Source organism: Biomphalaria glabrata, chromosome 9 (assembly GCF_947242115.1).
Source record: "Biomphalaria glabrata chromosome 9, xgBioGlab47.1, whole genome shotgun sequence".
Taxonomy (NCBI): domain Eukaryota; kingdom Metazoa; phylum Mollusca; class Gastropoda; family Planorbidae; genus Biomphalaria; species Biomphalaria glabrata.
Window position 1 is genome coordinate 46138586 of NC_074719.1, and position 144179 is coordinate 46282764.

General features: G+C 37.1%; 6 protein-coding genes across 13 annotated transcripts in view; 3 read left to right on the forward strand and 3 right to left on the reverse strand.

Annotated features, from left to right (window-relative positions):
* Positions 1 to 4887: 4887 nt before the first annotated feature.
* Positions 4888 to 22691, reverse strand: LOC106071877 (influenza virus NS1A-binding protein homolog). 2 transcript variants are annotated; one of them, XM_056040783.1, is made up of 7 exons: positions 22241 to 22691; positions 19165 to 19265; positions 16268 to 16445; positions 11291 to 11412; positions 8539 to 8739; positions 7118 to 7234; positions 4888 to 6354 (listed from the first exon to the last, which is right to left on the reverse strand). In XM_056040783.1, the coding sequence occupies exons 1-7, from the start codon at positions 22570 to 22572 to the stop codon at positions 6254 to 6256; spliced, it is 1152 nt and encodes a 383-aa protein (XP_055896758.1). In that variant the 5' UTR covers positions 22573 to 22691; the 3' UTR covers positions 4888 to 6253. The 2 variants fall into 2 exon arrangements, with proteins under 2 accessions (XP_055896758.1, XP_055896757.1); XM_056040782.1 differs by having other exon boundaries at positions 11291 to 11418.
* A 14224-nt stretch (positions 22692 to 36915) lies between these two features.
* LOC106071845 (valine--tRNA ligase-like) lies at positions 36916 to 108204 on the forward strand. 3 transcript variants are annotated; one of them, XM_056040760.1, is made up of 27 exons: positions 36916 to 37072; positions 38264 to 38440; positions 44192 to 44279; positions 46005 to 46105; positions 46746 to 46873; positions 48218 to 48382; positions 49356 to 49437; positions 50198 to 50317; positions 50547 to 50655; positions 51341 to 51523; positions 54249 to 54373; positions 90447 to 90550; positions 92021 to 92179; positions 93445 to 93529; positions 93689 to 93794; positions 94459 to 94529; positions 95299 to 95424; positions 95554 to 95658; positions 97288 to 97356; positions 97788 to 97866; positions 98189 to 98316; positions 99962 to 100117; positions 100619 to 100825; positions 101202 to 101316; positions 102034 to 102209; positions 102912 to 103061; positions 107103 to 108204. In XM_056040760.1, exons 2-27 carry the CDS (start codon positions 38300 to 38302, stop codon positions 107169 to 107171), a joined length of 3147 nt encoding a protein of 1048 aa, XP_055896735.1. In that variant the 5' UTR covers positions 36916 to 37072; positions 38264 to 38299; the 3' UTR covers positions 107172 to 108204. The 3 variants fall into 3 exon arrangements, with proteins under 3 accessions (XP_055896735.1, XP_055896736.1, XP_055896738.1); XM_056040761.1 differs by having other exon boundaries at positions 36935 to 37072; positions 38267 to 38440; XM_056040763.1 differs by lacking the exon at positions 36916 to 37072 and adding an exon at positions 37131 to 37268.
* LOC106071851 (arylsulfatase B-like) lies at positions 61647 to 82939 on the reverse strand. Of its 4 annotated transcripts, none has more exons than XM_056040778.1 (10): positions 82802 to 82939; positions 75619 to 75782; positions 70976 to 71094; positions 70213 to 70426; positions 69756 to 69951; positions 66848 to 66989; positions 64495 to 64634; positions 63519 to 63721; positions 63113 to 63186; positions 61647 to 62278 (listed from the first exon to the last, which is right to left on the reverse strand). In XM_056040778.1, the coding sequence occupies exons 2-10, from the start codon at positions 75780 to 75782 to the stop codon at positions 62049 to 62051; spliced, it is 1482 nt and encodes a 493-aa protein (XP_055896753.1). In that variant the 5' UTR covers positions 82802 to 82939; the 3' UTR covers positions 61647 to 62048. The 4 variants fall into 4 exon arrangements, with proteins under 4 accessions (XP_055896753.1, XP_055896754.1, XP_055896752.1 ...); XM_056040779.1 differs by having other exon boundaries at positions 82813 to 82932; XM_056040777.1 differs by lacking the exon at positions 82802 to 82939 and adding an exon at positions 76306 to 76431.
* A 2557-nt stretch (positions 108205 to 110761) lies between the features above and the next one.
* On the forward strand, positions 110762 to 131537 carry LOC106071830 (E3 ubiquitin-protein ligase MIB1-like). 2 transcript variants are annotated; one of them, XM_056040772.1, is made up of 13 exons: positions 110762 to 110840; positions 114350 to 114602; positions 116309 to 116483; positions 117823 to 117929; positions 120400 to 120591; positions 121336 to 121454; positions 121978 to 122221; positions 123149 to 123320; positions 124033 to 124139; positions 125355 to 125552; positions 128853 to 128974; positions 129452 to 129559; positions 130744 to 131537. In XM_056040772.1, the coding sequence occupies exons 2-13, from the start codon at positions 114398 to 114400 to the stop codon at positions 131263 to 131265; spliced, it is 2271 nt and encodes a 756-aa protein (XP_055896747.1). In that variant the 5' UTR covers positions 110762 to 110840; positions 114350 to 114397; the 3' UTR covers positions 131266 to 131537. The 2 variants fall into 2 exon arrangements, with proteins under 2 accessions (XP_055896747.1, XP_055896746.1); XM_056040771.1 differs by lacking the exon at positions 110762 to 110840 and adding an exon at positions 111381 to 111607.
* A 3680-nt stretch (positions 131538 to 135217) lies between these two features.
* On the reverse strand, positions 135218 to 139825 carry LOC106071870 (putative ankyrin repeat protein RF_0381). Its single transcript, XM_013232087.2, has 2 exons — positions 139739 to 139825; positions 135218 to 138775 (listed from the first exon to the last, which is right to left on the reverse strand). Exon 2 carries the CDS (start codon positions 138768 to 138770, stop codon positions 135696 to 135698), a length of 3075 nt encoding a protein of 1024 aa, XP_013087541.2. The 5' UTR covers positions 138771 to 138775; positions 139739 to 139825; the 3' UTR covers positions 135218 to 135695.
* Positions 139826 to 140745: 920 nt separating this feature from the next.
* LOC106071904 (cell division cycle 7-related protein kinase-like) overlaps positions 140746 to 144179 on the forward strand; it is a 22856-nt gene continuing 19422 nt past the window's right edge. The window contains exons 1-3 of the mRNA XM_056040781.1: positions 140746 to 140851; positions 142666 to 142852; positions 143802 to 143888. Coding sequence (XP_055896756.1) covers positions 142672 to 142852; positions 143802 to 143888 — 268 coding nt within the window. The 5' untranslated portion in view covers positions 140746 to 140851; positions 142666 to 142671. The remainder of the gene's footprint in view (positions 140852 to 142665; positions 142853 to 143801; positions 143889 to 144179) is intronic.

Sequence of the window (144179 nt, forward strand, 5' to 3'; positions counted from 1 at the left end):
TAAACCGGCTAAAACCGATATCAGACAACATCATATCAGGAGAACAAGCGGGTTTTAGACAAGGTCGCAGCACAACAGAATAAATCCTAAACCTCAGAATACTCTGAAAAATATCTCCAACATCAAGAGAATCTTATGTCCACGTAGTGCGGAATCTTGGAGTTTTCTTCGACTCAACACTATCTTTCGACCCACACATAAGTCAGATCTGCAAAGGTCTTTATCTGCAGCTGCACAGATTAGGCCAGATCCGACCATATTTGACAAATCATATACCTTTTCTAAGCGCTGTATTAGTGCGCTAGTAAAATTATCAAGGCGGTCAGCCAGGATAGAGGGAATAAAATAAGATGTTCAACTATATACAGCAGTGTTTCTCAAACTGTGTGCCGCGGCACATTAGTGTGCCGTCGAAGATTTGCAGGTGTGCCGCGGGAGTTTTTTGATCGCCACACGTGCAGCGTTACACAGGTCTGCCTAATATTAAATATTTATTTTACGTTGCGATGACATCTCCACTTGCAACGACCAGTAGTAGTAGTGGATCTTTCCATTATGACGGAAAGGGGTGTTAGCTATTCAGGTTATGGAATTGTCCACTATACATATATTATTATAATGAATAAAATGTTGGCCGCCTTAGCAGACGCACAGCAGTTCTCGAATTGGTAACGATAATAATAAGCGATGTGTTTCATGTAAATTGGTTAGGTGTATGCTTATAATAACAAATTAATAATAAGCCTTATTCATTGTTATCCATGGAGAAATACGTTAGCAAGAATGAAACTGCGAAAGCGTTAAATGAAAAGCAAGGAACCAAACGAAGGTACAAAGAAGATTACATCGGATATGATTTCATATCTTCTGAACCATTGCAATTCTGTCTGATCTGCAATGCAACTCTGTCGAATGAGGCGCTTGTTTCAAGCAAATTGAAGAGACACTTGGAAACTAAATATCCAGCTGTAAAAGCGCAACCGAAGAAATACTTTTGAAAACATCAGGGCTCAACAAAATAAACAAGCTAAGAAACTTACGAACTACCTAAAGCTGCCAGAAAAGAGATTGATTGCAAGTTATAAGGTTGCTCAGTTATTAGCCAAACACAAGTAAGCACACACAGAGGCTGAATCAGTCATTGCACCAGCTTTAGCAATAGCTGTTGAAACTATCCTTGGACCCGATGCCGCCAAAAAAGTTAAAAAAGTCCCTTTGTCAAATGATACTATCTCGCGCAGATTTACAAGATCAAATCTGCGAACACTTCGACGGGACTGACGATGACGTGTCTCTGCTGTGGACTCTTCGAATCCACAGACATTAGTGGCAAAGCCCAGCTGCTAGCCTATATTCGATTCATAAAGGATGAAAAATGTGTCAACGAATTCTTATTTTGAAAAGACTTACCAACTACGACCAAAGGCGAAGATATTTTCAAAGTGGTGAACGAAAATGTTTTGCTATTCAAAGTACAGTGGAAAAACTGTGTCAGCGTTTGCAACGATGGCTGTCCTTCCATGCAGGAAAATAGAAAGGGATTCGTCACTCTTGTGCGTCAAGAAAATCCAAATGTATTAGTTGTTCACTGCATGATCCACAGAGAAGCTCTTGCCTTCAAATCTTTACCGAAAGATTTGATGTCTGCTCTGGATCAAGTGATTCAAGTTGTAAACTTCATCAAATCTCGACCGCTTGAATCCCGACTTTTCTCTCTGCTCTGTGAAGCAATTGATTCAGACTACAAATGTCTCCTGTATCACACCAACGTTCGTTGGCTCTCCAGGGGAAAAGTGTTAAAGCGTGTCGTCCAACTCAAGGCTGAGCTGATTTCATTCTTGGAGGCTGAACAAAAAAAAAGACTTTGGATTTTCTATTCATGACGAGATCTGGTGGTTAATGTGACGTTTCTCTCTGATTTATTTGACAAATTAAATTCAAGGACCATCGGAAACCATCATCAATGCATCCTCAAACTGAATCATTTGGTGAAAAATTGTCTTTGTGGCAAAGTAAGATCTCGAAAGGAGTCTTCGACTGCTTTCCTACTTACAATTAATGTGCTTCAACTAAAGAAATCACACCCGAAATTCTGGACACTTTGACACACTTGCAGTCAGCATTGTGGCATTAATTTTCAACAGTTGGAAGTAATGAATATGGATGGGTCAGTTATCCATTTGGAAACAATGAAGCTACAAATTTGACAACTGAAGAAGCAGAGCAGCTCATTGATTTAAAAGAAACGATGCCGTTCTTAAGTCAAGTTTTGCCGAGAAAAGCCTGGATGTGTTTTAGATTTCAATCAACAAGTTATACCCTGCAATCAGTTTAAAAGCAATCAAAATAATTCTTCCATTTGCATCTTCATGGTTTTGTGAGTTTGGATTTTGAGCACTGACTGAAATCAAGTCTAAGAAAAGAGAGAGACTTCTTACAATAGACGATGAAATGTGAGTTTGTTTGTCGACTCTGGAGCCTCGATTAGATCACATTTGCTCTCAAAAACAGGCACACCCTTAACATTAAATATATTACTTAAAAACAGGTAATATTTTTTTCTTTTTATTATAAAACAACTGTTGCTCTTCGTGGTGTGCCGCGAAACTTTTGTAGTTTTTTTTACTGTGCCGCCAGACAAAAAAGTTTGAGAAACACTGATATACAGGGTTGTGTCAATGATCAAGTGAGCAACGTGGCATAGAGGTATATACCAGCCCAAGTAGTGTCGACGTGAAAGTCGGACATCCGGCGCCTCTCTGACCTTAGCCTCCTTTCTCTTTCTCTCCATCTCTTTCTCTCTGTCAATTATTCCATTTGACCGTATTTTCCTATCTCTCTTTTTCTCTGTCTCTCTCCTAATCTCTTTCACTTTTTTTTTTTTTTTGTTAAAAAAAACAACAACTTTTTTTCATCACATCTCTGTGACAGGCATTACTTCCCTTTATTCACAGTCACAGTTTTTAACTTGAGCCTCTTTATGTAAAAGTATTTTAGTCTTTCTCTCTTTTATCTTTTTACTAACACTGTTAACATTTAGTAGATCTAAAGTTTATTCACCTTCACCTATCGCTTCGTCTGTGAATCGTTGGGGCACCACACAAGATCTTTTGACCGTCCTTCTCCATTGCTCTCCGTCTTTCGCCTTAGATAGAACCTCTTTCAAAGGCAGGCCCGTCCATTCTTATATGTTGTCTTCCCATCGCTTTCTCTGTCTGCCTCTTCTTCTTTTTCCTGGTACTGTTCACCTCAAAGAAGGTCTTTGCGAGGCCTTGCCATCGAATTTTAGTTTACATTTTTCGACAATAATCAGCTGGGGATCGTGAGGTTCAAAGGTCATTCTCTGTAAAAAAAAAAAAAAAAAAAAAAAAAAAACAATAACAAACGTAAAGCTTATGTCTTCCTTAGGGGCAGCATTTGTATGTGATACCTAGGATCTTTCTGTAGCATCTCAATTCCATTGCTAGCATACTCCTCTCAAATTCAGCAGTTATATCGCAATGTAGAGCGAGTTTCGAATCTTTAAAGATCTTTTAATGCAAAAAAAAAAGAAAACTTTACATTTTTACCATTCTTTCAGAACATTTCTACCATGGCAATCTCATAGCTTCACTATTAACTGCAGGATGATTTTGCAACTCAAATTTACAAATGATATAAATCTTATAGCAGAAAGTAAATCTTACGTACAGGAATTTACTTTTAAACTAGATACTAGATAATCAAATCATTCAGCAAAGAAATTCTCCTTCACCTATCTCTTAGTGACCCTGAGATGGGCTAATCTTTTTACGAGGGGCCAATAACTCTTATCTAAATATTCTTGTCGCGCCATAACCTTTTGTTATCTATAAAAATACATACATTTAGTATTTGATCTAGTAGGATATCAAAATTAAACTAATTTTGACACATGAATATGCAATTATTTGAATAATTTTACGTAAAAATTTCTATAAAATATTCACGTAATTATTCTTAAGAGGAATGAAATCTGTCACAGCTTTTTCTAAAAAAATAATTACTAAAAAAATACTGCTTTCACATCTATGTAGATGCAAACATTGCAAATTCTTTAAACATGACACATTAAATTTGGAAGACTTGATTCTGGCAGCAAAAAGCCTCAAAATCTTTTCAAAAATTCCTTAATCTTCTTTTACATCAGTCAGAATATTTCTCCAGCTGAAAGGCGACAGCTCAATTTCATCTACCTGATTGGCCAAAAGAAGATTTTTTTTATTTTTTAATAGTATAATAAATAATAACATCACCCGCAAATTGATTTTCCTCATGGATTTTCCTTGTATCCTTATATTTAATTTTATTAATTGAATTAAATGATTAATTTGAAATGACCATTCCGTTTTTTTTTATTTTCGTAGTACAATGACACAGAGAACTCTCTAGGTTTTTTAGTAAGAATATTTTGCATTTTATTTCAGAAAAAAAAATTTCAGTAATATGTATGACATTTTTTACCCAGAGCTAATGCATATAAATAAACTTCTTTTTTGTGAATAACTCATTGATTCATCAAGAATCAATAAAAGTACAGTGTTAATCTGTAAATTTTGCAGAAAGGATTTTCTCACCTCTTAGGAATTGCTTACTAAGAAATGGTTTAGTTAGCTTCCCATAGATCTATATTATTTTACAAAATCTTAATGCATGTCAGTTGATCTTCGTATTGAACTAGATATGGCTGCCTGGTCGTGCGGTTTGCGCGCTGGACTGTCGTTCAGATTTATCGATGGTCCCGGGTTCAAACACTACTCGCCCCATCCCCCGTCGTCCTGCGGGAGGTTTGGACTAGGAAGTAATTATCTTCAAATCTGAAGGAACATCCGAAACATGTAAAACATTTTACAAACAAACAAACATATATTACTATATATTTCTTTTATTTGAAAACAATTCATTTTTACAAAAATTTTGGCACTGAGACCTGGGTGCTCCTTGTGAGGTATTTAATGCTCCTCAAACGCGCCCATCAAAGAGGCAATAGCTTTATAATGGGCATACGTTGGCACGTCTGACTTCAAAATAGCCATGTTCCACTGGAGAATGGTGTGGACAGTTTAGAAGCACCGTTTACTATTTGATAGCTGCGTTGGGTAGGACACCCTAACCGGCATAGGGTCTGACTGCATGACAAAGGCAATCTTTTCTGGACACCTAAAAGGAAGACGACCTAACAGAGGCGCCCCCGCCCCCCTGGAAGCGCTATAGAGATCAACTCTGGCGCTATTTGCTCTCTCTGACGTAGACCAAGGTAGCTGGCAGCAGACGCGGAACAAACATTTGAGTCCCAAAGAAAAGAACTCGCTAAGGGCAGGCGCAGACGACGAAAAGAAACAATTAATTTTAAAAATTCTCATTTTTATGTACACATAGATTTACGGAAAATGATATTAAATTAGCAAGTGGGCGGGTGATTCATACGGCAGACCTGTGACGTGGCAAAGACCACGGGTTGACGCATGTCTTGTCTATGTCAATGAATAATTGTGCGAAGTTTCAGCTTGATCCGAGAATGGGTGTTGAAGAAATAACGTGTACACACTTTTTAAAGACATACAGACAGACAGACAGACAGACTTGATTTTGTAAAAAAAAAGATTTGAATACGATAAGCTTATTGTCCAATTTGTATTTAAAATGCAAATGCAAGTTAATTCAATGCAGTTCTATTATCTTGACAGAAATCCTGCCTAGAGTCACCGTTACATATGTCCGGTTCTGCATATAGTAGGCTTAAGTGATATTCAGTGTGTACTGTAAACTAAGGTGTTAGTATGTTAAGAACATTAAGCCTAATGCTTAAAACGTATTATGTATTTGTTGGAGTAGTCTCCCTTGAGTTTTATGTTTTTTTGTTAGGATTCCATGCAATATGGCGGCAGCCAGGAATGCAGTGTTTCACCATTAAATTATTCAGCGTTTAGTTGTTCTCTCAAAGCGTTTGTTGAGTCTTTGATAATCTAGCTAAGGCTTTTCCAGACTCATTTTAATCATATTTTTTTTAACAAAATTAGGTCCGTATTATAATACACAGCTCATTGTCGTTGGTGTTTGTTTTTTTTCCCCGCAAAGATTCTTTCTTTAGATGAATGTCCGCTGACACCGGTTGTTATGGTCGAAGCTAGGACTGACGCAATGATGTGCTGAGATGGCGTCAAAGAGCAAGACGGCTGCGAGTGTTGACACATAGCCCTGAGATAAAATGTTGAGATCAGCAGCAGTTGAAAGATCACCACAAGATCCACTTTAGCCTCTGCTGCATCATCTTGCGTTCAGACATCGGCGTTTTCGAGACTTCCATGAGGAGACAACTCACATTTGAGACATCGCCTGTTGGATGATAATTATTTCATGAGTTACCTCCTTCATTTTCACATTTTTTTAAAAGAATAAGAAATAACAAGCATTTTCTAAAATCCTTTTTCAAAAAAAAAAGTTTAATGAAGGGGAAGACTCCGCACTTGCAACTATAACTCTCAATAATGTAGAAGTTATTTCACTTATTCGATATCATAAAAAATAATTTGCAATAATTAACTGATTGATTTGGTATAATTTTTACTTCATTCCTATTTGGTTAGGTACATTAAATAGTGGTTTTAATTTTCAACTTCATCCGAGAATAGGTGTGAGAGAAAGAAAAATATTTTACCAGACAGACAGAGTTAATATAAGCCTTGTATAAATGCCGGTTCTTTATAAAGTACAACTTAGAGGCCCATATGTGCCCAGTTTTCTGGGGCCCAAATATTTCTGGCGGCGGGCCTACTAAAGTTAACGAATGTGAAACAGATTCCATCCTGTGATTGCGTTAATAGTCCGATAAATAAATGCTTGCTAGGGAATTAAAGACCTCTGTAATCTTTAACCAATTCCTGGCCTCTGCTTGTAAGTGTTATGGTGTTGATCTGAGTTTCAAATCTTAATAAAAATCATTCGCATCTTTCTTGCAAGTAATAATAATAATAATTACAGCTTTTGTATAGTGCTCTGAGCATTGCTTATAGCCTTTATATTCTAAACACAATCATAAATCTAAACTCGTTACAAGTTAGGCACAAAACCAGTAATCTTTGTCACTATATTTACTTACAGTTTTTTAATGTGAAATCCTTGGTCCACTCTCCCCTAATTAGGTCAAATCTCTCCGCGACTGTCACGTGATCGCCTGTCTCGACCGTGGTGCCTCCGATCACGTGGATGTTTTGACCTAAATTGAAACATGTCTAAAATCAGGTTCTTTTCAAAATGTAAATTACTCTTTGCAATAATTTTTTCTTTTCAAGCCGTTTTGTCAGGTTGCAAACTTTCAATGGGGTTCCCCCATTACTAAATGAATAAAATGTAACACTTGGAATGGGGAATCTCTTAATGCAGGGGTTCTCAACCTGTGGATCGCGACCCCTTTGGGGGTCGATTGACGATTTGCCTGGGGTCGCCTAAGACCATCGTAAAAATGGATTGTGTTTGTCCATTCTTCTATTGCTGTGTGTGTATGCGGAGGGGGGGGGGTCGCGACAGAGTGGGGGATTGCAAAAGGGGGTCGCCGAGACTAAGGGGTTGAGAACCCCTGTCTTAATGTGAAACAATTCCTGTTGCCATACCATTGACATGTACATGTACTTGACATTCAAGTCATCTGAGGATCTCCCATCAACGAAAATAGTGTTTATGATCCAGTTTCACTCCTCGCCATTTTCTCAAGCATATGGACTTCTAGCGTCTACGTTGCACCATTCCATTAGTGCAAAGATACTGAATCGATTATGGATTATATAGCCAATTCAGAAGTGTTAAGAATATATCATTTGAGTTTATGTAGTTTTTTTGGTGAATCTCTCAATTCTAAAAACTGTTGTTGTTTTTTTTTTGGAACAAACAAGTTTAAATATAATAATTTCAAAACAGATTTTTCTAATCCATAATTTTTTAGAAATTTTTAGTTTTATAGTAGAATCGTGGGGGTGCGGTGGCTTAGTGGTTAAGCGCTTGGCCTCTGAACCTGGGGTCCTAGGTTCGAATCTAGATGAAGATTTTTAGGGTCCCCTGAGTCCACACCCAGATTGTAATGGGTACCTGACTTTAGTTGGGGAAAGTAACGGCGGTTGGTCATTGTGCTGGTCACATGACACCCTGCTCGTTAACCGTTGGCCAAAGAAACAGATAAATTTAACATCATCTGCCCTAAGGATCGCAAGGTCTGAAAGGGGAAACTTTACTAATAGAATCTTACATCCATCATTGTTATTTCTTTCCAAAATAAGTTGTTGAGGATCCTAATGGATAATTCTTTGGCCTAATGATTAGTAAAATATTGAAAGGAAACCATGTCAAGAAAGCTTCAGTAATTTAAAAAACACTTTTAACTCTTTCTCTCCTAACTGACGATACCAGTGTTGATTCCACCAGAATGTGGTAAATAATTACGGAGAGAAAGAGTTAAACATGTACTTATTGCAATATTTCAAAATTATTTCTTTACAATTTCTAAAACATGATAAAAGCAAAATTCACCAATCGCTACAGCACCGGCATTGTGTCTTGCACAAAACATGGGAGGGAATGCAGTATTCCACATCGAGAATAAGTTGAATTGTTGCCCTTTGACTGTGACGTCTGCGTTGCTGGAAAAGATTCTCCTCTCGGTGTAAGCCATGTTGACTGGCGTCTCTTCACCAGAGTTGTCCACCCCTTTCTGTACTTTGGAAGAAGCACCTTTGTAAAAAAAAAAAAAAAAAAAAAATTAAATTATTGTTAAACGTGAATAATAAAATTTATTTGACAACAATATTGTGCTAACCATGTTAAATTACTAGATTTATTGAGTTCCAAATGATTTCGTTGAAATTAATGTCCAATTTATGTCTTTCTGCTGTAATAAAAAAAGAATAGCAGTGAGTCCTGAACGGATAACAATTGACCAATAGCAGATCACAATCTATAATTGTACTTTGAAATCCAGCAAATGAAAGTAAGTTGGGAAGGGATCGTTTTATCCTCAATAACTGGCTGGTTAGATGATAGGATTGTACTTTATAACATGTCCTCGCACATATAACCCGCGGGTTATATAATTGCTTTCTTTCCGGTGGTAGCTGTGCGGGGTATACAAAGGTGCGGGGTTTACAAATTTTATTTTACTCATGAACATAGCGTAACGAAAGCTATGGGCATACCGGTGTGTCTTCATACCTCCTCTAGTTCGCTGTGTGGTTGTGAAAGTTACATTGGAAAGCTGTCATTATAAACCTCAACAAAGCAAAAAAGTACCGATGATAGTAATGGATGTACCGGTAGTTCAAGTCTCTATGCACATGCGGGGTATATAAAGGTGCGGTTTGTACGATTTTATTTTTTACTCATTTTGTCATAACTGCGGGTTTATATGCGGGGTATACGCGCGAAAATACGATTTCTTTCGGTACTTTAAGATTCGGTCCGAATAAGCGGCTGATTCGATTAACCGGTGGTCTAATTAACCATAATAGACTAATCTTATAATTGGAGTCTCAGATGAGACTAATCTAAGTCAGATTTTTTTTCTTCTTTGTTTTCGTGTATATGTTCGATGGTTCAGGTTAGTAATCTTATATCTGAGATGAGCTGCGCAACGGTGTCCAGATCTGGCAGCTCTCCGTATAGGTTTTTTTTCTATAGTGAGGGGGAGAAGTTTGGCGCCAGTGTCTTGTTCGGACCTCTAGAAAGAGTATGCAGGGTCGGCATTCTCTGGTGATGCTCAACAAGGATACATTTCACTAGTTCCTATTTTTAGCTTCCGTAACATGTGTTGTCTCATTCAGATCACGTTTCTGAAGCGAGAACTTTTGTGCTCCTGTGTTTTAAATATTACGTATTTATCAAGAATTGCAAGGCTGTCCCGTCTCGCGCCAAAACGGCGGCACCAAAAAAACGGCGGCGCCAAAACGGCGGCGCCAAAACGTCACGTACTGGGCAGGCCGATACAGGGAATAAAAAGGACATGGAAAATGTGGGGAAAGCGTCTTTTAAATAAGTTCAGAACTACGCCAGGTCGTCGCGAAATGGGCGACTGCTGTCAATCAAAACAAGAACGGAGCGGTACAAAAACTCGTTCGTACCTCACTCGGTCAGACTCTATCACCGCCACTCATTGATCAGGGAACATGAAATGCACCAAGATACCTGTTTGTAGTCGCTGAATGAACTCTTTATGTTGTCTGTTGTATTTATGTGTATTTTTCTGTTGTGTTGTCTTTATATGTGAAACGAGTCCTTGTAATCACAACAAATTTCCGTAAGGATCAATAAAGCAGTCTTAGTCTTAGTCTTAAGTTTATAATTATTTATTTTTTTATTATTTTTTTTGCACTGTAAAATCGAATTTCAGGCTTGCTTTTAGCATAAACCAATTTGTGTTATTTAGTTTACAAAAATATATTTCAATACGCCATCCTTGTTTAGTTAGTATATAACTATTGTTAGGGCGGGCTCACAGGTGCCCTAATTGAGCCCGGAACTCGAAAGGTAAGCGCTTTACCACTTTGCCACCCCACCTCCTAAGATATACTTTCGATATGTTGTGCATTCTTCGAAAGATACCTTGTTGATGTCAAAGAGCTGAGCCGAAGGCTCTTCGAGCTCTAAGTTTGAAAAAAAAAAACCTGTTTGGACGCCAAACAGTAAAAAAAAAAAAACCTGTGATAACACAGTTCTGTTTGAGAGAGACCCGAGTCAATGCCTATATAAAACATTGCTGTTTCCAATGCCTTTGGCACCCGACGCATGTTTGGCTGCACATGGCCGAAGGCACCGTAGCCTCCGCCATTTTCCTTCATTGTACCAAGCTAGCTGTGCGGGTCCCGCCATTTATGTAACGGTCCCTTTGAGGAACAGAGCATGGATGTGGGACGTGTTTGTGGGGACTTTGTTACAACCCCGCCCCGTGCAATGAGTGGACTATCGTCTACCCGTGGGCATCCCCACGGGAGTCTTGCTTTGCTACCTATTTAGCCTAACCACTTCCTCTAATGGCCGTTTCCACGCGGGCGCCACGATGAGATGGAGCAGGATGCCCGCGTCGAAAGATACCAACTCGATGAGTAGCCTAAATATAAATATTCTTGATTATGGTTGGGTCTTTTTGAATATAAGCAGTGACAATTCGACGTACTTAATGTGAAGTTATGTTTTATGAATATTTGAACTTATAGTCACAAGAATGTAAAAAAAATAGCGAGCGTTGCTATAAAGGCTATTGTTGAGTTCATGGTTCAATTATCCTTCTTACCTCCAACAAAGAAGAGTCCGGGGGTGTCCCCTGCAAGAGTTACTGCACATTTCTGTAGGCAGTAAGGTAACTTGATGGGAGAATGGCTTCCAAGCTCTTGCCATCTGTTTCTGTCATAGATCCTGTTCCTCACAAAAACAAATAGATCTTTTAAGAGTCATAAACTCTTGTGTGGGTGGGGGTCTTTTTTTTCTATCTTTCTCAATGGCCAATATAGAAAATTTAAAGTTAAAGGGAAACTCTGATGGTTTTGACAATTTTTGATAATAATATATGTTTTGATTTACAGATAATGAATATATTATTCTTTTTTTTTTAATTTGCAATAATAACTTAGTAATTTATGTTTTTCCGACGTAATTTTCCTGCGCATCCAAAACAGTCACAGACTTTCACCGGGTTTTTATGTGACGTCACAACTACGTTTAATTTAATTTTTTGACTTCTGTATAACAGGAGACACTACAGCAAAGTTAACATTCTCGTAAAAGAAACATATCTAGGTCTATGCAGTTAGATCTAGGTCTTGTAAGCAAAGAAAAAATGCGTATTAAAAGTAGATTTACATGCTTGACTAACCACGGCAGTGTGTATTTTCTCGCCTGACCACTCAACACACAACAAACACTATCGCTTGGTTGTCTTGTCATGACCGACTACACGTAGTCTCGACTAGCCTTACACTGACCAGTTTGTTCGAATCAGTCAGACACACGATCTATTTACTTCTTGGGACAGGGAGGGGCTTAGATGAAAATGTTACTCTTTTTTCTCGAGTTTGTTATCTAATGCCTTTAGATCTATTTATAGAAGTATATATATATATATATATATATATATATATATATATATATATAACTGTATCATAGCTCTGGACTAGGCCGTCACTAAGCCTAACAGCTACTGTAAGAATGAAGCGATACGATTGGTCAAATCTAGTTTCTCTTTCAGTATTGTTGAGGGAAGTGACATATGAACTAGCTTAAAACAAAATCTCATAGAACCCCGTTTTATTTTTTAGATGTCAAGAATTTACTGACTAATTTATTAAATATAAATGTTTCTAAGCATTTAAATACAAAATGGTAAAATATTTAGTATTACAACTTTTCACGCAGAGTTTAAATATGTCAATAACTCAAATTTGAAAAACCATCGGAGTTTCCCTTAAAATTCCATTTCAGTCCTAGCGATCTAGACTATAGGAAGGTCAGTTGTTTCTGTGCGAGGGTGTCATGTGGCCAGCACAACGACCAGCTAATGTCAGGTACCCATCAGTGGCTGTGAGGCGTCCTAAAGATACTGCAGTTTAAAATCCCTGTCTACATCGGAAGCCCGGCGCTATACCACTCAGCCACCGCGTCTCCCAATAAAAGGTTAGTCTGATGATTTTTTTAGGTACTTCACGCGCGGGCACGTTGCCCTGCCTCATCGTGGCGCCCGCGTGGAAACGGCCACTAGAGGAAGTGGCTAGGCTAAATGGGTAGCAACACAAGACTCCCGTGGGGATGCCCACGGGTAGACGAGAGTCCACCCATTGCACTGGCGGGGTTGTAATAAAGTCCCCACAAACATGCCACCAATCCATGCGCTGTTCCTCAAAGGGACCGTTACATAAATGGCGGGCCCCGCACAGTTAGCTTGGTACATTGAAGGAAAATGGCAGAAGATCCCGGTGCATTCTCGGCCTTCGGCCGTGTATCTAGCCCACGTGTCGGGGGTCAAATGCATCGGTCAACAGCAATGCCTTACATAGGCATTGTCTAGGGTCTCTCCCAAACTTAGGGCTCGAAGAGCCTTCGGCTCAGCCCTTTAGACATCAACAACGTACTTCACGTGGCTATTCAGCCCAGCTGTGACCTTTATCTTTTGCATACCCAACGCAGATAAAACATCTGTCTGCCGGTAGTCGATTGGAGTTCTCTTTACACTATCTTTATTCAAGTACTAGTAGCTTCCTGGAAATTTCTGTGTGGGAAAAATTTTCCGTATGGGAAAAATTTTCTGTGTGGGAACAATTTTCTGTGTGGGAAAAATTTTCTGAGTGGGAAAAATTTTCTGTGTGGGAAAAATTTTGTGTGGGAAAAAAATTTCTGTGTTGAAAAAAATTTCTGTGTGGGAAAAATTTTCTGACAATTTTTTTGTGTGAATATTTTTCCGTGTGGGAAAAATTTTCTGTGTGGGAAAAATGTTCAGTGTGGGAAAAATTTTCTGTGTGGGAAAAATTTTCTAAAAATTTTCTGTGTGGGAAATATTTTCAGAAAAATTTTCTGTTTGGGAAAAATTTTCTGTGTGGGAAAAAAATTCTATGTGGGAAAAATTTTCAGAAAAATTTTCTGTGTGGGAAAAATTTTCTGTGTGGGAAAAATTTTCAGAAAAATTTTTCTGTTTGGGAAAAATTTTGTGTGGGAAAATTTTTCTGTGTGTGAAAAATTTTTCTGAGAGAAAAATTATGTGTGGGACAAAATTTTCTGTGTGGGAAAAATTTTCTGTATGGGAAAAATTTTCTGTGTGGGAAATTTTTTGTGTGGGAAAAATTTTCTGTGTGGGAAAAATTTTCTGTGTAGGAAATATTTTCTGAAAAATTTTCTGTGTGGGAAAAATTTTCTGTGTGGGAAAAATTTTCTGTGGGAAAAATTTTCTGTGGGAAATATTTTCTGTGTGGGAAAAATTTTGTGTGGGAAAATTTTTCTGTGTGTGAAAAATTTTTCTGAGAGAAAAATTATGTGTGGGACAAAATTTTCTGTGTGGGAAAAATTTTCTGTATGGGAAAAATTTTCTGTGTGGGAAAATTTTTGTGTGGGAAAAATTTTCTGTGTGGGAAAAATTTTCTGTGTGGGAAAAATTTTCTGTGTAGGAAATATTTTCTGAAAAATTTTCTGTGTGGGAAAAATTTTCTGTGTGGGAAAAATTTTCTGTGGGAAAAATTTTCTGTGGGAAAAATTTTCTGAAAAATTTTCTGTGTGGGAAAAATTTTCAGAAAAATTTTCTGTGTGGGAAAAATTTTATGTGGGAAAAATTTTCTGTGCGGTAAAAATTTTCTGAAAAATTTTCTGTGTGGGAAAAATTTTCTGCGGGAAAAATTTTCTGTGGGAAAAATTTTCTGTGTGGGAAAAATTTACTGAAAAATTTTCTGTTTGGGAAAAATTTTCTGTTAGGGAAAAATTTTCAGAAAAATTTTCTGTGTGGGAAAAATTTTCTCTGTGGAAAAAATTTTCTGTGTGAGAAAAAATTTTCTCTGTGGAAAAATTTTCTGTGTGAGAAAAGTTTTCTGTGTGGGAAAAATTTTCAGAAAAATTTTCTGTGTCGGAAAAATTTTCAGAAAAATTTTCTGTGGGAAAAATTTTCAGAAAAATTTTCTGTGGGAAAAATTTCTGTGGGAAAAATTTTCTGTGTGGAAAAAATTTTCTGTGTGGGAAAAACTTTTCGGGTGGAACCTGGGCACGAATCACGAAAACGGCTCTACAGATTTTACTCGAATTTGCCTGTTGATGCATATCGTTGGAAAGAGAATGACTAGCTCGTTGGCCACACTGGGAAAACTCTAGTATGACCTTTTTTTTTTTCCAAAGTATAAAAATAAAATTTAAATTTGGCAAGAAACTAGAAGCTATTGAGCTTGAACGAACGAAACTTTTTTGGGTATTGTAGTATTCTTTCAAGAGTTTCATAAATTTTTGTTTAGGGAAAGTGTGTGCATTGTCTTCTAGGACTCTAGGTCATGATCTAAAGGTTTATCATTGTAGTTGCAGAGAATCTATTAGGTTCATACTTTCGCTTAAAAACAAGATTCTTTCTCGGGTAGAAAATGGGGCGTAGTTAAAAAAAATGTACCTTTTAAAAAAAAAAATTAACATTCTCATTATTAAGAGAAAAAAAAATCGATTTATAAGTTTTATGAAGGAGTTATTGCCTTTTATTTTTAACTGATTTTTTTTTTTAAATGTCTTTCTTGCCACATGTATGCAGTTCTATCAAAAGTCATCTTATTGACATGTGCTCTCCCTTTGCCAAGTCAAGCTGGTTCTAAGTTGGTCTTTGAATACTATATTCATCATGAGTACAACCGTACTTCTCATGTAGTACTGTAATTGTTTGATTCTCTATATTTTATTAACAGGACCTTATATTTGACTGGTCATATTGTAAGGCATGACTCATCCTTCCAGGTCCAGTGGAGGGACCACGAAGCAAAGGTCGTCCAGAGAAAAGCTGACTGGACAACATAAAAGAATGGACCGGCCTCTCGATAGCCTGCTAAGAAAAGCTGCTGACCGGGAAAAATAGACAGGCCTCTCTCTTGATAGCCTGCTAAGAAAAGCTGCTGACCGGGAAAAAAGGACAGGCCTCTCTCTTGATAGCCTGCTAAGAAAAGCTGCTGACCGGGAAAAAAGGACAGGCCTCTCTCTTGATAGCCTGCTAAGAAAAGCTGCTGACCGGGAAAAATGGACAGGCCTCTCTCTTAATAGCCTGCTAAGAACAGTTGCTGACCGGGACAAATGGAGGGACTCGGTTACGCGAATTGTCTCAGAGCCCAATACAACGAAAATGAAGTTACAGATGAGATATTATCTTATCTTATAAAATACAGACGTTACTTCAAAAAAGAAGAAGATTACGTCCTACTGCTGAAAAATAAACTCACTACACTGCAATTTGACAGCAACATCTCAAAGTGCATTAATCTTCAAAGAGATGTCAGTGCCACATTGGACACCTGAAAAACTTTCTCAGTGCCGATGTGACTAGGCCTTCACATTGCATGCATAGATAACCATATCAGCTTCTCGGACTTTGTCCAGATATCATCTTTTTTTTTTGAGTAGCGTCTGTATTTTATAAGATAAGATAAGATATCATTGCACAGTCAACAACTTTTTCATTGCCTGTATGACATACTCTTTATGCCATGGCATGACATTAATGACATGGTATCTTCTACCTTGTGTTTAGGTGTCAGACACACTAACAACATACCAAAAGTTGTCATGGATTTGTCCGTTGAAATAGCCCCCAGCACATACGATGACGTCTCCTAGTGAAGTGCAGGCGGGACTAGATCTGGGTTGAATCAGCTTCTCACACTTTGTCCAGATATCTGCTTCCGGGTCATACATTTCACAACCGGAAGTAATTTTCCCATCTTTCTCTCCACCTGGGAAGAACAGGATTGTAATTTTAAATAATAAAAAAAAGAAAATTATATCTTATACATAAATATTTAGGATTTAATTATCTTCAGTGATTTTTTTTAGATAAGAGAAAAAACCTTTCACATTTGACTAAGTAACACCATTAGTAAAATTAAAAAATTTGGAGACTTTTCAGAGCCAAAGACCAAATAATAAAGTAACAATAACAGATAAAACAGTGAACCCTAATTTACAAATATAAAATCTAATAAATCACTCAGAAAGACAAAAGAGAAGGCATATTTTTTATTTCCACTACCAGGGCGCATTCATACAAGAGCTCCTGCCTAAGTTCCAGTAGAGCATAGAACGGGCTGCCTGAGTCAGCCGGGAACACTGATGACCTAGCAGAGTTTGAATCTCAAATTAACCTGCATGATTAGATTAACATATGTGTACACGTGGAACGTAATTATCTTGTCTTATGAAAGAACGTCGGTCATTTATAAGATTAGTATTTACATCGCACTGTGTGTTGACTCGCCTTTCCACACTTCTGTCGGGACCTTGTAACACCTCTTCTGGTGTTGATTGAAGTATCTGCTATATAATATTTAACTCTTTCTCTCCGTAATTATTTCTGTCGGAGACCTTGTAACACCTCTTCTGGTGTTGATTGAAGTATCTGCTATATAATATTTAACTCTTTCTCTCCGTAATTATTTCTGTCGGAGACCTTGTAGCACCTCTTCTGGTGTTGATTAAAGTATCTGCTATATAATATTTAACTCTTTCTCTCCGTAATTATTTCTGTCGGAGACCTTGCAGCACCTCTTCTGGTGTTGATTAAAGTATCTGCTATATAATATTTAACTCTTTCTCTCCGTAATTATTTCTGTCGGAGACCTTGTAGCACCTCTTCTGGTGTTGATTAAAGTATCTGCTATATAATATTTAACTCTTTCTCTCCGTAATTATTTCTGTCGGAGACCTTGCAACACCTCTTCTGGTGTTGATTAAAGTATCTGCTATATAATATTTAACTCTTTCTCTCCGTAATTATTTCTGTCGGAGACCTTGCAGCACCTCTTCTGGTGTTGATTAAAGTATCTGCTATATAATATTTAACTCTTTCTCTCCGTAATTATTTCTGTCGGAGACCTTGCAGCACCTCTTCTGGTGTTGATTAAAGTATCTGCTATATAATATTTAACTCTTTCTCTCCGTAATTATTTCTGTCGGAGACCTTGCAGCACCTCTTCTGGTGTTGATTAAAGTATCTGCTATATAATATTTAACTCTTTCTCTCCGTAATTATTTCTGTCGGAGACCTTGCAACACCTCTTCTGGTGTTGATTAAAGTATCTGCTATATAATATTTAACTCTTTCTCTCCGTAATTATTTCTGTCGGAGACCTTGCAGCACCTCTTCTGGTGTTGATTAAAGTATCTGCTATATAATATTTAACTCTTTCTCTCCGTAATTATTTCTGTCGGAGACCTTGCAACACCTCTTCTGGTGTTGATTAAAGTATCTGCTATATAATATTTAACTCTTTCTCTCCGTAATTATTTCTGTCGGAGACCTTGCAACACCTCTTCTGGTGTTGATTAAAGTATCTGCTATATAATATTTAACTCTTTCTCTCCGTAATTATTTCTGTCGGAGACCTTGCAACACCTCTTCTGGTGTTGATTAAAGTATCTGCTATATAATATTTAACTCTTTCTCTCCGTAATTATTTCTGTCGGAGACCTTGTAGCACCTCTTCTGGTGTTGATTAAAGTATCTGCTATATAATATTTAACTCTTTCTCTCCGTAATTATTTGTCCACGTTTCGGCGGAATTTTGCTCAGTAGTATTTCACTACACTGTTAAGATTAAACTTCAACAGCATTGTCGTTGGTCATCTGAAAATGTTTTATTTGGTCTAGAATTAAAGGGGGATTGCATGCTACTTTTTATAAAACACAAAATACAGTTTATAGAATGAAACATTAATTTAATTTAATGAGGTTAAATCAACGATGGTATCGTCAATTAGGAGAGAAAGGGTTAAGTCCTGTAGTATCGTCAATTGGGAGAGAAAGAGTTAAATGCCCTCTCTTTCTTTGAATTGTTGCGCTGTAACTAGAGTGGCACAAAATACATTGAAATTCACAAGTTAACTTATTGATTAGCAGACGATTCGCATTTATTAAGATAAAATAAAATACACAATCCTTATCTTATCTTATATAATACAGACGTTACTTCAAAAAAGAAGATGATTACGTCCTACGCGTCAGGCATTTAGTCATGCATATTAACCAATGACTTAAATTCTGCCAAGTCACTGGTTTTCCTGGCTAGCTCAGGCAACCCATTCCAAGCTCTATATTTTACAAGTTATTAATCCAAATTACGAAAGTACTGAACTATTACACATGCTTCAAATCTTCTGCTGATATGAGCCTTCAATATAAATCCATCCTTTCTAAGGATTACAGCTAAAATGATTATCTGACCATGTGGCCAGATCCAACACGAGACTTGCTCGTGGTTTTCAAACGAGATTACAATTTTCTCGTGAAATATGAAAATTAAGTGTTCTCAGTGGACCTTGACTACCGCGTGTGACATTAGGTCTCCAACAATGCTGCGACAGACCTGATTTAGACCTACCTCTGATTTCAATCGTGATAGCGCCAAACGATAGAAATAACTTCATTAATTAATGGAAGACTCCAGAAGCACCTACCACAAACAAAAATCTTTCCACGGAATGTGCAAACCCCAAACTTGCATCTGGCGGTCAGCAAATTGGCGCAATGAGACCAAGTGACTTCAGCTGGGTCAAACCTGAGAGACCAAAATACAATAAAAAGTGACCAAATGAGACATAAATAGTAGAAGTTAAACTCATGCCAAAAGCTAATTACCATGTGAGTGCCTAACAAAATGGAATTGACACATATTTAAAAGTCGTTTTTTTTTTAACCCTTAAAGTGCAGAGCTGCGTTAAAATGAGTGTATACAAAATGGAATTACAATTCTGATGTTTAGAGGCTAAACTACCACACGCGTTTTAAGGGTTAAATATTTGGTCATACGAAAACATAGTTCGCAAAAATCAGATATGATGCTAATTTCTAGATGCCTGCGAATCTTGGACTTCATAATAAAAGACTATCCTAGCCATGAAATTAAGAAGTCACAGAGGGATTCTATGTACCACGTGCAAGGACCGCTTTATAAACGAACAAATAGGAAACAGGATCCCAACGGGGATCTTTCTTTTTCTCTCTCTTCTTCTCTCTCTCTTTCTCTCTCTGACTACTCTCATATGTATCTTTATAAAACATGTTTGTTATTTTTTTAAGGATCTGTTGTTAATATTTTGTTTGTTTTCAAATTGGTTTTTAAGTCATAGAATAAAATTCTAATTCTTCCTCTTTATGGAAGTATTGTTGTCCTACAAACGGTAGAGTTTAGACAGTCTGATTCTGCAATGCTAAAGAGTGCACAAATAACTTTAAAAAAACAACATAAAAAAAAAAAACACCTCGGTTGTTTTTTTGTGTTTTTTTTTTTGTTTTTTTTTCTACACCGGATGCGCCAAAAAAGAGGTCAGGTATTTATAGTTTTTCTGCCATGTATACAAAACTCCAATGATCACACTTCATGACAGGAAGCCGCCAGTGTTGTTGTTTTTTCAAACCCTTAACTATGGATAAGACAGTACCAAACCCATACCACAAAACCAAGCAGGTCATCCTAAGTTTACAAAATGCATTCATGAAATAGTCAAAATGAATCAAACTTGAGGGAAGGTAGAGAATGTAGACTATATATGCTATAGTCTAGTTTACTAAAAAGAAAATGCGAAAACGTCTGGTGCCTAAATAGCCCTACGCCAAAATGGCGCGAACCCGAGAATGGAAGCCAGACAACATTTCCATCGAGTCTATGACTGGATTTAACATTTCCATCGAGTCTATGACTGGATTTAACATTTCCATCGAGTCTATGACTGGATTTAACATTTTTATGGAGTCTATGACGTGAGTTAACATTTACATCAAGTCTACGACATGATTTAACATTTCCATCGAGTCTATGACTGGATTTAACATTTTTATGGAGTCTATGACGTGAGTTAACATTTACATCAAGTCTACGACATGATTTAACATTTCCATCGAGTCTACGACATGATTTAACATTTCCATCGAGTCTACGACATGATTTAACATTTCCATCGAGTCTACGACATGATTTAACATTTCCATCGAGTCTACGACATGATTTAACATTTCCATCGAGTCTACGACAAGATTTAACATTTCCATCGAGTCTACGACATGATTTAACATTTCCATCGAGTCTACGACATGATTTAACATTTCCATCGAGTCTACGACATGATTTAACATTTCCATCGAGTCTATGACGTGAATTAACATTTACCTTGACATGATTTAACATTTTCATCGAGTCTACGACATGATTTAACATTTACATCGAGTTTATGAAATGATTTAACATTTACAACGAGTCTATCACACGATTTAATATTTTCTCGAGTCTATGACATGATTTAACATTTACCTCGAGTCTATGACATGATTTAATATTTACCTTGAGTTTATGACATGATTTAACATTTACCTCGAGTCTATGACAGGATTTAACATTTACCTCGAGTAAATGACATGATTTAACATTTCCATCGAGTCTACGACATGATTTAATATTTACATCGAGTTTATGAAATGATTTAACATTTACAACGAGTCTATCACACGATTTAATATTTTCTCGAGTCTATAACATGATTTAACATTTACCTCGAGTCTATGACATGATTTAATATTTACCTTGAGTCTATGACGTGAGTTAACATTTACATCAAGTCTACGACATGATTTAACATTTCCATCGAGTCTATGACTGGATTTAACATTTTTATGGAGTCTATGATTTGAGTTAACATTTACATCAAGTCTACGACATGATTTAACATTTACCTCGAGTCTATGACAGGATTTAACATTTACCTCGAGTAAATGACATGATTTAACATTTCCATCGAGTCTACGACATGATTTAACATTTACATCGAGTTTATGAAATGATTTAACATTTACAACGAGTCTATCACATGATTTAATATTTTCTCGAGTCTATGACATGATTTAACATTTACCTCGAGTCTATGACATGATTTAATATTTACCTCGAGTCTATGACATGATTTAACATTTACCTCGAGTCTATGACATGATTTAACATTTACCTCGAGTAAATGACATGATTTAACATTTCCATCGAATCTATGACATGATTTAACATTTACATCGAGTCTATAACATGATTTAACAATTCCATCGAGTCTACGACATGATTTAACATTTACCTCGAGTCTATGACATGATTTAACATTTCCATCGAGTCTATGACATGATGTAATATTTCCATCGAGTCTATGACATGATTTAACATTTTCATCGAGTCTACGACATGATTTAACATTAACATCGAGTCTATGACATGATTTAACATTTCCATTGAGTCTATGACATGATTTAACATTTTCATCGAGTCTACGACATGATTTAACATTTACATCGAGTCTATGACATGATTTAACATTTCCATTGAGTCTATGACATGATTTAACATTTTCATCGAGTCTACGACATGATTTAACATTTACATCGAGTCTATGACATGATTTAACATTAACATCTAGCCTATGACATGATTTAACATTTACTTCGAGTCTATGACATGATGTAATATTTCCATCGAGCCTATGACATGATTTACCATACCTCCTCACTTTGTTGACGCATGCATTTCGTAGCTTGTGAAATCCTCCAATAACATAAACAAACTTCCCAAGGGCGACCACTCCAAAGTCCGACAAGTTCACGGTCTTGGCCCATCTCTCCGTGTGCACGTGATAGGACAAAATGGCGGAGAACTTCTCTTTCACGAGCAGGTAGCAGACGTCGCCCGTCCCTGACTTGTTGATGACGTAGAGTCTGTTTTCTGTGAATGGAACCACGTCCCGAGTCTTTAATGGTGAGTCTGTGTCTTGGCGAGCAGTCTGCTTTTTTTGAGTCGCCTTTGGCCGTGTCACATTGCTGGTTTTGTTTGGCATATTGTCCAGAAAATGTGGCAAATTGTGAATGACATTCAATCCATGTGCCTAGATCTAAATGCTTCCTCTTGATTTCATAAATGAATCTTCTGATAAGTTGATCATTTTGTTGGAAATCTGTTTTTAAAAAAAGATATATATGCAATGTATGAACTTCAGATATGTCAAATCTAACCAGCACAAAGGCTTTGTATTCAGGGCTTCCACATACTTAAGCCCGGCCCTAATGTTTTAAAATCGTTGCAGTAGAGTGAGTAGACTATTGATAAAAGAGAATAGATCAAGAACACACTCTAATAAGATATGTCAATCTAATAAGATATGTCAATCTAATAAGATAGGTCAATCTAATAAGATAGGTCAATCTAATCTGTGGCATTTTACGTCTCAAGAGACGATCTTTTCCTTTTGCAACTTCTTGTGTGACTAAAGAGGTCGATCCTTGATGCACAGCTGCGGTCACAGGTCAATCTAATAAGATTATTCCAATAAGATAGGTCAATCTAATGATAGGTCTTAATATGTGCCTCAAGTACTCCGTTTATACTAATTTTATACACCGAAGATAAACACTTTAGCTAACTCTCTCTCTCTCTCTCTTTCTCTCTCTCTCTCTCTATCTCTCTTTCTCTCTCTCTCTATCTCTCTTTCTCTCTCTCTCTTTCTCTCTCTCTTTCTCTCTCTCTCTCTCTCTCTCTTTCTTTCTCTCTCTCTCTCTCTCTCTCTCTCTCTGTGCTACAATTCAATGACCGTCAACAACTGTCGGGCACCCATTAGAAATGAGTGGACATCGTGACATCCTAAAAATCCCGAAATTAAAAATCACAGTGTTCACTGGACTTCAAACTCGATCTTGTGGGTGCAAACAAAGACTAGCAGTTGAACATGCCAGTCATCAAATCATCTAACACAGAACCCTACGAGCACAGAGCATAAGAAAGACCTAGAAAAGTCTGTCATTATAAAATCCAAACCAAGGTTTAAAAAAAAATAACCTTAATCTTCATATCGAGTATTGCACCTTTCAACAGATCGTCGTCTCATTTTATCCGCCGCGCCTCCTTGTATTATTAAAAATAAAATTAAATTAAAAAATTCTTAACATTGATTTTCAAATATTTTAAAACTAGAATCTATAAATAACTTACCCCCTTTTTTAAAGCTAGTAGGCCTATAGTTTAAATGTGTGTAACCAACATGTCCCTGAACTCAATCGGTGTAAAATGTAGAATGTGCTCCAGCAAGAGAAGCACACATTCCCAAGAAGCTTAGAACTTACATTGGTGACTATCAGGTACAGATTATACCGACAGATTGTACACATCTAGATCTCCTTATAATCTGACGTGTAATTAAACCAACTCACCACCCCCCACCCCCGGCCCCCATTTTCTCTTTCATTTCCTTGTTCTTTTTTTTTTAAAGAGCTCACAACATTCCCCTCCCCCCCATATTTACCTTTAAACACTCACACATTGAGTGCTGGAGTGTAAAGAACAAAAATCTATAAACAACTTTTTGTCACAACTTTAAAGATTTAAAAACAAACAAAAAAATAGGGAGAAAAAGAAAATCAAATGAAATTTGTCTGTGTATAGCGTAATGGGTGGAAAGGAGGGGGGGGGATACATTAGCGGTTCTCAAAAAATGAATTAGGAGCATTGCACTTTAATGTTGATTAGTTTTCGACCACCATTCTCTAATATAAAATGTGGCTACGCTGACATACTATAACAAATGTTATTAACTGTCGTTGGGTTATGTTTTGATATCCAGACAAGTAAGACAACTACATCTTGTAGACGTACGTCTTAGGTTGAGTCTTAACTTAAGACATACGTTTGAATAAAATCTGGAAATCCTTCTTCACATTTTAATCATTTCGATTTTTATTCACAAACATTGAAAGCGCTTTTAGTATCAGTGTATTTATATACTAAATACGAATTTAATCACAAAATTTATAGCGATATATGTAACAAAATATAAAAACCACATAAAGGAGTTACGTTTTCACAACAATCAAGGTTAACATCGCTCAGAAATTGTGCCAACTTCACAATCATTAGGTTGACTACTGTCTTCTGTTGTAGACACATATACGTACTGTCAGTGCTTTTTTTTTTTGTATTAAAAAAAAAAATAGGTCCCGGTACTCAGTAGTTCATTGCTTTTAACTACAAAAAAAAAATTAATAATATACGTTAAAATATAAGAAAAGTAATAATATTTTCCAAAAATGTGCCCGTACGCACCAAAAAAAGCCCTGCGTAATGTTTCGTCGTATGTGGTTTTAGCAATGTAATCTTCTACTAAAAACAAAATAAAGGAGATATGCTTTTCACCAAAGATAAAGTGTGAATAAGGAAATTCTTTACTTGGTAAGGGAGGGTCTTTTAAAGAACTAAACAAAATAGCGTAAGGGTAACCCTGGGTAATTACTGGTCCCAAAGAAATATCTAGACGATGTGTCCGTTTCTTGGAACGCGGAATGCATTCAACACGTTAAAATTATTTCGTTACCTGGCCCCTAAACAGCCTAAATGAAAGAAAACTATATGGAGAACTCCCTGAGTTGGAAACCACTGCACAGTTCATCTCGTAGACTTGTCTAGTCATCTGAACGCTTCAATGTAACAATGAGGGGGGGGGGGAAGATAGTTTGAAAGAAGAGACATTAACAGAAGATAAAGTGTCAGGTGGTTTTAGTTAACAAAGATAATTGAAGCTTTGGTGTCTTTAGATAAACTGACGTAGTATAAATTAACAGCAGATGAACTGACGTAGCATAAATAAACAGCAGATAAACTGACGTAGTATAAATTAACAACAGATAAACTGACGTAGTATAAATTAACAACAGATAAACTGACGCAGTATAAATTAACAACAGATAAACTGACGTAGTATAAATTAACAACGGATAAACTGACGTAGTATAAATTAACAACAGATAAACTGACGTGGTATAAATTAACAGCAGATAAACTGACGTGCTATAAATTAACAACAGATAAACTGACGTAGTATAAATTAACAACAGATAAACTGACGTAGTATAAATTGACAATAGATAAACTGACGTAGTATAAATTAACAATAGATAAACTGACGTAGTATAAATTAACAACAGATAAACTGACGTAGTATAAATTAACAACGGATAAACTGACGTAGTATAAATTAACAATAGATAAACTGACGTAGTATAAATTAACAATAGATAAACTGACGTAGTATAAATTAACAATAGATAAACTGACGTAGTATAAATTAACAACAGGTAAACTGACGTAGTATAAATTAACAGCAGATAAACTGACGTAGTATAAATTAACATTCGATAAACTGACGTAGTATAAATTAACAACGGATAAGCTGACGTAGTATAAATTAACATTAGATAAACTGACGTAGTATAAATTAACATTAGATAAACTGACGTAGTATAAATTAACATTAGATAAACTGACGTAGTATAAATTAACATTAGATAAACTGACGTAGTATAAATGAACAATAGATAAACTGACCTAGTATAAATGAACATTAGATAAACTGACGTAGTATAAATTAACAGCAGATAAACTGACGTAGTATAAATTAACAGCAGATAAACTGACGTAGTATAAATTAACAGCAGATAAACTGACGTAGTATAAATTAACAACAGATAAACTGACGTAGTATAAATTAACAACAGATTAACTGACGTAGTATAAATTAACAACAGATAAACTGATGTAGTATAAATTAACATTAGATAAACTGACGTAGTATAAATTAACAACAGATAAACTGACGTAGTATAAATTAACAGCAGATAAACTGACGTAGTATAAATTAACAACAGATAAACTGATGTAGTATAAATTAACATTAGATAAACTGACGTAGTATAAATTAACAACAGATAAACTGACGTAGTATAAATTAACAGCAGATAAACTGACGTAGTATAAATTAACAACAGATAAACTGACCTAGTATAAATTAACAACAGATAAACTGACCTAGTATAAATTAACAACAGATAAACTGACCTAGTATAAATTAACAGCAGATAAACTGACGTAGTATAAATTAACAGCAGATAAACTGACGTAGTATAAATTAACAGCAGATAAACTGACGTAGTATAAATTAACAACAGATAAACTGATGTAGTATAAATTAAAATAGATAAACTGACCTAGTATAAATTAACAACAGATAAACTGACCTAGTATAAATTAACAACAGATAAGCTGACGTAGTATAAATTAACAACGGATAAACTGACGTAGTATAAATTAACAACGGATAAACTGACGTAGTATAAACTAACAACGGATAAACTGACGTAGTATAAATTAACAATAGATAAACTGATGTAGTATAAATTAACAATAGATAAACTGACGTAGTATAAATTAACAATAGATAAACTGATGTAGTATAAATTAACAACAGATAAACTGACGTAGTATAAATTAACAGATAAACTGACGTAGTATAAATTAACAACAGATAAACTGACGTAGAATAAATTAACAGCAGATTAACTGACGTAGTATAAATTAACAACAGATAAACTGACGTAGTATAAATTAACAACAGATAAACTGACGTAGTATAAATTAACAACAGATAAACTGACGTAGTATAAATTAACAATAGATAAACCACCACTTCGAGCCTACGAAATAGTTTTTTATATGTGCAAACCTCCGTTGCCTAACGGCTTAACTCAAACAAGGGAAAAGCGTAAGACGATGACATGACCTGTGACCGCTGTTGCCTACCAAGGAATGACCTCTTTAGGCACACCAGAAGTCGCAAAGGGAACAGATCGTCTCTCGTGACGTAAAATGCCTCAGAAAGTAGAGATATTGATACTGTCATTGGTGACATGCAGTAAATAGGCTTCTCGAGAAGAGGCTTTGATTCGCAAGTAAGACCCCAGGTTTAGTGTAGCAGGATTATCTACAGTCTTATTAACAGGGTCGAATTTACAACGGATAAACTGACGTAGTATAAATTAACATTAGATAAACAACCACAATTTAGACTTGAAAAGGCCCATCCATCCATACAAGTGCCTCCATAGCCCATGATGGGCCCTGGTCTGTTCTAGCACATCTTTCCATTCTGATCAATCCTGGGCTTTACGTCTCCATGCCCGGACTCTAGCTGTTGTAGATCTGCCTCTACGTCATCAAGCCACCGTGCTCGTGATCTGCCTTTTGGGGCACCTGCCTTTTGGTTTTTGCAGGTGAACAATCTTTTGCTCCTCTGTTCACTGACATTCTTTCGTTTTGACCTGCCCAGCTTAATGCTTAATGGATGGCTGCCTGGTCGTGCGGTTTGCACGCTGGATTGTCGTTCAGATATATCGATGGTCCCGGGTTCAAACCCTGCCCGCGCCCATCCCCCGTCGTCCTGCGGGAGGTTTGGACTAGGAAGTAATTATCTTCAACTCTGAAGGAACATCCGAAACATTTTACAAACAATGTTCCTTTGAAAAGGCCCTAACCTGTTGGAAATATGGGGCCCCTTCTATGGCCACTTTTCTTATGCTCTATCTACAATTGTTTTTTAAATGTCTCATTTCTGGGGGCCCCAAGGCAAGCGGGGGCACGAAGATATAACTTATGTTGCGTATAGGTAAATCTAGCACTGCACATTGGCAGTATAACATTGCCTTTAGGACCCCACCTGTCAATATGGGCTGATTTATGAAATAAGGCAAGTAGCATTCCTTCAGTTCGATTTAAATTTACTGAAGCACTGACATTCAGCTTCAATAGGGCTTAATAGGGCTTAAATAGGGCTTAAATAGGGCTTTTGACAGAAATCTTTGTGCGTGGAGGAGAAATTATAAAGAAAAATAAAGATAATACTCCAGATTAAAGATTGTAACTATAAAATAAAGATAGTTCCCGAATCTAGAGCATAAAAATAATAAATTATGGCTTTTATATAGCGGTACTTTCATGTTTATAGCATGCTCAGAGCGCTATGGTCCTATCTCATTTGTGGACCAGTGGGTGGAGAAGGTTTTCCGTGCTGCCTTTAGGCGCTCAGTAAACACAACTCTGCTCGAATCGGGTGTCGAACCTCGAGCCCCCAAGTTCAAGCCTCTCGACCACGCTTCCTGATAGTAGATAGAAAGATAATACCAGAAATGTAGGAACTACTAAATACGCTAGGAGAATGAAGAATACAATAGAGATCTATTAAAGTTTAACTTTGGTATTAATAAACTTAGATCTGGGTTTCTTTAACAATAAAAAAAAAAAAAGGATTTATTTCTGTTAGTTCTTCTACCTTAACTTATATGGCCCCTTTAAAGCAATAGAGTTGGCACCCCTGATCTCTCTCTCTCTCTCTCTCTCTCTCTCTCTCTTTCTCTCAATAAAGTTTAAGAAAGTAAACATGAATAACAAAGCCGTTTTTTTTTTTTTTTTTGTGTGTTCTCGTAAGATAATATTTTCAGCCGTAACAGCAACAGAGATAAGAGTAGACTAACATTCTCTTATCTGAGGTGAGAGGTTAAACTGTGTAAGTTCGATCTTTTAAATCCGTCACATTCGTCTCCTGCCACCCCCCATTCCCCGGTCCCCCCTTGTTCTTTCTATGTCCGTCTCTTTTATCTCACAAGTTCTGCTGACATTTCACGGGCGGTAAGTCAGGTCAAAAGATTCATTTATCAATCAAGAGTTGTCGTACTCGAAGAAGAAAAGAGAAGATATATATATATATTCATTCGTATCGCAAGATCAGTGATTGATTATCGATTATATTTTTTTTTTGTAATCAGAAGTTTTATGTGCATGCAGATTTGCATATAGGTCAATAACAGACTCGTGAATTGAAAGGAATGATATAGGTAGGGCTTAAAAAAGGATTGTGGGATTTTGGGGTTAGGCTAATTTACGCGCGATAGTTGCCTAAAGTTTCGATAGCTGGGTAAATCTATTGCTGGCGAGGATTAAAACGTAGAACTTGAAGCCGGTTTCACAGGGCCGTATTTAAGTTACTTTAACTCTTTCTCTCCTAGCTGACGATGCCAACGTTGATTTGACCCCCAATAAACTAAATTGATTCTCGGATGTAGAAACTTTAATTTGTGTTGTGTAAAAAGAGCATACATTCTCCTAAAATTCAATACCAAATATAACATTTTCTGAGAATGGCGCGAAGGGGGTTCAATCAACCCGGGCCCACGACCATAAAGGGCCCTCAGCCTGTAGCGTAGCAACAATGCGCAACGGGGCTCATTGTGTTTTGGCCCATTACTTATGACCAGCTAGGGCCCACATGAAAACTTATTGATATATGACACCAGAGTGAACAAAATAATAAAACCTTTGTAAGAACTGATTTTTTTTTAATCTAAAAAGCTCCCTCAAAATGCCATAAACTTTATACTAAAACTTTATATTCGTTTTAAGACGGTGTTTTAAGCTAGAGTGAGTTTACCAGCGGCTTGGATTACTTTAATATAAGAAACTTCTTTCCGTCTGGTTTTTTGTAATGCTGTCTAGTCCTGATCGTGCATTTGAGGTGACAGTTGTTGCCGGATAGCTTTATTCTTTTTTTCCACTGATATATCCATAAAACCATTAATAGTATTACAGGAATTGGTGTGGGATAGAAAGAGAGAGAGTTTGGTTAAGAGAAAAATAAACAATATGTGCTGTAAAGAAAACAAAAGGGCTGCAATAACAATTAGGTCCATCGGGATCAGCTGCCAATTATTCAATTTTTTGAAAGCTCAATTTGTTTCTTTTTTTCTGTATTTAAAATAAAAAAAAAAATGGTTAAAGCATTTGATGGCATAAAATGAGTATAGCATTAAAAATAAATAAATAAAATAAAATAGTGCACATGTATTTGATCATGAATGATATTTTTCTTTACTTTACCTACACCTAGTCTATTAGACTGTTGGGGCACCATGCAAGACTCGTCGACCGTCTTTCTCCATTCCGCTCTGTCTTTTTGCCTTAGTTAGAACCTCTTTCATTGGCAAGCCATTCCATTATGTTATCCTCCCATCGCTTTCTCTGTCTGCCTCTTCTTCTTCTTCTCCCTGGTACTGTTCCCTGAAGGAAGGTCTTTGCGAGCCCCGAAGATCTTGTAATCTGGCCATAGATAAAGCAAAAAGTGAACTGAAGAAGATATAGAATGAAGTGTAAAAATAGAGGCTGCTGAAGTAGCTGGGTCTTGATACTAGAATGAAGTGTAAAAATAGAGGCTGCTGAAGTAGCTGGGTCTTGATACTAGAATGAAGTGTAAAAATACGGGCTGCTGAAGTAGGTGTGTCTTGATACTAGAATGAAGTGTAAAAATAGAGGCTGCTGAAGTAGCTGGGTCTTGATACTAGAATGAAGTGTAAAAATAGAGGCTACTGAAGTAGCTGGGTCTTGATACTAGAATGAAGTGTAAAAATAGAGGCTGCTGAAGTAGCTGGGTCTTGATACTAGAATGAAGTGTAAAAATACGGGCTGCTGAAGTAGGTGTGTCTTGATACTAGAATGAAGTGTAAAAATAGAGGCTGCTGAAGTAGCTGGGTCTTGATACTAGAATGAAGTGTAAAAATAGAGGCTACTGAAGTAGCTGGGTCTTGATACAATTTTTTTTCGCTCTACACGATTGCGGAAAGCAGGGGCGTAGCTAGGAATTTTTTTATCATTTGGGGGCCCTGGGGGGGGGGGGGCTTTGCCTCTTAAGGTGTCCCTGCATTTTGCGTAATATTTAGTATCAATATAAAAACACTCATTTGGGGCCCCTTTAAGTGGGGGCCCCGGTGGGATTTTTGAATTCTCCCTCACCTCCCCCCACCCTAGCTACGCCACTGGCAGAAAGTTAAAAGGCAGTTCGATTTGCCTACTAAGAAGAGAAAATTCAATGACTTTTAAACTCAACGTATTTTAACGTACTATCGAAGCCATTGTTTCTCAATAACATGACAGATTTCATGGGCTTAAAAAGTGATCAAAATGTTTGAGTCGTTAAAACTTAGTTTCATAGTTTTCAATTCACGTGCAGACGGCAAAGAGATTGATGACGTCAGCATGCTTCTAGTCTCATCTGACACCGAAGATATTGATATAGAATAGTGTTCAGAGATGCAATCCTCAAAAGAAGCCTTTTATAACATTTCAAGTCTGTGTTCAATATGAATTTGACTGTTTTTTTTTCTTTGTTTGTTTGTTTTTAATAGACAACTACATGGGATTTGGCTGGTTTTTTGTTGTTTTTATTTGCCATATACAATTTCATTTTATCATCAAGTTTTTCAAACATTTTCCCAGCATGCATCTCGTTTCTCACTTTGTATCAGTTTGTTCAGCATAGCGGCCATTTTCGAAATTTCGATTGATCAAAAATTGTTTTAAAATGTCTATGATACAGAGCAAGTTGGCTTCAGTTGGTTTTCTTTCCATTTAGAAACAGACAAAAGTTTAGAAATAGATGCACTGATCTTATCTTATCTTATATAATACAGACGTTACTTCAAAAAAAGAAGATGATTACGTCCTTCGCGCCATGCATTTAGTCATGCATATTAACCAATGACTTAAATTCCGCCAAGTCACTGGTTTTACTGGCTAGCTCAGGCAACCCATTCCATGCTCTAGGGAAGAAGGAGTATCTGCTTAGAAGGCCACAAAAATGTTAGTAAACAAGTTTTAGAACTTAGATCTATTTACTGTTAAATAATGGACGTAGAAACAGATAATAATTTCTATCAATGTTTAATAGTTTTACACCTACAAGTGTTTTCGCAATGCAAATGTGTATAATGGGAAATAGAAATCATAAAACATTTCAATAGACATTTGAAACACCTTTAAATTCGTTTAATTCTGTTCAGAAACTGTACAAACATGACGTGAAAGACATTATAACTTGTTGGAGTCTTAACAGAATCAAATGTAATGACAAATGACATAATTGGGCCTACTTTTTTATTTTTAAAAAAGCTACACTATTTATATTGGAATGTCTTTTGGTAAATGTGCCAATACTTCCAGATTTCACAATTGTTTTGTCACAAACTACATTCGTCTTATTATGGAAGACGGGGGCCCACCAAGATATTATTGAACCCGGGCCCACGGATACCTTGCTACGCCACTGTCGTGAAACACACACAGATAATCTATGATTGAACCACATCTAAAGTCACTGAATAGTAGACTGTACATATGTCAGTATATTATAGAAAGGGAAGTAACCATTGTAAAATGTAGAGGTTTTAGTTTTTGTTTCCGCAGCAAGTTACACCTCTTTCTCCTATACACATAGACATAGACATAAATGAATATAGACTGGAGAAAGGAAATAACTTCATGTAACTTTAAAACATATAAATCTATTGTTGTCGGATTTCCGAATTCTGAAAAGTTGCATGATCTTCTATAGTGCTCATAAATGTTGTATAATAATGTAGGCCTACACAAAATTACAGGTCACAAATTTTCATTTCATAAAACTCATTTATCGGCCAGTCTCTATTTAGTTATGTCATTGCCTATACACAGAAATACCAATACAAACCTATAAACGTGGTTTAACTGCGTAGATCTGTGGTAATGTCTACAGTTCTTCAGCCAGAGAATAACTTGTGGAGCTCTGTGGATTTTGACAATGCAAAAATAGTCTTTTGTCAAGTCTGAACTTTAGTAGTTTTTATCTTTCTTTTCTACGACATTCTAGGGGAGAGAATTATTAAAAAAAAAAACATGTATAAAAAAAAAAGCTAACAAGATTCTAGAAATAAAGAATCACCCTTTGAGTCAGGATTTTGTGATTTTACCATCACATGAGAAATACAAGACACCGATAGCAAAGACAAACAGATACAAACACTCTTTTGTTCCCCTGGCAATCAAATCATTAAATAAGAACAATCTGATATAAACTTTCTCACATGTAAATTATGAGTGAGTCTGGTGTGAATGTACACTTTGGTTTCTTATAGTTATAATGTTTTTTGTTTGGTGTTACGCACAAATTGTAAGACAAATTTCCATACGGACAATAAAGATTATTATTATTATTATGTTAGAAATGAACGAGTAGTCATTCTCTGGCGCTGCCAGGGTCGAGTTTCGCTAAAGAGAAACGAAATTCATCGTAGTCCCTTTAACAGTTTCCACTGAGGAATTTTCTGGTGATGTGGCAGGTCTGCAGCAGTACCGCCCTCTGACAGGCAACGAAGATGTTCCTAGGAATGTTAAGGGCCTTGAAGGTGTCTGTGAGGTCAGTTGTTATTATCCCCTCGGTTGATATAACAATGGGGTATATTGTTATTTTGGACAATTTCCATAGGCGCTTAATCTCCAAGCCTAGGTTCCCATATTTTCTTTGTTTTTCTATCTCAGTTTTTCTTAAATTATGAGACAGTGATACGGCGATATCGATAATGGTAGCGGTTTTTTCTTTTTTATCGATGAACAGCAGATCCGGGCGATTGAAATCTACCGTTTTGTCGGTCAGAATAGGCCTATCCCAGTACAGCAGATGTTCAGTAGACTCGAGCCAGGGAGAGTTTTTGCCTATAACCTGGGAGAGGTTTATCATCACAAATGTTTACACGGAAGAACGATTTGATGATGTCTATATTCATTTCTCTCGTCCATTTGATCCTTTTGGCTCCTCTTGTTCTACCACCAACAGCACCTCTCAATTGTGTGGGGTGCGAGTCAGGGAGTAGACCGACCTCTTGTGTTTGGTCATGAGGTTGTGAATTACCCTCAGTAAACACTCGACTCATTGGTGAATAATATTTACCGCCTAATTTATTTCATATTCATCGCTGTCCTGGAAGAAGCAATGGGTCCGTTCTATTTCCTCAAAATTCAAAAATGAAGATAAAAAAAAATGAACGTGCGTTAACTAGTTTATTTTGATCTACTGTCTCAGTACAGAAGCTTTTTATTATTATCATTATTATTATTATTATTATATATTATTAAAAAATGTTGCATTATGTTACGTCCTCTGAATTGCTGTTTTAAATAGGATGGATGGTGAATGTGCTGTAGAAGTCATGAGAATGCGTTTGTGCAGCTAAAAATACAACGATAATCGGGTTACAGCGCTCCTTCAAATCCCCTGTATAAAGCTCCTGGTTGTACTAGAATGAAAACCACAATATTGGTCAGTTACACGAGTCCCATTATAAAATGCAATCCAGAAATACATATACCGACCTAAACAGACGCACGGGGAGAAAAAAAACAGATATCTATTGATTGATCATAAATTATGTTTGTGGCAGTGTGTAGTGTGTTCTTATCAAGGACAAACCATCCACTTGAAACGGCAGACGCGTTCCAAGGGGCACAACTATTTGTTTATTTGTTCGCAATTATCGTTGTATAGTTTGACCAAAAAAATAATAATGTTAGGTTGCATGGTATAACAGTGACTAGGGTCATTTTTTTATGCCAGGTTGTAGTCCTGTTATTTGTACTTGAATACAAATTGTGCTAGATTTTTATTACTCATTGTAAAGACAATATATTTATAGATTTAAATGTCTATATTTAGTGCGATATTTGGTGTTCACAGTTCAAAGAAGACACTATTGTATCAACGGTTAAATCTCATACATTTCTATTCATGATTTCATGTTTGTCAGTTAGGCACAAAAGATAACTATTGTTGTCAATCTTTATAAATTCTAGATTAATCTAGTCCAAATCATCACAAGGTATTGACATCGTGTTTCGTCAGAACCCCAGATCTGGTGAAAAAATATTTTTACTGCTTAGAACTGAGTTCCAGGTAAAATGCTTAAAAATAGACATGAAAACGTGTTCCAAAAAAACAAAAAAGATCTATATATATGTCAGTGAGACTTTAAAAAAAAACGTAATGATTTTAAATAAGTTCACAATAACTCACTCACTTCTGAAATTATTGAAAGATTAATATTAGATCTATATAAGTCCAGAACTAGATCTATATAGGCCTACATATAGCCTATTATAGTTAAAAGCCATTTATTATTACACTTTGTTCTCTATCAGAAAATCCTTAATCCACTGATGCAATGGACCATCAATGCCAAAATATTTTAATTTTTTAAGCAAACTATGGTTGTGAACTTTGTCAAAAACTTTGGAAAAATCTAAGAAGATAGCATCTATTTGTTCACTATTATCTAAACCTTTTGAAAAATCATCCTATTAATTGTGTTTCACATGATCTATATTTCCTAAAGCCATGTTGGTATGGTTACTCCATGAGCGTCCTTACTGGACATTATGTGCTTGTCTAAGTGGTTTATGATGTTGCTACATATTATGTGTTCTAGGATTTTACATGTGATGCTGGTTAGTGATACTGGTCTGTAGTTTCCTGGATCAGATTTTTCTCCTTTTTAAAATAGGGGGGTGACATTAGCTATATGAAGGGGGTAATTAGGCCTATAAGTCGAAATCCCCTTTGGCTACGATCTTGGAATTCGATGACTGTTGTATGCTTTAGTTTTGTATTGAAGATTTTTTAACCCCCAACCTCCAGTAAATTATCAACGCTGTTATCATGCATCTAAGAGCAACTAAGTCGTTGGTTTTCCTGACTGATTTTTAAACAACTGTGCCCATGCTGTTATGCATACTCGCGACTAACGTATTAGCCTACATCTTTTGCTATGGCTGTTCCTTTCGACCAGGGGCGGACTGGCTATATGGGCATTTGGGCAAATGCCCGGTGAGCCGGTACCCAAAAGGGCCGGTAGGGCCACCGAAATGGCCTGATCGAAGTCACTATGGCACATATCAAGTTGTTAAAGGTTTTATAATATCCTTATTATGTTATTATTATTATTTTTATAAAAGGCCATCTGAGCGCCGTGTTGAAACAAAAAGTCTTTCACAGACATTACAGTGTAATACTCTTTTAATCAAACACATTTTCCGAAAATAAAATGTAGAATGTAGACAGTGCTACTAGTATAGGCTTCATCTTTTTAGGGCCTACATAATTGCTGATTTAAAAAGACGCTATATTGCTTGTTAAGATATATAGAGTTCAGTGTATGCATGCATATCGATACATTATCAAACTTAACAATGATTTTTAAGGACCGATATACCTAGACATGGATGCCCATCACATGATAGAGAATTTGTGGGCCAAATTTTATAGAAATGCCCGGGCCGATTTTGACACCTAGTCCGCCCCTGCTTTCGACATCCCCACTTTTTTTTGTATAACAATACCGGCCAAGATACCGGAGCGTCAATGAATACTAAATTTATTGACTGAATTGATTTTGTTTATGACCTTCTTGATTCTATATCTAGATCTAGGAGCAGGAGCGAATAATAAAGTAACCTATGTTACACGCCCATTGCCTCCCTTAGATCTAGTAGAGCTATTACTTTGAATCACTCATAGCAAACGTCATGCTCCGAAGAAAACTGTGGCATAAAAAGTGCGATCAGGATATGTTTACGAATCCAACAAAAATATTGTAGTCTAGTCAAATCAGGTAAATCATCCATATCGATATCCAGATATCTTAATATAGATTTAGATTTTAAAAGAATTACATTGAAAACAAAAAAAAACTGATGTAGATCCCTAACACTACTGATTACATAGATCTACATTAACTTTAAAGAAGTCTTATTCAGTTACTGTTATTGTCTGCTTGAAACTAATTCTTGACTTGACTGATCAACTCTGTGAGTGTGATGTGATGATTTGTTTGTATTATTTGCAACTTTGTGTTGTATGATGAAATCTGTGTATGATGTATGAAACTCATTGATTGTAAAAGAAGTCATTGTTGTGTAGTGGTTGTTACAGTTTATTGAGGCTAGATCTTACCAAAATTGACCAGGCCAGATGTAGACATAGTCATAGATCATTCCATTAGTCTAGTAAAAAGTATCACAAATGTCAAAAAAGTGTGGGCTACTAGATTCTAGATCTAATAAATTTAATTAGAATTAGAATCTAGAATTATTTAAATTATTAGATTCTGCTAGTCTAGTTAGCAGTATCAGTTACAATCAGTGAAATCAGTACTAGATTATAGTAGATAATAGCTTATTATTTATAGATAGATCTAGATTATCTATAAATAAATAATAAAATATAAGCCTATAAGTTATAGTCTATAAGCTATTATTATTATCTGATAGAATCATAGATATCAGATAGTCTTATAGATTCTAGAATTTCTAGAGTCTAGATTTACTAATTCTAGGTCTACTACTACTAACTAGTACTACTAGATCTAGTCTCTAGTCATTCTAGTGACTAGAACTCTAGATTGACAATTCTTATACTACTTATACTTATAGTAGGTATAGTTATTAAATTCTATATTATTAAGTAGAGATCTAGATGGCTGCATGGTCGTGCAGTTTGCTCGCTGGACTGTCGGAGGTTTGGACTAGGAAGTAAACTATTTTCAACTCTGAAGGAGTATCCGAAACATGTAAAACATTTTACAAACATTTGGAGTTTCTTCATTCATGTTAAATCTAAAATCTAAACTGATTTGCTTATCTTATCAGTGACACTAATTTTTAATGTTTTAAAAATAAATGTTGGATATCTAGATCTAGATTACTGATAAGAGAATATTTATTTAGACTCTGATGCAACTTGCTGAAACATTTGTACCCCATAAATTAATATAAATAACATAACTTGATAAACTATTTTTTAGAAGGAATAGATTATAGTGCCTAATTCATTTACGAAAATGAATGGAAATGATCAAGCAGCAGCCGGTGAGCCTCAGAAGCCAAAAACCGAAAAGGAGCTTAAAAAAGAGGCAATGAGATTGGCTAAACTGGAGAAATTCAAAGCCAAGCAAGAAAAACAGAAAGTCACAGAGGGAGAGGTAAGAAGAAAAAAAAATGAAACTTTTGATCAGGGCCGGTCTTAGGCCACATGCGGTCTATGCGGTCACAGTGGGCCCCGCGCTTTCATACGCCCCGCACTATTTCTATATATATATGTAATTATTAAATTGCAAAATGTAAACGAAAAATTCCTGGAAATGTCCTGCATTTATTAAAATCTCCTGAAAACTCATAAAAATCTCCAGAAAAATTGATAAAATTGTCATTTGTCGGTTTCATTTATTTTGGAAAACGCCAATCGTACGTGTGATAAAAAAGGCGTTGTCAGCTTTCATGTAATAAAATGTAATAATCGGACGGGTTTTCACCTAAACTGAAAGTTCCAAAACCGTATTTACTTTTATAGTCAATGGCATATAAATATGCCATAGGTTGCATGGTTCGCAAAGTAAAGTTAATTTGATGTCAATTTTGTACTTAGTAAAGAATGAATAAAATGCAAAGTCAAATTTTTTTTTGAAAAATTTTCACTTATTTTCCTTATTCCCACCCAAACTAGGCCCCGCGCAATCAGTTTAGCATATGACCCCGCAATTGCTAGGACCGGCCCTGCTTTTGATGACTTATTGTTAGCAGTGTCACATTGACACCCACAAATATGACCTTTGGGTCATATCCAGTCTGTGATGGCATGCTGTCAAAACTTTTGGTCTCACTACTTAATGAAACAGAATAATCTCAGTTCAATTGAACTTAACTCTTTCTCTCCTACTTGAATTAAATATAATGTTTGGTTTTATGAACTTTAATTTGTGTTATATAAAAAGAGCATGCATTCTTCTAGAATTCTATATCAAACAAAAATGTTTTTGAAGTTTAATCATAACAGGGTAGAATGTACAAATGTGAAAAATGAACAATTCCATCAGAACGTGGAAAAATAATTATGGAGATAAAGAGTTAACTTCTTTATTTTTTTTGATGATCCGATCCTTGATTTATATGGTGCCCAAGCTGAGAAAGGTGCATCACAGACTAACAAGATTAGAGATTGTTGCTTTTCGACTAACATGGCTTTTACTGTCATTGTTATTGTCAATACAATGTTAAAATGCAAATATTTAAAATGATTTCTCCTGCAACATAAAAATGGGGAGGCAATTCTTTACCCCTCCCCCAATAAGAAGAACTTTAAAGCGAAATTCAAATAAATTTGTTATTATTCATTATAATAGATGTTCAGTCTGTGTTGTGGTATATAGGGGTAGGGGGTATCTTGGAAAAACTTTTCATGCTGCCTTTATGCACATAGAAAATATTGAGTTAAAAATTCCAAGTCTGCTTAGGGATTTAAACTCAAACACCCTCCCTAGTAACGTAGTGTAATAAAACACGACTGATACACACAATAACACAGTACAGACTGGTCACGATTCACAGACTACGATAATGCGAACACGATTACAAATACTAGCACGATTACAAGCACGGGTAACACACAAGTTCATTTAACGATCACTCCATTCACCCCTCCTTTATTTCTTTCTGGGTCTTAGGTTATAACCATGCGTATGAAGGGAAGGATCCGGAGGTATCTCTGGCGTAGACTTTTCTCCTTGCAAGTCGTAACTGTCCTGTACGGGACTCGAGTCAATATTGGCCTCTGGCATTGGGTGGCTCCCCTGTGAGTCACTGATGACTTCTGGCTGGTTGTACATCATTGGGGTGGGACTCTGTGAATTACTGATAGTTTCAGGCCCGTAGCGACTCCCTGGTGAGAGATCCAAAGAGTCACCGACCTCTTGAGGCAGAATACCGTTCTCTGGTTCGAAATAGTCGTTCGTGGAACTTTCCTTTGGCGCCAGGTGCCTAAGCGACACTGTCTCCTCCCGGCCGTTTGGAAATCGTATATGGGCGTACTGTGGGTTGCAGCTAATAAGTTCAACCTCTTGTACCAATGGGTCAAATTTTGAAGATCTTGCAGGGGATTTTAGTAATACTTTGCCTGGGTTCTGTAGCCAAGTAGGCAAGGATGTTCCCGTTGGCGATCTTCTGTTGAATTTGAAGATCCGTTCGTGTGGAGTTTCATTAGTAGAAGTACACAGTAATGATCGAATTGAGTGAAGTGCCTGGGGCAACACAGATTCCCACTGTGATAGTTCCAACTTCCCTGAGTCCAATGCTAATAAAATAGCCTGCCACAATGTTTTATTCAGCTTTTCTATTTGCCCATTTCCTTTGGCATTATAGGGCGTTGTCCTGCTAGTGGCTATGCCCTTAGAATGTAGATATTCTGTAGTTTCTGTGGAAATAAATGATGTGCCACGATCAGAGTGGATGTAACTGGGTGTTCCAAAGAGGAAAAATAACTGGTCGAAGCACTTTATTACTGTCTTAGATGTCATATCAGGACAGGGAAAAGCGAATGGAAACCGCGAATATTCGTCAATCATTGTTAACAAATACTTGTTGCGAGTAGCTGATGGCAAAGGACCTTTAAAGTCAACACTTATTCTTTCAAACGGCTGTGTGGCCTTGATGAGCGTACCTGCAAATTCCTTATAGAATTGCGGTTTAATTCTATTGCAGGTTCTGCATTGTTGAATGGTCTGTCTGACCTCTTCAACCGAGAAGGGTAAGTTCTTTGACCTGACATAATGTAGAAGTCTAGTGACACCTGGATGACACAGGTAGTCATGGTACGTCTTCAGGCTACTTTGTTTCGTCATGGTTGCACAGTGCCCTCTAGACAAGGTGTCTGCTGCTGTGTTGGCGTTCCCAGGTCTATACTGTATATCAAACTTGAAGCTTGCTAGTTCCAATTTCCACCTTTGTATCTTATCGTTTTTAATTTTCTTGTCATGAGTGTCTTTAAATATGTATGAAATAGACCGCTGGTCCGTAATAAGGGTAAAATGATTGCCACACAAATAATGCTTCCATTTGCGTATGGCTTCAATTATTGCAGTGGCTTCTTTCTCTATGGCAGATTGATGCCTTTCAGTAGGTGAAAGAGTTCTAGAGAAGAATGCAATAGGTCTTCCCTCCTGATTTAAAGTGGCAGCTACTGCGATGTCAGAAGCGTCAGTTTCCACAATTAGAGGATGGTCATACTTTATGGTGAAAATTGCTGCTTTCTGCAATTCTTCCAAGTCTTCCAACGCTGTTTTTACTTCTGTAGGTACAGGAAAAATTTGATTTTTCATTATAGGATACATTTTGTCGGAGAAATTTGGTATCCAGTGAGCATAATATGCCAAAAGTCCTACAATCCTTTTCTGAGACTTCAGATCTTTTGGAGGTGGCAAATCTCGCAGAGCTTGAAATCTATCAGGGTCCGGCTTCAAATGCCCTTTGGATATTTCATATCCAAGCAGCTTTACCTTCTTAGTAGCAAATACACTTTTACTTTCGTTGAAAGTTATTCCGTATTCCAGAGCTACCTTCTGAAAATGCAACAGATTTTTGTTATGGGAGTCTACATCTGTACCACATATTGTTACATTGTCGACATAGGCAAACGTGTCAGACAACTTTTCTTTTTCTATAATAGTGTCTATGGTTTTCTGGAAGCAAGCTACACCGTTAGTGACCCCAAAGGGTATTCTGCAAAACTGGTAGAGTTTACCACAAGCTTCGAAGGCTGTGTATTTCTTTTCGCTCTGTTGGATAGGTATTTGGTGATAAGCACTCTCCATATCCAATGTGCTAAAGATTTCATACCTGGAAATTTTCTCCACCATTTCATCCACTCTAGGCATGGGGTAAGCGTCCAGGTAAGTAAATCTATTTATAGTTTGGCTATAATCAACGACCATTCGCTTTTTGTGCCGCTCATTGGTCGTGACAAGGACTTGAGCTCTCCAAGGTGATTTGGAAGGTTCAATGATACCGTTTCGTATCAATTTCTCAACTTCAGCTTTAATAAATTGTGTGTCTTGGAAGGAGTAACGACGAGATTTAGTAGCAATAGGTCTGCAATCAGGGGATAAATTTGCAAACAATTGTGGTGCCTCTACCTTAACAGCATTGAGCGAGCAGACATGAAATGCAGGTCGACCACCGTTGAATGGAATTATCAGTTCTTTGTGTAATGCGAGGAAATCTAACCCAAGCACTACATCAGTGCAAAGTTCATCTAGTAACGAAAGTTTGAATTGATTGTAAACTTCCCCTTTGTATTTTAGCGATGCAAACGTGTGGCCTCTTGTGACGCTTGACAGTTGAGATGACGCCATAGAAATTTTGTGCTTTGAACGTGTCACTGACCAATCGTACTCTCTTGGTATGTTTGAAGAAATGTAGCTTTCCCCGCTACCTGTATCAATTAGGGCTTTTAGGTTCACGCCATTTACAGAGATGTGTACTGTTGATTTAGTTAAACCAGGTACAGACGAAGTAGCAATTAGTGATGTTAGATGTGTAGAGTCCTTAATGCAGCTACAATCTTTACAAGATTGTCTTTTAATCTCGTGGCTAGGAGATGTTTTGACTTTTGTTTTGGTTATAGGAGTGTTGCGAGACCTGCAAACCTTCGAAAAATGTCCATTTTTCCCGCACGAATGACACATGCAGTCTTTGGCAGGGCATTTCGCTCTGAGATGCCGACTACCTCCGCAAAAGAAACATTTAGTATTCACTGTTGCGATTGTTTCTGAGTCCACCATTTCTTCGGTTGAGATTGCCGATGACGAAAGAGATGACTCTACCAATTGAGACGGAGTACTAAACGAACTGGATTCTTTTTGGGCCATGTCGAGAGTCTTGGCAATATCTAAAGCCATTTTCAAGTCAAGGGATCTTTTCTCAAGTAGCCTCTGTCTAATTACACTCGAACGCATGCCGCTAACAAAGGCATCGCGAATGGCGTCCTCTTCATTTTTGTCAGCACTGACAGCTCGGAACTGACAATCTCTGGCCATCACTCTCAGCTTGTGTACAAATTGATCAAGACTTTGATCGACTTCTTGTTTGCAAGTTGCAAGCAAATGTCTGGCCAATGTTTCATTAGGGGCCTTCACAAATAAATTCTCAAGAATAGATTTTGCTTCTGAGTATTTAGAACAGGTAGAAATATACTGATATAAGGATGGAGACACAAAGTTGCATAGCAGGTCAAACTGTTCGCTTTCACTAGCCCCTACCTTCGTTGCGAATCTGTCAAAACAAGAAATCCAATGTTTCCATGTAACTGAAGCATTAGTTGAACTAGGATCAGCATCCAGTCTATTGGGACGCAAAAACTTGTCCATTTAAGAATGGTTGTATTGAAATAAACTGTAATAAAACACGACTGATACACACAATAACACAGTACAGACTGGTCACGATTCACAGACTACGATAATGCGAACACGATTACAAATACTAGCACGATTACAAGCACGGGTAACACACAAGTTCATTTAACGATCACTCCACGTAGCAAAGAAGTTTATGTCATTCAGCTTCACATCCTATTACACCATGTAAAAAAATAAGCTCTCTATAAAGTAGAGCCGAATGATTGAAAAAAGAGAAGAATCTATAAAAATCACCTGGTCCATTAAAAGATTCCTAATTTATTATGCTATTTTTGTTGAGGGATTGAATAAAGTACATCTTGAGTCATCATTGTCAATAACATCACACTGCTGGCTGTAATATAAATATTTAGTTTTTCATCTTGTTTCTCTTTAGAAGTAATGCTCACAACTTCCTCACAATTTGCTCATAATTTTCTTTAACTTAACATTTTCACCATTAAGTTTTTTAATTTTAAATTCTGTTTTAAATGTTTGCCATTTTAGGCCAAACCGAAAGCTAACAAAAAGAAAACTTGTGAAGAGAAGCAGGTCGTTACTTACGATGTGCCAACAGAAAAGGGACAGCGGAAAGGTAAAAGAAAAATTCTCTTTGCACCATTTTTTTTATCTCATTCAGAAAGTAAATAACTTCAAAATCTCATTCGAGACCGTACGATCTATGGGGCTGATGATGTATGGATCTGTGGCCCACATTAATGGAGAGTGTCATGTGGCCCTCACAACAACCAACCACCTTTACTTTTCCCAACTAATGTCAGGTACCCTTTAGAGTTGAGTGGACTCAGGGGCACCCTAAAGATCATGTTTCTTAATCCCATTCTTCATCTGGATTCAAATCTGAGACCTCTCTGTTCAGAAGCCAAGGGCTTTACCACTCAGCCACCATGCCCCCCATTCTCTTTCAGAAAGCAGAGATAACCTCTTGAATAACATGTAGCTGCTATGGTATGCTTATCTGAGACGTCTCAGCAATCAATAATATTATAAAGGAGAGAAAAAAAGATGTAATACAGTCAAAGCTCAGTGTCCATAAATTGTATCAAAGTTCCAGTTATTTCAAAATATTTACAAAAATACTAAGCTCAATAATTTCAATTGGAATAACTTTGTTTTTTTCAAACATCGGAGTTAAAATCAAGGGTAGCTATTCTTTGCATATTTCTTAGTCACTATCATGTAAAACCATTCTAGAATAGAAGGGTTTTAAAACATTTGTTATTCAAGTGTTGCTCATAGTATGAACTAATGCAGCTCACAGTTAGTCTATATGCAGTGTTTACATTGCGCTCATTTCATACACATTGTATGCGTTGTTGATGGTGGTGGAAAAAAAAACTACTTCTCTACCACTAATTTAATACTTTACCTGTTTTTACCAATGAAAATCCAAATTGGGGTCTATAGATAATATATTGGTTTACTATCACGTAAAGTGTATATAATGTCCTTCAATTACTTGTCCAGTTTGTGTTAATGTGGTGAGATTTTAAAAAATATTAGACTTGAGACTTATCATGTCTGTGTAAATGATGACAAGTTTTATCATGTCTGTGTTAATGAATACATTCTTTTAAAATATAAATTAATACATTAGTTAGCATGCTGTAAAATATTTTCATGTATTCTTCTTCTTCTTCCTCATTCTCATTATTGTGTTGGAGCGTTCTGATGATTAGAGACCAATATACGAGATGAACTGCGCAAATCAGGGAGCATTCCGTTTAGTTTTATTTCTATAGGGTTGTTTTGAGGCCAGTGTGTAGTTTGGGCCTCTTGATAAAGAATGTTTTGAAGGACACTGTCAGCATTCTGGTGACACTCCATATGTCAGATTTCACTAGTTCCAATTTTAAGCTTCTGGGACATATGTTGTCTCAATCTGTTGTGTCCAGTCCTGAGTTGAAAGATTATATGTTCATCTTGTTTAGCTTATAATAGACATCATCTTTCTTGTGATTCAGATGAAAGCTTGTCCATTTCTCATTTATTTTATTCACCATTAGTTTTCATGTATAACTCAAAACATCTAATCAATCTAATTCAGTTACTAGTACAATTTATTATATTTTGGCTCAAGGCAACTTTGAGGCTTACCAACAACAATTATTTGTGCTTGAGGATTCAAAAGTTTAAGGTTGTATTTTGGATTGACATTCTTTTGGTTAGCATGAAAGAAATAATATGGTGCCTTGAAAATAAAAAAATTGAAGTTTGAACTGTATAAATCTTTTTTTTAAAGAAACAAACAATTAAGATCATTAACTAAACAATAATTATTGAGTATGTTGTGTTGCAGATACCAAGTGTCCAATGCCAGATGCCTACAGCCCCAGATATGTCGAGGCTGCATGGTATGATTGGTGGGTCCAGGAAGGTTTCTTTAAACCAGAATATGGTGTAAGCAGATTTGTAGAGCTCTCTTGAAAGTTTTAAACATAAAATCTGTTATTGTTTTCTTCAAACTTAGTCTTAGGTTGCAAGAAGTCACAGCAATCAAAACATTAAATGTTAGTGTAGTTCCCTATGGTCAGATTGGAATCCATATTGAGTTTTTTAACTATTAATTTACTCTATTTTTGTTTTAGTTGCTGTTAATCCATGATTGTTGAGCTGTAGCTCTATCACATATGTAAAGTACAATTTTTTTCCCTTGTTCAAGATACCAAACAAAATAATTTATTACCAATAGTTAATTGGTTAATTTGTTTTATTGATTGTTGTGTTGTCAAGTAAAAAAAAATAATTGTGCAAAATTTCAGCTTAATCCAAGGAAGAAATAACATTTACAAACTTTTTACCAGACAGACAGACAAAGAGAGTTAATATAAGCTTTGTAAAAATCAAATAAAATGCATTTTCTCCAATATTTGAAACCTAAAATTTCAATGCTTGAAAATGAAATTCACCTCTAGATCTAGATGTAACTTGCAGATCTGTCTAGCTGCTGTTTTTTTTTTCTGCCTCGTTGTATAATGATATCAACTCAATATTTCTTTCTCATTATATAATGATATAAACCCAACATTTTTGGTCTCAGGGACGAGATGTGAACAAGTTGAAGTATGAAGAGAAGTTTATAATGGTCATCCCTCCACCCAATGTGACCGGGTCTTTACATCTTGGACATGGGTTGACTAATTCTGTTGAAGATTGTTTGGCAAGATGGTGAGGAATTGTTTTAATCTCAAATGTATACTATTCTTGTTTGCTTATTGTGTATTTTAGTTTTCTAATTATACATTTATTTATTTATTTATTCATTCATTCATTTTATTTATTAATTATATCTATTTATTTATTCATTTTATTTCTTTATTCATTTATTTATTCTATTTTATTTTATTTATTCATTTTTTTATGTATTTACCTATCTGAATCCAAACTTCTGCTGGCATGTGGTTATACCCAAAATCATGCTCTAGGCTTTGTTAGTCAACCCTGTGGAGAAATAAATGCTATATCTTGGCAGAACCTGAGATGTTACTGATCTCAAACTGTATCTGGCATTGGCTGTTTCTTTGAACACATCAACCAAGGGGAGGGCGGGAATTACAATCCTGGCTTGTTGTATACCTTTCATACTGAGATTGAGATTCTTACTTGGCCTACCTCTTCCCTTTTTAAACCCCATTCTTCACTGGGATTCGAACCCAGATCCCCAGGTTTGGAAGCCATTCGCTTAACCACTCAGTCACTGCGCCTCCTCCTAATGTTTACTCTGGTATATTATTGTCGCAGCTCTATGTTCAAACACCAACCCAGTTGGTATATTACTGCTTTTTAAAACACTATTCCTTATGCTTGCATGTTAGTTTCTTACATGCTGCACAGTAGATTGAGCTACAAGCAATAATAATTTAATTTATAGAGGGCTATTAACAAACATAATGTAGGCTCAAGGTGCTGTGATAACATTAAAAACATAAACACGAGAGTTGATATGAAAAACTATTCTAAAAAGTTTTAAACATGTAAGCTTTAATGTTCTTCTTGAATGTATTGTTGCATGTTGTCTGTCTGAGATCAATGGGGAGTGAATTCCAAACCTTTGGTCCATGCATTTTCCTAGTTTATTCTCTGATTCTTGTCACTTAGCTGTCCATCAGTGCAAGCCATATTGACAACATTTGATCTATGACCAGAACAAATCATCTTGTGCCACAGATATTGAAGATTTGCTGCTCAGTGTGAAAATATAGCACACAATTTTTTTTTTTGTTTTACTTTCTCTTGTTTAGTGTGTAGAATTGTTAGTCACCTTCAGTCCTAACAACTATGGTATCACATAGAAATGAGATAAAGCATGGGCATTAGTTTTGGTTGGAAAGTTGTCTCCCACACAGCAGTTCAACCCTCTCCACGCAGCTTTTGTATCCAAAGGAACAGCAATAGCCAATACAGTTTCGCATCAGCAGTATTGCAGGTTCTGACAGGGCGTAGTACTGTGTGCTGCAACCTGTATAAAATACTGTTTGATATATAATATACCAAATCTATAACTCGTTTCAGGCACAGAATGAAGGGTAAAGCTGTCCTGTGGGTGCCAGGATGTGACCATGCAGGTATCGCCACACAGGTGGTGGTGGAGAAAAAGCTCTGGCGTGAAGAAAAGAAAACAAGACATGACCTTGGGCGGGAGGCTTTCGTCAATGAAGTTTGGAAGTGGAAGAATGAGTAAGTAAACAGAATGTAGTGGTTAACCACTTGCCTTGCCTATAGAGGGCTCTTGAGTTCGAACCCCAGTGAAGACCAGGATTTGGAACTTCAGGATTTTTAGGATGCCCCTGAGTTCAACCAACTCTATTGAGTGCCTGGCGTATGTTAAGAAAGTAAAGGTGGCTGTTTATTGTGCTGGCCAAACCTCCTGCAGGTTGAGTCTATCATGGCAACAGTTGGGAGCACCAGTAAAGTAAAAAAACAAATCTCCTTTCAGTCCTTACGATCCGTAGGGTAGATGATGTAAAGGTCATCTGTTTCTGTTGGTTAATGAGGGTATCTTGTGGCCAGCTTAACGACCAACCGCCTTTACTTTCCCCCAACAAATGTCAGGTATCCATTAGAGCTGGGGGGACTCAGAGGCGGCTGAATATCCCAAAATTAAAAATCCCAGTCTTTTCCATTCCAATTTGTTTCTTGGCATTCATACAGTTTCTCACTTAAGTCTATACATTCTTTAGTCCATACATTCTTTGATAGATACAAGGTTAATACTGTTAGTAAAATCACTACATTTCATTCAGAGTTTATAGTTGACTATTAGGTTCACTTATTGTCTTTTTTTTAAGCCAGAACTTTGTATTTGGAAGGATTTTTATTTTTAATCACAAATATTAATTGTGTTAAGATACAGTGCTAGTAGAAGTAGGAAATAGTTGTATTTAGTGTGTATTAATCTTCAACCAAAAAGAGTTGCTAGGGTTGAACAGGAAATAACAGCAAGTCTGCTTTATATCACAATAATTTGAGATTTTTCTTTTTTAAGAAATTTAGCTTACTTTTTTAAACTTACAGTTTTCATTTGCACATTTAAAAAATATAGTTTGAACATTTGAACATTATCTGATATTGAGTTGAAAACACAGTTAAAAAGTTTACATTCTAACATTACAATGTTGTTGTTTTTTTTTGCCTTGGTTTTTGTTTTTAGAAAAGGTCACAGAATTTACGATCAGTTACGGCTGTTAGGAGGCTCCTATGAATGGGACAGAGTGGCTTTTACGATGGATGATGTAAGCCTTGAACTGTTTGAATTTGAAACACTAGCATGTGTATTAAACAAATCTATAATACATCAACCCCTAACCATATTTTAAATTACTATAATCAAAACTTATAAAATACTCACAGAGCTATGTCTAAAACACTTTTCGTATTTCAATGATAAAGGACAAGCTAATAACTGAGAACTTTTTCTGAGTGCTATTAGAGCTGGGGGTTCTCAACCTGTGGGTCGCGACCTTCTTGGGGGTCGATTGACTATTTTCCAGGGGTCGCCTAAGACCATCGAAAATATGGATCACTATTGTCTACTCTTCTGTTGCTGTATGTGTGTGTCGGGGGGGTTGCGGCAGAGCGGGGGATTGTAAAAAGGGGTCCCCGAGCTTAAAAGGTTGAGAACCGCTGTGTTAGAGCAAGGAATGCATTGCCTAAATATAGCAATAAAACCAACCGCAGAGTTTAAATCTTTCATTAGCAAAAGGATAAACCTAGTATCAATGTTTTTTATGTTACTGGTAAGTGAATGTCAACCAAAAGGGAGAGAGATATCACTTCAATCTCGACAGAGGTTTTTAGTGGTTTTTGCTTAGATATCACAAATGATTAATCCCTTAGCTCAAAAAAAAAATTAAGAAATAATTATGTTTATAATTGTTCTTTTCGTGTAACTGCAGCCATTGCTAACATTATACTGTGTGTGTACGTTGTTCATTTGTTATTTTGTCTGTAATTTGCAGCTTAGTAATCTTGTTCTGTGTTTTTGTACTCCAGGTCAGATATCGCTGTGTGATTGAAGGTTTCTGCAGACTCCATGAAATGGGTCTCATCTACCGCAGCGTTCGACTGGTCAACTGGTCCTGCACTCTGCGCTCAGCAATCTCAGATATAGAGGTGAGACCCCCTGTTGTTGTTTCTTGTAGTTTTAGCTGCGTCCAGATTGACATAGAAAATTAACTAAATAGCTCCCATTTTCCACTCTTATAATTTGCCAACATTGCTAACAAGGCCGACGTTTTTTAATATCGTTGTTGTACAGTTAGTATTGTGTTACCATGAATGCCTTAGGTCTGACTTGTCATGTTCTGTAAAGCTGTATATATTTTATCCATGTTCTGCACAGGTGGATAAGAGAGAAATAGAAGGCAGGACATTGATAGAAGTCCCTGGTTACACTGAAAAGATAGAGTTTGGAGTTCTGGTTTCTTTTGCTTACAAAGTTGTGGATTCAGGTCAGTTGGACTATTGATTAAATAGAAACCCAAGTTTCTCTTTTGTTTATCCTTTTTTTTTAAAGTTTTGTAAGTCTCTCTGAAAACAGTTTTTACATGGTTTATGTCTTTGTTGTCACTGTTCCATCATCAAAAACTATTTCTAAAGACGTAGATGGGTTAATTTTTGTGTCTTACTAATTTATGTGTGCAAAACTAATATTTTGAGAAAATAAAATAATGCTCTTTGAAGATTGATTCTAAAATAAGAATATTTATTTTAAAAAGACATTTCATTTTATCTACATTCATATCGCAAGCTTTATGTCTTTATTCCATCCAAAACTATACAAAAACACACAAATTTGGATTAAAACTACATTTTCTCTTCATGAAGGCAATTTTTAACAGGTGGGCATTCATTCATAGTAATAAAAATATTTAAAAAAAAATAAAAAATTTTTTTTTAAATTTCAGAACCATTTTGTTTGGTTCCTCATTTCATTTTGTGGTGTTTTGTTTTTTGGGTTGTCATTTTTTTTTTTAACTTGTGGCTGTCATCCAAATATCATGCTGTAGAACCGAAGAGATCCTCAAGCTAGTAACTTGAACCTTCTAATAACTTGATCTGGCTGGAACTGAAACAAGAAGGTCCTTTGGTGACAACTTAGCGATAAAGATGTTTATTATTTTTTATTTCTGTCAGATGAAGAGATTGTTGTGGCCACCACTCGTATTGAGACCATGTTGGGAGACTCTGGCGTTGCTGTGCACCCCAATGATGAGAGGTACAAACACCTGGCCGGCAAGTTTGTCCAGCATCCATTCTGTTCTGGAAGACTGATGCCCATTGTCTTTGATGAGTTTGTTGACATGACCTTTGGAACCGGTGAGCTGAGTCCTTTTTATGAATATATCACATTGCTACACAAGGCATGCTTGAAAACATGATTTTTCACACCACTGCGGTGGCTGAGGGGTAAAGCTATCGACTTCCTAACTGGAGGTGTGGGGGTCCCAGGTTTGAATACTTGTCATGACTGGGATTTTATGGGTGAGTGCTGGCCACATGGCACCCTTGTTAACTGTAGGCCACAGAAACAGATGACCTTTACATCATCTGCACTACAGACCACAAGGTCTGTAAGGGGAACTTTATTTTACTTACAAAAGATCATTGGAAACTTTATGGCCAAGTGGTTAGCTTCAATATGAAAGCCTCAAGTTTAGATCTTGGTTAAAGCTGGGTTGTTTTTAATTCTGGTTTTGAAGTCAATCTAAGCTTTTTTCTTTATTAATTTTCTTACCCTTTTGTCAAAATGAAACCAATCTCCTGTTTTAAACACCTTGTGACACTTGTAACAGTTTAACGTCCAGAAGCATTGTTTCTAAAGATAATTTGTTTATCAGCGCTACTCGTTGACTAGGGAAGGGGAAACTGATCAAGACGTCTCAATGAACTTCTCTGGGTGTTGCGTCTGTTCTATTTTGTGGAACGTTGTTGTTGTTTTAATTAAAAACTGTGTCCTCGTAGCACAAGAATTTTCAAATAATCTATATTATAAAGTAGAATGTGTGGTGTATGTATGTATGTATGTTACTTATAGACATCAAAACCGCTTGACCAATCTTGATAAAACTAGGCAGGAATGTTCCTTGGGTACCAACTTAGACCTTAGTGTATGTATTGTAGCCCTAAAACAAACTTAAGACCCTCAAAAAAAATAAAGTTGTCCGACTCTATTACATCTATAGTATTTTATGGATCTAGGCCATGTCTACAATGTTGACATGAGAAAAGATAGAAAGGATTTAGACCTAGATCTAATTTTAAGAAATACACTTTGCGCAGAAAGTTTTTTACCTTGACACATGAAAAGACAAAAGAAGATCCATTGATTTCATTATATAATAAAATTAACCTTCAATTTTGTGTTTCAAAAGCATTTTTTACATAAATTAGTTCCTTATATCTGTGACTACAGATTTCCTGACGAACATTCTTTCATTAGACAATACCGTAATGAATCGCGTACTAAATATTAATTCGTTTAATTGTTTACTTTATAATCCCATCCCTAGATCTAAAACTCTAATTCAACTCTAAGATGATAAAACTTCTCTTGGCACAGATAGTTTTATACTTAAACACATAAACATATTAATTGAAGTCCATTCATTTCATATTTTGATCAAATAAACATTCAAATTTGGTTTTCTAAAGCTACATTCATTTACGAAAGCTGCGAAGCCGAGTTGAGATAGGCCTAGATCTATATTCATTCATGAATCGCGTACTAAAAATTATTTCGTTTAATTGTTCACTTTATAATCCCATTCATTTTACAAAGCTATCGCTCTTTTCGTTTTTAATAGATATGAATGTATCGGCTTCGGGTAATCCCATTTTCGCAAACCTAATTTTATTTTCGTAGCGAAAGAGAAAAAACTTGAAAGGATCATTAGTTAAGTTTAACATACATCTAAATCCAATCCACTAGATTAGTAAACACAAACTTAGACCCGCAGGCCGCGGGTAATGTCTGGCGAACATCCTTTCATTAGACATTACCAAATGGTTACACATTAACAGTGATTAACACATTCACATCTCTCTACTGAGTCTATTCCTAGGCCTAGGTCTAAAACTCTTATTGAACTCTAAGATGATACAACTTCTTTTCGCAAAGATAGTTTTATGCTTTAACACATAAACATACTAATTATTGTCCATTCATTTCATATTTTAATCAAATTAGCATTAAAATTTGTTTTTCTAAAGCATTTTTAATACATTCGTTCGCTGTTCACTAAATAAAGCTGCGTAGCCGTGTTGAGATAGGCCTAATATTCATTCATGAAAAAAGGTCACGCATGCGCAACACAGAATGAACTCTATAAAAGGCAACTAGATTAGTGTAGATTTAGATCTATGTCTACCTCAAGATCTACTTTTTACTTTAACACATGAACATACAAAATTAAGTCTATTCATCTCAATTTTTAATCAAATATATGTAGGCCTACAAGCAAATGTTTTAATTTGAAAAAAAAAATAGATTTAAGCCTATTAGCTATTTTGATTTGATAGCTTCATTCACACCATTTTTACATTGACACATTCGCTTTACTTATTACATTATTATTTCGTTTAATTGTTTACAAAACACTCTCAGTGACTATATCGACAGTAATGCGCAAATAAAGACCCGCGGGTCGCGGGTAACATATGTCTAGTAATCAATAAAGCAATCTTAGGAGTCTTAGAACAGAACACATTTTCAATGAGATTCTGATATATTTCAATCAATAAAGCAGTCTTAGGAGTCTAAGAACAGAACACATTTTGAATGAGATTCCAATATATTTCAATCAATAAAGCAGTCTTAGAAGTCTTAGAACAGAACACATTTTCAATGAGATTCCAATATATTTCATTCAATAAAGCAGTCTTAGGAGTCTAAGAATAGAACACATTTTGAATGAGATTCCAATATATTTCAATCAATAAAGCAGTCTTAGAAGTCTAAGAACAGAACACATTTTCAATGAGATTCCAATATATTTAAGTTTCTTTTTTAAGTTTTGTTTTGAAAGTTGGTTGTGTGTTGCAGGCGCTGTGAAGATCACTCCGGCTCATGATCACAATGACTACGAAGTTGGCAAGAGACACAACCTTCCTTTCATTACGATCATTGACAACAATGGACTCATCACCGGGGACTGTGGGAAGTTTACTGTAAGTACAAGATTTTTTTTTTATTTGATGGTTTAAATTACACCTTAAAGTATTTTACTGCGTCACAACCACATTTAGTCATCATGAAGGGAATCTGTGGGCCTGTTATGTTTTTTTTATATAAAGTAACCAAAACAGTATTCTGATACATTTAAAAAACAAATTAACACTCAAACGATGGAAAATTATCGAGGAATGTCATGTCATTTAGTAATATTGTCATTTCTAATCCACTTTACTTTAAAGAAATGATTTTGAATTGAAGGGAAGGTTAATATGCATGACATATAGGACGTAATCATCTTCTTTTTTGAAGTAACTTCTGTATCATATATAAGATACGAAGAAGCTTTGTATGATCGAAGTCAATCCACTTGTTCTGTAATATGCTATAAACAACTGCCTCATCCCTAAGACAAGGAAAGTATGTAATCAGCTTCTTTTTAATAAAAAAAAAACAATACAAGGTTTGCATAACATAGAAGATTGTTGAAATACTCAGAACCATGTTTTGTTGTCAGTAGACTTTATTGGAACATCCACAATATAAAAATATATTTTAAAAAATATTTACATTATTGCTGATCATTCATCCATTCATTTTCAAACAAACAAACAAAAACAACTGGACCACATTTGGAATGAATGGAACACAGCCGCGCCACAGACTTTGCTATCTTATCTTTGTATGAAACCTTGCGATGCATAAGTTTGCTGTTTGCTTTCATTTCCTCTGTTATTTTAATGAGGCTAATGCTCAACTGGTATGAATTAAGAGAGCCTGTTATTTTAACGAGGCTAATGCTCAACTGGTATGAATTAAGAGAGCCTGTTATTTTAATGAGGCTAATGCTCAACTGGTATGAATTAAGAGAGCCTGTTATTTTAATGAGGCTAATGCTCAACTGGTATGAATTAGGAGAGAGTCTTTAGTAGGGCTGGTTTGCTCAGTTGAAAAAAAAACAGTCTTTTGTTTATGTCTAACATGAATCTAGTACATAACTATTGAAATGCAGAACTGGTTATGAGCAGTCGTTATTCAATTGTCTCCAGGCGAATGGCAAATGAAAATGATGAGTTTTTTCCCTTGCAATGAATTCAGATACAATCAAAATTTAGGAAATAAACATGCAATTCTAGAAATACAATTTAAATTATCTGGGCAGTTGTTGTATGATAGAAACCAAATTGATGAGGGAAAAAAGTCCATAGTGATGGTTGTAAATGATGGTTGTAAATTTGTTGTACATCCAGAGGGTTGGAAAATTGTAACTTAGATTTTGAAAAACAAACTGAAAGGACATTTTCAGCGGACTAAGACGGAAATAAATGTAAATAAAGGGCAATAATCAGCTTCTATTCTACTCCATGTAATATGTTTTGTAATTAATTACAAATTAATACAAATAAATATCAGCAGCAATATAAAACAAACAAAAATATGTCTTTCCCTTTCACATTATTTAGCTCATAGAAAGCAGCTTTGCTGGCCTAATGGTTCATGAGATTTCTTCACAAATAAATATTAATCCTTCACACACATTCATTTATCTTTTGTAAACTAATTCTTGTAAACTAAATAATTGCCCATTATGCAGGGCACAATCTATGCAAATAATATTCCATGTAGTCAAGCAATGTCAGGGGGGCTGGTCCTTGTAGTCGAATATTTTTTTTTATTACAGACTTATAAAAAAACATTCACCTTACACATTCATGAATGAAACAAAATCAAATTTAAATTGCAAAGTGTTGTAATATAAAAATTAAATAATTATTATATGAGTCTCACTATATAGAAAATAAATCAAGACATTTTCAGAAGTCTCACCTGAGTAGCATTACTTAAACTTTGACTTAAAGCACTGAATTCCTTGGCTTAACTGTGGCTTTTTTTTTTACTAGTCAGTTATATTAAATTACAAGGGGGTGTGACGATACGAAACTTGCATACAAAAGTTCATTTTAGTTTTTCCCAGCAAACCGTGAGAAACTTTAATTTTTAACTTAAACAATTATTTTCTTGTCCACCCATAACTAATTTCTTGTAGGATTTATCCCCCCTCGCACGTTTCTCACGGGACGAATCTCGACATAAAACATTAACTAGCTTCTCTAGGGCTAACTTTTAATTATTGACCGCTGGACAGGTGACACTATGAAGTCGCTGCACCCGCGCTACACGCCGCGGCCTAATAACTTTTCACACCTATCCCCCCCCCCCCCCCCCCCCCGCAGGATACGCATCGCTCTAAGAATAGCATTGCACTCGGGCTGGACAGATACATATTCGCTTAAGACTTTACTCTCACGGTAGGCAACGAATATTGACCATAAATCTGACCTGACGCCTGACATCTCCGGTACATCGATACATGTGAGAAAATCAGCTAGCTTTCTTCCCCACCCGTTAAACGAAAAGTCCCATCTATATATAGAGAGGGACCAAAGCATTCCAAGTTAGGCCCGCTAGGATTCACACAGTCTCCTCTGTTAGGAAGTTTAGTTGTGAGGTTTCATTAGGGACAAACGGCCTGATTGCTACCCCTGATTGCTACCCCTGGTTACTACACACGATTGCTACAACTACCAGATCTTCATAGAAAGCTGTAACCGAGGCAGACCACACCAGATACACCCCCCCCCCCAATTACATACCTGTTAGCAAGAAGGCATTGCCTACTGTCCTTGGCCTTAACATATTGCCCAGTGTCCACAGTGTCCTATACTGCCCAGTATCATCTGCCCAGTACCCGGCCCAAACTGTCCACTGCCCAATAGTTATTGCCTAATGCCGACAGACTAGAGCACCCTTCGCAGCAGAAGATAAACTGGTGTTGAGTTAGCACGGCTCTCTACGAGCTAGAGATCACAGCTGAGAGATCGTCCCACTACAACTTAGTCTGCAGCACCAACCATCTCTATTGCTAAACAGGCAGTGGCCTCACCCTAGAGCCAGCTTGCCTACAGCATAGAGAATATCCCGAGCCGACGTCCTAAGACAGAGCCGGATGACTCATCCTTCTGAGTGCCAGTCCTACGACCGCCAGAAGACGACCCAGGAGCTAGCAGCTAAGAAAAATAAGTAGCAGACATAGGAACATTCTTCTCCTCCAATCACTCAATAATTAGCAATCCATGATGAGCAGTTATTTTAGATATTAGCACCTTTACTTCTTTTATTTTCTTAATTATAATTTTATTTGATCACTTTCCTTTGTAAACTTTCATTCATTAAATTATTCTTATTTATGAACTTATAATATTGGTCTGTTCTTGCTGTTAGTTGCGGTGTGCCTGTACAAAATCTTATGTGTGAGCGGGATAAAATTAATAAAATTTCCCCTAGACATAAATAAACAAGCCATATATTAACTAATTAACATCTCGTCACATATAAATGTGGTCCCGTCCGGGTATCTGAAACTAGAATCCTTTATTAGACAGGCACAGGCATACAGCAGTAGAACTTTCCTATATCTAATATACTTTCATTATCTTAAAGTAACGGATTGCAAACGGAGTGAAGAGTGTTGCTAGAGTCTTTATTTTATATCTATCTTACTTTAGATGTTATCACGTATTAACTTAGTATAATATTATTATTTGTGGTTATTTTAAGTTGCATCACTGTGCTTAATATTGTATTATTATCACGGGCAACGTGGTTGTTTCATACGGGCTTCATAGAACGCTCTTACTTCAGTAATATCCCTCCTTGTAGTCTTAGTAGTTTCCAATTTTATTTCTCTCATACGTAAATAATGGCCAGCAATACTAGGTCCAAAACTGACTCTGACAGAAAACTAAAAATACAAGAGCTGACAGAGACAGCGGCATTGTTAGAGTTAGAGGGGCCTAGCCGCTCTGACTACATCCGACAAAAGTTGGATGAGTGGGAGAAGCGGGAATTCGAGTTAGCAATAGAGAGGGAGAAAAACGAAAGTGATAGACTCAAAAATGAGTACGAATTAGCTAGAGATAAAGGGAAGTATGAGCACGAGTTAGCCATGGAGCGGGAGAGACAGGCGACTGAAAGAGCTAAAATAGCTCAAGAGAATGAGACGGCTCGCACAGTCGCTGATTCTCAGCCTGCTAGCCCAGCTTCCAGCCAAGGGTCCTCAAATAACTCACCCAATATCCCCTTCGAGCCCTTCGATGAGAAGAGCGAAAGTGTTGAGGTTTACTTAACACGATTCGAAGAGGTGGCACGCTATTATAGCTTGCCCAAGGATAGGTGGTGTTTTAGACTAGCTCAATGTCTGCGAGGCAAAGCATATGAGGCTTACACAAAGCTCCCCTCATACCAACGGGAGGACTTTGAAGCCCTAAAAGAGGCACTATTGGTTCAATTTGAGCTAACCTCTGATTCATACCATAAGAAGTTTCGAGGGTCCCGCCTTGAGCGCAAAGAAACGTATGTCAATCTTTGCGACAGGCTGGACAAATACCTCGGAAAATGGCTAGCCCTCAGCAAAATGCCCGAAACATTTGAAGGTCTTAGAAACCTTATTCTGGCTGAGCAGCTTCGAGACTGCTTAACGCAGGAAACTCGTATATATGTCAATGAGCAACAGGTGATTGACCCTTCTGACATTGCAATTGCTGCAGACCGATACATAGCTGCAAGACGAGACCAGAAAGGTAAGACACCCGTAACAGAACCACAATCTAGCGAAACCTCCCCTGCCCAGCCCACACCTCACAACCAAAATCAAAACAACCAGGCACGTGTCCCATCACAACACCCATCCAACCAGTCGAACCGCCCTCCCCATCAATCACGCCAGAATAATTCCTACCACCCCTCTCACCGTGACTCACATAGCACGCGTGACGACAGGAGGACTCGACAACAACACGCCCCACACGTCGTATCGGCCCTGACGACCGTTCGACGGCCCAAGACTGGTAACCCTGTAGACCCTCAAATCCCATGTGTACCGCCACACCCCTCTACATCACCCCCAGGTGTAGAGCAGGCCCTAATAAACGGCGTTCAAACTTATATCATGTTTGATACAGCCTGCTCTTTTACCGCCATAATAAAAGAAGCGCTGATTGATTCGGCAGATCTCACCGGTGAAACGGTAGAGATCCAAACCGTCGACAAAACTACACCTCCAATGGTCTTGCCCATAGCGAGGGTTCATGTAGAATGTCGATACGTGCACGGGACCATAGACGCTGCTGTTATGGAGTCACCCGTGTACGACTTTATTCTTGGCTCCCAATACGTACCATTGGGAAATGTTAAGAAGCCATATTTTTCCCTGCCAGTCTGTAGAACGACTAGACAGAAGGATGGCCCAAATCAGTCGAACACTGGGCGCCATCACTCAACACCTCAGTTCAACCGAACTAAGGAAATTAAACCCCTAATTCCTGACATTGACAGTGTCAGAAGGCGTTGGCGTGGTCAACAGTTTTGGCCCCCACGTATAAATATGATACCTGCATGGAATCACAAGGGTGGTAGTCGCCACCGATTCCCGCCCAGTCCATCATGTTGCAACCATACCCCATCACCCCTCACTGCTTCAGGTAGGACGCACAGGTACCCAAACAAACCTGACCTTAACCACAGGTCACGTTATTCTCCACCCAAACACAACAGTCCACGGTGGGATCGAAATTAGACTTAAAACGGATACCTGGACGCCCAATCTTCCTTACGAACCGGTCCTCGAATTCAGATTCATTTTTTTTCTCTTAGGACAATTAGACTGGACAACGACAAAGCTCAAATGAAACTTATATGCAAGTACTAATAGTATTCTGCGAATACTTTTTAAGTGGGTGGGTATGTGACGATACGAAACTTGCATACAAAAGTTCATTTTAGTTTTTCCCAGCAAACCGTGAGAAACTTTAATTTTTAACTTAAACAATTATTTTCTTGTCCACCCATAACTAATTTCTTGTAGGATTTATCCCCCCTCGCACGTTTCTCACGGGACGAATCTCGACATAAAACATTAACTAGCTTCTCTAGGGCTAACTTTTAATTATTGACCGCTGGACAGGTGACACTATGAAGTCGCTGCACCCGCGCTACACGCCGCGGCCTAATAACTTTTCACACCTATCCCCCCCCCCCCCCCCCCCGCAGGATACGCATCGCTCTAAGAATAGCATTGCACTCGGGCTGGACAGATACATATTCGCTTAAGACTTTACTCTCACGGTAGGCAACGAATATTGACCATAAATCTGACCTGACGCCTGACATCTCCGGTACATCGATACATGTGAGAAAATCAGCTAGCTTTCTTCCCCACCCGTTAAACGAAAAGTCCCATCTATATATAGAGAGGGACCAAAGCATTCCAAGTTAGGCCCGCTAGGATTCACACAGTCTCCTCTGTTAGGAAGTTTAGTTGTGAGGTTTCATTAGGGACAAACGGCCTGATTGCTACCCCTGATTGCTACCCCTGGTTACTACACACGATTGCTACAACTACCAGATCTTCATAGAAAGCTGTAACCGAGGCAGACCACACCAGATACACCCCCCCCCCAATTACATACCTGTTAGCAAGAAGGCATTGCCTACTGTCCTTGGCCTTAACATATTGCCCAGTGTCCACAGTGTCCTATACTGCCCAGTATCATCTGCCCAGTACCCGGCCCAAACTGTCCACTGCCCAATAGTTATTGCCTAATGCCGACAGACTAGAGCACCCTTCGCAGCAGAAGATAAACTGGTGTTGAGTTAGCACGGCTCTCTACGAGCTAGAGATCACAGCTGAGAGATCGTCCCACTACAACTTAGTCTGCAGCACCAACCATCTCTATTGCTAAACAGGCAGTGGCCTCACCCTAGAGCCAGCTTGCCTACAGCATAGAGAATATCCCGAGCCGACGTCCTAAGACAGAGCCGGATGACTCATCCTTCTGAGTGCCAGTCCTACGACCGCCAGAAGACGACCCAGGAGCTAGCAGCTAAGAAAAATAAGTAGCAGACATAGGAACATTCTTCTCCTCCAATCACTCAATAATTAGCAATCCATGATGAGCAGTTATTTTAGATATTAGCACCTTTACTTCTTTTATTTTCTTAATTATAATTTTATTTGATCACTTTCCTTTGTAAACTTTCATTCATTAAATTATTCTTATTTATGAACTTATAATATTGGTCTGTTCTTGCTGTTAGTTGCGGTGTGCCTGTACAAAATCTTATGTGTGAGCGGGATAAAATTAATAAAATTTCCCCTAGACATAAATAAACAAGCCATATATTAACTAATTAACATCTCGTCACAGGGGGAAATTACCCAGGGTCTCTTTACCCTTTTGTATTACCTGAAAGTGACTGTGACTAATTGCTCAGAGACACTTGCTAATCATACACCCATCTTTGTGAAACAAGTTTGCAACATTCAACACATAATTAAAACCTACGCAATATTCGCCGTTAAAAGCGGTTTTGTCTAATAAGAGTTTTGGATGATTAGCCGGTGAGGTTTGCTTGGATTAGCTTTGCACTTGAGCTCTGGAAAGCCTCACTTGAAATATTTTCTCCTCTTTGGCCTTTTTGACTGTCAGAACTGGAACAGTTTCTGGGTTTCTGGCTCTGGGTTTCTGTCATTAATCAACTTTGCATGGCAATATCCGTGAGTGTTAGTGGTATGTTGGGTTGGGTTGGGGGGTTTCATGATTTGTTCCACTGTTATCTCCATGGACCCCAGGCGCTGTTGCGTGGCTGCACTATGTCACTTAAGGGATAGGTCACTGGCACCGAGGTCTTGTAGTACGCCTGCAGTACCTGCAGCATCTCCTTGACCCTGGCCATGTGGTACTGGGCTATGTTGTGTTGCTCCTTGGGGTCACGCCCGATGTGGTACAGCTTAACGAGTGAGGAGGGCTTGAATATTTTCTTGTGTTTGCTTGCCTTGTTAGCTAGAGAAGCGAAGAGGGAATACGTTAGGATTAGGGTTATATATTTAGGAGCTAGTTGACTAAGAATTAGGCTTATACATATTAGGATCATAGCGCATTGAGAAAGCTTAAAGCATGAATTAGCGCTAAAGAAAAACTATTGGTAAAAATATTGTTGGTCTAGATCAGCAGTTCTCAACCTTTTAAGCTCGGCGACCCCTTTTTACAAACCCCCACTCTGCTGCGACCCCCCTCCCCACACACAGACATACAGCAATAGAAGAATAGACAATAACAATTAATATTTTCGATGGTCTTAGGCGACCCCTGGCAAATCGTCATTCGACCCCCAAGAGGGCCGCGACCCACAGGTTGAGAACCCCTGGTCTAGATCTATTACATGACCGATCGAAACTAATTGATACAATTTACACTTAATATAAGCGTTGTTGTAAAAATGTATTTTTTTATGTTTTTTCTTGTTTTACTTGTATTGCCAAAGGTTGTTGTCTCTGAGTTCTGTCTTAGGTTTGCTGGGTTGTTTCAAAGGTGTACAATCTATCCTATGGAAACACTATAGTATTGTTGGTAAATGTGTGTGTGTGAGACCACCTGTGTTTGCGAGATAACCTCCCCTAGTAAATAGTTTGAACTGAAACCTGTTTGCCTGACACTCTTTGGATAGTCAAACAAATGTATTACTTCGGACAAATCTTAAGTAGATCTCATTAATTCTCCTAGTTTTGAGTAAGTTGAATTATGAGGAGGAACTTAAAAGTGGTTTTTAATTGTTTAGACTAATCTAAAAATATGAGGACTCTCTGTGGATAGTTTGTTGTTCAGTCAAAGACTTACTTGCCCCTGTGATCAGCTTGTAGTCTCCAATTCTTAAAGCTGCTGCCATTCTGATGTCAAAAGTCTTGTTGAAACTGTAAAGAACAAAATGGCAGGCACTAAGAGCTATTTACATTTGATCATTCTGAGACAGGGATGTGGTGTAACTAGACTAGACTGTACAGCAATGTTGTGTATCTAGACAATAAATGTGGTCTTACTTTACAGTGATGTGGTGTATCTAGACAATAATGTGGTCTAACTTTACAGCGATGTTGTGTATCTAGACTATAATGTGGTCTAACTTTACAGTGATGTGGTGTATCTAGACAATAATGTGGTCTAACTTTACAGCGATGTTGTGTATCCAGACAATAATGTGGCCAAACTTTACAGTGATGTGATGTATCTAGACAATGTGCTATACCTTGTAAATGTTGTTGAAAGGACTGTATCCATGGGGTCAATGCCGTGCAGTATCATGTGTCTTTTGGAAGGTTGATGTTTGCTGATTGTGTTCCATTGATTGATGCCTGATACATTTTTGGTTCCTCTAAGGTTCCCTCCTGCCACATGTATGAGAGTAGGGAACCAATCCGACACATGCATCAGGCCCCTGTTGATGTAGTTCTAGAGAGAAACGTGATACATATTAATAGTGGTCTGTGGAAGCACTACTTGAATGACTTGAACATTTGTAGTGGTGCCAATACTTAAGCAATATCAGACCGAAATTGATTACTTGACAATTTTTACACACACACACACTGAAATGAAGTTACTGTAAGCTTTGCAATGTTTGCTTGTTTGTTTGTTTCTGTGTTTAGTTTATTTTCTTGTCTCTTTCAATGTGCACTTTGCAGCTAAAAAAAAACACACACACGCAAGTCATTTATATCTACTACATATTAACTCTTTCTCTCCGTAATTATTTACCACATTCTGGTGGAATCAACGTCAGTTAGGAGAGAAGGAGTTAAAGAATCAATTATAGATACAGATGTATCTTAATTTATTTGACTCCTCTTTGAGTGACCCTTCCTAATCCAACTTAGGCAGATCCTACTACCATTTCAGCCCAACATAACTAACACCCCCGTACGGCAGTGCTGAACAACTGAAGAGAACAGCACACTAGTTTTCCTTGGCACAGTCTGCAAAAGAGCTCACAGCTCAGCAGCAAAAAGCTGGCTAGAAGAAGAAGAAGTTATTTGACATTTTTTCCTTAACTCCACCAGAAGGGCATTGTTTATAGTTTTCTGCTAAAATTGTTGATTTCAGAACTATTATTTGGTACCACAAGATGTAACCCAGCCATGTTATTTAATGACTGGACACCTTATGTTTGTCCCTGGTAGTCTTGGTTTTAATGATTGCATATTTCAATGAAGGTGATTCCGTACCTTGACTTTAAGCAGAGGACTTGCTACGAAGGCCACGCCCTTGATGCCACCTTCAAAAAACTGGTTCTTCTTACCCCGTAAGGGGAAATTGGAGCCCCCATGACCGGGGTTGGCGCCATTGTCTGTGGTGAATACCAACACTGTGGGAAAATATAAGTAGAAATATAAGTGGATTAAATCTTAACATTGTTTTTTAGTGCCCTCCAGAATGGGCAGCTAGTGTACTTTCAAAAATGTGAACATGTAACACATGCGGAATGTTGTGAGTGTCATGTGATACGAGCGTGTATGTTCCGTGTAATAAAGCTATACCCGTGTGGACCAGTGCAATAGTTAAATGGGTCTTGGGGGGGGGGGGGTAGTGGGGAGGCTGGAGTAGAGAGCTAGGGGTCAAGGTACCGTATGTTGTTGGGTTGTTGTTGGGTTTTTTTTTGGGGGGGAGGGGGTTGTTCTCAATAATTAGATTTTCAAAGAGAACGTCTGTTAGAAGTTTTTGTTTGCTGTGGTCCATGTAAATAGAAAAGTTGTAACCGCATAAACTAGTTTAGAGAAATAAAGAAGGGAGGCGGTGCATGTTACGATTGTCTTCAGAAAACATTCCTTGGCGCCTCCTACGAGTTAGTTTGAACACAAGCGTCCATCCTAGCCCTGTTGAGTATAGCGTTTTCTGAAGTTGTAGTCATAGAATAGAAACTAGATAGGTCTGTTTCACGCCTTGTCTTGGGATTCTACCGTCTTGTTTTGGGATTTCTAACGTCTCGTCTTGGGATTCTACCGTCTTGTCTTGGGATTCTACCGTCTTGTCTTGGGATTCTACCGTCTCGTCTTGGGATTCTACCATCTTGTCTTGGGATTCTACCGTCTCGTCTTGGGATTCTACCGTCTCGTCTTGGGATTCTACCGTCTCGTCTTGGGATTCTACCGTCTCGTCTTGGGATTCTACCGTCTCGTCTTGGGATTCTACCGTCTCGTCTTGGGATTCTACCGTCTTGTCTTGTGATTCTACCGTCCTGTCTTGGGATTCTACCGTCTTGTCTTGTCATTCTACCGTCTTGTCTTGTCATTCTACCGTCTTGTCTTGGGATTCTACCGTCTTGTCTTGTCATTCTACCGTCCTGTCTTGGGATTCTACCGTCTTGTCTTGGGATTCTACCGTCTTGTCTTGTCATTCTACCGTCTTGTCTTGGGATTCTACCGTCTTGTCTTGTCATTCTACCGTCTTGTCTTGGGATTCTACCGTCTTGTCTTGTCATTCTACCGTCCTGTCTTGGGATTCTACCGTCTTGTCTTGGGATTCTACCGTCTTGTCTTGTCATTCTACCGTCTTGTCTTGGGATTCTACCGTCTTGTCTTGTCATTCTACCGTCTTGTCTTGGGATTCTACCGTCTTGTCTTGTCATTCTACCGTCCTGTCTTGTCATTCTACCGTCCTGTCTTGGGATTCTACCGTCTTGTCTTGGGATTCTACCGTCTTGTCTTGTCATTCTACCGTCTTGTCTTGTCATTCTACCGTCTTGTCTTGTCATTCTACCGTCTTGTCTTGTCATTCTACCGTATTCTACCGTCTTGTCTTGTCATTCTACCGTCCTGTCTTGGGATTCTGTAAAGAATTTCAATGTGGCTGTCCAAGGTGCAGTGTCCCGCAAGAGCCTTTAAATCGTTAACATATAAAAATCGATCATATGGCATTTTTGTTGTTGTTTTGTTCCTCAAGTCACGAAGTAATTCAGCGCCTCTCCTCTGTTATTCGTTTAATAACCTGGCCTTCGGTTTCTTATGGAAACATAAAGTGAGTTTGCGCTGAGAAGCTGTTCCATACGCTAGGACAAATTCGTACAAGTGCTCCTACTTCCCTGGTGCCATTAGAGCATGGTGCGGGGTGCATGAATCAGCCAGGAAAACCAGTGACTTAGTAGAGTGTTAAGTTAACGTGCACGACTCGATTAACACAAGGTACGCTTAATAGGCGCGGTGGCTGAGTGGTAAAGTGTTTGCCTTGCGGACCGAGGGTTCCGGGTTCGAATCCTTGTGAAGATTGGGATTTTTGAAAAGGGGGCGCCAATGAGTCCACCAAGCTCTAGTCGGGGAAGAGTAAAGTCGGTTGGTCGTTGCGCTGGCCACTTGACACTCTCGTTAACCGTGGACCACAGAAACATGACCTTTACATCATCTGCCCTATATATCGCAAGGTCTGAAAGGGGAACTTTAAGTTTAGCTTAAATTATAGTCTTCTCTTTTGAAGAAGCGGCTGTACAGTATAAGAGAATTGACTTATGGCTTACTTTTAATTTGACTGAATGAACTGAAAAAAAGAAAATGTGTGTGTCCATTAACAGTTCAAGTCAAAGGCTACCTGTGTTCTTCCAAAGCCCTTTACGTTTGATGGCGTTGACCACTTGTCCGACTCCTTCATCCATGGCCGTGGTCATCGCTGCATACAGTCGCCTCTTGGGGCGCATTAGTTTGGAGTAATATTTGGTGTACTTTTTCGGCACCTGTGGGGAAATATTGGAAACGTTGGATTTCAATGTAAGAATGAAATAATTGTCCTTGTGATTTAATGTCTCTTGACTTGGAATTGGTCACAGAGCTAGTTGTTTTTTTAGGCAGTGAAGAGTGAGAGCAAGAATGAAACTATGTAGAATGAAACTATGTATACTCTTTTGCTGACACTTTCCTTCCGTTCTTTCAACACTAAGAGAACTTAATTCACCTGCAAGTCTGTTGGGGCACCACTTTCATAATTCACCTGCAAGTCTGTTGGGGCACCACTTTCGTAATTCACCTTCAATTCTGTTGGGGCACCACTTTCATAATTCACCTTCGTCTGTTGAGGCACCACTTTCATAATTCACCTTCGTCTGTTGAGGCAACACTTTCATAATTCACCTTCAAGTCTGTTGAGGCACCACTTTCATAATTCACCTTCTTCTGTTGGGGCACCACTTTCATAATTCACCTTCGTCTGTTGAGGCAACACTTTCATAATTCACCTTCAAGTCTGTTGAGGCACCACTTTCATAATTCACCTTCGTCTGTTGGGGCACCACTTTCATAATTCACCTTCGTCTGTTGAGGCACCACTTTCATAATTCACCTTCGTCTGTTGAGGCAACACTTTCATAATTCACCTTCAAGTCTGTTGAGGCACCACTTTCATAATTCACCTTCGTCTGTTGGGGCACCACTTTCATAATTCACCTTCGTCTGTTGAGGCACCACTTTCATAATTCACCTTCGTCTGTTGAGGCAACACTTTCATAATTCACCTTCAAGTCTGTTGAGGCACCACTTTCATAATTCACCTTCGTCTGTTGAGGCACCACTTTCATAATTCACCTTCGTCTGTTGAGGCAACACTTTCATAATTCACCTTCAAGTCTGTTGAGGCACCACTTTCATAATTCACCTTCGTCTGTTGGGGCACCACTTTCATAATTCACCTTCGTCTGTTGAGGCAACACTTTCATAATTCACCTTCAAGTCTGTTGAGGCACCACTTTCATAATTCACCTTCGTCTGTTGGAGCACCACTTTCATAATTCACCTTCGTCTGTTGAGGCACCACTTTCATAATTCACCTTCGTCTGTTGAGGCACCACTTTCATAATTCACCTTCAAGTCTGTTGGGGCACCACTTTCGTAATCCACCTTCACCTATCCCTTAGTCTGTTGGGGCACCACTTTCGTAATCCACCTTCACCTATTCCTTAGTCTGTTGGGGCACCACTTTCGTAATTCACCTTCACCTATCCCTTAGTCTGTTGGGGCACCACTTTCGTAATTCACCTTCACCTATCCCTTAGTCTGTTGGGGCACCACTTTCGTAATCCACCTTCACCTATCCCTTAGTCTGTTGTAGCACCACTTTCGTAATTCACCTTCACCTATCCCTTAGTCTGTTGGGGCACCACTTTCTTAATTCACCTTCACCTATCCCTTAGTCTGTTGGGGCACCATTTTCGTAATTCACCTTCACCTATCCCTTAGTCTGTTGGGGCACCACTTTCCTAATCTACCTTTAAGTCTGTTGGGGCACCACTTTCATAATTCACCTTCACCTATCCCTTAATCTGTTGGGGCACCACACAAGATTTGTCCACCTTGGTCTAAACTGCCCACAGGCTGTGACGTCGCAGGCCAGTGTTCAGGCCTTCTGTAACGACTTGTCTCGCCTCTATACTAGCAGGTAGAGATCTTGTCAATGCTTCGGGGAAAGCAAGAGGATGGCTGCCTGGTCGTGCGGTTTACGCTCTGGACTGTCGCTCGGATATATCGATGGTCCTGGTTTTAAACCCTGCCCGCTCCCCATCCCCGTCGTCCTGCGGGAGGTTTGAACTAGGAAGTAAATTATCTTCAACTCTGAAGAAACATCCGAAACAAGTATAACATTTTACATAGGTGTTAATTTCCATTTTGTTTTGTGCAGACCCGTGGGAAGGTGGTAATTTAGACCAGTGGTGCCCAAAGTACGGCCCGCGGGCCAGATCCGGCCCGCGACGTGGTTCTATCCGGCCCGCTTATACGTCAGCACAAATTGTAGACAATTCCCCCTTCATAAAAAAAAGGTTGAAAAATGTATTTTTACAAATGTTAGGGCTCTCACTTTTCTCTGATAGGTTTGTAACATGACCTTTATCATTTTTCGTTTACGACACGGGACTCTAAATGTAGAATTTACCAGGAAAAGTGAACGGATCTTTGCTATTGAAACATGATAATATGCCAACATATTTGATTTATAAATAAAATGTGGATATTTAAAAAAAAACAACCACATGTATAACAGTATTATGAACAAATATGACGGCACTCTTGGTATGAGCCGCAAATAAAAGATTGTTTAACTACTTCGAGAGATTGAAGGATTGATGGGGAAAGTTATGAAAAAGAGAAAAGAAAACGAGTCGGTGGTAAAACTAGCTACAATGTGGCTCACATTTGAAGTAGAGAAAGGAAGCCACTTTCCGACGATTAAAAAAAGAAAAACTTCCAGTGTCTAATCATTAATATAAGTTTCTAATAAAAAAGTTTCAAGTCAATTTCATTTCGTTTTTTTGTACCTTATCGGTCATGTGGCCCGCGACACGAGTGTCGGAAATATAAATGGCCCGCAGGATGAGTAAGGTTGGGCATCACTGATTTAGACCATAGTATATTATACCGATGAAACTTAAAACCTTTTGAGGGCTCCTATAAAATCACTGACCACCTTGTTGTTCTACATCGGGCGTGTCTCACTCCTACCATCTAACCCTCACCTGTAATGGTGTGTGCACAGCCTGATAGGCCAGGTGTAGGAAGAACGGCTTCTTTCTGCTGTGCGCATTGATCAAGTCCACCGCTTTCCTGGTGAACAGTTGCGTGGAGTAGACTCCGCTTTCGTTGAAGACGTTCCGGAAAGTCGTAGGCGTGTCGTCGTGGAGGTCCACGGCACAGCGGCGATACATGCAGCGGCTGCGAGAGATGAAGGAATAGTGTTTTTATGAAATCACATTAAATAGTAACATGTAACAATGTACTCCTATTATATCAGTTTCAAAGAAGTTGCTAAGTATAACTTAGAAATATACTCCTGAAAGTCCATGACTTGCCAGCTATGACTTGAATTAGAAATATACTTATAAATGACCATGACTTGCTATGACTTAAATTAGAAATGCTCATTGACCAGGTAGGAACAAAAAAAAAACGCCCCCCCCCCGCCCCGAGTGTTACCTGTGTGTGTAATGGTCCAGACTCCCCATGTAAAAGCCAAAGAATCTGTCGAAGCCCCGACGTGTGGGCAAGTACTTCTTCATGTAGTGCCCCAGGTGCCACTTGCCCACTGCCAGCGTTGTGTAGCCCACCTCCTTGAGTTTGTCAGCCAGGGTTGGGGAGTCTAGCGGCAGGGCGCTGGGTTGCGTTGGCATGATTACTCCATGCTGGAGCCCTGGAAATGGAGACGTTGGAAATTGATGATGAGGAGTTGTTCAAATTATGGATGTTGACATTGATGATGGGGAGTTAATCAAATTATGGATCTTAAAATTGATAATTGAAGTTATGGATGTTGTAAGTGATGATAGAGTTGATGAACCTAGGATGTCCAAAACCTATAAACCTGATATAAAGACGCAGCATCGATTGACAACACAGACAACAGCACACACACCAATGTTGTGAACACATTCTCACGACGTTACACAAGTATCAACATTGTTCACACTACTGAATGATTTTGGGCATTTATTTAGATCTAACTCTTGGTCTGTGGTTAAGAATGGCTACAAGGCATGCACAACTAAGGCTCTTCAACCCTCCTTTTCAGACGCCGCCCTCATCGGCGCATCAGGAGTCAGGTCTCTGTCTACTCCATTGCGTTGTCCTATCAGCTTTCTCCCTGACGAACCTTCATGAGCGCTTCTTTCACTGTCCCGGTGCTCTGAACACACAAAAACTCTTGGCGATACGAATCGTGTGTACCAATGTAGGTCCCTACCTGTGTGTATAGAGTACCTCCCTGTCATCAGCTGACTCCGGCTCGGTGTACACACCGGCTGTACGTAATAGTTCTCCAGGCGAACTCCTTCTTTAGCCAATCGATCGATATTGGGGGTTCTGAGAAACGAAACAAGAAATCATTTGATTGTAAAGTTTACATTTCTCAAATTGTGTCAAGGTCAGTGCTGACACTTTTGCTATGTAAAAGAAAAGGGAGAAAGACCCAGACGTTAAGTTCGTCGACACCAAAATAAACCAAGACTCTCGTTTAACCTAACGCAGTGTTTCTCAAACTTTTATCGAACAAACAAACAAACAAAAAATATCGTTCTCGCTCCCCCCCCCCCCTTCCCCCCCCCCCCTTTAACGTCAAGAGTTTTTCAACATTTCATTTGAGCTGCGGCATTGCATTCTCTTGGCGTCTAGAGCGCGCTATTCGTTCTAGTGTTGAAATCACATGCACATTGAGCCGAGGAGACTTCACTGACTGGTACTGAGATGCGAGCGACATTCCAAGTGCATCTAGCGCACGTACGTCTGTAATGGGCGTGATTGTCTTAAAGAGCAACTTCCTTTTTTTTTAAAAATACGTTTTATAGAGAGTCTGTATTTTTGTCCTGCATAAGTGTCGTCAACTCAACGACATTTGACAATCAGGAGAAATTCGACTGATCTGACACGAGAAAGTGGAGAGGAATCGCGTTAGAGGGGTTGTTGGAAATGTCTTTTTACAAGAAACTTTTTTTGGGGTCGATTTTTATTGCAGACGCCGGTCTTTGTTGCAGAAACCTGTCGCCCATCCGCATAAGTTCTTTAGAGTCCTACTTAACAGAAGAAACGACGCCTTTTAAGATTTAACTGGGTTATTTACATTTTTGAAACTAAAATTGTCATTTTAAATGGTTCAGAGTCAGATGGGATTTAAAGGGGGCTAACTACACTATTAATACAACTTTTTGTTCGTTTTTATTGAAAAATACATTCAACTTCAGCACGCCCCCACCCAGTCAACACGCCCTCTAGTCAAAACGCCCGTCTACCCTAGTCAACACGGGCCTCTACCCATAGTCAACAGGCCCCCCTAGTCTAAAAGTCCCTGGACTCTTAGTCAAAACGCCCCCCCCCCAACCGGTCAATACGGGCCTCTACCCATAGTCAACAGGCCCCTTAGTCAAAAATTCCCTGGACCCTTAGTCAACTTGCCCCCCCCCCGGGTCAACACGGGCCTCTACCCATAGTCAACAGGCCCCCTAGTCAAAAAGTCCCTGGATCTTTAGTCAACTTGCCCCCCCCCCCCCCCCAGTCAACACGTTCCACAGTTTGAGAAACATTGTTCTGATGCTTGGAGCGTCTCTGATTGAAGCTTATCAACATCCTAGTAGATACGCAGCGTGCAGCTCACTTCACGCGCTCTCGGGTAATTTTATAACTAACTTTTAGAAAGAAAATTAATTCAATGCAAAGAATGTCTGGGGGCTGAGAAAAAAAAAACAACTGCAGTGGCTGATTACAGCGTACATTTTATTGTCTGCACCTGTTCACGTGTTTCAATGTCTTGACTTGTGGACATAATAAAAAAAATTTTAAGGGATTTCATGCGGGCATGGAGGCGAGTATTTATCGAGTGTACTAAACTGAAGTTTGATTTTGTGTAAGCGGGGAATTGGCTTGATTAGCAGGTTCCTAATTAGTGAGTAGGCTTGATGAGTGAGCAGAGCTCATTAGCGCACCAACGTCATGCCTTACATTAAGTTTTACAATCCGTTAGGGCGAACTAGAAAGGGCCAAGTTGTCGACTTTTCAAAACATCGTTTTAAAGGAAAATTCTCAAACCAGTGTCTTCTTCCTGTTCGCTGATCACACTGTGCTGGATAGTGAATTCATAACAAAATTCTTAATGTATGAATCACATACAATCACGTACCGGTACAATAACAAACAAAATTTAAAAAATATATGTTCAAAAGAAAAAAAAAGCTTATATAAGGGAAAGAACCGCACATCTACAACATATCTCTCAATACTGTTACATTTATATCCTCTTTTTTTCTATATCAAGCAGGATGATTGTTACAACGCTTATATCAACTCACTCTGTCTGTCTGTTACAGTGTTTGTGCTCGCTAATTAACCATTGGTGGTTAATTGTTTTTGTTTGGTATTGAGCAAAAGGAAAGTATTCGTACTTGACAGATATGGTGGTGTGAGATAAATAAGTCCCATTGAGGAGGCTCAAGTCCCGAGTTTGAATTCAAGTCTAAAATTATTTTTTATGCATTAAAAAAAAAAGTGATCACGGTTACATTCACAAGATACCCCCCCCCCCCCAACCTTTCCCAACTGGTCCAGGCAAGTGATAGGATCATATCGCTTTGAGAAAGCTAAGAGCATGAAATAGCACTACACAAAAAAAAAAAAAAAAACAATTGGTACAAAGAGATTCTAGTCGCACAGATTTATTCTTGTTAGATCTATTAACACATTTCATGACACGACTGGTCCAAGCTCATTGATACAATTACACTCCGTATAAGCTTTTTAAAAAAGTATTTGAAGTGTTTTTCTTGTTTTAATTATTTTGATTGGTTCATGGATAGTTTGAAGCAATAAATAATTGTGCAAAGTTTCAACTTGATCCGAGAATGGGAAGTGGGAGAAATCACGTGTACAACATGAGTACCAGACAGACAGACAGACAGACAGACAGAGTGAGTTGATAGAAGATTTCTAGGTAACAGTGACCTGCTTAAAGTTGTTTACGATAAAGGTGCATTAGTTCACTAAATAGAGAGCTTTCTTCAGAAGTGTATTTCACTAAATAGAGAGCTTTCTTCAGAAGTGTATTTCACTAAATAGAGAGCTTTCTTCAGAAGTGTATTTCACTAAATAAAGAGCTTTCTTCAGAAGTGTATTTCACTAAATAAAGAGCTTTCTTCAGAAGTGTATTTCACTAAATAAAGAGCTTTCTTCAGTATTGTATTTCACTAAATAAAGAGCTTTCTTCAGTATTGTATTTCACTAAATAGAAAGCTTTCTTCAGAAGTGTATTATCGAATAGAGATAGTTATATCAAAAATTTACTACCAAATAGACAGCTGTCTATCAAAAATATATTTATCAAATAGAGATTTTTTTTATCAAGTCTAGTCATCTAAAGGACCCCATGAATTCTGACATTTCTGAAATTCTCCAGTTTGCTAGTAAGTTTAACCTGGATTAGTCGCACAGGTATGGGGAGGGGGGGGGGACTTGTCAAGAATGTGTCTAGATACTTAAGTGCGCATGGGCCTGCAGCCACGTAGCTCGTATCCAGAGTTTTTGATGAGGATTACAGAAGTACCAAACAGTATTTTGTGTGTGTGTGTACACTATGTGGGGTTCTTATCTGTACACTCTATTTGCTTCTTATCTGTACACTGAATGTGAGCGTGAACACAGCAGACGTGAAAGTTTATTGAGACTACCAATAGGTCGAACGCACTTGGTTGTAGTCTCGTCTGCTCCCGACAGAACTCTTCACACTAAAAGTTTTATTTTTGTTTTCTTCCTAAACATCAGATCATCAAAGGGTGTGAATGTGTAGGTGTTGAAGCACGATTGAAATCGGCCGCGTCCCAATAGAAATACAATTCAATGGAAAGATCACAATACATCATCGTTTCTCAGACTAGGGTGCAATGTATTGGGGGGGGGGGGCCGCGGGGGAAGGGCTATTGTGAACCGGTTTGGGATTGTCCTACAGAAATTGTAATTCTCGAAGACGTCTTTTATCTTAGCTTTTTGTGCAAGTTGGTGTGTGTGTGAGAGAGAGAGAGAGGTGTGTATGTGGGAGAAGTGTGTGTGTGAGGTATTACTTCAAATAGTACGTAAGTCTATCCCAGATGTTTACATTTGCATCCATTTCTTAAACCTACTCAAGCCCCATTCCTTAAGACATTATTGGTCCTTGGAGTAGAGAAGAGTTACTTCCCTTCAGTGCTTCTATTATTATTAGTTTGTTTTGTTTTTGTACAAAGCTTATATTAACTCATTGACTCCTGTCTGGTACACATTTTTTATTACACATCATTTCTCCCACTTCACATTCTCGGATCAAGTTGAAGCTTTGCATTGATCTTCAGACTCGAAGACAAGGCTTTTTATTATATAAAAAAAAGTAATTACCAATAATTAATTAATTGGCTTCGTTGATTTGACCCCCATTAAATTCAATTAATATTTGATTTTCATAAACTTTAATTTTGAGTTTTATAAAAAGGGCATGCATTCTCCTCTAATTTTATACCAAAAAGAAACGTTTTCTGATGACAAAGAAAGATGCTGTCAACGTTTTATCATAACAGGGTAGAATGTCAAATGTGAAGAAAAAAAAAAGAACTATTCTGTCAGAAGGGGGGAAATAATTACGCAGATAAAAGAGTTAAATTGATTCATGTTTTGTTAGGGGCAGTGAAGAAACAGCTAGGGGAGACTACAACCATTGGATTAAATTAGAATTTTCATATTTTGTATTAACTCTCGCCTCCCACTATATCGATACAGTCCCCTGAATTTGGCTTTCATTGTCGGCTGCTCGAGATCGAAGTATCGGGCGTAGCCGGTGGGTTAAGGCGTCTTGTTTGTACGATGGCAAGCTCTTACCTGATTTTGGCGCCGTGGTAGCCGACGTCGTGGTAGCCCAGGTCATCGGCCACTATGACCACAATGTTGGGTCTCCAGTCAGCCCGCACGTCGGTGAGGAGGAGGCTGCAGGTGAGGAGGGTAGTGATGACTCGCGCCAGCTCCTGCCTCATGTCAACACACATCTAAAGGTGGGGGACAATGACCAAGAGAATTACAACGGTGATAACCCTGGGTGCAGGGGCGTAGCTAGGAATTTTCCATCGTTTGGGGGGGCCCCCTGCATTTTGCGTAATATTTATTTTTTATTGTAAAAAAAAAACACTCATTAAGGGGACCCCATTAAGTGGAGGCCCGGGAATCTCCCCCTCCCCTCCCCCCACCCTAGCTACGCCACTGCCTGGGGAGAGTTTTAGCCAATTCTGATATAGGTGAAAAATACATTAATAATAAATACTGGGACACTTTTTGTGGCGTTTACGTTTTGATAAGCTTATGATCAACTCACTCACTCACTCACTCTGAAAAACAAAAGTTTTGTAGCCGTTATTTCACCCACACTCAATCTCTGATCAAGTAAACATTTTGCACAAATATTTCTTGTACCTGACAACACAAGAATACATTTTTTTTTAAATTGTTATTATATATTAACTACTGGTAATTAATGATTTAGTTTGGTATCGAATAAGAGGAAAGAAATCGTACTTGATAGATAGTGGTGGTATAAGTTCTAGTTCGTCCCATTGAGGAGGCTTGAGCTCGTGAGTGGACACGTTTTTCTTTTATTCATTTAAAAAGTGATTACGGTAACATTAAAAGATACCCCCCCCCCTTTTTTTTTTCAACTGGGCCTGACAAGTTAACTAAAAACGCTACACTTATAACCATAAACAGCTCCCAACACTATAACGCCACATTCGTGAGTGGCTTTGTTTACACACGACACATAACATTGCAACATTCACGTCCTTTAGTCAATGGGGAATCCTTCAAGCTACTCATGTAAACAATGTCAGCAGTGATAGGATCATAGCGCATTGAGAAAGCGAAAGGCACGAAACTGTGCTAAATTAAAGCAATTACCGTAGTACAAATATTTCTAATCGCACAGATTTATTATTCTTAGTCTACAAAGTAGTCTACATCTATTACAAATTTAGTTACATGAGTGATTCAAACTAAGTGATATTCATTTATGTCTAATATATGTATAGTTACACTTAATATACGCTTTGTTGTTGTTGTTATTGTTTTTTTAAATAATTTTTTAAATTTTTTTACTGTTTTTCTTGCTAATGCATTCTTAATCAAGAGTGACGAGAGCCCTTAGCTACAGTGCTTTGAGAATTGAACCAAGACCAATCGTTAGAGTAAGGCCTGACTGCAGACCTGCAACGTGGCAAGTGACCCCTCGTCACGGGTCAGCAGTCAGGCTTACTCTAAACGACTGGTCTCGGTTGAAGTCTGGACTCTAATGTGTTGCTCAATACACATCTTTGTGTATGCATGTTCTTTAAAAAAAATAGTACACACTCTTCAGGACTCATCTCTCGGTCTAAATGTTAAAAAAAAAATGTTCACGCTGGTGACCATGCTTTAAATGACTATTTCTTATAGTTAGAGCTTGGATTGTTGCTGTTAGTAGTTTGTAGTCCATAGCTTCTGGTATTCGTGCTGAAAATATCGAAACTTGCCTTTTTTTTTTTTTACCCGCATTGCGGACCCATCGTGGGCAATCTCTGAGTTTGTGTGAGAATACAAACTCTCTTATAATGAATACTTTCTTTGTGCCTCTGTTTTATTTCCTTTCTTTTGTAAATAAAAAAAAAATTCAATATTCTTGTTAAATAAGAGAATATTTCGGTGTCCTTTTAGTTTTGGATACTTTATTTTTAAATGATCTTAGGAATAATAAATGTTAGGAAGTAAACTCGTGTATTGAATTTTTATGCAAATTTGAAAGACCTTTTTTTTTCTACAAGTCGTAAAGTGATAAAACAAAAGAACATTACAGACGTACTCTATACTTCAAATGCACGTAAGAAAATCAAATGGCGCTGGTGTTAAGATGTTCGCACTGTCATGGCAGGTGTGAAAATCGTCGACCAAGCAAAGTAAAAAAAAAAATGTGACACTGGTAATAAGAAAAAGGTAGTCGTGCGATTATGTTGACCTAAATTGTAGCGATACTTGTGAGCACACAACAGTGACGTGAGAGGCGCGGTGGCTGAGCGGTAAAGCGCTTGACTTCCGAACCGGGGGTCCCGGGTTCGAATCCTTGTGAAGACAGGGATTTTTAATATCGGGATCTTAGGGCGCCTCTGAGTCCAAGCATCTCTAATGGGTACCTGACATTAGTTGGGGAAAACTAAATGCGGTTGGTCGTTGTGCTGGCCACATGACAGTCTCGTTGACCGTAGGCCACAGAAACAGATGACCTTTACATCATCTGCCCCAAGGTCTGAAAGGGGAACTTTTTTTTTTTTACAGTGACGTGGGGCGATATAGGCCAACACTTCAGGTTGATCTTTTTCACGGTTTAGTTTTTCTGTATAGACGTGCGCCTCTGACCTATTGCTAAGTGAAACACACTTAGTAAGTTAAAAGGTGGGGACGCCCTGAAGTGGCTGTACAATTTAGGCGAAGGGCAAAGTTCATAGAATATTAGCTCACGCGCAGAAAAAAAACGACGTCTTTTTATTGGCTTGCGTTTGCACGTTTGAGTTTGAGTTTCATTTTAGTTGTTTACAACACCTCTAGTCAAAACTTCATGGAGGGCGGAGCCTGGCCGCTAATCTCAAAGAAGGCTCTAAATATTTTTCTAGATATTTAACAGTTAATGTTAATGTTAACTCGTTTGCCGCAAGGGGACAACTCTAGTTTGAGTGCTATAATTTTTCAGAGTAAAAAAAAAAAATTGACTATAAATTGAAGTTACATAAAACATTACGTAATCAGTCGTGGTGTACCCCTAGCTGAATTGGTTATTAAACTTAAAGCTGCCTAAAGGTTATTGATAGATTATCTAAGCTTTGCTTATATTTGTACGTAAATCTAATATAGTCACCACGTCTTGATTTTGATACTAACACTTTAGTCTAAATCTAGAACAACATGCGGACAATTTGTCAAAGGGAAATTTTGCTGCTTTTGATGATTTTTTAATGTATTTTGTTTTGATTTACATAAAATGAATATATTATTCTTGTTATTTTATTTTCAATTAAAAACTTAGGGTAATTGGTGTTTTTTTTTTCTGAAGTAATGTTTCTGCGCATCCAAAGTGGTCAGATTTTCACCAGGTTTCTATGTGACGTCACACAAACTTATTAATTTAATCTATTGACTTACTGTATTACGGAAAACTTATACAGTAAAGTTTACACTCTCGTAAAAGGAATAGATTTAGGTCTATGCATTTAGATCTAGCTCTTGTAAGCAAAGACAAAAAATACGCTTTAAGAGTAGATTTACATGCATGAATAACCAAGGCAGTGTGATTTTCTCGCCTGACCACTCACACAACAAACACTATCGCTTGGTTGTCTTGTCGTGACGGACTACACGTAGCCTAGGCTAGCCTTACACTGACCAGTTTGTTAGAATCAGTCTGACACACGAGCTATTTACTTTTTGGGATAGGGAGGGGTCTAGATAAAAATGTTTATTTTTTTCCTCGAGTCGGTTATCCTATCGCTGTTAGATCTATATATATATAACTGTACCCTAACCATGTACCATAGTGTAACCATAGCTACTATAGTCTAGGCCGTGACTAAGCCTAACAGCCACTGTATGAATGAAGTGATACGATTGGTTAGATCTAGTTTCCCATTCAGTATTGTTGAGGAAAGTGACGTATGCCTAATCTGAAAACAAAATCTCATAGAGAATTTCTTTATTTATTGTGATGTCTAGAATTTACTGTCTTATTTATTAAAATATAAATGGTGACAAGGTTCTTCTAAGCATTTAAATAAAAAATGATAAAATGTTATGTCAGTAACTAAAATTTGAATATTATCGGAGTTTCCCTTTAAGAATTCTAAATCCGATTGTGTGATGAAGGTACCAAGAAATAATAATTATTTTTTTAATACAATATCCGCTGACCTAATTGGTAGAATAGTTCATTCAAGTAGCTGACGGTGTGTTGATCACGAGTTCGATACCCGGTTTGGGCTAAATTTGTTTTTTAATAATTTTTTAAAAATATTTTTTATTGTCTTTTTTTTTTAAATGTATTCCTTGTCATGTATTCCTTTATTCATAAATACCCAAATCTTTTCTACATCAACACGCTGCTAGATATGAGGGCTTACTTAATTAATTTACTGTTGTCCCTATATGTAAAAAAAAAAAAAAAAAGTGTTTCTACTTGGTAACAGATACGTTCGTAGTTCGTATATTTAGGATCGGCCGTCTTCAAAATGAGTCTGCTTATTGTATTGACCTCCTCCTTCTGAATGAGGTAGAATTGTAATAGTTTCCAAGGAGAGGCAGATAAAAATAGTGATGACGTTACGGAATGGGCGGCTCTGTTAAGGTAAGGGACTCAAATCCTGGCAAAAGACAGGGGGGATAGTCGGTCCACAGATTGTGACTGGTGAATGGACCTCATTCACCAATCGTAAACAAACAACATTTAGTCATGTGATAATATTGATAAAAACACTTGGTAGCCAGTGTATTAAAAATTAGATCGTAATTTGTATAGAAGAGATAGAGAATCACGTGGCTAAATGTTGTTTGTTTACGATTGATGGATGGGGTCCATTGTACAACAGGCTAACCCATCATTAAGGCCTCGGTCTATTAGTTTACAATAAATCTTATCAGATTACATGTTTTCTTATTCTGATAAAGTGGATGACACATTGAAAAGAGAATACAAGTGGTCAGGTGCTAGAATGCAACGGTAGATCCGAACGTACCGAATTCAATTCTTAGTTCTGTTCAATCTGATTTTTTTTTTTTTTAACCCACAAATTTCTGCATTTCTTAAATGCCATACTGTATGAATAAGAACAATTTCCGAGTACAGTACCTATGACTTCCCTCTTCTGTCTTGTTACAGATATATACACATATATATATATATACTCGATGTGTGTGAAGTGTTTTTTATACTCTCATTGTGTAACGACGCCCATAGTTTAGGGTGCAGTGAGGAGGTCTTGATGAATGAAAAACACAAAAGTTATCTCACGAAATAAAAATAGACATGTGACGTTTTTTATTAGAAGGATTTTGGTTGAGTTGGAAACAGATGACCTTTACATCATCTGTCGTATAGACGACAAGGTCTGAAAGGGGAACTTTTACTTTTTTTTTTAATAACTCGATGGGGAATTTGGGGAGTCAAGGGCGTTGGGGGGGGGCATTGGTTTTACTCATTCGACGAACTATTTATTTGTGTGTGTGTTGTTTTTATTGGGGTGGGGGGGGGGTAAGGGTAGGGAGATAGGGAAGTATTTACAAATACTGACAGTTCATTGTTGTTAAATGCACGCGCTCAAGGTTCGAATCCCAATGGAGATGGACTTTTTTTTATAGACTGAGATGTCTATATGCATGCAGACGTTATTTTATGTTTGACTAGAATGTTGAGCACATTTCTTAGTCTAGGTAAAAATACGAACGTCTGATCAAGACAATGAAACAAAACAAGAAATGACAAACATTAAGTTCAGAAATTTCAGAGAATGTCCACCAGGCCTTGGGGTGCAGGTATAGACGCACACTGTGATAGAATGATAGAATCTTGTCTAAGCAATTAAACCTAGGTCTAATTTACTTTTGTTTTTTTTGTTCACCGTGAACTTGAGAGCCGGACGGTGTAGAATGTTTTCTTTAGGAAGCCTAGTAGATCTTACGTGTTATGTTTATTTTTTTTTTATATTGTCTCTACAGTATTGCTTTTTGCGTGGTATTTATCTGCAAAGACTTGTTGATATTAATACGGTGTAGAGAAAATGAATATCTGTGCTCTGAGAAATGTGTTGTATACATGTCTCACCACGCCTTAGTGACCTGTTATACTCACAATGTTAAGAAAATAAAACTGTAATGGTTATCTACAGAAAACATCATTGAAGCTTGTTGGCCTGCACCTGTTTAGTGTTTATTGTAAATGTATCTAAAAAAAATGTTGGCTTTTTGTTGTTCAAAGTGAACTACACACTTGAACTCATATTTTTAGTACTACTGATAAAGTTATCATTTCTGGTACTATTTATAGTTCACTGCGTTCTGACATATGTAGATCGAGTCTACTTTTAAATTAATTAAGTTCGGAATAATGTCATCTTGATCTGTTTGTTTTTTTTAAATAGATTATTAGCACAAAAAAGATGCAAGTTGTAATATTAGGTGCATGTTCTGAGTTTATCTAGCCATGCAGGAAAATAACTTTAATCATTTAGTTTATTGTAGACAAAATACTTTATTTCACGGCTTAACAGAGACGCAATATGCGGTTTAATGTTGCATAGGTTATTCCCAGGGACGGCCGTAGACCGATTGCTCCATATTGGGCCCCCCGCAATTTTACATTTAGCATATCGCTAACAGTCTCTTCTTACAGGCGGAAATGTAGGACTTAAAGGGTTAACTTATTCAGTGTATCGTACGATTGATGTAACTTTAATTAATTAAACCACTGGCGCCTATTGCGTTTGATTTGCTTCCTATGCATGTTGATATAATGATCTAATTAATAGTAATAGCTATTTTTTTTTTAAATTAGAAGAGGAGCCTCGCAAGCAATTCGTAATGCCGGCCCTGCTCCATATTATGTCATTTATCTCACTCAAAGCATCGTGTTCATAGCTCTATCAGGAATGTTTAAGCTTAAACCTATCTTTCAATCCAGGCTATCCACGAATCATAGATCTACTCGGAAGCACTTAGTCTAGCACTCAATTCTCTCTCGCCAGGTTTAATGTCAACTATCTGCCACAAGTCCGCCGTGCTGTTTGCGCTACACGGCCTAAATAGTAATGTAGATGTCACGCTTTACGGGTGGGCATGTCAGCATCCCCCTGTCGATGTGACATCTGTTAACTACACTGTCTGCTTGCTGTTTCTCATCGCAATGCCCTACCTATCACCGGCTGACAAACGACTTCACTAATGACATCCCCCCCCCCCCACGAACGCACACGGGCACACGTCATGTTTCTACAACAAATGTACTTACTCGGCACTTACAAGTTCCTCACCCTGCGAACCACATAACTTGACGGGGCACTCGCCTTGAAATTCCACTCCTGCTCGAGACTATCCATTACGTCTGGGGCCGCACGAGTTACCGCCCCCTTACTTTAAAACCGTCTGCGTGCTCGCCCCCCCCCCCCCCCCAGTGTAACGGGCATGGGAGTTGTCGACTGGATCTCCTCGTGCAGACGACATTTCACACCTTCCACCGTCGCTGCCCCCCCTTTCCCGCTTCGTGGTGTCCTAATTTTTCTTCTAACTTTCAATGACGAGGACTGACACATTTTTTTTGTTGTATGTCTCCTAGCCTACATGCGTGGATAGTACATTTTTTTTTTTAGTTTAGGAATGCTTGGAAAAAAAAAAAGCACTACGACTTATCGGGACACATTCTTTCTCTCTCCGCCCCCCCCTTTTTTTTTCCATCTCAGATATCGGTATCCCCGCTTCCCCATCACGAGCTCCCCCATCATTGCTACATTTGTTTCTCTCAAGGTTTGAGTTGGTGTGCTACGCTTTAGTGAGTTGGGTAATGTTTATGTAAGGGAGGTAATGCTTGTGTGAAGAAGAGAAATTGTGAAGAAAAAAAAAAGGGAAGCAATGGGTTTAGTGAATGAAACACAAAGGTTAAAAAGTTGAGTCAACAAAAAAAAAAAACGTTGATTTTGTGGAAGTAGAACTAAATGCTAATGTGTAACCATCGTGTCAGCCCATCGCAGGGAAGCAAATACTTTATTATCTCTCGATCGTCTGCTGTGGACCACGTGGATATCTTCCTATTAAATAATAATAAGAATTACCGTAGTGTTGTTGCTAACCGCGTCATTCTACGTAATGTTCTTCTTGTCGCAACTTTTTTTTTTTTTTGTACTTAGACTCTCCTTTCACTTTTTTTCTTATTGTTTGCGTATCTATTAATATCTTGAGAAAGTGGAATAGCAATAGCAATATTTATTATTTCCTTTCCTTGCTTATTTTGGCAACCAAAAAAAATCTGGTCTGTTTTAAGTGCACTTGTTCCTAACACACTGCCAACTGCCCCTCGCGCGGTAACGTACACACTTCTGGTCATGTTCTCCTCTCATTACGACTGGGCTTTGCGAGTGGTTTAAAACACATGCACTGCACCCATGACTAAAAGCTTATAAAGTCGTTCCTTAGCTAGGCCATGATTAATATTGTTATTCTCATTTAATTTAAAAAAAAAAAAAAGGATGCATGTAGTTTGGAGCTAAATGAGGTAGTTCCGGATCTCTTCTCAGTCACGTGGGTGTGTTGTTAACATAATGACCTCATTGATTTCATTGTAATTTAAACATGAAATAGTCTAGATCTAGACATCCTTAAGTAATGAAAAGTATGTTACAATAATTCACTAATTTTTATGATTATTTAGTAGGACTACTAGAGCTAGGCTAGCACTAAATCTAGATCTACATCTTGTCATAGGAAGATATTGCCATTATTGCCACAGTCACGTGACTTTATAAAGTAGGTCAGAGATTCGGAATTACCTTATTTGTTTTTAACTATATACATAACATTAACAAAATTTCCATTATCTTCTTTTTTGAAGTAACGTCTGTAATATATAAGATACTAGATTGAAGTAGCCTCTGTAATATATAAGATACTAGATTGAAGTAGCGTCTGTAATATATAAGATACTAGATTGAAGTAACGTCTGTAATATATAAGATACTCGATTGAAGTAATGTCTGTAATATATAAGATACTAGATTGACGTAACGTCTGTAATATATAAGATAATATATAAGATACTAGAACGATGCGAACGCAATGTACATTTATATACGTCTTACACTCATTATTTGTATTGTTTTTAATGTTGATTGACGTGAAGATCGCACTGTGTCCAATTAGCTGAACTGTGAAGTCTTTTCGGCTTTTCTTGGCGTAAAAATCTGGCCAATAGTTTAAGGAAACAGATTGTTGAATAGTGCTGAATGGATTTCCTCTATCCACATTCCATGTAAATCATTGTCCAGTGTTATGAATGACTTTCTTTTGGGCGGTGGTAGTGTGAAGTTGTTCACCTCTGAATGTCAACAGCCACTGGAGTGGTCTGATCTTTGGGGGCGGTTCGAGGCGAGGTAAAAGACTTTGACTAGTAGTGAAGATCTTCTGACCTGAATGTCGACACTCACTGGAGAGGACTATGTTATGGGTTTATGAGTTACGGGCTCTTGACTTTGAATAGGCTATTTCACCGGTCCCCCCTCCACAGCACGCACACCCCGGACTAAAATTATTTTATTATCCCCAGGCTAGGGTGGAGGTCATCCAGACATTGAAAAACCATGTACAAAACTTTGGTTGTTGAAAAGGGTGGTAGGGATGGGTAACTGAGAGTTTTCCCAATTTAAAAAAAAAAAGGGGGGGGGGGGTGCTTTATGATCTTACTGTATACATGTAGCCTGTTATACAAACTTGGTCACCAGTTCACGTACTGGCTACGTCCGCATTTTGTTTCCGCTTGTTATTATCTCCCTTGTCCTCACTGTCCCTTAGTGTTGAACTGACTGGACTCTTTTGTCTAGATACTGTTTTGTATTTCTGTTGGTCACGTGGTCCGATGTATCACTCCAGTCTGTTTGTTCTGTTTACACGCCTATGTCATAGCTTTCAGCGCACAATAGGGAGAAGTTGGTTAAAAGAATCATGTCGTACCAGTGGCGTAGCTATGGTGGAGGATGTAGGTGGAATTTGAAAATCCCCCGGGCCCCACTTGAAGGGGGCCCCCAAATGAGTGTTCGAAATTTTTTTTTTATTTAAATATTAAATTTTAGGCCTTTATCTCGTGTCATGATGTCGCATGTCAAAATGCAGGGGCCCCTAACGAGGCCCCCAAATGATGGCTAATTCCAAGCGACGCCACTGTGTCGTATCTAGCTGATCCCAATCTATCTAGATTAAAAATGAAAATAAACTGTTGCTACTAAAGTCATTGGCAGTAAACAAAATCCATCCGGGCATCTGTTTGAGAGAAACATTGGCTGGAAAGATTTTGCAATATGAAATATAAAAAAAAAGCACCCTCTGGGTCAGGATTTTGAAATTTTACCCCATCACCAAGGTGATTCAAGAGCCGTTTACACCGATACAAAACAGACACAAAAACTCCTTTGTTCCCCTGGCAATCAAAGCATTGAACAGATCTATCTGATGTAAACATCACTGAAACCTTTGTGAATGTATATTTTGTTTCTATAGTTATAATGTATTTTTAATGCACACATTTTAAGACTAATTTTCTCATGGGTAATAAACATTATCATCATTACTTTTATTTATATACATGCGACCTCTTGTTGTTTTTAAATACACAAGTTGTGACCATGCATGTTTATCGAGGAGTGGCTTCTTTAGTCGCTTGTTACGTTGCAAAGGAAAGATATATATTTTATATATACTCATGGATACATTTTACTTATTCCTTAGATCAGGTCATGTCCTAATTCTAGATCTAGTAATCGTTTTTGTTACGATGCTGACTTTCGAATATCATAGACAGCGTGACCTTGATCTACTATTTTAAAAAGGTCAAGGGAAACTTTTTTTTTAAGAGAAAAAAAAAGGAGGGAAAAAAACCTTGGCTTGTTGTCATCAACCTTTGCGCACTCTGTTTCTCGTCTGCACTTTGTAACCAAAAAGTTCCAAGCTCATATTTCAGTATTAAAGGTTTTATTGTTAAACGATTGTTGGCCATGTTTAACCTTTAACAAGTTCAACATTAACATGCACATTGTCCTTGTTGAGGTGGGTAACCCGGCCAATTACATTATCCACAAGCTAAACCTGTGAAACCCACCTTGACAGAATAAGACAATCATTCTTAAACCGTGGGGCTGTTTCCTTCGTGGTGCCATTATAGTACGGGTTGCGTGAACCAGACCGAAGAACCAATGACTTAGATTAAGTGTCTCTGTTTAACATTCACGACAAGAATAATACGTGGATACGCATAGGACGTGTTTATCATCTCTTTTTTTTTTTAAAGGAACGTTTTGTAATGTCTAAGATAAGATGATGTTATTAATTGTTAATTTAAAACGGATTCTGAAATGCATTCTGTTACCCACTACTGGTGTCGTTTCATTTTGTGTGGCCTGAATTGTGAGTGAACGATGTAGGCCATGAAGATCTCCTCTATTCCACTGGAAATAATTGCGTGGCTACAACCTCAAGTGTGCAGACGAGCAATGCAGTCTAGTATACACGTCAATGTGTTCAACCGTTTTGGCTTGGAGATTAAAGCCCAAGCACACGTATGCAATTTCTGCCGTCTGTTTGATTTTCTTTCTTTAAAAGATCATCAAAAAGCGATGACGTCATTTGTCTAGTTTACGAAGCGCTCATTTACCGTTGCCAGTCTGTCCTTGAGTGACTCAGACACTTAATGTGTTTTAAAATAATCCACACCGGAATATTTTTGTATTTCTTTGTAGTTTTTAGATCTAAGCATAAAAAAAAAAAAAACATTCTAGCTTCAGAGAATTGGGCTAACCAACAATCAGATAATAACAAATATGATTTTTGTTTTTAGAAATCAGTGGAAGGGCTGTAGTTGGTGTATGGATATTCGCCATTACCCATGCCTAGTCTTTTGGACCGTTGGGGCACCACATATGATCTGTGGACCGTCTTTCTCCATGCCTCTCTTTCGCCCTGACTAAAATCTCTTACAATGACAGACCTGTCCATCATTTAATATTGTCATCATGTCGTTTTCTCTGCCTCTTATTTTCCTGGTTCTGTTCTTTGAAGGGAGGCTTTTACTAGTCCCAAAGACCTCGTGATATGACTATTGAGTTTAAGTTTGTGTTTTCTAAGATAAGCAGGTCATCGCGAGACCCATTGTGATGCTTTCTAAATTCTTTATAGCTGACACCTAGGATACCACAATGGCATCTCGATTCCGTGGCTAGGAGTCTCCTAATACAGCAGTTAGCAATATTATCTGCACTAAAACATCATTAGTCAACCAACATTAACACCATTATTTTTTTTTGTGAAAGTTTTTCATACACACATGCATCATAATTAGACGATAAATCTGTTTCATCTGAAACCAGCTGGTTTCGAGATTATGTTGTAGACCACGTGGTCTTTGATAGACCAATCAAAGCAAATACAAGTCTTTGTGATATCAGAGTCTGTTTACTCAGGTTACGTTTTGAAGTTGTTGTTTTTTTTTCCCTGCGTGGTTTTGTGTGTGTGTTGTTGCTGTTGAGTTTCTATCACCAACTGTTTTGTGAAAATACGCAAACACACAACCACGTGTAATTTTGTGATACATTAGCAACTGTAACCATTCTAGTATGTTAGTAGTAAAATATATATGCTCCACCATGTTAACTGCGTATGTAATTTTTTAGCGCCTGTCGTTGGGGCTTTTATTATAGAACAGATCTCAAATTCTAAAAACGCTCTTGCTATCCGAATTCGCAATCGGCCATTTCTTTCTCCGAAGAATGGGGGGCGGGGTTGTTTCGTAGTTCTTCTGTGCCACGCGCTTGTGTTGTTTTACATTAATGGCCTCGTTGATTTCATTGTAATTTCAACATACGAAAATAGTCGGTCTCGATCTGGGCATCTTGAAGTAAAAAAAAAAAAAAAAGTATATTACAACAATTCACTAATTGATATTATTTAGTAGACCTACTAGATCTAGGCTTGCACTAGATCTAGATCTATACATGAGCCCTGAGCTAGCCAGGAAAACCAGTGACTTGGCAGAATTGAAGTCATTGGTTAATATGCATGACGCGTAGGACGTAATCATCTTCTTTTTTTGAAGTAACGTCTGTATTATATAAGATAAGATAAGATACATCTTATAGGAAGACATTGTCATTACTGTCATGTATAAATAAGATCTAGGTCACACGTTTTTTTGTAGTTGCATATTCAATATTAAATAATGTACAATGCTCTATTCGAAACAAGTATTAACAGTCTTATATGGTGCAGTAGTATTGGAAACACTCACATTCATCCATCTACTGATGGATGGCTGCCTGGTCGTGCGGTTTGCGCGCTGGACTGTCGTTCGGATTTATCGACGGTCGATGGTTCAAACCCTGCCCGCTCCCATCCCCCGTCGTCCTGCGGGAGGTTTGGACTAGGAAGTAAACTATCTTCAACTTCCGAAACATGTAAAACATTTTAGAAACAAACATTTTTACTGTAAGTGTATTTATGTACACAAACTCAAATATTTTATATTTAAGGATTTCGACAAATTTGTTGTACGCGCTTCAATTGTTTGTTAGCGTTTAATGCTATTCGCTCCCCTGGCCTCTTATCTCCCCTTCTTCTTAATTTAAAAATATATGTCAAAGAAAGTAATTAGCTATATGTCTGAGTGAAACTGAAATACCTGCCTCTTTCTTTTAAGTGGATGGCGCCTGAACCCTTTAAGCTTCGGGCAGGAGGGGCTCGTTTACTTTGGTAGGCGACTACTTGAATCAGACCCGCTGTTGCCTTGTGGCTATATCCAAACTTGGAAGGCTACGGGAGTCAACCCTGAGCAAAATCAGTAGCCGGTGACCCTTAGGCAGTTTGCCAGCACAAAGTGCTACCGGACCTTGCACCCGTCGAACTGTATCGACTTCCCTTTTGGACACATCAGCTGGAGAGGTGGACATTGTGGAGAGGTGGACATTGTGGAGAGGTGGACATTGTGGAGAGGTGGACATTGTGGAGAGGGGACATTGTGGAGAGGTGGACATTGTGGAGAGGTGGACATTGATGTGTGGACCTGGTCGTCAACATTCTGAACCAGTGCCCAGGCATTCATCTCGTTCAAAGCTTCAGGAGATGAATCGTGGTCATTCTATGAGTCGACCTTATGATGATTCAAAGTTAGAGTAAATTTCCCCTCTCAGGACCCTGCGATCTATAGAGCAGATGGTGTAAAGGTCATCTGTATATGTGGCCCATGGTTAAAAAGGGTGTCATGTGGCCAGCACGACAAACCATCTTTAGTTTTCCCCAACTAATGTCAAGTACCCATTAGATCTGGGTGGACTCAGATACGCCCAAAGATCCTGAAATTAAAAAATCCCAGAATTCGAACCCAGGACACCCGGTTCAGAAGCCAAGCGCTTGACCACTAAGCCACAGTGCCTCCACAAATAATGATTATAGGTCATTTACTCGTGGGGTAAAGATAGCTTGTACGTGTATTGCAAAAAGGTTTCGATGTCAGGAGAAACAATGTACAACTCACTGAGACCTAAAGATAGTTCTCACAAGTCTATCATGCAGGGCAGTGGTTCCCCACCTTTTTTGTTCCCTTTAATGTCACTATGTCTATCAGTCAAGCCCTGAGGACTCAGTGTTCTCTAGAGAAAAAAAAAAGCTTTGACATGGTGCCACAGTAGAAATGAGTGGTCTAAATAGTTGCGCGAGTACTGAATTTAGAACCACTGAAGTACTGCAGGTATTGATGGCTTCACCATGCCAGGTAACAGGTACATCTTTAGTTCCTTACCAGATAAGACCAAAATTGAATTTTCTTCTGAACTATTTGCTTCATCACAAACTAAACTCAATAAGCATGTTTAAACAAAGGTGTGTTGTTTTTTTTCTTCTGTGTTCAGGGTATGAAGAGGTTTGACGCCAGGAAGGCTGTGTTGGAGGAACTCAAAGAATTGGGTCTGTACCGGGGAACGAAAGACAACCCTATGGTTGTGCCAACATGCAGGTAGGAATGCATTGAGTGCTGCCCCTTGATACATTTGAAAAAAAAAGTGTATTGGAAAATGTTTTATTGAACCAGTCTCAAAGCCCCATCAATTCATTGCGCTAGTTACCAGCGGGGAACAGATTGTTTTGGCAAAACACAAAAACAAGTTTTGATTACAAACATGGTTTGATATTCACATTTTCTTAATTGAATAATTAAAATCAACAATGAATACAGATGGACTATTGGTGTCACTGATTGTAAGAAGTGTGATAGTCGCAGGTTTAAAATAAACTTGTTTTCGGATGCTCCTTTATATATGAACCTTATTACTGTACATCCTAGCCCAAACATCCAGCAGGACAGAAGGAGAGGGTGGCATAGGGGGTGGTTCCAACTTGGAACTATTGAGACGACAGTTAGAAGCCACATTTCACACATGACCAATTTGAACCTAATTGTAGTAGATTGTATGAAAGTCATGTGACCACTAAGACTAAGTTAATGTACTTTTATTTTGTCATTTTATTTTGCTATTCTATTTTTTTTTCCTTGCTAGTAAGTTAGTTATGTCCTCTTTTGAGAGGTAGAGGTTTAACTGGAATTAGTACAAGTACCTAACATTAGTTAGGGAAGTACACATTTTTAGTCACTTTGCTGGCCAAGAAATGACCGTCATAAAAATTTGAACAAACATTTTACATTTTAGCCCTAACATTTTGCATGTGAACTTCAGTTCTTGTTGGGATTTTTTTCCCTCTGCTTTAATCTGGAAGCAAGAAGTACATATTGCCTTTTTTACCAGAGTAATGGTTTTAAAAACCCAGGACATTGGGCTTTACGGCTGTATTTCATGTGGTACAAATTTTAATTTGAAAACTTTTTCTCTTTTTTTTTTTTTGCTTGATTGATTAGATTATTATGGCCCTGGAAGCTTAGGGGTAAGGCACTTGGCTGCTGAACCGAGAGGTCCCGGGTTGGAATCTCAGTGAAGACTTTTAATTTCAGGATTTTTCTGATACCCCCAAGTCTAAAGGGCACCTAAATAAAGTTGGGGAAAGTAAAGGCTGTTGGTCGTTGTGCTTGCCACATGACACCCTTGTTAACCATCAGCCATAGAAACAGATGACCTTTACATCATCTGCCCTATAGATCACAAGGTCTGAAAGAGGAACTATACTATATTTTCTTCATAAGACCTGTGGCTGCTATGAAGTCTGCTGTCACTTTCAGATCTTCTGTAGGGCTCCATAGTTAGGTGGAAAGATGTTAGAGTTGTCATGCCAGAAGGAATATCTAAATCATTGACAGGGCATTCTTGTTCTCTTGGTGGCTGTGCTCCAGTACCACATTTTCTGTTAGCACTCCCTACTAGAAAGTCTCTCCTTTGGGGGCTTTATCTTTCTTTTCTTCTCTAGACAGTGTGTCCTATAGTTTGTTCATGGATGTGATAATAGTTTTTTTTTAAACTGCACCCATTATTTGCAGTCGCTCTAAGGATGTGATTGAGCCACTTCTGAAGCCGCAGTGGTATGTGGATGTCAAAGATATGTCTGCCAGGGCCGTGAAGGCTGTCCAGGAGGGAGAGCTGCGCATCATTCCTGACATGTTCAAGAAGACTTGGTACTCCTGGCTAGAGAACACAAGGTAAAGGGGGGGGGGTGTTAATGTCAGGGGGGGGGGGGGGTCTTAATACATAAGAAGAAATTTAAAACTTTCTTTCCTACCATATTTCTATATTATAGAAGAATTTTTCAAGCCAGAACCTTACCTACAGGACTTAACTCTTTCTCTCCTAATTGACGATACCATCGTTGATTAGATCTCATTAAATTTTATTTTTTTGATGAACTTGACTTTGTGCTATATAAAAAGAGCATGCATTCCCCTTTAATTCTATTAGCAAATAAAACATTATAAAACATTTTCTGATAACCAACGGCAAAGTTATTGAAGCTTAATCATAAAACATTTTAGTAAAATAGTTATGAGCTAAATGAAGAATTCCTTCAAAACGTGAAAAAATAATTACAGAGACACACTCGCCAAGAGTGGGAGAACTAACTCACAAATAAACTCTGCACTCTATCCAGAAGAATTGAAGAAATTAATTGTAAATATAATAAATGAGAAATGGACGAGCTCTCATCCAAATCACAAGAAAGATGACTCTTACTATAAGCTATCCCGACAAGACCAATTTCTAATCTTTCGACTCAGGACCGGACACAACAGAATGTGACAACACATGTACCTGAAGCTCAAAATTGGAACCAGTGAAATCTGCCCATGTGGAATATCACCAGAGAATGCCGACCACGTCCTCCAAAACTGCCCTCTTTACCAAGAGGCCTGTATAAGATACTGGCCCCAAAACACCCCAATAGAAAGAAAACTATATGGAGAGCTCCCTGATTTGGAAACCACTGCACAGTTCATCTCATGTATTGGTCTAGTCATCTGAACACTCCAACATAACAATGAGAACGAAGAAGAAGAAAAATAATTACAGAGAGAAAGAGTTTGTAATGATGATACATAAACCGATACTTAAGTTGGCAAAACTGATCTCGTAAACTAAGTAGTGTGGGAAAAGATTCTTTAAAATGTTTTTCATGCCATTGTACAGTATAATATAATCTTAAGGTTACATACCAGATTTTGAAAAATTGAATCTTTGGTAAAGTTAGCTACTAAAGTATTTTGCTCACATTTTGTTTTAATTTGGTACTGCTGATTTTCTCTCTGAAACTTCTGTTGTGACCAAAAGTAATCATTAAGTGGCAATCGTTTAAATAGATTTGAAATCACATCAAGAAAACTGATATAATGTAACATTTTTATACATTCAGACATTGTCATAATGTTTATTTGACAGAAATGAAAAATTGAATTTTTTTTCTTTTGATCAGAGATTGGTGTATCTCAAGACAACTTTGGTGGGGCCATCGTATCCCAGCATACTTTGTGACCGTGGAGGGTCAGACACCTGGCCAGGTAAGAAAAATTTCTTTTACAGATCTTTCTTCAAAATTTAGTTTAAAAAAATAAATGGCAGTATGTCTCTGGGTATAGGTTTTCAAACATCTAATAAGGGCTCAGTTTAAAATAATTTGTTGGCTATAATATTAAATATTTTTTTTTTGTGTGTGCCAGGACATTGATGGCCACTACTGGGTCTCTGGGCGCACCGAAGAGGAGGCCAAAGAGGCAGCTGCAAAGAAATTTGGTGTCGATGTCGGCAAAATCTCTCTGCGTCAAGGTTTGTGTTTGCTGTATTTTATTTCAACTGTGACCTAAATGTTAGTTCAGGTCAAAGAACTAAATTTGTTCATGGCCTACAGAAGGAAAAATGTAACTGTGACCTAAATGTTAGTGCAGGTCTAAGAACTAAATATGTTGATGGCCTACAGAAGGAAATGAAAGTACAAATTGATTTTAATTTCTATGAATCCATTATTATTGTGTTCAAATTTGAAATAAAAACATTTTAAAAAATAAAATCTAGGCAAAGAATATTAAAATTGAAGTTCATTCTGTTTGACATTTCACTAGTGTACGAGATATTATGAAAAAGCAAAAATTGTGGTTAATTAAGAAATAAACAAAATAATAATACAATATTTTCATTCTTAAAATAGTATTTAATGTTAAAATGGATAAAAATATAAAAATATAATTTAATGGAAAGAAGGTATTCTGCAAAATATAAATTATTTATGTCAAGCCAACTCCTTTATCACAATATTTAGCTGCTAGAAATCAGATGTGTTCCATTGATCATCGATATTTTATGAACATAACTTATTTAGAATGATGAATTTCTTTTTAACAAATTATTTATTTATTTTTTTTTTATTTTTATTATTGTAATTTCTACAATGGCAAATAGATTCTTAAGATTTTGTCAAATTTCTTGGTTTCAGATGAGGACGTTCTGGACACGTGGTTCTCTTCAGGATTCTTCCCAATGTCTGTTTTTGGCTGGCCAGAGAATGTAAGATGTGTTGGGATAATAGTTTGTGTTATGTAAGATGTGTTGGGATAATAGTTTGTGTTATGTGAGATGTGTTGGGATAATAGTTTGTGTTATGTGAGATGTGTTAGGATAATAGTTTGTGTTATGTAAGATGTGTTGGGATAATAGTTTGTGTTATGTGAGATGTGTTAGGATAATAGTTTGTGTTATGTAAGATGTGTTAGGATAATAGTTTGTGTTATGTAAGATGTGTTAGGATAATAGTTTGTGTTATGTAAGATGTGTTAGGATAATAGTTTGTGTTATGTAAGATGTGTTAGGATAATAGTTTGTGTTATGTGAGATGTGTTAGGATAATAGCTTGTGTTATGGTACTTAAAAGAAGTTTCAACATAATGGGCAAGAACTGGCTAAAGCAATTACACCCAAACTAGGGGCTTCATCCAGCTTATTATAAGATAAGATAATTTTTATTGATCCAATCAAATGGAAATTCAGTTTGACTGCAATAGACAACCTCAGCGTAACTACTGTACAATAACAATATAGATGCTGTGATATACAGCACCCCTTGAATCTTTTGCTCTCAATTCAATTGTTTTCATGAAGGACTTTTTATGACATATTACTTTCCAGCAATAAATGTGATGATTTTTTTTTTAGTTATTGTATTTAAAACAAAATCATGAGTGAGAATGTATTTCATTTGATGACATTGTTGAATGTATTTGTGTGTTTCATTTGATGACATTTTAAAATGTATTTGTGTGTTTTTCTCTGCCAACAGACAGAAGACTACCAGCTGTATTTCCCTAACACACTCCTAGAAACTGGCCATGACATTCTGTTCTTCTGGGTGGCCAGGATGGTTCAATTGGCCTTGACCTTAACAGACAAGCTACCTTTCAAAGATGTAAGCCTGTATACTGATTTGTAAATTTTTTTTGTGTGTAAGGTTATATTGATTTATGTAAATGGTGATGTGGTAAATGTGCCTGATGTAAATAAGAATGGAATCTGTTTTTTTACTCTCGTCGCCCAGGTGTACCTTCATGCCATGGTCCGTGATGCTCATGGGCGCAAGATGAGCAAGTCATTAGGAAACATTGTTGACCCTGTGGATGTCATTCTGGGTATCACATTAGAGGTAGGTCTAGGCTCTCATCACACTAAAAGTAGGTCTAGGCTCTCATCACACTAGAAGTAGGTCTAGGCTCTCATCACTAATATATCAGTGTGGTGTTTTTTTCAATAAAAAAATAGAATTCTTGGATAATTTCTGAGCTTTTGATAAAATTAAAATTTGAATACTGAAAGTATTATCAATGAATTTTTCTAGTTTAAGTCTGTGTGAAGTTTTACTTTTAATTGTTACACTTGGTTATTATAACAGAAATATGACTAGATTCTTTTTGAATATCGTTCTGAAGACCATTATCACAAATAAACTTTTAACAAATTTTTTAAAAAATCTTCCTGTTGATTGAGACTGCAAACCAAGTGTAAACAAATTTCTTATGAACATTCTTTCAACTGTCAGGTAGAAGTCATATTTCAATTTTTCATTCTTTCTTGCCCATCTCTTTTCTAAAACATCTGTTCCGTGGCATTCTGTGGCTGATTCTTGATGCATAACATTCTTTCAATTGTCTGGTAGAAGTCATATTTCCATTTTTCATTCTTTCTTGCCCATCTCTTTTCTAAAACATCTGTTCTGTGGCATTCTGTGGCTGATTCTTGATGCATAACATTCTTTCAACTGTCAGATAGAAGTCATATTTCCATTGTTCATTCTTTCTTGCCCATCTCTTTTCTAAAACATCTGTTCTGTGGCATTTTGTGGCTGATTCTTGATGCATAACATTCTTTCAGTTGTCAGGTAGAAGTCATATTTCCATTTTTCATTCTTTCTTGCCCATCTCTTTTCTAAAACATCTGTTCTGTGGCATTCTATGTCTTGAGTGACTGAAGAGGCTGATTCTTGATGCACAACTGTGGTCCCTCGCTGGGCATCTCACTGTAATCACCAGACACTGTTGCACTTTCATACTTCTTTCTGCTTCTGGGGTGTACGCCATCTTAAATCGAGGACACTTCCTTAAGTTTCATTAGGCTTGCTCTCCAGCTGGATTTATCTATTGCCTCATTTTCCCAACAGTTGGTGTCAATTTTGAAGAGTTTCATATAGTGTTTGCATACATCAGTGTACCTTAAAAGTGATCAACCTGAATCTCTCCTGCCTTCTGTTAGATCACCATACAGAATGTCTTGTGAGAGTTGACCTTTGTGGCATTCTGTGAATGTCTAAGCCACCCAAGGCACCTGCTGATAACAGCGCGTATGTCCTGGCACCATGCTCTTCACGGCCCTTCGTTATTTTAACTTGCCTTTTTTTTTTATTTCCGTCTAAAGCATCTCAACATAATAATCATTCAAACCATGTTTCATGGGTCTCAGCCTGCCCCACTTTTTTTACCACTCTCTCTGCAACTTTACTCTTGCATTTATTGGCGTCAACCAAACGTATTCATTTTTTTGGCACCACAATGTCTAAGTTTTAAAATAGCTGCACAGGAAATGCCATTTTCTGAGATTCATGCTGAATGTGTTGAAACCTGTTGTCTACCTGCATTTCAGACTCATAGGCTGACTTGTCAGAAGCTGCCTCTGAGTTTCAGTGAGAACACAAACTCTCTTTGTAATATCTTTTTTAATAGACATTTTACCTTCAAACTCTGGTGTTTTACATAACTGTATCGTCTTTCAATCAACACAGGATCTGAACCAAAAACTGAATGAATATAATTTGGATAGGAGCGAGATCAAGAGAGCTATCGAAGGCCAGGTTTGTTGGACTTAACTTTTATTTAACTCCGCAATATTATAATATTATATCACTACACCTTGTAGCACTAGTTGTCTCAACAATGTGCTGGCATAGTCAAGTACTGTAATGTAGAGGTGCATTGCATAGTCTTTTGAATAATTATTCATATATAATGTTGGATAATAAGTCTTTTAAATACTTGTCTTTATAAAATGTTGCATTACTAGTCTTACGATGTATATACACATAGATAGTTGCACATATAGGGATTTGAATACTTGACCATTTAAAATTTTGCATTTATAGTTTTATGATGTTGATACATATAGAATGTTGCACATATAGGCTTTTGAATACTTATCCATATAGATTGTTGCACAAATAGTCTAATGAATATATGTTTTATAGTACAAATGATGTTTGTAAAATATTTTTTTATTTTCTTCCAGAAAGTGGATTATCCTAATGGTATCCCAGAGTGTGGAGTTGATGCCCTTAGATTTGCTCTCATTTCTTATACAGCTCAAGGTACTGGGTTTTATTTGTACATTATTCCTTTATGTTAAGATAATTTTATAATTTGTTTATCTGGCAATGTTATAATTATCCACAAAAAGGTGTGATAGTCTGTTAAAATAGAGAATTTTAATTATCTACTAATTAGTGATTACACATTTAAAAAGTTGCAAAAGTTAGTAAAGAAATCATGTTGGAAATTTAGAATCTTTACATATTTGTAACAAGTATTTACTCTAAATGTGTAATGTAACTGGCAAAGAGAAAGGTACAAAGTTAAAGTTATAGTTAGTTACTTTTTTTTTATAAGCTACTTTTAATCTTTGCCAACTAGGTCGTGACATGAACCTTGATGTCATGAGAGTTCAAGGCTACAGGTTCTTCTGCAATAAACTTTGGAATGCCACCAAGTTTGCATTGGGCAGTCTTGGAGAGAACTTCCAGCCTTACCCAGAGTTTCATGTGAGTTTAGAAACAGACCTTGTTAGGCTTTCACCTCTAGTATGGCTTCCTTCAGTCGCGAAGTGGGCTATGGATCATCTCATGGAAATGAGATGAATGCCTGGGCATTAGCTGTGGTCAGAACAATGTTGCCCACACAGCAGTTCCCCCCTCTCAACACAGCTGATGTATCCAAAGGAACAGCAAGTGCTGATACAGTTGCTAATTTCTGCTAACTGTCTAAGGGTCGCCGGCTCCTGATTTTTTGTTTAGGGTTGACGCCGGAAGCCTTTCCTGTGTTTGGGTATAGCTGCAAAGCAGCAACGGTTTGAATTCGAGTTTTCCTTTTCCTAGGTAGTCTTGCCAGCTAAGGCTAACTAGCCCCTCCTGCCCTAAGACTTTCACCTCTCCAACATAATCAACAGTAAAATGAGCACTATTGTTATTATAACAAAAGTCATCACTACAACATTGTCATAGTTCTCCTTTACATTATTATATTTCACTTTTTGCTTGTTTGTTTTCATTCTTCCCACCATGCTTTGAATATCATAGATATATCTGGGAAACATTTGTCAGAACTCATTTAATTTTGTGTTAACACTGAACTGATTCTTTCAATAACAGTTTGGTAGTGGTAGACTATTAGTAAAAAAATAATAAATGAAGACTTCCCCTGCATAATTAGTAGAAAAAAAAAATCTTCATGGCATAAATTGGTTAAACCTTTTGATTCTTTGAAAAGAGTAAAAAAAACTTTTTAGAAACTTTTCTTTCTAAGCTGACCAACACTATGAAGCCAACACTTTTATGACAAAGCAATAGTGATGTCACTAAACACTGTTCACTATCATGAGGCAGTCTTAATTGGGATCAATCTTACGTATTTAGCAATCTAAATATGTTTACTCTGAAACAGAGATGAAATTAAACAAAATGAAAGACAAAGAATTTTGTCAATCCGCTTATCATTTTATAAAGCTTAAATTAACTTGTTCCGTCAGTCTGGTACAAATTTTGTATAAGTTTTTTTTCTCTGATCAAGTCAATGACAACACATGAATCAACCAAAAATGAAAAATGAATCAATTAGTGGTAATCAATTAATTTTTATATAGAAAAGGGGAGCTACTCCTTTACAGTATTGAAAGATGTGGCAGTGATTTTTGCAGATAAGCTTTATATTTTGCTTGTTTAGAATCAATCCTAAAATGTGTATTTTAGAAATATGACAAATTTTTAGCAAAAAAATGTTTACTTGATTTTATATTTTAATTTAAATATATATTTAAGTTTATTTCAATAACAATGGCTAGTGAATAAAAAAAAGAGTGAAAACCAAACATTTACTATATAAGAAGTTCAATTACAAAATTATCTGGTTTAATCTATCACAGTAGCTGAGTTCATGATTTATGAAGTCTTAGGTTTGAAACTTATGTAATACTTGAGAGACCTAATTGGCCAGAAACTGTTGACCTAGATAGTAGATGATAGTACTGATTGTATTAGCTCATCAAAAATTTGGCTGACAGGTCATATTAAACAATCGTGTTAGTCTGTTTACAAGTTTGTTTGAAAACATTCATTTTAATCCAAAAAAAAAAAAATTTAATTCTTTAAAACATAAGAATTCCCTAGTCACAAATGTTGTTGTTTTTTCTAGTTGACAGGCAAAGAAAGTCTGATGGATTTGTGGATACTCAGTCGACTGTCGCAAGCCATCAAACTTTGTAATGAAGGGATGGAGAATTTTGAGTTTCCTACCATGACTACAGCCATCTACAACTTTTGGTTGTATGAGCTTTGTGACTGGTACCTGGTGAGTGCATTCAGGCTTGTTAAATCTTTGATTGCATTCACAGAGTTTATAAGGTTTGGCATTGATGTTTCTTGGGGCCTTGGTAGCTGTGTGGTAAAGTGCTTGGCTTCTGAACGGAGGAGTCCTAAGTTTGAATCCCGTTAAAGACTCGAAATTGTAATTTTGGGATTTTTAAGATGCCACCACTTGAATGGGTATCTGACATTAGTTGGGGAAAGCAAAGGTGGTTGGTTATTGGGCTGGATACATTACACCCTCATAAACAGATGAGTTCTACATGATCAGCTCTATAGATCATAAGGTCTGACTGAAAGGGGTACCCTTAGCCTTAATACCTATGTCTGTTGGAAAAATATATATATATTTACCAGTACATATAAGATATATTATTTATATACATATGTATATATTTATAATGGCAAACTAGTTTAGAGTTAATTCTGGTTCTATTCATTTGACACCTAAATCAAAATTGTTTTGTTTTTCTTACAATGTATTTAGGAGTGTATCAAACCAGTAATCAATGGATCCAACACTGAGGCCATCACTCTGTGTCGCAATGTCCTCTACACATGTCTGGATGCTGGACTTAGACTGCTTCACCCTGCCATGCCTTTCTTAACAGAAGAACTCTTCCAGAGATTACCTCGAAGGAAGCCTGATGCACCGCCCAGTATTTGTATCACTCCATACCCAGAAACATGTCAGGTACTCAACACCTTCCATAACTTTTGAAGTCAGGCTACATTGCTAGTAGGAGTTGGATGTAGATTTATGTATTCAGTTTATTATAATCTAGAACCAAAGAAGTTATGTTTAAACAAAAACATGTTTTAGGGTAGAGAGTAGATAGAAAGTTATTTGTAAACAGATGACATATTTTCTTTGCCAAGAAGAAACTATTTTACTTCAAGAACATTTTGGAGAATTATTTTTGTTTATTGTTAAGTAGCTGTTGGGATTCACTTCTGAGTATTGATTATACCACAACTTTTAATGGATTTGCACACTAATTCATTTCTTCCAAGACCTCTCCTCTGGTAGAAGTATAATATGTCTTTTGTTTTACATCTATCGAGTCTAGGCCATACCTCATAATCCAGCTCTTGAGTATCATGTGGAGTTTGTTCAGAACATTGTCAAGAGTATCAGATCTGTCAGGTCAGAGTATCAGTTGCCACCCAAGGCCAAAGTTGAAGGTAAGGTTCTACTTTGTTTTGTTTTTTTACCTCTGTTTTCTCCTCATAGATACCTTGGTTTGTTTGTTTCATCATTGGTACCTGTTGTAGTTTTACAAATATATTTAGCCCCAAGACATGAGTTTAAATTCCAGCCCTCATAACTCTTGTCTTATAAGTTCTCTGTAGATAAAAAACAACACTTTTATATCCTATTGAAGTTTTTCATACCTGGCATAAAAACTATAAATGGCCAGATTTTTGGGTGTATCTGGTGTACAGAATAAAGTGTTATAGTATGTTTTTATAAAGCGTATGACAGTTTTTACTCATCCTCTTAGCTCTTCTGTTTAGAACACAAAATAATTTCAGCGTAGAGAAAGCATTGGACGTTCGCTCTCTGACTGATAACTATTGTAGAAACAACTGTGCAACTAACTAGCTGTTCTATGGATTTGATACGAGTATCAACAGCCACACATTGAGATATATTGGTGAAATCATACATCAATTCTTTTTTTTTTTAATACTTGGCAACAGTGACATCGAATTTAGTGTCCTTGACATTGTTTTTTTTTAGCATGAAAATCTCTAAATAAATAAGTTTTTTTAGACAGTGTAAGAATTTAACTGTGAACAAAGAGCCAGTCAGATGAACTAGTCAGATGTATAAGTCTCTAGGTCTGTGAGTCTCTAGTTGTGTGGTACTGACTCTCTGAATCCATTGTTGTATTTCAGTTTACCTGAAGTGCTCAGAAATTGAAGTGGTCCAGATGCTCAAGTCCTTTGAGAATGTTATTTCCACCATGGGCAACGCTAGTCAGATCACTTTCATGGTCAATGAGGAGGAGCCCCCTGCAGGTTGTGCTGTGATGGCTGTGTCCTCAAAGTGTGAGACCCACATCATGCTCAAGGTAAACAAAAGTCTACCCTGTTTTTGTTTTTTTGATGACTTGTTCTGAGCTATTAGGCCACTGGTATTTTGTATAAAACTCTCAAAATAGTCTCTAGTGCATTAATCAGAGAAGAGGGAGACAAGATTATTAATCTAGACATTTTTATTTTTGACAACTCATTTTTATACCACCCTCCATAATCTTGTTTCAAAAAGCTAGACCAGGCCTATGAGTAAAAACTTCTACTTGTAAAAGTAATGGGATCTTGCCCCTAAAATTATTATCATCTTTAATATTTAAACTTGATTCTTGCTTGCAATCTGAGCAGCTTCTGTTAATAGCAAAAGCAAATATAATAAAAGGTTGGGTATGGTTATTTCAGTTAGGAACTAGTTCGTTATCTAATTGTAATCATAATGTAAAAAAGGTCTTGATTCTAGAAGGCTGTTACTTTTTTTTGCTAACTGACAAGATTTCAGCTAATTTTGGTCAACTAAGTCCTAGTCATTGCCAGATATGGCTAACTGAAGTTACACTATAGATATGGCTAACTTAAGTTACACTATAGATATGGCTAACTGAAGTTACACTATAGATATGGCTAACTGAAGTTACACTATAGATATGGCTAATTTACACTATTTGTTTCTTCCCTTTATCTGTAATATGTATTTAATATTATGTATTTAATATTATTATTGTCTTATGTTTCAATTCAAGGGCCAAATTGACATTCCCAAAGAAAAAGACAAGATGGAGACCAAGAAAGATAACTTGAAGAAATCTTTGGCCAAGCTGGAAGATGCAACTAAAATGCCTGACTATTTATCTAAAGTCCCCGAAGATGTCAGATTTAAGAATGAAGAAAAGGTAAAAAAAAAAAAAGTGTTTATTTATAAGATTGACTTCATATTTCTATTTGGTTCTTGATTTCTGTTTGACTGCCCCAGACTTGCTGATCTCCATCTCGACAGGTCTGGGAAGCCAAAAATTCTTGACCTGTATGGCAACATGTAGGCCCCTATGCACTACGCAAGACAGCAGGGTTTCTGTCCAGGGCTTTTGAATGAGAGGATTTGAGCCTCTCAAGCCCTCACTCAAATGGAGTTTGATGATGATGATGATGATTTGGTTCTTGAAGAGCTGATTTAGATTTTCTTCCATTTACAATAATTAGGTGTCAAACATCATCATTGCATTCACTTATTCAGTTTAACTTCATGTAAGCTATTTGCTGATGATTAGCTCTGATGATTTGAATTTTTTTCCACTTTGAATATTTGTAGATTTCATTTTGTAAATGTCCCACTCTTTCCAGCTTGGGTGTGGGTGTGGGCACTGAAGCATAAAAGGTTAAAATTAATTTATTTTCCATACCGCTAAAGCATATCCTAAAATATAACAGAATTGTAAATTGTATGGAAAATACAATAAATAAATCACCCAATGGCTGAGCTCTCTTTGTTTCAGGTCTCAGAGTTGAAAGGTCATTTTATCCAAAGTTCATTTGTTATTTGTTTTCTTCAAAGACATTATCTGTTAAATGAATTTCAGCTGAGATCTACATTGCTAAAAATGTTAAAGATGAAAGAAGAAAAAATCTTCCTAAACAAATTTTACATTTAACATTATTGGACATAAGAAAAAATCTTCCTAAACAAATTTTACATTACATTATTGGACATAAGAAAAAATCTTCCTAAACAAATTGGACATTGAAATAATTGGCCTGACAAGGGTGTGAGCCACAGAGAGTTGAACAATTTTACTGCCAATTAGTCTTGAGTCTGTCAAACTGAGAACAATCATTGTTGGCCTGTTTAATGTTGGTCTTGGTCAAACTGTTGAAAGTGTGATCCGCGGAGAGTTGAGGTAGACTAGTCCATGAATCATCAGAGAGGTAAGGTAGACTAGTCCATGAATCATCAGAGAGTTGAGGTAGACTAGTCCATGAATCATCAGAGAGTTGAGGTAGACTAGTCCATGAATCATCACAGAGTTGAGGTAGACTAGTCCATGAATCATCAGAGAGTTGAGGTAGATTAGTCCATGAATCATCAGAGAGTTGAGTTAGACTAGTCTGTGAATCATCAGAGAGGTGAGGTAGACTAGTCCATGAATCATCAGAGAGTTGAGGTAGACTAGTCCATGAATCATCAGAGAGTTGAGGTAGACTAGTCTATGAATCATCAGAGAGTTGGGGTAGACTAGTCCATGAATCATCAGAGAGTTGAGGTAGACTAGTCCATGAATCATCAGAGAGTTGAGGTAGACTAGTCCATGAATCATCAGAGAGTTGAGGTAGACTAGTCCATGAATCATCACAGAGTTGAGGTAGACTAGTCCATGAATCATCAGAGAGTTGAGGTAGATTAGTCCATGAATCATCAGAGAGTTGAGTTAGACTAGTCTGTGAATCATCAAAGAGGTGAGGTAGACTAGTCCATGAATCATCAGAGAGTTGAGGTAGACTAGTCCATGAATCATCAGAGAGTTGAGGTAGACTAGTCCATGAATCATCTGAGAGTTGAGGTAGACTAGTCCATGAATCATCAGAGAGTTGAGGTAGACTAGTCCATGAATCATCAGAGAGTTGAGGTAGACTAGTCCATGAATCATCAGAGAGTTGAGGTAGACTAGTCCATGAATCATCAGAGAGTTGAGGTAGACTAGTCCATGAATCATCAGAGAGGTGTAGTAGACTAGTCCATGAATCATCAGAGATTTGGGGTAGATTAGTCCATGAATCATCAGAGAGTTGGGGTAGACTAGTCCATGAATCATCGGAGAGGTGAGGTAGACTAGTCTATGACTATTGGCCTGGAAAGTTGATCCAACATTTAAAGATAACAAAAAGCACTAGTGAAGTGACGTGGGCTGAGACCCTCTAGAGCAGTGGTCTTCAACGGGGGCGATATCGCCCCCAAGGGGGCGTTTTTGAGATTTTGGGGGGCACTAAGAGCCAAAAGGGTGGTAGGGGGGCGCTGGGCACAAAATGGGGCGGTAAGGGGGCGCTGGGCATAAAGGCGGAAAGAAGAAACTAAAGGTGCTCTGAAAGAGAACAAATTAAAAAATTCTTCAACATTTAAGCTGGGAAACTAAATATAGACAAATTATAGTTAACTTGCTTCTAGAAACAGCGTTAGAAAATGAGTTCAGGAATCCCATTTTCTATTTTTAAATTCTTACTCTTTTACCGTGATTGAAGTGTATTTATTGTCCTTGGATCATGCGCGTATAAACGTTTAAGATTTGAGAAACAAACTAGGTAATACACCTTTTAGATTATAGATTAGATATGTTAATATATTGATATTAAAATATTAATTGCAAATAACATTAAAGGTAACATTTAATAGAATAATTTAACTTTTTAAAAACTTAAAACATTGATTAAATATTTTTACGAAAACTCACTGGGATGTCATGTAATATTTCCTTGAGATTTAGTGAATTGCCACTAGAAAAAAAAGTAAGTTCTACTTTGATGGCATTTTCAGATGATAATAAATGACAATTATTAACCATCTGTTACTGACGTTCAAATTGAGTTGCAAGAAAAAATAGATTTACAAAACTATGTCTTCAGTAAAAAGAATGTAAACATAGGAGGCACACAGTGGCGTAGCTGGGGTGGGGAGGGGGTGAGGGGGGAAATTGAAAATCCCCCGGGCCCCCATTTAAAGGGGGCCCAAATTATTGCTTTTTTAATTAATTAAATTAAATATTACGCAAAATGCATCAACCTCCAAAGATGTCAAGCCCCCTGGACCCCAAACGATGGAAATTCCCAGCTACGCCCCTGGAGGCACAACAGAGATGTGGCTGCATTTAAATGTTTCAGTAAAATTCCAAAACTGTGGTCGAAATTAGAATTATGTTTTAGCTTTTCAACATACATGGGTAACCTAGATTTAGTGGGTAACAAAGTTAATGAATAAGCAAAGAAAGAGACTAGATGTACCCACTAGAGGAGACCTTCGCCTTGCTTTGGCTAACTTAAAGCTTGAAATTTCTAATATTGTCAGACTGCAGGAGGCACAAGGTTACCAATAGCTTAATTTCATTTTGTAGTGAATTCAGCAATAATAATATTTATATTAAAAATTAAAACTAAATTTACAATTAAACCTAAATACAGTAGGCCCTAATATTCCAAAATTTTAAAGGAGACTATTCTTAGGATTTGAAAGAAAGTCTTTACAATTAATTTTTGTGTGTAATCACTGCAAATTATTTGACATAATTTTTGCATAATGATAATATTGCCTGTTTTTGCCTTTAATTACGAAGATTACGGCTGAGTCCAGTTCACATAACTAAGCAAACCCAACTGCAACCTACATATTTTCCCGAATTTTATGCCGACAAAGCCGTTGTATGCTGGCTTTTCTTTGAGTATCAAATGTTTGTCCCGCAGTTTTTGTAAGAGCTCTCGAACTGTTTCTCTCAGAGGCTATCTGCTGCCAGAGAATGCTGCCAGGTACTTTCCTCTATGCCAGTGAGAGCGAAATGGCGCCTGAATAAATCTTTATAGCGCTCACGGTGGATGGGGGCACCTCTGTAACTCAGTCCTCCTCAAAGCTCGTCACTCATAGGCCAAGGAGTTCACAACAATCGCCTTTGGCATGCGGTCGTCTCCCAAGCGGGATAAGTGTTATTGACAACATAAAAATTAATAAATAGATGATATTTTGTTCAAATTTGCCTTCTCACGCTTCTTTATAACTGTTTTTCTTAGAGGGGGGCGCTGGTGAATGTTTGTAAAGAAAAAATTCGAAAAGGGGGCGGTAGGCCAACAAAGGTTGAAGACCACTGCTCTAGAGTATTGTCTTGACATGGGGACTCAACAGTTATGTATATGTTTTATATTTAGTGTTCATATTAAAACTTGTGTTCTCTTTGTTGCAGATGTCAGAGTTGAAAGGTCAACTAGAGACTGTGACCAACTCTATACAGACATTACTCAAGCTTATGTAGACATAGTGCACTACCGCTTAGGTTTTTTTATTTTTACTGCATAACACCACATGATTGACTCGTGACTTGGGACTCATTGTTGATGTGAATGTGGAATGTCTGGAAAGTGTTTTTGTCTTAGACATTTAGATCTAAACTTATTATACAAGTGTGAACATTTTATTTTATGTATCTCTTGATATCTCCTATCTGTGTGTGTGCCTCATTGTTTCCAAAACTGAACTTTCCTGAATGCATTAGGTTTAATTAAACATTTATTTATGATGATGTTCTTAAGTTGTTTTTAATTGGGTGACTCTAACCAGAGATATTATCAGATTTTTTTTTATGTACTTGCTACATTTTTATAATGTGAAAATTGGAATTTAAAGTTGCAGTCAGATGTTACACTTGTTTAACAGTTACTGATGTAATTTTTATAAAATATCGAACTTTATAGAATGTTAACAGAAATGGGGAAAAAATACATCAGGACCAAGCCTAGACATGTACTGTCGTAACATTATGTAAAAGCTTCATTGCTTAGGATTGAAGAATTATGAATAAATATATTTTGTACTGAAAAGGAAATGTTCATTGGAGTAAACAGGTTACAGAGATATCTTTTAATAAATTATTACATTTTCATATCCTTGTAATACATGCTTCCTGTTTACATTGAACAATGTAGTCATGCAGTTTTTGACCAACTTTATATCAAACTTTGTTTTTTTAAATGACAGTAGTGTGTTTGTACTACATTTGTCTACTGTGGACTGGATCATTTGCTTTTATCTTCCCAACTTGTTCTAATAGTATTCAACAATATTTTTTTTTTATTCAAGGGAAGTAATCTAATTACTCATAGACATCTAAACTTTATAAGTGCTAGTTACCTCATATTTATTGAAGAAGACCACACACTGGGATGAACTAGACAAAATATTTCTCTTTTATTATTTCTTGGTGATGTGAGTGTTTGATGGCTTTTGTTATGCTGTTTTCTCTGATGATGACATTCAATAATGTGGAAATAAAACTCATGTGAACGTTGGCCAAATAGACTTTCTGTAATGTTGTTAAGAGTTCTGTCTCAGTATTTAGATATAATTATGGAGTTGTATTTATAAATAGCAGTGATACCCAAAATACGGCCCACAATGAGGTTTCATCCGCCAGCCAAAACGTCCGAAAAGTGTAGAAAATCTGTTGGTATTGGTACATTGACATTTAAAATTTGTAGGCTTATGAAAGGGGAAAGCCAAAGAAACTAAAAAGTGAATTTTTTAAATATTTGTTTTGTTTTGTGGAACATGGTAATAAGCCAGATATATATATTAGGCCAGATCCGACCATATTTAACAACAGAGTCAACAAAAACGCTAGCTGTGGCATTCATACTCTCCCGCCTTGACTACTGCAACGCTGTGCTAGCAGGTATACCTGATGACAAAATAGCCAAGCTGCAACGTATACAGAACAACGCCGCTCGAAGAGTCCTTAAAAAAACAAGACAAGATTCTGCTACTACGCTCTTGCGCACGCTCCATTGGCTTCCCGTGAAAGCGAGAATCGATTACATTGTCGCCACACTTGTCATCAGTGTATATATAACAATGAGATGCCCTTGTACCTTAGCGAACTGATTACTCCATATGTCCCCCAGAGAGCCCTGCGCTCAATGGACTCAACGCTTTTAGTAGTGCCACGTTTCTCCCTCAAAAGCTACGGTCTGCGTGCTTTTTCAGTTCACGGACCAAAGGTTTGGAACTCACTCCCCATTGATCTCAGACAGACAACATGCTACACCACTTTTAAGAAGAACATTAAGACCTATCTGTTTAAAACTTTTTTAGATTAACTGTCATTTTAGCTCTCGTGTTTTTGTTTGTAATGTTGTTACAGCGCCTTGAGCCTACATTTTGTTTGTTAACAGCGCTTTATAAATAAAATTATTAATAAGCCGCCATATTTGTGAGTAATGTTCAAACTGGTGGCCCTCAGCGTCAATACATTGCTGAGTAGGAGCCAACACTGCTTCCGTACATCGTACCAAAGTGTCCACTGAGATTTAGCTGTTGCACCAGCCTTGGAATGTACACACGAAACTTGCCTTTCCTCAGAATGTGTAGCACACTACTAGCACTTACATCACTCTCACGTGCCGCTTGTTGTGGCGATTTTTGAGGTGAAAGCTGAAACAGTTCTAAGACTGCAGTTGTGGACTCATCACTTGTAGCTGTACGAAGTCACCCTGATCGAGCTTTATGTACATCACAAACTGTTCCGTGAATTTCAAATTTGTCTCGTAGACGTGTAATTGTTCACCTTGAAGGTGGTTGTGTACCATACTCTCGTCTCCACTGTTTTCGAACCGCAGCAACATTCTCAAACTTCCGGTACCACTTAATTATCTGCTTCCGCTCTTCAAAACTCAAACGCACGTCCGCCATGTTGCAGTTACTTCCTTGCCACTCCGCCACTGTGTGTGGTACAGAACCACCTTCACATTTATTTTTCCAATTAGACGTTAAGCTTTCCATGTGCTGAAATTTAGCATTGTAGAACGGGAAATAAATTGTCTATGACAGTTCAAAGTGTGTATACATTTTTGTTGACGCACCCTGTAGAGCTATTGAACCCAAAAACAGAAATAATAGTGCAAACGATCTTTTAAGAAATAGCTTAACTAAAGAAATAGTGGTTGTGATTCTTTTCCCTGTTCGCATTGACCAATAGTCTTCTTCAGTGATAGTGTATTTCCACCAGAGATCCAACGTCAGTAGGCCCTACATACAGTAAAGCACCCCCACCCCCAGTTCACTAAACAAGCATTTAACATTACTAGCATTTGTATGATTTTTTTTTTCTACTTCAGAATTTAGCTGGATCAACTATGGCCTTGTTGTACTTAATAATAACAAACCATGTTACATTCAAAGCTTTATTTCACTGAATGCTAAACAACTACACATTTAAGTAGAAATCACAACACGAAATAAGGTCAGTACACAGGCTAACAAATGTAAACAAACACTTAGGGGTGACAATCCAAACAAGCAAATTCACGACAGGCCTCCTTCAGCGACTTTGGATCATCTCGTGGAAATGAGATGAATGCCTGGGCATTGCCATTAGCTGTGATCGGAACGATGTCGCCCCCCCCCCCCATATCAGTTCCCCCTCACCACGCAGCCGATGTATCCAAATAAGGAACGGCAGTGCCGATACAGTTTGTGGTCAGCGGCGTCGCAGGTTCTACCAGGGTGTAGCACTGGGTGCTGCAAACTGCCTTAGGGTCGCCAGCTCCTGATTTGCCTCAGGGTTGACTCGCGAAGCTTTTCATGGTTGGGATCAACTATAAACAATGGATTCTGAATTACACTTCTAATGGAGTTATACATAATTACATATATATATATATATATATATATATATATACATATATATATATATATATATATATATATATATAAGACTCTAGTTGATTTTTTTTTTACTCTAGCGTGATTTAACCATGGAACTTGTAAAACTTACATCTAATTCTTTACACAAAATACGAAGGGTGTGTGGGGGGGGGGGGATTGATTTCGTCACAGTTTCACTTTCATTGTCATTTTTAACAACCAAACAGAAAATAGTGATCCCAGATTTTTAAAGCGGCATTGAAGCTGTTTCAAAAATACGAGGGTAAGAAATAACAAAGAATAAGAAAATAAAAGCTAGATCTACATTCTACATGATTATCTTCATGATTTTGTCATGACCTAGACTGTCCTGTCCTAGACTCTCTAGGCCCAAACTTAGACTCAAGAGTACTCTAGACGCTATATATATATATTATATATATATATATATATATATATATATAGATAGATAGATATAGATAGATAGATAGATAAATAGATAGGGCAATTTAAATAGATCTAGGCTACTATAACTATAAATATAGGGTCCAGGGCTAGGCTAGATTAATGTAGGCTATTAGTTATTATAAATAATAACAATTACTAGACTTATAGACCTAGCTCTAACTAAATCTATCTAGACTCTATATACGGGTATCATTGTTTTTTGTTTGTTTTATTCGTTTGCCAGCTCATCTTCACAATAGATCTAGATAGAGTATCTGATTCTCCCAAATTTCTAGATTTTCTTTGGATAAGACAATATCGCATTTTTTAAATACTAATTCAGCGGATTTTCCCGTTATTCTTTTATCATAATCTACATGTTCGGAACTTTGCCTACCTACCCTATATACGATCTAGAATCTACATTACAGTAACACCAAAAAAACAACAACAGACAAACAGACACTAGAATACTATACTCTATAGATTACGATTTGGCAAGATCTAAAGATCTTAGTATCTAAGTCTAGATCTAGATATCTAGAATCTAATCTCTGGACTATACCACTGGCGCACTGCACTGTGACTATGACTATCGGATCAGTACGTCTAGGTTCTATCTAGCTAGTTAATCTAGAATCTAGATCTACTAGTAGTAGTCTAATTTGACTAGATGTACACATGTAGTCACTAATTAGTAAATTACTAATACTAGACCTAGTCATACTAACTACTCTTCAACTTCATGATCTGATGATGATAATAATGATATTGTGTTCGAATTATTTATTGTGGTGCTGGGATTAGTCATTTAGTGGTATTGGGATCAACTAGACTAGTAGTAGATATACTTAGGCGGTCTTAGGACTTAGATCTAGTTATTCTAGTACTAGTTCTAGTTTAAGTTTAAACTTTAACTAGTTATATTTTACTAGTCTAGTCGACTCTAGTAGACCTATTTGGCTATACTGTATAGAATAATAATAGAGTTAATTATTTTAATAGACTATCTTATCTAGAATCTAGGACACTAGGTATTCTAGCAAATATAAATATAAAGTCTATTAATATAAAATTATAAATCTAGATTAGATCTATTCAATCTAAAATCTAGATCTTGTCCTTGATGTAAATCCATATGTTATAACAAATTTAAACAATAACAAATACAACATAATAACATGATAATATCATAATAATAATCTTTTATTGTCCGTACGGAAATTTCTTACAATTTGTGCCTTACACCAAATAAAAAAAAAAAAAAAATTTCTTATGATATGGAATAGATATTGGTGATCCTATTACCTATAGATCTTGATATTGATCTCTCGATGTAGTCTAGAATTAATTTAAATTCTAAATATCAATCATGCCGTGACTCATGGACTGGTTTGCCTGAGGCTGAGTGAATCAGCCAGGAAAATATTAGCAGAGTTTAAGTCACTGATTTACATGCTTGTCTAGATGTAGAATCTAGATCTATTCATCATCATCTCTTTAAAATTCAATTGAAAAAGGGCTTGAGATGTTCAAATCCTCTTGCAAAAGCCCTTGACAGAAACATGCAAAACCTTCATGTATTGCGTAGTGCATAAGAGGATCTAGATCTAGATATGCCACCGTGTAGTTGGAGCTTGGCTTGGCTATCTTATGAAGGGAGTTTGAGGTTCGACACCTGACTCGAGCAGAGTTTTGTTTACTGAGTGCCCAAAGGAAGCACGGAAAACATTCTCCCAGATACCCCCTCCCCCCAACTGGTCCACAAATGAGATTGGACCATAGCGCTTTTATGCATGCTATAAGCATGAAAACAGCGCTATAATTATTTATTATTTCAGTTTTTTGTCCACTCTTGCTGTTCTTTTGAAGGTCTGGGCTAGCACACAACAGTTTAAATTTCTGAATTTAAGATTAAATGCTTTAAACAAGAAGAATAAGTTAAGATAATAATTAAGTCTTGGACACATAAGTCAAGAAAAGGAACATACATATTATTTAAAGACTTCCGTATCTAGGTTGTGTCAGATTAGATCTCTACTTCATAAATATAGACTTTTAGTTACAGCTATCTTTAAGTTTTTGGACCATTGGGACACCACACCACACAAGATCAGTTGACTATCTCTTTCCATTCTCTTATTTTGCCAGGATTAGAGTGGCTTTTCATTTACACCTGTCCATTCTTTGATCAGCGCTTCTTTTATCTACCTGCCTCTTTGGAGTGATCGTTAAATGAACTTGTGTGTTACCCGTGCTTGTAATCATGCTAGTATTTGTAATCGTGTTCGCATTATCGTAGTCTGTGAATCGTGACCAGTCTCTACTGTGTTATTGTGTGTATCAGTCGTGTTTTATTGAAGTAAAGCCTTGTTTCTAAGGTTATGAATTGAATAAGTATATTACACTCTTCTTTTTCTTTGGTGCTTATCTCCTGCAGAAAGGCTTTAGTTAAGACCTCATCTAAGACTTTTGTTTAGTTTTTAATGATTTTAAAGTATGTATAATTTTTTTCGCTGTCGAAGTATGTATAATTTTTTTCGCTGTCGGAAACTGAAAAAAAAAGTTCTTAATATTGATATGATTAAATAAAAGCTTTGAAGTCTATGACTAGTAGCATCAGCATCTATCCATCTCCAATATCCCAAGAAGTTTTTTGATCTGCTATACCCCTCACTTTAGTTTATATCTTTGAATCTATCAATTAATTTTTCTCTCAAGTGGGATGTGTGGCTGAGTGCCAAAAACCACCATTACCTATCAAGAGGGCTCAAGTTTGATTCCCAATTCAAACAGAGTTGTGCTTACTGAATACCTAATGGCAGCATGAAAACCTTCTCCCAGATACCCCCTTCCCACCACAAAAGAGATTGGACCAGAGTGCTAAAGTTTTCATTTTCTTGCACCTGTCACTTAGTCTTTCAGTTTCTATATGCCTGTTATTACCAGTCATTGACTTGTAGCACCTAACTGCTTGTAGACAACTAAACCGTTGTAGGCGTAATTTATCTTAACTAATAAAACTTCAAATAACTTGAATAACTTCCTTTTGTGAACAAGCCTAAATGTTTTATAGAACTATATTTATAATATGACAAAACTTGTGATAAATGAAATAAATGTAGTAGACTTTAGTAATAATATCTTTTAACAAAATCTAACTCACTACAATTGCACAACCTTTCAGTCTCACATTTTGGAGTCGTCTGTCTCATCTAAGAACAAGTGACGACAATGCCACCTATGTTGCATCATTCACAATCAATCGCTAACCTCTTCCCACTATCATCATATAAACACACACGCATACTCCATAACAATTCCTAAATCTCGTGTTTTTTTCAGAGACACTTGACACATCTATGAGGACAGTATTACTTGTGGATTGGGCAAATGAAGGCTGGCCTGCGAGTGGTGAGAGGACCCGACTGGAAGTGGGGCAATGATGACACTAGTGAAGGCCACTTGGGCACAGTGATTGAAACTCACAATGCTGAAAGACGAGCTGTTGTTTTGTGGGACAATGGAAAGTCTAAATCTTATAGAGCTGGACAGGAGAATGCTTATGATCTCCTTGTGCTCGACAATGCTCAGATTGGTAAGTTATAAGAGAGGGGGAGGGGTCTACTTAAGTTGGTCTGCGCAAGGACCCTCATTGTCTTGCCTGTACTGCAACCTTGGTGGGAGTTTTCCAGCTATTTTTAGAGGCCATCTGCTGCCAGCTGCTTTCCTGTATGCCAGTGAGACTAAAATGATGCCTGCAGTAATAGTTTAGATGCCCAGATACCTTTACTGACCACCATGTTGTTTTTAAGCATATTTATCTCCCTTATCTATATTAAACTTTCAATAACTTTTTTTAAAGAGATTTTTGTTCTCATGCTGTCAACTTATGAATTTTTAAGTGTATTTACTGAAATGAAGGTCTAAAAAAATGTTAATAATAAATTGATGAAGTTGTTTCTTCTTTTTTTCAATAAATTTTTAAAGAGAGTTTTTTGTTCTTATGCTATCATTTTAAATGAATTTTAATATTAGATCTAACATCTGCTAAAAAGACAAAACAGCAACAGAAAAATGTTGGCGAGTAATTCAAGGGAGATAGTCTAGTATTAAGCCTTAAAACCAAAATGGCGTATTTCCAATGACAATATATGGTAATAAGAAATAAAACTTAAAAATATATATTTTAAAAACTATTTATCTCCTAGGAAATCAAATTACATATTTGTAATCTGCATTTTTGTCTGCATATTCTTAAAATAAAAGAGAAACCTGATTTAGCGTTTCTAGTCATGTAAACTAATACCGATGCCTGAGTTGATCTTTTTAGCTCTTCCAAGGGGCACCTCTTTTATGTCATCCTCCTTTAAGCTCACCAGAAAGGTTTGCCTTCGGTATGCAGTCATCCCTCATATGGTATTGGTGTCCAACCCAGCACAACTGTCAAATGGTGCTTCAATACTGTCCACACCAGCCTCTAGTTGGCAAGATTATTTCACTAATTAATGCAAATACTTAAAACTGCAATAATGCATGAACTCTCTGTTTACTGTTTACACACTCACACCAGTATTAGCTTCCTTGCCACAGGAAACTACTTTAAAGTGACAACATAGATTCTACATTTATATACATTTTTTATAATTTCCTTTTAAGATGAAAGATTTGCTTTTGGTGTACGCGGGACTTCAAAACTTCCCTTGGTATCATGATTTAAATAATAATTTGGTCTTTCTGATTTATTGCTACATACACACAAGATGCCTGAATGAGCTCTTATGTTGTGTCTGTTCTATTTATGTGTTATGTTTCTGTTGTGTTGTCTTTATATGAGAAAAGAGTCCTTGTAACCAGGATGGCTGCCTGGTCGTGCGGTTTGCGCGCTGGACTGTCGTTCGGATTTATCGACGGTCGAGGGTTCAAACCCTGCCCGCACCCATCCCCCGTCGTCCTGCGGGAGGTTTGGACTAGGAAGTAAACTATCTTCAACTCTGAAGGAACATCCGAAACATGTAAAACATTTAACAAAACATTTTACAAACATAATCACAACAAATTTCCTTAAGGATCAATAAAGAAGTCTTAGTCTTAAGATTTGAACTTGCAGTCTCCTTTATAATGAAATGATTTTCAGCAGTAAAAAGAATTCACATCTCTCTGAACTTGAAGCAGCTCTAATTTTGAATTGTTGTCTTGGTTGATGTTTTATAATTAAAATGCTGAGCAGAGTTTTTAAATTTCATTTTATTTTTTTTTATATCTTAAATTTGGACTTAAAAATTGATTTTCGACTAATTTTAGGTGTCCGGCATCCAAGTGTGAATTGTGATGAGTGTGGTGAAAGAGGAATCAAAGGGTTTCGCTGGAAGTGTTCTGTTTGCTCAAACTATGACCTCTGCAGCCCGTGCTACAACAAAGATAAACATGACCTTTCTCATGCATTCCTGAGATTTGAAACCAACACTGAAAATAAAAGGTTTGCATATTTTTAAAATAGTTTAAAATTATGGCCATATCCTAATTGGGTTACATTAAAAGTAGGTAAAAGAATTTTAGAGTTAAAAGATCTTAATTGTTCTCATTTTTATGTTGGAGGGTTCAGATTAATAGTCTTATATCTAAGATGAACTGCACAGTGGTTTCCAGATCTGGCAGATCTAATCTTATAGATTTTGTTCTATAGGAGTGTTCTTGGGCCAGTGTCTTTTTCAGACTTCTCAAAAGAGTAGGAAGCTTTGAAGGACATGGTCGTCATCCTCTTTTTCATTCTCTGCAAACCTCGCTAGTCCCTATATTTAGTCCCTAGAGCATGTGTTGTCTCATTCTGTTGTGTCAGGTTCTGAGACAAAATGTTATATGTTAATTATGTCAAAGCATGTTATAGGCATTGCGTCCTATTTTTTTTTTATTTAAAAAATGATATATAGTGTGCTGATTCAATTTAGTAGTTTTGATTGTCTCTAAGTACTCTTATTTTTTCCTTTAGAATTTTTTTTCTTGAGCCTACCACATTTTCCTAGTTGGTGCTTTGCTTAAGGGACATTTGCCGTTTTATCTTTCTGATTTATTCTTTAACATACTTTTATAGAAAGTAAATGCTGACAGTGTTTGCTGATGACCTTAATATCATTTGCCCTAAAGCCTGCAAGGTCTGAAAGGGGGAACTTAGTAACCTTAGTAGTAGTAGTTTTTTTTAACAACATGATAGTCCTAGGTATTTCTGTTGACCATTATTTTAAAAATATCAGACTTTGAAGTTCCTCTTTTGCCGGCCAAGATGTTTGGATCTTTTTATATGTATGGCCTTGAGTAGTCAACATTTGTAAGTTTAAGCCAGTTTGAGTATTCTTGCCGTTTTTGGTGGTATAAATCTAGAAACTGTCATCATTTGTAGCCTTACGCAAAGAAGATTGGCCTAACACTAACTTTTGTTAGTTCTTAAGTATCCAAAATGTTTCAGTGGTTTTACTTCTTAAGTATCGTAGAATATTTAAGTGGTTTTACTACTAAAGTATAATCAATGTTTCAGTGGTTTTACTACTTAAGTATCATAAAATGTTTCAGTGGTTTTACTACTTAAGTATAATCAATGTTTCAGTGCTTTTACTACTTAAGTATCATAAAATGTTTCAGTGGTTTTACTACTTAAGTATAATCAATGTTTCAGTGCTTTTACTACTTAAGTATCATAAAATGTTTCAGTGGTTTTACTACTTAAGTATCATAAAATGTTTCAGTGGTCTTACAATTTAAGTGCCAACAGTAGTTTTATGTTTCAATCCTAAAGTAATGGCCCGACCTTCTGATGGTTTCAGTGTTAAGGTTCCAGCTAGAAAAGGAAGTCCCAAATGTGAAGCTCAAGGAATTTTTCAAAGTGCCACTGTGTCCAGAGGATTACACTGGAGATGGGAAAATCAAGATGGCATGTATCCATTTTTTTTAGTATCAGTCTTTTTAGCTATTGTAGAAACATTTGTCTAATGCCAAAATTATATCTGTTCATTGGAGCTAAAATAGACTACAACTTTGCAGGCGCATTTATTAGCTTCATGTCATACCAGATTCAAAATTCTCTTTTTTTTTTTTTTAAGTGATGGGGATAATAATCTTGTAATAACTTGACGTAATCCTGTCTGCAGCCAGAAAATGTTATTGCTACAGCTGCATACAGCTCTCTGGCAGACTCAAGTTTTGGGTGGCTTTCTAAATATGTAGCCTTAGCTTCACTGCTGACTCAACTTTGACAGGGTCTTCTTTTTTTTCTCATGGTGGCCGAGTGGTAAAGGACTTGGCTTCCAAACCAAGGGTTCTAGAGTTCAAATCCTGGTAAAGACTGGGATTTTGCGCTTCATGAATTCTGAGTCCACCCAACTCTAATTGGTACCTGACATATATTGGGGAGGTGAAGGCTGTTGGTCATTGTGCTGGCCACATGACACTGTGGTTGACCATCGGCCATAAAATCCGATGAGATTTACATCCTCTACCCCCTATGGATTGCAAGTTCGGAAAAGAGCACTTGCCCTTTAAACCCCGCCCTTTTACCTTGGTGTTTCCGATCCTGTGTTTGCCTTGACACATTGTTTACCTAACCAGATGCTAAACTTTTAACTCTTTCTCTCCTAATTAACGATACCATCGTTGATTTGACCCCGTTAAATTAAATTAATTTTTGGCTTTATAAACTTTAATTTGTGTTCAATAAAAAGATCATGCATTCTCTTGTAATTCTATACCAAAAGTAACATTTTCTGATTACTTACAAAAATGTTATTGAAGTTTAATCATAACAGGGTAGAATGTACAAATGTGAAAAATGAAAAAAAAAAATGTCAGAACGTGGAAAATAATTACAGAGATAAAAGAGTTAATATTCTGAGCAATAGTTTTATTGGTCCTAGCTAACATAGCTTTCCAGATTTGTGACGTTTTCTGTGACGTTTTTTGTGACGTTTCCTGTGACGTTTTCTGTGACATTTCCTGTGACGTTTCCTATGTCCTAAGTTGCCTCCTCCTTTTTCTTTTCATTTATATTCAGTCCTTTGGAAATTTTGTTCAGTCTGGATGATGTTTACATAAGAGATTGTCCTTTTCATGAGCCATTCAATGATTAGCAAGAATAATACATGCATAATGAGATTGTCTGTTTGTTTTAGGGAGTCACTGCACATGTAAAGCTTGACTGTAATGTTAATGAGTTAGACACAAATCCTCTGTTTTTCATTAACTTCTAGATAGCATTGGTATAAATATTGTTAAAGGCTTTCTCACCTGGTCCTTAGTGACCGTGTCAATTCACACTGTAAAGTAAAGTAAAGTTCCCCTTTCAGACCTTGTGGTCTATAGAGCAGATGATGTAAAGGTCATCTGTTTCTGTGGCCTACGGTTAACAAGGGTGTCATGTGGCAAGCACAGTGACCAACCGCTTTTACTTTTCCCCAACTAATGTCAGGTACCCATTAGAGCTGGGTGGACTCAGGGGCGCCCTAAAAAAATTCCTAAATTCAAAATCCAAGGCTTCACCGAGATTTGAACTCAGGACCACAGGCTTGGAAGCCAAGCACTTAACCACTCAGCCACCACGGCCCACACTGATATACATAACTAGGCGCCAGAAAATCCCGAAATTAAAAATCCTAGTCTTCACCAGGATTCGGACTCTGGCTCAGAAGCCAAGCTCTTTACCGCTCAGCCACCGTGCCTTCCCAACATTTTACTCTCCATGATTTAAACCTGGGACTGAGAGTGGTAGCTGCCATTCAAAGTTGTACCTTTGAAAATATTTCTGTTTGAGCTAAAGTTACACACAATCTTATTTCGATTTAAACACTTATTGTTTTGAGATGTGTGGCTGAGTTACATAAACCACTTGTCCACCTATCAAGGGGGCTCATGTTCGAGTCCTGACTTGAGCTGAATTTAGTTTACTGAGTGGATAAAACCTTCTTCCAGGATACTTCTCCCCCCCCCCCCCCCCCCCCCCATGTCAACAAAAGAGATTGGACCAGAATATGCCAAGTAAGTTTCTACCATGAAATATGTGCAAAACAAAATTAATTTTTTTAAAATCATTTTGATTAGAAAAAGAAAAATTGTAGTTTTCTTTTTTCCGCCTAAAACTTGTTAGTCTTGTAAAATGAAGTATTGACAAGCGGATTCTTTAACATTGTCATTTTATGTAAACAATGAAGGTGAAAGTTCACACATGTCACTTATAGAAATTTGTGTTGCTGTGAATTGGTCAATGGACTTAATTCAAGAAAGGCTTCGATTGATTCATTCCTTGATTTAGATGCAAACAAAAATGTTTTACATTGAAATGAACTGAGCTTCACTCTTTATCTTCTGTCCAAATGTTTAGTATTAATTGAATGTATTGCTTGCACTAACAGGTGGTGAAGGAACTTATGGGTTTGTCATGGAGATTAAAGACTGGGAACCTAGCTTCAGGTCTCAGGCTGGAGTGCTCTGGGCCAACGGCAAGGGCTTCACTTACCGTCTCGGACACAACGGGAATGTGGACTTGAAGTGTATTAAAGCTGCTTCTGGAGGATTTTATTACAAAAGTCATTTACCAGTTTTAGGTACGTCAGTGAGATATTTAAAAGTTTATGTTTCAGCAGTGCTGAACAACTGAAGAAAACAGCACACTTTTTTTCCTTGGCACAGTCTGCAAAAGAGCTCACAGCTCAGCAGCAATAAAGCTGGCTAGAAGAAGAAGAAATGTTTCAGGAAAAATCTAAAAAGGGTTTTCATATTTTTAAATGTCGTAAAACAAATTTAAAAGAAGAGAAAAAAACAACAACTTGCTAATATTTAAAGTTTGGGAAATACTAAAATGTTTCAGAGAAACTACACAATTTTTTTTAGTGCTTCACATTTTGTTCTCTCTTTTTTTTTTTTTTTTTTTTTTTTTTAAATTCTTTACAAAAACAAATAGAACCCTAGCAAGATTAGATCAAGAAAAAATCTCCCTCAATGTTAGTTGGAATGGGTGGCTTTTTTTTTTTTTTTTCAAATGATTTAGTTTTAATGGCACTTTACGAACATAGCTTTCCAATAATAATATAAACAAATTTCCAATAAGGATTGATAAAGCCATCTTAATCTTAGATTTAAAAAAATGTAAATAAAAAAAATTCAGCTTGATAAAAACAAATGTATGATCTAAGACTGAATGCACTGCATGAAAGGCATAGATATTTTATAGGTTGTGCAGTTTTTAAAAAGAAAAGATATCTATTTCTACATTGCATGAGAGCACAAATCCTAAGTCATATTTTGTCTTGAACTAGTTCAGTTATGTGGCATTGTGTTTGTCTCTAAAGGTAAAATGGATGTTGAGGCAAGTGAATCAGAGTTGACCTCTTTGTTACAAGCACAGCTGATAGAACCATTTGCAAAGCTCTTGGAGTTTGGCCAGATTCTCCGGAGTCTGAAGGAAGTGGTGAGTATCATAATGGAGAATCATACATTTGATATATCTCTGCAGTGACTTTGGGTATCATAATGGAGAATCATAAATTTGATATATCTCTGCAGTGACTTGGGTAATTATTGTTTTTAAAGTCACTAAAAGTGACACATTTTTTATACTCTGATATTAATCAAATCAAACTTATATTAACCTATACAGTAACATTTGTAAAAGCTACATAACATTGTCACATTTCAACTGAGACTTATATTCTATTTTGCTTAATAAGACTTTAATTGATCTAAAAAGTTGGATACACACTTGCTGTCAGGGATACACACTTGCTGCTAGGGATACACATTTGCTGTTAGGGATATGCAGCAATACTAATAGAGTGTATGTCACAAGTAGCATCAGTTACTTTTTAATTTTACTTTTTCTGGGACCATTTTCAGTTCTGATGATGCTGTGCTTTCATGTTTAACACTCGCTAGAGTTTCTTATTCACCTCTTGAGGTCTAAGCTATTGATTTATTTCCTGATCTTTGACCAGGCTGCACAGAATCATGAAGTATTGAAGCCTGGTATTCGTGTAGTACGAGGTCCCCATTGGAAGTGGCAAAACCAAGATGGTGGTGAAGGCTACGTCGGGACAGTGGCAGACATCGGAAGCTCTGAGCCAAATAAACCGCCAGAGCAATGTGTGTCTGTTATCTGGGACAATGGAACTAAAAATACATACAGAATTGGTAGAGACAACAGCTATGACTTACTGGTGCTGGACAATGCCCCAAGTGGTGAGTATCATAACATTAAGTAATGGGATCTTCAGATTGAAGCTACATTTTGGTAGAGACCACAGCTATGACTTACTGGTGCTCGACAATGCCCCAAGTGGTGAGTACCATAACATTAAGTAATGGGGATCTTCAGACTGACGCTACATTTTGTAAGACTGACCTAGCTAAAGTTGATTGTCATTTAAGCTAAAATGACTTATTTCTTTTAATGGATTTGAATGTCGTGTGTAATTTGTTCAAGTACATTACAGTTAAGAGTGATGACTCCATTTCATTTACTATTAGTTATTTGACGGTTTCAGTGTATTTTGGCTAATTTGATCCACTTTTTTTTAGATAATGGTTTTGTTTTTATTCTGCAAAAAGAAATTTTCATTTACATCAGGATTTGTTTGTATTTGTTCAATTATAAAAGTTTCCCTTTCAGACCTTGTGATCTATGGGTTAGATGATGCTAAGTTCATCTGTTTCTTTGGCCAATGGTTAACAATGGTGTCATGTGGCCAGCACCATGACCAACCGCCTTTACTTTCACCAACTATAGTTAGGTATCCATTAGAGTTGGGTGAACTCAGCCAAAATAAAAATCCCAAAACTCAAAATCACAATCTTCACCGAGATAAGATCCCAGGACTCCAGGTTCAGAAGTGCTTAACCACTCAGCCTGTGATGAATGTCAAAATGTCTGATTTTCTAGGTATAGCTCACAAAAACTATGCCTGTGATGAATGTCAAAATGTCTGATTTTCTAGGTATAGCTCACAAAAACTATGCCTGTGATGAATGTGAAAATGTCTGATTTTCTAGGTATAGCTCACAAAAACTATGCCTGTGATGAATGTCAAAATATCTGATTTTCTAGGTTTAGCTCACAAAAACTATGCCTGTGATGATTGTGAAAATGTCTGATTCTTTTTCACCAAGGTGTTTCTCACAAAAACTATGCCTGTGATGAATGTAAAGCCAGCCCAATACCAGGCATCAGGTGGAAATGCTCTTCATGCTTTGACTATCATCTTTGTTCCCACTGTTACCATAGCAACAAGCATGAATTATCACACACATTCTGGAGATATGACAACGCGTCTAATAAAAGGTAGTAGTTCTGCTTTTTTTAAAAACTTAATTTGAAAGAAAATGTTCTTACAAAAGTTCACTAAAATTTATTTTAAAATTCCTGCCTAAAAATTAAAAATTTCATAACTTTATGTTATGTTATCCTTTATTTCTTTTATTTAATTTATTTAATTATAAAAATACTTTTAGTGAGTGACTTAAAAGATAAAAGATTTTCCAACCATACTTCAACTCACAACTTATTATTTGTCAACATTAACAAATCGACAGATGCAAAATTGTAAAATGTTTATCCATTAATAACTTGTAATAACATAATATCCGCTTTTTATGTGATTCCCAAGTTATTACTGTGTTGTTGTTTTTTTACTCATTGTTATTCGGTACTATCTCCTATGTGATAGTAACATTTTAAAATCCTGAACCAGTTGTTTTTCTTTTATGCTTAAAATCTTTAAAGCTTTCTTAGCTGTATTTTCTTGAACATGTGTCCAAGTGCTGTTGGATTCTTGCCAATTATTTCACTACCAGCTTTTAGAATTTGATCAAGTTTATTTTTAATGTTGAGATTGCAAAACCAGGAAGAGTTGTTGAACCTTGCCTGAACTATACTTCCAGACCACATGCTAACATTTTTAGAAAAACAAACTTTTTGAATGCAAATGAAGTTATAAGCCGTTATTTAATTGAAACAGTTAGGGTGTTAATGATTTTTTTTCCCCTACGTCAAGGTTTAAAGTTCCAAAACGTCGTGACAGTTCAAAAGTGGAGAGTCAAGGTATTTTTACGAGTGCAGTTGTCAGACGTGGACCAGATTGGAAATGGGGAGACCAGGATGGTAGGATAGCATTTCTTTGTTTGTTTTTTTTATTCAGAAGTAAAACTAGAGCTTATCCAGTTTGATTGTAAAATGTTTTACACGTTTCGGATGTTCCTTAGTACGATAGCACAGAACTTCTTTAGAGTTGGAGATAATCTACTTCCTAGTCCAAACCACCTGCAGGACAGCGGGTATGAAACCGGGACTATCGAGACGCCTAGGGAAGTCCAGCATGACCATTATCAATGCAACTTTTAGTATAGAAAAAAAACAAGAATGGAAAATGCTGAGAGGAATTTAAAAACGTTTTATGACGATCCAGAGTACTGTTGTTTCCATACTCGCTACACCAGCGGTTCTCAACCTTTTAAACTCGGCGACCCCTTTTTACAATCCCCCGCTCTGCCGCGACCCCCCCCCCCACACACACACACACATATACAGCAATAGAAGAGTAGACAATACTAATCCATATTTTCGATGGTCTTAGGCGACCCCTGGCAAATGGTAAATCGACCCCCCAAGGGGGTCGCGACCCACGGGTTGAGAGCCCCTGCTCTACACCATTGTGATTGAATCCTCCCCTCCCCCCTTTTTTCTGAACATCCGAGCTGAACCTTTGTATTCTTTTCTCACAACCCCTTTAGTGCCATCTTACCAGCTTCAGTGCTTTAGTTTTCACTTTAAAGGTGAAGCAGAACCTATCAGTAGACAATATATATGTATATATATAATAGTAAAGTTCCCCTTTCAGACCTTATGGTATATAGGGCTGAAGATGCTAAGGTCATCTGTTTTTGTGGCCCATGGTTAATGAGCAGGTGGCCAGCACAAAAAAACTAGGCACCTTTACTATCTCCAACTGAAGTCAGCTACCCATTACAGTTGGGAGGACTCAGGGGCGCCCGAAAAACCCAGAAGTTTAAAACCCCAGTCTTCACAGAGATGGACCTAAGGTTTGGAAGCTAAGCCTGTTACCACTCAAGCACTTCACCCCCATGTATTATGGTTTGATAAATTATCTATCACATTTATAATGATTGAACTATCCCTTTTTTTTCTATAGAAGTTACACTTTAAAATGATGCATAGGTGTTATTATATATTCTCACTATAAATCTAGAGCATATATAAGATATAGTTAATGTCCAGCATTTTAAGATTTGAATCAAGCTAAATTTTAAATCATACATCAAACATTGTTTTTTTGGTACTATGAAACTTTCTTTTCAGCTGCAGTAGTACCCACTGGGCTAATCCTATCCATAAAACCTTGGGACTCCTCGGAATCAGCCAATAGTGCAGCAGAAGTTCTGTGGGTCAATGAGAATCAGAACACCTATCGAGTTGGTCATCAAGGTCATGTGGATCTCAAGTTTGAGACAGCAGCTTCAGGTGGACATTACTACAAAGATCACTTGCCTATATTAGGTGAGAACTTTTTTTGAGAACCTTTTTTGTTTTAACAATGTGTGTGTGTGTAATTTAGAATTTGTTCTATGATCAAACAAGCAATATCCACCCATCCCTAATAATTACAGTAAGGAAAGTTGTTTGTGTTGACTACTTAATAGTACTGTCATCTGTTTGAAGGATAGTTGTTCTAGCTGAGTACCTATCTTGTCTTATCTTATAAAATACAGACGTTACTTCAAAAAAGATTATGTTCTACATGTCGTGCATCTAGTCATGCATGTTAACCAATGACTTAAATTCTGCCAAGTCACTGGTTTTCCTGGCTGGCTCAGGCAACCCATTCCATGCTCCTTTAATAGCACTATGGAAGAAGGAGTATTTGTAAAAATTTGTCCTAGCATATGGAATGAGCCTTTACCTTTGAGTCTTTCTGAGCTTTTTATTAGATTTTGTTTCTGTATTTTAAGATTATGGTTTAGTGTTTTATGTATAATTGTTACTTTACTTTTGAGTCTTCTCTCCTGAAGGCGTTCTAAATTTAGGGATTTTACTAAGTAATGACATCTGCTTAAGGAAAGTTGTTTGTGTTGACTACCTTTGTCTTTGTTAAATTTTGTCCACAGAAAGGCAGAGGAGCTCTAGACATTCATATAATCACAAATGATTAATACATTTTTGTGTATTTCATTAAAGCATGGTCAAGAGGCCAAGTGCGTTTGAACTTGGCTTGGCTTGGCTACCTAGAAGGGGGCTCGAGGTTCGACACCCGACACGGGCAGAGTTGTGTTTACTGAGCGCCTAAAGGCAGCACGGAAAACCAACTCCTAGATACCCCCTCCCCCCACACTGGTCCACAAATGAGATTGGACCAAAAGCGCTCTGAGCATGCTATAAGCACGAAAGTAGCGCTATAGAAAGGTTTAATAATAATTTTTTAAAAAACTTTTTTTTATCAATGGATGGTCGTGAATCTCATTTCTCATGAACTCCAAGATGGCGATGAAGTTACTTTGCAAACATTGCATTGGTAGTTTTGGCTAGTGTTTCCTGCTTTTTTTTTTTCGTAGTTTTTTTTTCATTGATCTTAGTTCTTTGCTGATGGCTGTCCTCATTGCCTTGAAACACCAATATTCATGGCTCCACCCTATGAGGACCAATCACTAATCAAGGGCTAGCGTTTCCCTGTCATAGGTGTCAATTCTTTGAGGGAGCTCTTGAGAGTATCTTATCTCTTGTGTTGATCCCATCGAGACTGCTTTTTAATGCACAGTTCCTATTTTAATAGTTATCTGGGAGTGATGATTGATAGGCATACATGTAAACCCCCTTATAGTAGGAACCTTTTTGCTATGGCATGGATACAACTTCTAGATGCTGAAAGGGACTTCATATATTTTAATCTGGACATTGGTCAATCCTTTTTTTTTTTTTTTTTTTTTTTGCATAGCACTGCTTACAAATTCCTCATAAATTGAATGAGTGTTGGTTTAAGTTTAAAAGTAAGCGAATTCCATTTTTTGTTTTTAAAGAACTCATATGCTGTTCAGTAATTTATCAGATTGGTTATCACTTCTTCTAATATACTGAAAGACCTATTTGAGAACCTTTACGATATTTATGAGTGGTGTGAATAACTCGTTAAAAATCAAGACTATATATATATATATATATAAATAAAAATATATATAATGGTTCCCAGTCACTTTATCCCCGGTCATTTATCCCCAATTAATTATTTTTTTCTTAGTCATTGTATAATGGTGTTAAGGCTTAGTGCCTGAAGTGTCCAGGGAGGAAATGACCAGTCACTATAAATATATTATTTTTTGTATGAGTTTTAGTGGCTAATTTTAGAAGTTGACAAATATTAAATTTGGCACAAAAATTTGCCTTCCTCATCTAAGGTATTATAAATTAATGGTTCTTATTCTTTCATTAATAAACGTTATCTTGATAGATTCTACCCAATCATAGAATGGTATAATTCCCAAGCATACTCATAATCATATTTATATAATAGATATTTGTGTATTATTGGTCTGAACAAAACTCTGGCCCACAGAACCCTCCTATAGAAGAAAAACTATACGGAGAACTGCCTGACCTGGAAACCACTTCGTAGTTCATTCTCAACTATAAGATTACTGATCTGAATCCTCTGAATGACATGAAAAATCAGAACGCTGAAGAAGAAGTAGAAGAATGTATATTATTATTATAGAATTTTTATTCATACATTTTCCTTTATTTTGATGAATCAAGAAATAATTATCATGCAGCTCTAAAAAAACTTCATTAAAATTGTGAGCCATTTTGTTTTTCATCTTGTTAAGGGCCATGCACATATAGGACATAATCGGGGTGTTGTTTTTTTTTTTTTTTTAGTAACGTTGACCTAAAATCAATAGTGTGGTGGAAAAATTAATTTTTTTTTAATTTTCAATCTTCCCCTTTTTTTTTTAAACCTTCTAAAAAAAAAAGTCAATATTAGAAAAATCATTCCAACCACTTTTTCTTTTCTCTTTTTACCCATTTTTCAGTTGAACTTCGGCAATAACATTGACTCCTAAAAAAAATAAATGAAAACTTTCAGCATCAAGTTACTTGAGATCCATTTTATCATCAGTAGAAGAGAAGGGGGGGAAAAGAAATGTTGACATTTACAGAGAAAGACTAGTTGGAGGAGAGATGGTCTAGTTCTTAAGAATGTTCTTAATAATAAGTTTGACTGGTCATAAAAAAATGTTACATTTTTTTGTTTTATAGTTATGTGTATGGCTCTGTTATAGTCTATGTTTTTTTTTTTTATTCTTTTGAATCTGTTCTATTTGTTGTTTTTTTCTGTTGTATTTGTTATTTTTTGTCTGATGTATTGGTTTCTTTCAACAACTTTTTACTTCATTCTTTGTGTTCAAATATAATTTTAAAGGTGGTCAAATGTATTAACCAGTTGGATTCTAAGAATAATGTACAATTGTTATTCATGGATAATATTTGGAAGAATCAACTCAACAAAATTTGTCTATTTTGTAATTAGAACCTAAAATCTGTTTAAGAAATTAGTTTGCTGAAAAAAAAATAAATTATTTTTTATTATTTGTTTCACCAAAGATAAAAAGAAATCTTGCAACTTTTGAAACAGACTAAATTATTTCAAGAAACTGGGCAGCTGAGATAATTTTGTTTAAATTATAAGTAATTTATTTTTTATGTTTCATTGCATAGATATAATTTTATTTTATATGTATATTTTTAAACACAAGATTAGTGTAATAAATTAGGTAGATGAAAAATGTTTTTTGTTGTTGTTTCCAGGTAAAACTGAGAAGTCTCCCTGTGAGTTTCAAATTGGTGACATTGTCCGATGTTGTTTTGATGTGGACTTGCTGAAAATTCTTCAGGACAATCATGGAGGCTGGATTGATGATATGGCTGAGGTAAGACCATACTAATTATTCTTGCATATAGATAGACAATTTGTGTCATGAAACCTGAGTCATAGAGTAGTCATCATCATCAAACTCCATTAGAGTGAGGGCTTGAGAGGCTCAAATCCTCTCTTGCAAAAGCCCTGGACAGAAACCCTGCTGTCTTGTTTAGTGCATAAATGTCGCCATACAGGTCGAGAATTTTGGGTTTCCCAGACCTGTCGAGACGGAGATCAGCAAGTCTGGGGCAGTCAAACAGAATATGAGGCACGGTTTCCTCTTCTTCCCCGCAGCGGGCGCACCGTGAATCAAAATTTGGCCATAGTGTAGTAGGAAAGTTGAATAACGACAGAAGATAACGAACTTCTACACATAACCATGTACTTGACACTAACCTTTACACATTTAAACTTTGTATTTAATGTCGACTTTGAGTAACAGCCAAGTAAACGTTAGCAGTTTTTTTGTTGTTGTTTTTTTTGACAGTATATCAATCTCAACGGCAAAGTGGTTCAGATTGACAGTGATGAAGATATTGTGGTTCTGTACAATGATGGGAAGAAGTGGTACTACAACCAGGATGCTCTCAGCAAGGTCAGTTCTAGAAAGGAAAGATTCAGTTTGATCCGAAATGACTTCTTCTTCTGATCATGTTCAACCTTTTTTTTTAACTCCCCTGTTCAGGTGTTTAAAAATCGTGTCTTTAAAGGCCTACACAATCATAAAGTTTGTTTGGGTTTTTTTTTTGTTGCATCTTTAGGTTTTTTGTTGTTTTTTTTAACTAAAAAAAAATAAGTTCATTCTTTGTGTCAATTGATTTATTAAGTCTATTCCTTTGCTATGAATATGAATACTTTGATTATAAAATTAACAAGCAAAATAAAAAAAAAATCCTTTTTAAAAAAAAAAAAAAACAAAGCTTATCAAAGAGAAAGAACTCTGCACTTGCAATTTATCACTCTATAATGTAGAAAATATTTCCTTTATTGAATATCAAACAAAATAATTAATTACTAATAATTAATTGGTCAATTTTTTACTGCGTGTGGCATTATACATCTTGAGAGATTATCTTTTCCCTTTGCAACTTCTTGTGTGACTAAAGAGGCCAATCCTTAATACACAGCTGCTGTCACAGGCTTGGGCATCTGTAACCACCAGTCGCTGTTGTACTTTCACCATTCTTTCTTCTACTGTTGTGTATGGACCCTTCAAGTTACTATCGCTCTCCATGTGGATCTATCCAGTGCCACTTTTTCCCAGCTATTAGTATCAATTTTGAAGAGCTTCATGTACTGTCTACGCCAATGAATAAATTGCAAGGTTGCACCTTGATCCAAGAATGGGTGTGGGAGAAATAACGTATACAAACTTTTTACCAGACAGATAGAGTAGATATAGGCTTTCTAAAAATTAGTTGCTAAAAGTTGGAGAAAGTACACTAATGTGGTGCCTTCCCTGGCACAGTGTTAGGCTTCTACGGGAATAAGAATGATCACAATATAAGATATACTGCAAGGATTCATATCCATTACATTAAGATTAGTGCTCATTCAATCAAAAACTAAGCAACAATGTATTGTACAAATATTTCTGAAGAACTCAATGGGAAATCTAAGCATTTAAATAATGAGTCCAATACTGGGAGTTAAATATGAACTTCATAACTTGGGATGTGGAGATGATGTCTGGGCCACTAATATAATGTATTTATATTCTTTGATATGTATTATTTGATTACACAAGTCATAATATATTGAATTATTGATTTCAACCAGGTTGACAGTCGGACAGGACTCACACGCAGCCCGATGGATTCAGATGTTGTGAGAAAAGTCTTAGAGCTTGGGTTTGAGAGGCAGGATGTTCAGACTGTCATTTTTAAACGTTTTTCTGAAGGTCAAAACCCTTTCACAAGCGTGGAAGCTTTAGTGGAGGAAATATTTGACTCCCAACATTCTGCCAGCAGTCAGTCGACGTCAGTGAGTCACACCGTCGTCAGTGAAAATCAAAAAACAGATGAGCTCACCGAGCGTGGTAGATCTGGGAGGGTAGGGGTGACGAGCAGCCAAAGTATTGAAGTTGATGCCAGCGCAATGAGTGAAAACCAAAGACTCGCTGAGGAGAATAGAATGTTAAAGGAGCAGCGACAATGTAAAGTCTGTATGGACAAAGATGCCTGCATCACATTTGTTCCTTGTGGTCACTTGATTTCTTGTGATGAGTGCTACTCCACTCTTCGCCTTTGTCCAATGTGCCGTGCCGTAATCGAGAGCACGTTGCGAACATTTATTTCGTAATTATTTTTTTTCAATGTATAGAGAACTTCATTTTTTCTTCCACAATAGTCAAAGCATCATTAGTTAATCCAGAATGTTTAGTTGCTTTAATACAACAGAATAATTGTGGGATTATGTGTCCAATGGTTAAGCCCTAGGAGTTCAAATTCATATTCTCCCACCGCCACCTCCATGCCCTCCTGTGGGAGCTTTGGGCTAAGATGTAATCATCTTCAAACTTGAAGAGAACATCTGAAACAAGATTCAATGAGCACCTAATGTAATTTGTTTTTTTAAGAGAAAGTAATGTGTATTTTTTTGGAGAGGCTACATGTACGGCATTTTAAAGGTGCAGTGGCTGAGTGGTAAAGCGCTTGGCTTCTGAACCATAGGGTTCGAATCCTGGTGAAGACTGGGATTTTTCATTTTGGGATCTTTAAGGCGCCTCTGAGTCTACCCAGCTCTAATGGGTACCTGACATTAGTTGGCGAACAGTAAAGGGGCCACAGAAAAAGATAATTCTTATATCATCTGCCCCATGGATCGCAAGGTCTGAAACTTTTTTTTTTGTTGTTGACATGGCACATTGTTATCCTGTGGCAATAGCAACAGATGAAGTGACATCCCCTTCCACTAAGTCAGGGGTTCTCAACCTGTGGGTCCTCTTTCCCTTGGGGGTCGATTGACCATTTGCCAGGGGTCGCCTAAGACCATCGAAAATATGGATTGTTATAGTCTACTCTACTATTGCTGTATGTGTATGTCGGGGGGGGGGGGGGGTCGCGGCAGAGTGGGGGATTGTAAACAGGTGTCACTATATGATTTGATTTGATTTTAAGCACATCGGCACAATTTAGGCCATGTCGTGTCACTATATGCAAAAGGCTGAGAACCGCTGCACTAAGTGCTTCTAAAGTACTAAAAGAAAACAGTTCAAAATCTAAATTATATAGTGAAATCTATATACATGTTGTTTTATTTCATAAGAATAGTAAGGCTTGTTTTCAAGTCCAAAGATAAAGAAGGAGTACAGTATTTCACGTGGCTGCACAGCCCTGGCTGTGGTCTTCATAGTTTGCCACATCCAGCACAGACATAACCGCTACCACATCCAGCACAGACATAGCTGCTGCCACATAGAGCACAGACATAAGCGCTGCCAAGTCCACCATAGGCACAACTTCTCTTTTCACTGTCTACTAAAGAAGCCAACAAAATGCAAATCTTTTTCACTGTTTGAATCATGAAAAAAAAACGTACAATTGTTGTTCTCAGACGTGTAGGAGAGCAACCATCTGTGGCAGTGGAACTATCATCCAACTGTTTTACAATGCCTAACATAAAAGTATTTTGTTCACTATCAAGTCTTGTTGGTCTACATGATATTAACAATGTTCAGATATTGTTTTGTTCAAGTCTTATGTAATACCACGTACATGGAAGGTGGCCTGGTCATGTTGTACTGGACCCTGCCCACTGCCATCACCTGACTGCAGGAAGTTTTAGCCTGGATGTGAGAGTCTTTATTTTAAGAGAAAATGCCTAACACTTCTAAAACCAAACAACATACCCACGTGGACCATTGTTTACATTTGTGTAATATAACTTGTTATCTTTCAATCAGTAAAATCCTAAAAGAGATATGACATTGTTTTAATCAAAGATGTTTTTGCCTCCCACAGATTGCCAGTATATAAAAACCAATGACCCCATATTGTGGTCTGCAAATGACTTATTTCAATATGTAATAATTTCATTCCAAATGAAGGTGGCACGTTTAAGTCTGGGGTTGTTTTAATTTAGGTTGATTGATGATTATTTTTTGATTATGATGAATTTTTTTGTATATGATTGACGTAGGTCTGGTTTTGATTCTAGTGAATATCAGCTTTTCCTCTATGATTTTGTAATTAGTAATGTTTTCCTTGGTTGCAAGTACATTGTAATTTTAATTGGTTGCTTGAAGTCTATTTTAAGTCTGCTGGGAAAGTAAAATTTATAAGAGTTATGCCTCATTGGATGCATTTCTGATCATTTGTTACATCTGTTTTCAATTTTTTTTTATTTCATTAAAATATTTAAATTAAAAACCTGAAAATATTTTAAATATTTTCTATTTAACTTAAAATAAACAATCCTAATTACTAAATGTCAAGAAATAAAAAAAAAATAAAAAATTCTCATTTGGTATAAAAAGCAAGGGACATAACTATGACCTTTTTGAAGGTGCATTGGTTTTTAAATAGTTTGGGGAGGCAACTGTGTAATATGTAGGTTTACAAATGTGAACATGTTCTTCCTAATTATTGTGTAATTCAATGATTGTTTTATTTATGTATTTCATGGTATGATTTAATAAATTTGCTTTAACAGTTTAGAAGACACAACTTTCTTTTTTTTTTATGCTTACATTTGTAAATTAAATTCTGTAAGAGGAAACTGATGTGTTAAAAAGTAGTTTGTGAGGCTTCATGAATGTGCAATAATTATTATTCTTCTTTTTCATTCTGCTAAATTCTCTGCTGCCGAGCTCTTTTGCATTCTGTGCCAAGGAAAACTAGTGTCCTGTTCCAAACTTTTCTCTGTAAAGAGCTCTGCCTGTGCTTCCTGGTTCCCTTTGATTGAAGTCACAGGCCTTCATATATATATATATATATATATATATGTGAGATTGAACCATTCTTCTATAAGGTTGCTGACACTATTATGAACTTCTGATCTGCCCAAGTTTTTCATAGATGACCCAGACTGTGAATGTTTACTCTTTCATTTCCCATGATGCTTATGTTCCCGAGGATCTTTTGTAATGTGACTCTGATATTAAAACACTAGAAATACTTTTTTGAAAATACTTCCTTTGTACAATTTCTAGAGCGATTGTTTTACTCTTAATAACTAGTGGATGTTAGATTTAAAAAACAACAACTATGAACATTTATTACCTGGCCACATTCGCCACCCTTCCCCTGAGAAAGAATCCTGGTTAAGCGAATGTATAGATTTACTACACTTCATAATATTCCAATGATACATCTTTACATCTAGACTTAGGCTAGAAGACAATGCGCAAAATTTTCCTGAATATACATTTTTTAAAAATTCATCAATGAATGTGGAAAGACCTGAAAACGTATTTAAAGATTTTCTTGTTCTCTGGCCAAATTAAAATTTATTTCTTTTTTTTTTTTACTTTAAGTCATCACAACTATACCAGTACTAGTAAAGAATCACTGACTAAACATGTCCAGATATTTAATTATTTTTTTTTTATTTGTTTTGCAGCAATAAAATAAAAATACAAAGAGCTTGATTAAAATGGTTAATTAACCACAAACAATTTAACAGAACAAAAAAAAAAATGAGTAATTGATACCTCTTGTGGGGGATGTAAGAAGACATAATTCAACCATTCAACAGTATCTGTTAGTTTATGAAATTCTAGACCTTACAATAGTAACCATCAAACAAAATCCTAAAACTTGTTTCTTCACTAACTTAATAGTTCTAATGGACCTCATTCACCAATTGTAAACAAACAACATTTAGCCATGTGATTGTCTCTTCTAAACAAATTTTATGTAATCCATAAAGACTGTCACATTATTCTTTTTTTTTTCATTGTTTTATCAATATTATCACGTGGCTAAATGTTGTTTGTTTACGATTGGTGAATGAGGTCCACTCCATACAGTTAGACCTCTTCAAACAAGGGACATACGGTAACTATAAAGCTAAATAAGCAACAAGTCAGGCTATGTACAAGTGTGTTGGATATTACTACAAATAAATTGACCTGTCAATTGTACATAAAAACTAAATATTTCGTTAGATCCAGTGGCAGATAAGTATGTAGTGCACATGTGCATTTACAAGTAATAAATGCAATGATATCCTTAAATATGTTATGGTTTAAAACCTTAATAGCAAAAAAATTATACACCATCTTGACAAAAGAAAGGAATTGACGGAGGGAGCTCTCTTTTTTTTAAGTCATCTTTTTTTCCTCCTTATTTTTAAATGGCTACAGTAAAATGAAAAGGCTTTGGTCCAACTTTGAGATTCATTTCATCTATATCTTTTCATAAAAATACCATTTAACCAATGTGCTAGTGAACTCTAGTCAAAAGGATTGGATAAATTGTGTGAGTCATCTTGCAATAATAATTAACAAAGTATTTAGAAACTTGTTAGGTTTTCAGCCTGGCTGTTTGAACATTAATTTTATAATTTATAAAGAGTAAAGGTCCTCAAAATTTGAATAAAACACTATACTGATCAAAGTTGTCTGTAGTAAAAAAAAAATTAAGGTCAGTAATTAAGTCGAACAGTTACAAACAACGAAAAGGAATTTAAAAACATAAGTAAATTTGAATATAAACTAAGCAATGTTGAGTTTGACTGAGCATTGCATGACAATGTAAACAAAGAAAAGGAAACAACATGTGCATGACCTAAATATACATGAACGTGTCATCGCTGTCGTCATACATGACACTGCTAAAACATAGATCCGAGTCAGAATCGTACATTAACTGACGGGGGTCATCAAAGTCAAAGAATACTCCGGACGGACTATCTGGGACATGGTCCACCATGTTGATGCCCACGTCAAGAAAGCCCAGTCGATTGTGTGAAGCATCTGTCCCATAATCCATGGGAACTTCCTCGTTCTTGAACAACAACTTATCCTTGATGACAGACGGGATCGGCAGCTGCATGATTCTCTCCTGTCTGCCAGGCGGTGAACCAATGGCAGCAGATGCTGCCACAAAACTCAGCTTCATCAAAGACAGGGGTTGAGAAGTGAACTCTTCCAAGAAGTCCACACAATCCTGCATGCTGATGGACTCTAAAAAATCTCTCAGTTTGCTGCACTGTGAAAACACGGTTAGGTCTGAAGCAGTGAGAAACCAATTCCCCGCCAAATACCTGGCTATATGAGAGTTGCCAGAGGCCAATGCCGCACTCAGAGGGGACGCAGCGTTCATGCTGTAACGCAGCATCTGCATTTCAAAAAACGCACCCATCCTGAACGAAATGGGCTGAAGATCCACATTACACGGGGACATCCCATGGGTGACAAAAAGCTGCACCAGCCTTCTTTTGTCCAACACTATCATTTTGTGAAACACTGAAAGGCAACGTTTCGGCAAACTGGACATAGCTCCATACTTGAGCAGCTCTTCAATACATTTAATGTCACTGTCTTTAAATATCTGAGAGCTATCTAACAAGATGGACAGGGCGGTGATGTCGTTCTTTCTGGGTTCCTCTTTGTTAACAACATGAACATCCGCTCCAAGTTCTAATAAAGTTTTCATCAGCTCATAATTCACCATTTCAGCTGCTAACATCAGTGGGGTGTAGCCCCTGTTACTTTGCTTATTGAGATGCTCTTTATCGAATGCTAAGAGCCGGACCACTTCGGTGCTAACATCGCACATTTTGATGGCTCTTAGTAGAGCATTGCAGCCTTGGGAGTCATAGACATCTACTTTAGCTCCCTTGTCTAAAAAGAGTTGCAAAATCTCAACGTTGCCAACTTCTGCTGCCAGAAGAAACGGGGTATCCCCGGAGTTGGTCACAGCATTTACATCGGCACCATACTCCAGAAGCAATTTAATATTGCCAATGTTTTCTGTACTGACGGCATAATGAAGACAAGTGTCACCTTTGTCTGACATCAAATTGACATCTGCACCAGCATCCAGTAACAGTTTAACCATGTCGTATGTGTTCCCAAAGCAACCGCAGGCCTGCATCAAAGCAGTTTCCCCAGAGGCAGAAGCCTTATTCACGTCTGCCCCATGTTGTAAAAGCACTTTTGCCACATTGGGTACTGCTCTAATGATAGGGGGCCCAGACAATGGATGGCCTAGATTAACATCTGCCCCATTTTTTATCAGAAGTTCTACGCAGGAAACATCCTTGTTGCAGGCCAGCTGTAGGGGTGAGTCCATGCTGTCATTCAACTGGTTGACGTCAGCACCTTTGTCAATAAGAAGTTTGACTACGGCCGCATTATTCTGTTGTATGGCTCTGTGAAGTAAGCATTTGGTATTGACATCCAGCTCATGATGTGTCAACAGATACTGCAATGACGAGACTCTGTTATTGTCAATGGAAACAATGGCAGCTTTGACAACATTCAGGTTTGCCCTCTTCTGGAGAAGAAGTTTAGCACAATTAACCTGGCCATATTTGAAAGCAATTAACAATGCGTCTTCTTGCTTACTATTCTTCAGCTTGTAATCTGCACCAGCATTCAGCAGTGTGTTCACTATATCAACATGTCCTTTCTCCGCAGCTATCATCAAGGCTGTCTTATCGTTCACTAGATAATTCAATTTGATTTGACTCATGCAAAGTAACTGAACCAGCTCGTTCTGACCAGATTTGACCGCTAGAATCAACGCATTCCCTTCCTTAGTTGAGCAATCGTCCGCTTTGGCGCCATTCTGAAGCAACAATTTGATCATTTCAAATCGTTTGGAAGTGCCAGGACTGTCTCTGTTGTTACCAGTTTGTCTGCACAATGTCTTGACTATCTGCATGAGCGTGCTGCCTTCTTTGTTGGTTTTGTTGACCTCTGTGTAGCTGCAATCTAACAGAAGTTTGAAGGCCTCAAGATTACAGCTGGCAGCAGCTCTCATGAGGGCGCTTTGTTTGTTGTAGTTCTTCTTGCTCATATGTACTTCATCATTCATAAAGGACAACACCTGATGTAGATCCAGTCTTTTCGCCACATCCCACGCCGTCTCTCCGCGCTTGTTTTTGTATCTATCTAGCTTGGCGCCAGCATCAATTAAAATCTTGATGGCGTCCAAGTCCTGCAGTTCCAGCGCTCGCATTAGAGGAGTGCTCCCCTCTCCACACCCAACGTTCACATCTGCCCCATGATACAACAGCAAGGAAAGCATGTCTGAAGCCCCACACGGCTGAAGTGCTACATGAAGTGAGGTCTGACCATTGAAGCTTACAGCAGAAACGTTGGCACTTTTCTTCAGCAATGCTGTGGCTATGTCGAGATAACCCTTCTCCGAGGCTATCATTAATGGCGTATATCCTTGTTCATCTAAACCGCAGGTCCTAGCTCCGGCACGTATCAGTTGTTGAACAATACTTTTATAGCCTCTTTTTGTCGCCTCAAGCAAAGCAAGATCTAAACCATTTTGGCTGGTACAATTAACACACTGCTTTAGAACAGCAGAAAAACTAGCCACATTTCCATTAGCTGCTGCCTCAATCAAATCTCTGTCCTTGTTTGCTGCATCTGATTGAGATGCCTGCGCTGCAGGAAAGGATTCAGCTATATTTTCTGCTTCTCTAGAGTATCTTCCCCTGTCTATGTGAGAAGTGTACCCTTGGCGCCTATTGGAGGGCTGCACGACTAAGCCATTGAGAACGCCAGATGGTCCAAAACCAAAATATCTGTAATTGGAGGCTTTGAAACTTTGCTTAGATCCTCTACCACCTCTTCCTCGTCCTCTTTCATTTTTTTTAAAGGCGCCTCTTTGGTTTTCCATTGAAACTGAAAAGAAAAACAAATATTTTAGTAATCTGAAAAATAATTGTAAAAAGATTTACTTGTTACACATATTGAACAACAGGTAAATTGCAGATTTTAATTTTATGGTTCGGAAGACCTAGTTATACTTGCAACAACATAAAATTAAGACTGCATGGCTAAAAATAAATATTAGGCCGCAATCCACTTCAGGTTTTCTTAATGCTACTCCATGAGCTATCAATTTGTCTGAGGCTTAGTTCTAGAGTTGGAGTATGTGTTCATGTATGTATAAGAAAGGGTTCCATATTTGGGGGCTACAATAAGGTCATTGTCACCTGGTAGAGTTAGCTCAGGGAGCTACCCCCATTTTCCTAATAAAATTATTGTTAGTTTGTTCTTTTGTTAAATAATGGTTTAAAAAAAAATAAAAAGTACAAGTTCCTCTTTCAGACCTGCCATCTATCTACAGATGATGTTAAGGTCATCTATTTCTTTGGCCAATGGTAAATGAACCGCACAATGACGAACCGCCTTTACTTTCACCAGCTAAAATCAGGTACCCATTTCAGTCCAATGATCCCAGGAGCGCCTTAAAAATACTGAAAAGTAAAATCCCAGTCTTCACAGAGATTTGAACTCAGAGATCCCGGTTTGGAAGCCAAGTGCTTAACCCACCGATAAATGGTACCATAGTACAGTAAGTTAATTACCTACATTTAGTGTTTGATACATTAATGTAAAACGAGTGTTCAATTAGATTCTATTAAAATTTGTTTGTTTTTTTGGTTACGACATTTTCATTTACATGAAATGTAAGATTAAAATTAGAAAGACTTTACATCAACTGAACATGTTTTCTTTAATAGACTTTACACTTTAAACACCTTAAATTAAGTTTAAAATTAGTAAACTACTAGTAAAGGGAACATAGAATGGTTTGGTATATTCTTGACATCTAAAAAAAAAATAAGTAACATAACAAACCCTATCGGCCTAGGATGCCCTATGATGGCCTATCTGATCTCTCCCTCACTCCCTGTCTAAAACAGTGTCTCAAACTCAATGACTAGAAAGAGTCCTAAGAGTCTCTAGTCTAGACTAGCTAGACGATCTATTCTAGATGATAGATCTACAACTCTACTGCTGATTCTATCCTGAGTCTAGATCTAGTCCTAAATCTACTGTCTAGTCTACAGTACTAGACATCTCTGGATTCTAATAGATCTACAAAGCTAGATCTAAGGTTTAATCTACACTGACTACACTCTTGTGGACCTCGTTCATGTAACTTTTATATAAATAAAAATAAAATGTCTAGACACGAGATCTATATAGGTCAGTATAATTTAACAGAAAAAAATTAAAGCTGCCAAGCTGAGTTTTACGCAAAAATGTCAATAAGGTCAATAGATACATCTCTTGACCAATTGATTTAATTTGCATATATATCTAATTCTAGATCTATTTAGTTTAATATCTTAGATATATATAGTAAACTGTGTTTTAGAAATTATGTGTAAATAAATATCTCAATTTTAATCTCAGTTGGATGGCTGCCTATTCGTGTGTTATGTTTCATTAAAATAGTTTTAAGTTTGAACCTAGTCCGTTGCAATCAACTGCCATCCTGCAGGAGGTTTGGACAAGATGTAATAGTATTAATTTCTAAAGGAATGTTTGAAAATTTTAAAACAAAACAAAAATATTTATATTATTACGTAAATCATATAGAGGAAACTGTCTTAATACAAGTAAATAAACAGAGATTTGGAAACCCATCATTTTCACATTTAAAAAAAAGTAGTTGAGATGTTAAAAATGATACCAGGGCCGGCTAAGCATAAGTTTGATTAATTATCATTACTTTAAACATCAAACGCTCTGTGGTCATACTTCCGATAGTTCCAGTAAAATCAGATTAGATCATGATATAGAGCTTAGTATCAAGATATTTCGGCAAATCACAAGTCTTGGCAGCAACAAAGTAAACAATAAATTTTAATTTATAAGGATTAGTGCTTTCAATGGAGTAAGGAGGGAAGAATGAAGTAGACCAAATTCACCAAACTTTAGCGATCTAGATCTAAATGAATCCAAGTAAATCTATGTCTATCTTTTACATCTATTCTTAGACGCTGCTCAAACTTTTGTCTTTGACACAGGTTTCATTAGTTTGACTCTTTGTCAAGACTGAAGTTTCAATTTTATTTAGTTTGAGTTTGACTCGGCCTGAGACTGAGTCGTCTCGAGTACACCACAGTCACCAGACTCACTGTGATACTCACCAGACAACAGTTATTCAATTTACAGTACACTTGAGTACACTACACTTCTTATCACTTAGTCACTACTGTCAGTACAGTACTGCCGACAATACTGTTCACTACACTACAGTCAGTACAAGTACAGTACAGTACTAGACTCTTAGTCACTCTAGACTAGTGAACTCTAGTCTACAGTCTACATCTATAACTCAATTTGAGTACACTCAATCTCAGTGACTAACTCTAGATTTCTAGAGACTAGATCTAGTTCTCTACAGTCTACAGACAGTGAGTTGAGTGAGTAACAGTGACAGTAGTATTATATTTATACTAATCTAGTAACAGTGACAGCACTAGTCGTGACTAGTGACTAGACTAGTCTTCACAGTAACTTATACTTATAGATAGAATCTAGATCTCTAATTTTAGATCTAGATCTATAGTCTATTATCTTTAGTAAAGTGCGACGTTCGTTCGCATTAACTTGATTAAGCCCGCCGGCAGCTATTTTCACGTTTTGATTTTTTAAGCACCATAACGGTTTGACCTATATCTATGAAAAAACTTATGGTATCTCTGAATTCCTCGTCCTTTTGTCTATAAAAATAAACCTGATTTAGTGTATCACTTCACTAGGCTTAGTTAAAATATAAATGAGGTCAAAGAGGTGTAGGCTGGGTATCGCCAAGCCTACTTTTCCTCGATCAGATTTTCCCCCAGTTAGTAAGCTCGATCGGTTGATGGAAGGCTCGAGCAGATCTAAGAAAATATATCTAAAACATGTTTTAATCTTTAACTTTCACTATTGACACTATGAAGTCATTTTCTTTTTACTCCAGCACAAGAACACCATCCATTGCCACCTTTCCCACGCTCCACAACTTCAAATCTATATTATATCTAGTCTCTTTTTAGCTGATGAGCCATTAGATTTTAAAATAGCCTTAAGCCCATTACCCATTTCCTTCACTACCGGGTAACAAAAAAAAAAATAATTCCACACCTCTAGAGTTTGACCTCATCATGAACTTAGCCTTTACAAGAAAAAGGAAATATTATGTGTCGGAAGTGAAGAAAAAATGTGCATATGCAGTAGCAATTTTAAGCAGTAATTTGGTAAACATTCAAATAAAAAAGTTTTAGCAATAATAAGTGAACCGATCGAACCTCTATACAAATCGAGGCGATATGGCCTAAAGGCACTGGCCTAAAGTGTGCTGATGTATGTGCCAAAAAAACTTTAACACACACAGTAAAAAGTGTCTAAGTGACAGTTAACACAAAAGACTTTGAGTCTAGAGTTGACAGAGTGACAACTGTGAGTGTGCCTGTACTGTAGTCAGACTGTAGATATCTAGTACTGTAGTAGTCTCACTAGTCTAGATTAATAGATCTACTCATCTAGAGTCTAGATTCTAGTCTTGTCGAGATAAGTAGATTTAGATCTAGACTTATAGAAATCTAGATTATTCTAGATCTATATAGACTTAATAGACCTAGTAGAGATCTAATAGATCAGATAGGATATCTACATTCTAGATCTGTCTAGTCTAACTATATCTAGAACTAGATATATCGATATTTGGAATATTGTAACTTAAATAAAATAATTAACTAATTTACACTGTTTTTTAAACATTACGAAAGGAATAAATGGATGTTGACAAGTCTCTCACAGAGGAACTCGTTAAGAACGAAAAAGAAAATGAGACTTTGGCAGAGAATGAAAGAATTATCCATGAGGAAGTTGTCATATCAGTAACTGATGGTGACTCAAGCTTTTCAGATGAAGACGAACTGACCACTAGATGTATGCCCAAATCAACAAACTGTGGTAAGTTTAGTTAGTCTTTACAGCTTTATCATTCCTTTCTACACAGGTGATGTAGCAGATATTAAACTTTCCTGTCATTTAAGTATTGGATAACTATCACAATTTGGGGTTAGCTGAACCCAAACTGCATCAGTACTTGCGTTTCTTTGGATAGATCAGCTGCGACTATAGCTAATGGCTAGGCATTCATCTCGTTTCCATGAGATGATCCAAAGCTGCTTCCCAACTGAAGGAGGTCATTACAACTATCACAAGAAATTTGTCATTCCAACCAGATTACCTATAACCTTTGATAACCAAGGAACAAGAATTTTCTCTAATTTGTTAACCACAATGTTTTTTTTTTACATTTGATTTTTATTAAGGGTTGACTTACAAAGGTGGTGTATTTTGTTATGTAAAATGGCATGATGGTATAGCACTCAGGTTCAAAACCAAACGGGTCAAGAGTTTGAATCCATGCGTGGAATGGGACTTTGGACATTATGATCTTTAACAAATCCCTCAGTTCATCCATCTGTGTTTAATGGGTGTAACTGACATTAGTTTGAGAAAAGGTCAGTTGGGCATTCTGCTGATCACATGACTCTCATTCACCTAAGGCTCAGAAATTTGAAATTGCAAGACTTGAAAAGGAGATGCCAGCGAGAGATCAATAGTAGTTTTTGGGATCTAAATGTGACAGCCAGCGAGAGATCAATAGTAGTTTTTGGGATCTAAATGTGACAGCCAGCGAGAGATCAATAGTAGTTTTTTGTACAGGTCTTGCTGAGAATTGATGTGTAGGGTGCTACAGATGAAACGTTTGTACCAAACAGTTTTTTTTTGTAGAAAGCATTCCTAGTGCAGTCAATTCAGTTTAGTGAGACTTTGGTCATTGCTGTAGACTAACATCAACTTGGACGTACAAATGGAAGATTTTTTATAAACCTATTGTTTCTCTTTTCAGCTCCTGCTAACGATGCCATCAATGTCCTGTACCAAGCCGTTCCAGAATTAGCCAACCATTTCAGTATCACATGTAAAATAGGGGAAGGTGTGTGAACTGCATTTTAGGTTGTTTTTTTTTCAATTACAAAAGAGTTGGGTTTTTTTAAACATCTGTTATTTACATCATGTATCCCAGTGGTGCTACAGCCCACAGAGGGCCCTGGTCTGATTCAACACATCCTTCCATTCAGATCACTCTTAAGCTTTTCCTCTCCATGCCCTGACTCTAAGTAGCCTTTACATCCTCATTCTATCATATTCGTGGCCATTCTTTTCGTTTTTGATGGTATCCTATTTTCGCTCCTCTCTTTCTCTGTTTTTCTTTCAAGGTGACGTG

Coding starts and splice junctions, on each gene's coding strand:
- LOC106071851 (XM_056040777.1), bottom strand. CDS start 76,344: ATGGGACGAACTAGAACTTATACCACCACTATCTATCAA. Junction 71,095..75,618: donor TACCACGGCGCCAAAATCAG/GTAAGAGCTTGC, acceptor TTCGTTTCTCAG/AACCCCCAATATCGATCGAT. Junction 66,990..69,755: donor CTGTGCACACACCATTACAG/GTGAGGGTTAGA, acceptor ATTTCCCCACAG/GTGCCGAAAAAGTACACCAA.
- LOC106071845 (XM_056040760.1), top strand. CDS start 38,300: ATGAATGGAAATGATCAAGCAGCAGCCGGTGAGCCTCAGAAGCCAAAA. Junction 95,659..97,287: donor TTCTGGGTATCACATTAGAG/GTAGGTCTAGGC, acceptor CAATCAACACAG/GATCTGAACCAAAAACTGAA. Junction 101,317..102,033: donor ACCCAAGGCCAAAGTTGAAG/GTAAGGTTCTAC, acceptor GTTGTATTTCAG/TTTACCTGAAGTGCTCAGAA.
- LOC106071870 (XM_013232087.2), bottom strand. CDS start 138,770: ATGGAAAACCAAAGAGGCGCCTTTAAAAAAAATGAAAGAGGACGAGGA.
- LOC106071877 (XM_056040782.1), bottom strand. CDS start 22,572: ATGCCAAACAAAACCAGCAATGTGACACGGCCAAAGGCGACTCAAAAA. Junction 8,740..11,290: donor CGGACTCTTCTTTGTTGGAG/GTAAGAAGGATA, acceptor TTTTTTACAAAG/GTGCTTCTTCCAAAGTACAG. Junction 7,235..8,538: donor TGCCGGTGCTGTAGCGATTG/GTGAATTTTGCT, acceptor GTTTCAATTTAG/GTCAAAACATCCACGTGATC.
- LOC106071830 (XM_056040772.1), top strand. CDS start 114,398: ATGAAGGCTGGCCTGCGAGTGGTGAGAGGACCCGACTGGAAGTGGGGC. Junction 116,484..117,822: donor ACCAACACTGAAAATAAAAG/GTTTGCATATTT, acceptor TGATGGTTTCAG/TGTTAAGGTTCCAGCTAGAA. Junction 121,455..121,977: donor TCCGGAGTCTGAAGGAAGTG/GTGAGTATCATA, acceptor ATCTTTGACCAG/GCTGCACAGAATCATGAAGT.